A 126,015-nucleotide genomic window follows, 5' to 3' on the forward strand; every position below is an offset into this window, starting at 1 on the left:
AAATAATGTACATAGAAAGAGATTGGAATTTCTGATTTCAAAAGTACTTAACTTTTTTTAAAGTAAATCTTAAAGTGCACGCAGAGTCTTAAGATTTTCTTATCTAGGTGACATCGTAAGCTTGGGGACACGTGGACTTAACTGAGTTCTCTAGATTTAGAGAAACAAAAATGGAATTCAAGCAGAAATACATTTAATTTAAAGTTAATGCCTCAGATTTGTTAGCATGCCTGGAATAGATTTTATCCTCCCAAATGTTTGGTTGTGTTCTCAGTGTTGAAATGAAAGCAAGTCCTGTGTGTCCCGTAGAGGCTGGCGGCGGGGAGAAGGCTGCTGTAGCAAGTTGGGCAAACAGCTGGGAGTTGGTTTTCAGTCCCACACCTTTAGGGGAAAGAGTGAAGAGTTAATGGTGCTCATGAATCCTGTGCAGAGCCACTGAGAAATCACATTCCCCAGAGAGATTGTCTGGAAAAGAAGGAATGAGTTCAGGAAGTATCAGGCTTCTCTGGATTAGTTTTAGGGCTCAGTAGCCAAAGAGAGAGTGAATGAATTGCGCGCATGCGCATGTGTGTGTGTGTGTGTAATGAGAGTAGGTTAAATAAAATCTGTATTTTTAATCTTGGTTTTATTTCTTGATTCATGAATGTTCAAGATATATTGCGTCCAAATATATTGCATTATGTACAGGATACGTGAGGAGGGACTATCAAGATAGAATTTCTTTTGTGGATTGTCAAACTTGCTGCTCTACAGTTTGTACCTTGCACACAAATGCGCACACACGCGCTTGCTTTTGCCAATAAAGACCACACTGCTTACCCTGTTTCAACTGAACTTGACCTTTGAGTTGTTTTTTCAATAGCGCTTTGAGGTTTGCATTGTTATTCCCTCTCATGTGGTTGCCTTTGTGACCCAGGGCCCATGTTTCCAAATTTTCTGGCTGAAGTTAACATCTTGCAGCTAAGAAACAGTTTTTCTCAGTGAATAGCAATTTATTGAGCACTCATGGTATTAAGTTCTGTCCTCATGCTTTATTTCAATGAACCCATTTAATCGTTATAACCCTGTTATGTAGACCCTATTGTTAACAACGTTATTATTCCCTTTAACGGATGGATAAAACTGGGGCACAGACAGGTTGAATAGGTCACCCAGTGTCACACAGCAAGAAAAGAGAGCAAGAATACAATCTCAAGAAGTCTGGTTCTAAGGCCCATGCTCTTAATCACCGTCCCATGCCACCCCTGTGTTGTTTCCTACCTTTTCTATGGGGAAAACCTTTAATAATTGGTACTTTAAAACTAGAAACAAGTACGAGGTAACTAGACAAAAAGTCTATAGCTAGACCCAAAAGAAATCAGGGTCTAGTGGACAGAATGCCCATTTTATGGAGAGAAAGATCTGAGATTGGCTCTGTAGGACTGGCAATTGCTGCTCACTGAATAGCTACATGTTGCTCCCTTACAGTTTCTATGCCCCTGGTAATAGTCACGGCCATGTGACTGGTTCTGGCCATTGGTTGTGAGTGAGAGTTATTCAGGCCACTCTTGGACTGAAAATTTTAATTCTTCCGTCCAGTGTGGGACTCTCCAGGTCTGTCTCTGTTCACCTGCCATGATCATGGAGAAAGCCAGTTAGCTCAGAGGCTGTAGCTACATGAGAGTAAAGCCTCAGTCAGCCTAGGCCTATGAATAATCTCATGGGACAGAGCCCCTCATAAACCCACTGAGATGTGAGTCGGGAGTGACAAGTTAACCTTTATTGTATTAAGCCACTGAGAGTTCAGATTAATTTGTTTCTGATATTATCTAACTAATACAGTTTATAAGTTTTACCAGGAAAGCTGGCTGACTTCACTTCTTTATTTTTCAAATATAAACACTAAGCTTTTGGGGCAGAGTTGACCTAAGGAATAAATGAGGGCTTTTGGTGTGCTTGGCAAGTAAGACTTGCTCAATAAACGGCTGCTCTGGTCATTAGTCGGTATTATACTACCTAAAAGTAACAGAAAAGTTCAAGTGACATAGTGTATAAAGAAGGTGAAGAACATTTTCGTAGCAGAGCTTATTACTGGATTCCTAAAAATTGCTTTTAACCATAAAACAACCAGACAATATTTCCAGTACAACACGTAACAGGGTTGTAATGTGCACCCATTTTTGTAAACACCTCTTGGTTTGGTACCCACCATCCACACTCCTGTCTTTTATTAACTATAACCCAGTTTCCCATGGGAAACCTTTTCTTCCCATTTTAAACCAACATACTTCAGGTGGGGCTCCAGAATCAAGTTCTAGAATCAAGAATGGAGCATGTGACTTGAGGCTAAGGCAATTATCACAGTTCCCTAGCCGCAATGATTGGTTCAAAGAGGGGAACACTGTCTGCTCAGAGCCACTAAGATGCAATGAGAATGCTGGGAATCCTGGGCGGGGCCGGGGGGGTGGGTGGAAAAAAGATTATATCATTCTTTTCTCATCTGAATGTGAGATGCGGAAATACGTGGAGAGGTGGCAGCTATTTTGTACTACAAGGGAAGAAAGAGCCTTTCCGGGCATGGAACCAACATGAAGGTGAATGGCAGGTGGATGGTTGTGATGGAAAAATGGAGCTCTAGCGACACTGTTCAAAGTCCCTGATCAAGCTGTACCTGAAACCAAACAAGCTCTGGGATTTTCACTTTAGTGAGTTCATAAATTATCTTTATTCTTAATCCAGTTTGAAAATAGATTTTTTTCAGGAGTACCCGAGTGGCTCAGTTGGTTGAGCTTCCAACTTTGGCTCAGGTCATGATCCTGTGGTTCATGAGTTCAAGTTCCACATTGGGCTCTCTCCTGTCAGTGCAGATCCCACTTCAGATCCTCTGTCCCCCTCTCTCCACCCCTCCCCGGCTTGCCCTCTCCCAAAAATAAATAAACATATATGTATTTTTTAAATTAAGAAACAAATAGATTTTTTTCAGAAGTGACATTTGGGTAGGCCAAATGGAAAGTGCCCAATTCTGATTAAATGGGGTTAAAATTTGGATAACATGACTTTATATGGTGTTCCTTCCCATTCTACAGAGTTTCTTCTCTGTCATTCTTTCTGAATTCTGTATTGGCCTCTTTATTTTATTGCCTCTACATTCCATATTCTTGGATTCAGAACTCTTCTTTATCTAATGGTTATGTCTGTGATTAGGTAAATAAAGTTTAGGTTTACATACCCTAAACATTAAAACTCATATAATTAAAATTTCTCCAAAATGACAAGTTTACAGCCAGAATATATTTTTTTCTCATTTAAAGAAACTCTTTCATGTAAGTAAAGCAGACATTCTTTGGAGGAGACATATATTTTGTTCAAGAAATATAGAACTTATAATTAATACTATGTTTCCTTATCTTAAAGAAGAGAATATGTACAGCACATTGAGATTTATTTTCACTTTTGGCTCACAAATTTGCTGCATAGAATTATATAAAGTACATTTTGTGGGCTATATTCTAATACCAGAAACCACAAGTGATATTTTTCAAAGACGAGATTATTATTTTCAATTCAACTTTCTCCCGTAATATAATTATACACCCATGCTCTTTGCTATCGAGGCTTTGCAGTGATCTCAGGAGAGCTGTTCATACATACAGGCCCACCTCGCTGATGTTGGACTTGGCTGTAGGACTTATTTTCGTTAAAGAAATATCAGCAGACATTATGCAGTGGATCTCAATGTGTTTGCATAATTTGGCTTTGTTCTTGAGCTTTCGGCATCTGCCCTGAGAACAGATCTGAAGAGCAACTGGGTCCAAGGAAACTGAAGAGACACATGGAGGAGACCTCCTCCTTCCTCACACCTGGTGCTAAGCTCAACTGACATCAGCTAAGCCCAACAGAATCACAGATGCATCACAGGCCCATGAGTGAAAATAAGTACTTGGCATAAGCCACTACATTTTGGAATTGTTTGTTACGCAGTATTATTGTATCACTAGCAGACTAATACAACCTGAAAATATTATTAAAATGTAATGTTCAAAATAACACTTCCCTTTCAAACGTTAAGGTGATAAGTATTCTGTATCTGATCATCCGTGTTATTTTATAAATCTAAAACATACCTAAAATATATTGTAATCAAAATGTATTACCTTTGTAATATAGCACTTACTGTATTGAATTGGAAGGCATTCATGATATTCTAGCAGCCACTACACCTGGCTTGTAATCCTGGCTTGGCCACTCATGAGTCGTGTGTCTTTAACGAGTCACTTAGCTTTTCTGGATCTCTCAGTTATCTATAAAATGAGGATTATGTAGATTCTCTATAGCCAAAAAATATCACGGTTGTGGTTTTTATTTTTTTTATTTAAAAAAATTTTTTTTAACCTTTATTTATTTTTGAGACAGAGAGAGACAGAGCATGAATGGGGGAGGGGCAGAGAGAGAGGGAGACACAGAATCGGAAGCAGGCTCCAGGCTCCGAGCCATCAGCCCAGAGCCCGACGCGGGGCTCGAACCCACGGACCGCGAGACCGTGACCTGAGCTGAAGTCGGACGCTTGACCGACTGAGCCACCCAGGCGCCCCACGGTTGTGGTTTTTAAATTCAAATAAAGTATTTACCTAAAAATATCTATAATATATAATACATATACTAGAAAATATTTCATAACCCACATAAATATATAAAATATATAATATGGAATGTTTATTTTATATGCTAGTAGCTTTTAGAATGTACGTAAAATGAGAATTCAGATCATAGGAATTCTGTATATTTTTAATGTTCCCGAGTTGCCTACATAAATGAGATACAACAGTCCTCTCTTATCTGTGGTTTTGCTTTCTGTTCATTTCAGTTGCTCACAGTCATCTGGGGTCCAAAGCAGATGATACTGCTTCTGATGTAAGGTCAGAAGGTCAGTAGTAACCCAGCGCTATGTTACGTATCTACATCGTTCACGTCACTTCTTCTCATCACGTAGGCCATCTGTCATCTCAGATCATCCTCCTAAGAAGGAAGGTGAGTATCATACAATAGGATATTTTGACAGAGAGAAAAGGACCACATTCACGTAGATTTTATTACAATATATTCTTATAATTGTTCGACTTTATAACTAATTATACTCTGCCTGATTTAGAAATTGAACTTTATCATAGGTTTGGATGTTATGTGGAGGAAAACACAGAGCATATATAGGGTTCAGTACTACCCTCCGTCTTCGGCATCCACTGGGGGTCTTGGAACGTATCCCCTGCTGGTAATGAGAAACTACTGGGTGCGTGTTAGTAAGTTTCTTATAAGCAAGAATCTTCTAAGTTTAAAATTCTATAATTTCAAGAATGTTTGTGAATATGCTAGAGAAAGTCATCTAAAGAAAAATATATTGATCACCTAGGTCATGCTCGGTATACATCTCAGTCAGCTCGGGCTACCATAAGAGAATACCAAAAACTAGGTTGCTAAAACAACAGCAGCTCATTTGCACCACAGTTCCGGAGACTGGAGGTCTAAAATCATGGTGCCAGAGGTTTGGTTTCTGGTGAGATGTCTTGCCTTGGATTGCAGAAGACTGCTTTCTCACTATGTCCTCACACGGCCTCTGCTCTGCACGTGAGAGAGAGATCTCTAACATCTCCTCTTGTTGTAAGGACACCAGACCTACCCTTTTGACCTCAGTTGATCTTAATGACCTCCTTAAAGGCCCTCTCTCCAAATACAGTCACACTGGGGGTAGGACTTCAACATGTGAATGCGTGGGTGACACTTTCAGCCCATAACGACACATCCACTGGAAGAAGAATTTAGGAAAAAGAGCACAGATTCTGGCTTCAAATACTCAAAGTGTAGGATCAGACCCTGCTACCCCTAGGGTATCTCCAAGTTGGTTTCCTTAGAAGAATGTCTTATAGGCAATAAAACATAAGGAAATCAGATTTTTACTGACTATGCTCTATCTTTCTATATGCAAGCCACTCTTTGGATTTGAAGGTGAAAAACTGGTATTACTTTGCCAAATGTTTCTTAAAAATTTATTTTTTTATATTTATTTATTTATTTTGAGAGAGAGACAGAGATTATGAGCAGAGGAGGGACAGAGACACGCAGAATCCGAAGCAGGCTCCAGGCTCTGAGCTGTCAGCACAGAGCCCAACTACGTCGCTTGAATTCGCAAACCGTGACATCACGACCTGAGCCGAAGGCAGATGCTCAACTGACTGAGCCACCCAGGTACCCCCTAACAAATGTTTCAAACCACACTTCATGAAGAAATGTGGCCATTTCTGTACATAGCCTGCGAGGTCTACGTTATGTTTTAGACAGGAGAGAACTTCGGCCCCGCCCAGTTCCTGCATTCTTACCTGGGTCAAAAGGGACTTTGCAAAATTCCATGTACCTGCTCAGGTTATCCCACATAAAGGACAACTCAGGTGTGAAGGGCTGAATCTTCCCAGCGTTTCACCAAACACACGCTGTCACTGTGTTTGGAATAAAATTGCTAAACTGCTTCTTCAATCTCTTGATGATGTTCTTTGATCAACTCTTTCGCTTTTGCTGTGCAGGTTCGCTTGACTACTGCCTTTGCATTCAGGTGTTTGTTTGTTTGTTTGTTTGTTTGTTTTTCCTGGCAGAAATATAAAAGTATTCAAATTATAATTTTGTACTCACCACAATTCGAAGGGTACAGTTAGCTTAAGTGAAATGATATACATAGACACTATGCGGTCACATACTCCTTGAGATTTGCTTTAGTAGCGAGCATTTTACAAACAAGTAAACTTTCACATTGCAAAAATAGCATCAGTGAAAACTTCATTTTATGGAAAAGAACTTTTGAGACATTTTCTGTGTTAATTATATATAACCTCAGGTGAATTTCTTAGCCTTTTTGTTGTGTTTTGTTTTTTATTAAAAAAATTTTTTTACATTTATTTATTTTTGAGAGACAGAGCACAAGTGGGGGGAGGGGCAGAGAGAGAGGGAGACACAGAATCCGAAACAGGCTCCAGGCTCCGAGCTGTCAGCACAGAGCCCAACGCAGGGCTCGAACTCACAAACCATGAGATAATGACCTAAGTCGAAGTTGGATGCTTAACCGACTGAACCACCCAGGCACCCCTGTTTTGTTTTGTTTTGTTTTGTTCTGTTTTGCTTTGTTTTGTTTTAGAGACAGGGAGAGCAAGTGGGGGAGAGGAGCAGAGGGAGAGAGCCAGAGAATCTTAAGCAGCCTCCCACTTGGCATGGACCCTGGGATCACGAAGCCACCTAGGCATCCCTAGCCTTGTAAAACCTCAATTTCCTCAAAAGTAAAATGATGTGGATAATATCTATACTGAAAAGCAGTGGTTCTCAGACATCAATGTGAATCAAGTTACCTGGGAGGCTTATTGAAAACGCAGACTCATAGGCCATGTCCCAGGCATACTGGGTATCGGGGTACAAGAATCTGTATTTATAGCAAACACCCCAGGTGGTTCTGATATATGTATTGTGGGTCTTGTTTTGAGAAATATTATTGTCAGAAACAAATGAGAAGCTACCAAGCACCTGTTCCCTTTTCTGTACATGAAGAGTAATTACTATTTAGAACTCCTACTCATCCAAAAAATCAAATCTGGAATTAAGAGATAGTGGCTTATTTTCAAGATACGCTTGATCCAAAAAAAAAAAAAAAAACAAAAAAAAAAAACAAAAAACAAAAAACAAAAAACCCAAAACAAAACAAAACCCAAAACAGAAAAATTAAAGTAACAAGTCTGCATCTAGGTGCAAATAAACTAAAACAAAATGAACTTGTCTGTATTGGAACAGACCATGCAAGGTACAAGATGCAGGCCAGTTACTCTGCTCTCTTTTAAGAGCATCAGCATAACCGTCAGAGTCACAGCCAACTATTGGAGATGACCATGTACCTAGGTGACCGTGCACTGTAGAGTGTGACCCTCCTAACTTGGCTGCAACTGACAAGCCCAGAGAAATGTGACTGGTCTAGATGGTTCCAACAGCTTATGGAGTGAGTCAGCCAGTACAACAACCCAATAGGAGCCCCGTGCATGGGAGGCTAAGTTCTACACCTAGCAGATTGTCTGTCTCAGGGAGCTCCAATTTGAGATATATTTGAATGTGAGAGGGTTGCTGGAGCAGTGCTCCACCCATGCCCAGGACCTTCAGATCCCTAACATGTGCCCGTGCTTCTGCCCCAGGCTTTCCCTTCAAATAACCGGAGAGCCAGAAGTGCCTAGAAGCTCACGCATTTCCTTGCCCTTATTAACCATTGACCAACAGGTGTGGGAGTGGCAATGCCTCAGGTCTTTGTCTCTTGTTTTGAGGTCAGAGGCGTAACTTACAATTCCCAAGCTCCCCCACTGGGATTATGCTGGGGGACCCTCCTTGGACTTTGCTGAGACTGCATCCTTAATGGGCTTCTTCCCTTTCCTTGACCTTCTCACTCCCTTACCAATTTCTCCTGAGGGCACTACCTTAATAAAGTATACAGTAGTTCATCTCAGGGTCTGCTTCTGGGAAAATCGATCTAAGACAGATGTACCCAGACTTCATGAGAAGCAGAGTTGTTTGACAGAGGGTTTTAAGTAGAAGCCCCAACGCTGTAGGAGTCCTAAGGAAGCGTGAGTAAAGACTTTTTGAGAAGAAAGAATAGCGAGTGAGTTAGAGGCAAAGACGAGAAAGGTAGTCACAACGGGAACCAACACAGAACAGTGGAGTCAGCATATAGGACAGGGCACGGTGTAGGGAGCTGCTGACTGCAAGGAAGAAGACAGGTCATTCTTTTGGCCTAGCAGAGTTTGTTGAGCCACCAGAATTGCTGTGTCCCAAAATAACTTCTTGTTTTCTGTGAGGCCTGGCTGTGCAGCTGCAGAGACATCTTCCTGTGTCTCTTACTCCTCTGTGCATCCTTTCGATAAATTCCATTAGCCGGTAACCCCGGTATATCTCGGTTCATTGAAAAATGAAAGAGCCTAAGAAACCCACACTATCAGAAATAAAATTAACATCCCAATCATAAATGCATTTATAAACGCTTTAGATGTTTAGAATATTTTTAATTAATATGTCCCTTTAGCTCCTTTTAATTGTGTTTTTATTATCAAAATTATAATGTAGTTTTCAATTTTATAACTTCTAGCTAATGCGCCCTCCATTCTCCATTGTGTCACTAATTTAATAACCGACAAAATGTCTTCTAATTCCTTAGTAAATGAGTTTGTTTTCTGTAATTATTAAGTGGAATACACTTCTTCAGCATAATATTTATTGTACCTAAGTTTAAAATAAACATTTGAGAAATCAACAACCCCCAATAGAAAGAAGTGAGAAGATTTTTTAAAAATGTATACACAAATTCTGAAGCTTATTATATGTTAAATTCTCTTGTTAAGCAAGAGAGAGCCCCTAGTTCAAGTTTCCCGTTTTTCTGACACCTGGAGGGTGAAATAATAGTATCTTCATATTTTATAAACTTCTTCTTTGAACTTTACTATGACTCATTTCATAAGAGTGTAATCTAATAAATTCTCTTATAAATAATGTGGTTATTTTTTTTTTGTATTTTAAAAAAATTTTTTTAATGTTTATTTATTTTTGACAGAGACAGAGACAGAACGTGAGTGGGTTAGGGGCAGAAAGAGAGGGAGACACAGAATCCGAAGCAGGCTCCAGGCTCTGAGCTGTCAGCACAGAGCCCGACACGGGGCTCGAACTCACAGACCAAGAGATCATGACCTGAGCCGAAGTTGGACGCTCAACCGACTGAGCCACCCAGGCGCCCCAATAATGTGGTTATTGTGACTACTTGGATTGACATTAAAAATATCCCCAAATGTAGAGGGATAGGTGAAAAACCACCTTTCTATCAGGGGAGGCGTTTACTAACAGTGGCTTTATCTTTAGAAAATTTCTACCTGAATTTCTTAATACAGCATAAAAAATCCCTTCATTACTTCAAAAGTACTTTTATGAAGTGCATGATCTAGAATAGATAATCCAGGGGATATGTTAAATTAAACAGCAGAAGATCTTGGTTGTTTTTTTTTTTTTAAGAACAGATTTGCATGAATTCAATATAGATGACCTCATTTTATGAGCAACAGGCAAATAAAACTATACATGTTAATGGTTTCCATAACTTGGAGCATACTACTCCAATAATTACACTTAAAGATATACAATCAGTGGTGCCAATTCTGCCTCATTGAGGATGTGAAAAGATTGCCTTAAATATAAAATCAACTACCCTCGGCCTTACTTGCAAGGGAAATGCAGATTAAAACTAACAATTCACGCCTTGCTTGTTGGCAAAAAGCCAACAGTTTCTTTAACACACTCTGCTGGTGAGTCTCTGGGAAATGGGCCTCTCCCATACATTGTGGGAATGCGATTGATACAAGCCTATATGGAGGACAATTTATTTATTGAAATTCCAGATATGCTGACACCAAATTTCACTTACAGAAATTTCTCCAACCAACACCTTTACACTTGGGAACAGTTACTTCTTCATAAGTCTTTCCCTTGTATCCATGTTTGTAGTTGCACAAGATTAGAAACAGCCCAAACATCCACCAATCAGTTATTGAAATGAGTACGGTACATCCATCCTTTGGAGTATCATCAAGTCGTAAAAAGGAATGAAAAATTTCAGGCGACAGTCAAGAGAATGAAAACCAACTCACGAAGAGAACTGAATGCTGTTAGGTTCGATTGGTGAAACAGAGCTACTCTAGGTATTTCAGGAATAAAGAGTTTAATACGGGAATGATTACTTGTATGAATGTTGGAAGACCAGGAGGTACTAAGACCAGTGAAGTTGCTGCCTAAACCTCAGGGTCTCTAGTTCTCAATCATTTCCAAGAAAAAGCTCCCTTACTCTATCTTACTGTTTTAGTCTATGACAATGACATAAGTGGTTGTCACAGCAGCCATAAAGATGTTGTGAATCTTGCATTTGCTCATTCTTCTCCTTCTGTCTGAAGCCACCTTTCCTTCGTCTCTATCTTCCAAATCTTGACTGAATTCCTCTCAAACTCTAACATGGAACCATACAGGGAAGAGGGTCTGGGAAACGTAGTTCCCAACTTCTAAGCAATGCAGAGGAGACCATAGAAGGGGGTGAAGATGAGTTGACAACTGACAATCCAGCACAGAGTGGAAAGACAGAAAACCCCGAAGAGATTTTTGAGCAATAGAACCAATACCAGCAACTACCTTTCTCTGGACTTCACAGTAGGGAAGTCCTTCAATCACCAAATATTTATGAATGCCAATTATATGCCAGACTCTGGCATCTCCCTACTCTGCCCAGTGCCCAGTGCAAGAGTATGTCTTATATTGTTTGTGTTCCTCTAAGAATGGAACCTTCTCTCAGAACTATGCCATTCCTGAGACACATTATCTGCACCGAAATCTTTTCTTGACCATCTTGGGAAAAGCCAGGAACTGAGGATCATTTTGTGTTTTCTTTGTCTGACTTGGTTCTCTGTGTGCTTTCAAAGCCAGACTTCTCAAAAGGGTGGTTCACACTCCCTGCCTCCACATCCTTTGCTTCCAGTCCCTCCTCACCTGCTGCCATCTGGTTTCTGCTCGGTAGGACTTCACTAAAATTGACCTGGCTAAAGTAACTGGCAAACTCCTGATTGTCAGTACAAGGCACACTTTTCGTGGTGTCGAATTATCACTTCTCTGCACTCTGTATCACTGCTGGCCTCACTTTATGTTCCTTTCTGGATTCCACCCTTTTGATACCTCCCCTATCTGCCCTTTCCTCTCTGGGCCCTACTGTCCCAGTTTCAGCATCCAGAACACCTAGCAGGATCAAGAAGCTCAAGCTAGGAGAGGCAAAACAATACATTCAAGTCGCATGCACAAACCGAAAAGCACTTTTCTATGCTGATGGCCTGGAAATTGAGAATTCATCATGTTGCAATTTATTTTTATGGATTCTTTAGTGGTTCCTCTGTAATGCATTCCTCACAAAAGTAGCCTTTGTAACGTCAGATGTTGGCACAGGTAGACTGAGATCTCGTACTGGCCCCTCTGCAATGTGCTTTCCACATTGCACTCTTGGTATCTTTTCAAAACACACAGCTAATGACCTCTCTCACTTTCATACACAGCAAATTCTGCTTAAAACCCTTGATGGCTTCCCATTAGTCTCAGGTTAAAACAAAACAAAAACATTTCTTGGGGTGCCTGGGTGGATGTCAGTTAAGCGTCCGACTTTTGGTTTTGGCTCAGGGCGTGATCTCACAATTTCATGAGTTTGAGCCCCGTGTCAGGCTCTGTGCTGACTGTATGGAGCCTGTTTGGAATTCTCTCTCTCCCTCTTTCTCTGCCCCTCCCCAACTCGTGAGGTCTCTGTCTCTCTCACAACAAATAAATAAATAAATGTAAAAAAAAAACAAACAAACTGCTAAACATGACCTACACTCTCTGGCTATTTATTCAACTCCTATGTCACATGGTTCCAGTGTTGCAGCCAAAGTCTGGCCCTTTTCTGGGTTTCTTGTACCTGTCTCCCTGGCCCCAAAGCAAGGCCTTTGCATATGCTTCTTTGTCTGGATAATTCTTTATCTTCTTCCCCAGGTGAATTCATCCTCATCCCTTGTGCTGCTTCCCTGGGTAACATTCTCCTCTTGTGTCCATCGAATCCCCCATACGTCTTTGATAGCGTTTGTTGTGTTGCATTTTGGTACTTAACGATGTGATGGTTTACTCAATGCCCATCTCCCTGGGGTCGTCGGGTGAGTTCTGTGAGGGTAGGAACCATGTTTCTCATGTTCCATACTGCATCCCAGTGCCTGCATTGTGCTTGGCATAAAGGCGGAGCTCCACAAATACTTGAATGCATTCATGAGTGACTGAGTGAACAAAGACCAAGAATGATAGGGTTTTCTTTCCTCCATTGCTTTTACTCTCACCACTAAGCTGCACTTGCTTATGATCCTTAATGGTATTTCAAAGTATTTTCAGATAAGCTATCTCATGTGATATTAACAATTGACTTTATGAGTAGAAGGGGTAACCCACCGCAGGTGACTTGGCCAATGCTACATGGCCAGTAAGTAACCATGTGGCACTTAGAACGGAGTCCTGTCACTTTCCAGACCGGGACTTTGGTAATTAAATGATCCAAAAGGAAGCAAGACAATATAGAATTTAATAGAGAGCATTTATACAAAAGACAGCAAAATAGAGCTATCTAAAGAAATTAAATTTTATTTCAGGCTGATTGAACTTTGTTTCTGGAAAAGGGCACCAATACTCAAAATGCTGGCATTTTAACACACACAGTTTGGGCTCTGAGAAAGAGCATGCCATCCCTTCTCCTACAACAGGGCTCAGTTAATATTCTATCATAATTCTCATTAAAATTTAGAAGTTTAATAACTGTCAGCTATTAAATTGTTGGTGGGAAAGTCTATTTCTGGAACCCTTTTCATCCTTTCCTTAATGAGACTATTTATTTTTGTAAGGAAACCAGAGAAAAGCGAATCAGCACGTTAAATGAGTAGCTGGATCCATTAGTTGCAAAGATCAACCTCAAACTAAGCACACTCTTTCATTTGTCTCCTATTTCGAAAAGATCCACTGGTTAAACACAATTTCTAAATATGTTTAAATTTGTTAAATGTGTTCAACTTTTAAATGGCTTAATAATGGAGTTCCTTTATGATATTACGAGAACACACGCTTTTGAGTTCACGTTATTTACCTAAATAAAATGGACAATTAATTTACACGAAGAGCGAATCAAGTATTTACGGAAGCAGAGCTCCATGCCCTTCACGGGGCGTGTATCAGAGTAATTCTAGCCCCGCCACTACTCCACCGATGTTTAAACGCATTTTGCCTTAAACTAGGTCTCCCTGGTGGCACTTCCTTTCGGCGGGGAGGAGCATGGAGAAGGGGAAGGTCTAAAAACACAACCTAGACGTGCAAAACTTCGTGGACAGGGATCTCCAGTCCGTTACTTACTAAAGAGAATTCAGTAGCAGCGGACAGAAAAGTTTCACTCGTTTGGTGGTACGTATGCAGCCCGTTAACAACACAGTCCTGCATTTGCTCTTATTTCCAGTGAACAAACACGATTTTTGCAATTGGGAAAATACAAGTGAGAGAAGCGAGAGCAAGTCGCACTTCGCCTGCCCCCTAGGTCTCTTTCTGGCGCCGAAGAGTTTTCAGCGCCGGCAAAGTTGTCCTCGCTCCCAACCTTGGGAGCAGAACACCCGGCACAGCCTGAGGGGGCGCATCGAGGCTGTGCAGCCGCAGCCGCCCGAGCTCACAGGCCGCGCAAGCTGCGCGGGGCGCCCCGGGCGGCCGAGCCCCGCCAGCCAGATTCACGCGCGCAGGACTTGTGGAACGCGCCTGCGCGCTCCGTCACGTGGTGGGCGCTCGGCGCAAAGCGGGTTAAAAGTCACGACCGCCGCGAGCCCGTGAGTGCTCGGTCGGTCAGCGCGGCGCTGTCCGCCTCCTTTAAGCCGCTTCTGACGGAGGCCGCTCCGCTGTTCTCGATCACCTCCCGACCCCTGGCCCGGCTCAGCTCCATGCAACGAGCGGAGCCGCCTAGCACCCTTCCTTGCCGACAACACCGACGCGCGAAACCGCGTCTTTCAACTGACAATGAAGCCGTAGCGCTGCTGCACGGCCGCTCCGGGCGAACGGGCGCGAGGCGGGAGGGGGAGGGAGGGGGGGCGGGGGAGAGCGGTTGGGCTAAGCCCCGCCCCAGCTCGCGCTCCTATTGGTGGGCACCGCAGTTCTGGGCCCACCCCCTAACGGACCTGTCGCATTGTGACAGGTGGAAGGGCTAGTTCCTGTTGGGTCGGGGGCGGAGTCAGAGGTAGCCTGAGCTCCGCCCGGACTCCAGGGGGCTCCTCCTCCTGCTCTTCATCGCGGGGCGGGCGGCGGGTTTGAGGGGGAATGTCATTGCTGCTCCGAGCTGTGGTGCCGCCTCCGTCTGCTGCTTCTTCTCTGGCGCCCTCGTCCCGTCGGCTTTCGCCGCTGCCGCAGCTGCAAGGGGGATACGGATGGCTAGTGGGGCGCAAGGGCCATCCGAGTTGAGAGCGCGGCGGTCGCAGCCGCTGCTGAGGCGGAGACTCCCTGCCGCCGCCTCCACCCCCTGTCCCCCGGCCTCGCGGCGCTGAGGGCGGGAGCGCGCGGCGCTCTTCCCTCCTCCTCCTTTTTCTTCCTCCTCCTCCTCCTCCTCGTCCTCCTCCTCCTCCTCCAGGTCCCCGCCCAGCACCCCTCGCACCAGGCGGCGGCGGCGGCGGCGGCGAGGAGCGAGACCCGCCGCCGGGGCACAACATGGCGGAGCCCTCGGCCCCGGAGAGCAAGCACAAGTCGTCCCTCAACTCGTCCCCGTGGAGCGGCCTCATGGCCCTGGGGAACAGCCGGCACGGCCACCACGGGCCCGGGGCCCAGTGCGCGCACAAGGCGGCGGGCGGCGTGGCGCCGCCGAAGCCGGCCCCCGCGGGGCTGTCCGGGGGGCTGTCGCAGCCGGCCGGCTGGCAGTCGCTGCTCTCCTTCACCATCCTCTTCCTGGCCTGGCTTGCCGGCTTCAGCTCGCGCCTCTTCGCGGTCATTCGCTTCGAAAGCATCATTCACGAGTTCGACCCGTGGTGAGTGCCCCGCCGCCCCTCCCCCGCCCGCGGCCCGCGGGGACCCGGGACCGGCGCCTCTGCCCGCCGCGGCTCGTCCCGGACTTGGCCCCGCGCCGCCGCCGAGCCCCGCTCGCGCCCGGGCCGAGGCGAGCGCGGGTCCCGGAGCCGCGGGCGCGCCCCCTGCCCGTGGGCGAAGTTTCCCCCGCGCAGCCCGAGGCGGGGCGTCGGGGTCCCCGAGTGGGACCTTGGCCCCGGGCCGGATAAGTGTGACGCCTCGTGGGAGGGCGGACGAAGCCCCCTCGCAGCCGTCTCGGGGTGTTCAGCCCGGAGCGGCCACGCCGCGAGCCGGCAGGTCTCCCTCCGGCCGACTCGTGGCGGACTCCCCGCCTCCCTGCCCGTGGCGTGTCGCGTTCTCTCATTTTCGCCGGCGCGGTTTTGCTAGTTGGGATGGGATCGCCCCGGGGTTGCCTCGTTGCCGTTGGGGGGGGGGGGGGGAGTCCAGATGGGCAGGAGCCGTGTCTACTCAGCCTCGCCGTTTGACGCTTTTACTGTTCCTCCTTTTTGCTCTCCTTTTACAAGGAGGGGAAAAGAGAGTGAGTGGGGTGTTGGAGGAAAGGAAATAATACCCCGGAAAGTGATCTTGGAAGCTAGGGACTCTTATTTATTTAACATTAGATATTTTTAGGAGTGGCCGTTTTCAGGGCCCCTGAGTGCACTCCGCACCTGGCTGTGCCACAGTTATCTTGGGTTGCAAGAACCTGATTACTCTCCGAGCCCAGTCGTCACCCCCGGTATGTTGTGCACGCTCTCCGAAAGCATGGCATTGGTTCCTTTCTTGGTCCCTTCCGGAGGGTTTGCGAATAAGACCAGAGACTCCCACGGTGATGGGGAGCCTTGGGTTACAATCAAAAGTTGCCCGTGGTATCCGGACTGACCTGAATGTTTTAGGAAGTTACCCTGTTAAGAGCACTAGCTAATTTAGGCACTACACTTGTCTGTGAATTAAGAAGTAGGTAGGAAGATTGCTTTAATTTTTTTGTTTCACCTTTCCCAGCCTGAGCTGGTTTTTGTTTTTGTTTTTGTTTTTGTTTTTTACCCGAGCCTATGCCTTTTAAACTAACTTAAAACATGTTGACCGACTTGTCAACCTTGAGTTAATCTTACCTCTTTATAATTAGACCTAACTAAACTTTTAGGATCTTTGTTTTGTCATTTGAAATACAGTGAGGGAATCTTGTTGAGAGTTACTAAATATATGGGTCATAAGTATTTTGGGAAGTGAATTACCCGTATATTAAAATACCGGATTGAAGTTCTTTTGTGGATAGGAAGATTGGTAGTGCATCATCTATTGAACAGGACGGGAGCCCACTCATGGAGAACTCAGTTTAGGTAAACAGTTAATTACTGTGACAGTCTTCGTGAAACGTTTTAATCCCATTTTGGAGGTTTTGATTTTTTTCTGACACTTTCTAAAAAATAACTTTTATTTCAAATCAGAAGAAAATGTTGTGAAACCTTAGAAACTAGGTACAGTATTCTTAGGCTTAGCTTTGAAACACTTAAGCAAATTAGATAAAAATGAAATTGGAACCGGAAGGCGAAAACTGCTAATATTTTACTGAACAGTGTGAAAAGAGAAAGTTATGTCTTTTTAGATTACACAGCAGAAGTGCATGGCGACAAAACATTACGGGCAACAGAAATTGTAAATAGTATTTCCACAGAGTATCCTTTTTACAAAGGCTGAGTACTGTTTAGTAGTAACTTTGAAGCTGAAATTAAGGATGGCAGAAAAATTCACGACTGAGTGATGAGATGATTTTGTTGTTTTTCTTTATTTTGAAGGAAGATTAGAAATCTTCATCAAGTCAGCCAAAGAGTACTACTGAAATTGAGTATGTAATCATGAAAAGTCTTAAATCAGGTTGCTTCACAGATAATACTCTTTTTTTCTTTTTTTAAAGTATGGCAAAAAATTAAAAGTTGGTCTTTTCTCTTGTTTCAAGAATATGCTTGGGGAAACATAACCCTTTTTTATCCACATGAAAATTTGTTTTATTTCTATTTTTCTGTGCATAGAGACATTTCTGAAACACTAAATGTATGAAATTTGAACTTTAATTCATATTCACTAAAGGTATATACACCTCTTCATTCCTAAAGATCTACTTAATTTAGGTGTTCTGTTTACTGATAGTCTTAATACTTACATTTTATTGTATTCCTATGCTTCTGTTCATAATATTAGATAATTGTCATTAGTGGTAAACAGTTTTTACAATAAAGGAATTGCCCCTATCCCTTCCTGCTTGTGAACAGAGATTTGCCAATATAAATTTAATGTCAGAGTATAATTTGGGTTGACTTAATGGGAAAATTAGGTTTCAGGCCAAAAAAATTTCGTTTGCTTTTGTTTTTCTTTTCTTTTGAAGATCTCAAGCAGTTAGGTATTTCATTCTTATAATCCATTCTTACTGAAAATTTTTGAAAAGGGGTTGGGTGTAGATTGTCATTATTACATTGGATTTTTAAAGCAGTTTTCCTTCGAAGCGGCTAATAGCGCCAACACTTTGATCTTTAATCTAACACTCTGGTGTTATACTAGCCTGGGAGTCTCTCAGGTTACTATTTTAACATACAGCAATGACATGAACCTTTATATTTAAATGTTTCTTTCAGGTTCTCTATCAACAAGCCAATTTTTTCTGGTCTTCTCTATTCCTTTTTTTTCATGTCTCTGTGACTGGCTTCATTTCTGAAGTGTTTTCAGTGAAAAGTTTACTTTTTCTGTTTGATCGTGAGTTATTTCTAATTTACAGTAGTTCTTAAATTGCGTAAGACTCCAGTTAGCTGCCAGAGGTGACTCATTGTCACAAAGTTATACTTGTTTTTTAAATTTGTCACTCAGTTAATTTTATAAATCTTATAGTTATGAGGGGTGGTATATAATGTTGAATATTATATATTTGCTGAATTTTAAAGTACACTGCACTTTTCTAGAACTTACATTTTTGGTACGATCTCTTCACCACTTCGCTTTAGTAATTTCCTCCCCTTATCAGTTGAGTTGATCAGACATGAGGAAGCAGTTTGAGAATATGTTGTCTGTACTTGCCAAACATTTGGTTGAGCAACTAGTTTAACAGCGGCTAATTTTATCTTCTTTTTTATCTGGAGCAAAACGTAGTTTCTACTTACTTTTGTGACAGCTACTAATACTTTGACGTGATATTAACCAAGTACCTTTTCCATAACCGTTATCTTGCTAAATTGTGGTAGCTTTTCCCCCAGAGTTGATGTAAAACCTCCCTGTGTAAGGAGACTTGCCCTTTTCCCTGCCTGCCCAAGTTGCAGTAGGTTCTCCTCGGAGCTCTAGAGAGAGAATTCTCTGAGCCTCTCTGAGCTTTGGCTCCAGTTAGCTGTAAAAGGGCAGCAGACGTCTTGCAGGGCAGAAGGCTGCAGTTTAGAGTTGAAACCCGGAATTCAGTGTTTCAGAGAAACTATGGTATAAGTAGATTAATTAGCGCCAACATGTTTTCAAAGGATTGATAAACCTTTAGAACATAAGCTGTTTGTAAGTTGGGGACTAGTTCCTATACTTTGAGGTCTCCATGTTTTTTTCTTCACTTTGCAGATGAAGAAAGAGGGTATTGACCTCAGTTCTGAAGAAGACAAAATGGGTGACAAAACCAGTTTTAGAACACAAACATCCCCAGATCTTAAAAAGTTACTTTGTGGAATCATTAGCAACCGCAGTCCAGCTGCACTTCAGAACAGGTAGACGGTCACTGGAGTCCATTGTAAAACCATTACAGTTTTTCTGGTCTTGAGCTGAAGATCGTTCTAAGTTACAGGAACACGGAGGGAGGAGTTCAGGGAGTGTCATGAGCTGCTGCATGGGAGAGTGGGATTGGACCTGCTCCCGTTTGGGGTAAATTGTGGTGGTTCTTACAGTTAGTAGTAATCATGGGTTTCTTGAGGCATGTAATAGGTCCTGAAGTGGTTACGATCTGGCAGCAAAGTCTTTAGAACTTTCTGTTACGGGTTTTCATATCTCGAGGGCTAACTTGAGTAAGACCACTCTTACCGCCATGAGTAGTTTGCATACAGGCAACACTGTTGGGGCGCCTGGGTGGCTCAGGTGGTTAGGCCTCTTGACGCTTGATTTCAGTTCAGGTCATGATCTCACAGTTCCTGAGGTCAAGCCGGTGTCAGGCTCTGTGCTGACAGTGCGGAGCCTGCTTGGGATTCTCCCTCTCTCGCTGCCCCTCCCTCACGTATGCTATGTGCGCGCACACACACACTCTTCTCTCAAAATAAATAAACTTAAAAGACATTGGTTGTAGACTAAATATTAGAAACTAATTGTAGGTTCTGACCCAGCTGTTAACAACATGAGGAAATTTACTAGTCTGTTCTTAATCTACTTCTGATTTTTATGCTCCCTGTAAGTTATGAGTATTTTGGGATATGAGAAAATGTTAAAAGTTCTTTTCATTGTAATATGTTCGTATTTATCAGTACATACATGCTCTCAGAAATAATGAAAAAATGATTAATATTCTGGAGTGATGAATCATATTTTTTACTTGTTTACTTTGAAAACTTAATGCTGTTAGAGACAATACTGCAGTTAATCCAAATTATAAAGCATCCTACTATTCAACAGATTTGTATATTGCTAAAAATTGTTACTTTACAAAAATTTCTAAGCATACAGAAAAGCTAAAAGAATTTTATAGTGAACAATCATACTCAATACCTAGATTCTACAGTTAGTGTTTTACTTTATTTGCTTTATCATATCTTTTTTTTTTTTAAGTTTGTTTATTTTTGAGAGAGAGCGTGTGAGCTGAGGAGGGGCAGAGAGAGGGGGACAGGATCTAAAGCAGGTTCTGAGCTGATAGCAGTGAGCCTGATGTGGGATTCTAACTCGGATGCTCAACCAGCTCAACCAGACAACACTGGTGGGGCACGTGGGTGGCTCAGATGGTTAGGCATCTTGACTCTTGATTTCAGTTCATGTCATGATCTCACAATTCCTGAGATCAAGCCCATGTCAGGCGCTGTGCTGACATATTTTTCTGATGCTGCTTTTAAATCCTGCTTGTAGACGCTGATAGTACATCCTTCATTATAATATGAAGAGTGTTATTTTTGTTCCCCATCTGCATGATGAAGAGAATCTTATTTCTGAACATTTGTTTTCTATAATACTTGAACATAATGAGTATAAATACTGTTTCTGTATTGTGCTCAGTTGGACTGCAGGTTAGAATCAGATTTAATCTTTTCAGGTTTGGTTATTAACTTAATGAGAGTACATCGTAAGTCAACGCATGTCTGTTAAATGATTTGACTTTGCCAAATCTTATATCGCAGAAGAAACTAAAGTTGTTAGAAGGGTATTGATATTGGTTTTATTAGACTTAATTTATGTAGAACACCTAAATTCTTTTTGTGTTATTAGAAGCCTCTTATTGGTCAGCCTGTTGCTTACTCTGAATCTATGCTTTTTTTTTTTTTTTTTTTTGCCATGTTTTGTCTGGATATAATGCTTAATTTATGTATAATTGCAAAAGTGACTTCTGTCAGTCCCTACAATAAGTAGGAAAAAATGGAAACGTATTTTCAAATAACATAGGATCTACAAATATAATGTATGGGCCAAATTAATGCTGTTGAAAGGGGAAAAAAATGTAAATGGTTAACATCCTACCCCGCCTTCACTCCTTTATTTGCTTTACCTCATTCTGGTGGATATTTTTGTTTTTAAATCACTCTTTTCTGGGAAGGTTTCTGTTTCTTTGCTTGACCTACTTCTGACACAAATAATTTCCAGGGATTTAGAAATTGATAGAAGGGGTCAATACCATAGGATTTTTTTTTTTTTTTTTTTTTTTTTTAATGTGTTAGGTGTAGGTAAGGGTTGGAAGAGGTAGGAGCGACTGCCAGAGCCTCTCATATTTTAGGTAAATGTAGGTAAACTGGCATTTGTAGACCTGCCAGGAAACCTAACCACTACTTGGAATTATATTTGTAAAAATACCTTCAGGGTTTCAAATGTAAGGCATCTAAACATACCTTGGAATATATCCTGTAGATAATAAGTTGGTGAATGCCTTTATGTTGGTCAAGTTTATGCTACTTTCACAAATACGCATTTCTAAAGAATTGTGACTGCTACACTAAACAAATTGACCATATCATCTGTAACCAATTTTTTTTCTTCTGGTGGAACTTAGTGTTGCAGGATAACTTTAATATATGTTCTAAGTGGTAGGTGCTTAGTTTTTATAGTGTCTTACAACTTGATTTTATATCTTAGAACTGAGGAGATAAGGTAACCTCTTTTATTTCTGTAGATAAAAGATATTTCAGTTCAGCATTCCCCTAAGAATTGAATAATACAGGTCTACTTGTCTCCAAAAACTATGTCCTTTTTACTGCATCCTCTGCCTTCAAGGCAGTCTTAAATGAAAGTGTCCTCCGTTTAATTTATGTCTTTTAATCAGCTGCCCTGATTTAAGCCTTAACATTGGCCTATCAAAACGCCTGGGCACAATCCATGCCTAGCTAACTACTCACTAGTTGGGTGATAGCAAATTACTTTGTTTTTATACTTGTTTTTAAGTTTATTTTATTTATTTAATTTATTTTGAGAGAGAGAGAGAAAGAGAGAGTGCACATACAAGCAGGGGAGGGACAGAGAGAGAGGGAGAGAGAATCCCAAGCAGTCTCCGCATTGTCAGCACAGAGCCCGACTTGGGGCTCAACTCCATGAACTGTGAGATCATGACCTGAGCTGAAGTCAGAAGTCGAATGCTTAACTGACTGAGCCCCCCCAGGCGCCCCTAATTACTTTGTTTTGATGTAGGGAAGAGAGAAGAGTTGATGATGACTTGAGGTTTTTAATCCTGAATGACTAGGGAGTTTACAGAGATGCAGCTTTTAAGGGAATAGCTAAATGAAAAGAACAGATGATTGAATCCAAGTGAATGTTGTTTTCATTTAGTTTTATTTTGTCTGTAAAAAGGTCACTGTAGTAAGGTTGGAGATATTAACCCATTCCAGTTAAGGGAGCTATGGGGTGGAAGATCAGAGTAATCCCAGAATTCTTTAGCTACAGGATTTCCAGATATGTTGGCTTGGCTTGTTTTCAGGGCAAAGAAGCTGAACACCAAAGGGTGAAGGTGGTATAGTTGTAGCTTAGCTAGATTCCTTTCTGTTTTCTTTGCACCTGTGTTTGTAGTAGAGGGCGTTTTTTGAGAAGTTACTTGAAAATTGTTACTTTAGAAGATGAGGGGAAGTAAATTTCTACCACTTTACTTATCTATTTATTTTTTAAAGTTTCTTTTTAGGGAGAGTGAGAGGGCAAGAGTGTGAGTGGGGGAGGGGCAGAGAGAAAAGGCGGGGGTGGGGGGGCAGGGGGGTGGAGAGAGAGAGAATGAGAATATATCCCAAGAAGGCTCTGTGCAGAGCTGGACGTGGGTCTTGAACCCACAAAGGAGATCATGACCTGATCCAAAATCAAGAGTTGGACGTTCAACTGAAAAAGCCATCCAGGAGCCCCCTCAATTATTATTATTTTTAAGTTTATTTTTTTTGAGAGGGAGAGGGAACTGGGGAGAGACAGAGAGACAGAGGGAGAGAGGGAGAGAGAGAGAGAGCAGAGGAGTGGGAGTGAGCACAGGGCCACACATGAGATCATGAACCTGAGCTGAAATTGAGTCAGACTGACACTTACACTGACTGAGTTACCCAGGCGCCCCTACCACTCACTTTAAGTTGACAATATTAGAAATGTTGGCAAGTTCAACCGTGAAACAGCTTTTATGTGAAGTTTGGTGTTCTGAAAAATTGTGTGCTTCAGTTACCTGTAATTTCCATAAGTTAATAGTGTTCATGCTTTAAGTTTCAAAATTTTTTGACTTTTTTCTTCATTCCTGTATAAAGGGAAAGACTACTCATAAAGACAGAAAGAAAATTTGTGTGTCTATTAGTAAAGTATACATGCTGAGGTGATAGCTAAATTGATAATGTTTCTTTTGAGGCTTTCTTTTAATTTCTTTTTTCATGCTTTACAGGTTTATCAGCTATTCTCCAGTAAAGGTTTTTCTTCACAGTACAGTGTTCTTTTCTTTAGTGATATCTAGCAGTCTCTCCAACCTCCAACCAAATGAATTTGGTTTTTAAGCTTAAATTATTGGGTCTCTCTCTCTCTCCATACATAGATGGATAGATAATATTCCAGCATATACTGTTTTCTGTGCTAATTTAAAATTAAAATATAGTAATTCATAATTAATTTATAAAGTTCTAGTGTCTGCACAGCTTAAATTATTGTTTGTTGCTGGCCAAATGGTTGGGGTGGAGTTGGTGAAAAGAATGACTGGGAAACTCACAACCAATATGTTTATTTTCATGCCTGTTTATGTTAGTTTCATCTGTACGGAATAATGATTTGATATTTGTTCACATTTCAAAATGATAATAAAATTTTAACATTTGTCACCTTATAAAAAATTTTTTTTTCTTGTGACAGGAACTTTTAAGATCTACTCTCTTCGCAGTTCAAGCCTATTCTTCAAACACCAGTAACTCCTATAATGTAGAATAAACTCTAAGTAGGTTTCATTATCAAGGTACATTGTTAAACAGTCTTGTATCATCCACAGGAAAAATAATGGAATACGGAATTACTGGGAAGGCAGCACTCTTGAAGTTTTTGAGATATTCTTTGCAAATAAATGGCTTAAATGTTTACATAAGCATGAGAAAAATATTCTGCAAGGGCTTTTATTGGTGAGAAAGTGGTTTTAGTCTTTAAAATTTTTTTCTTTAATGGTGAAGTATAACATTCTGAAAAGTGTATAAACCTAATGTACAGTGTAATGACTAATTGTAAGGTAAACAGCCATATGATCATCACCCAGATCAAGAAATAGAACAGTGCCACCACCTCAGAAGCCGTGGTGTGTGTTTGCCTCCCCTTCTCCTCACTTGTATAGTAATTACATCCATGGTTTTCATCATAGGCGGTATAATTCTGTGTGCATTCCTAAATAACATAATTTAGTTTTGTCTAATTTAAAACTTGAGATAAATGCACTTGTAACTATGTGTCTCCTTTTTTTTTTTTTTTTTTTTTTTTTTTTTTTTGTTCACTGCATTTAAGATCCATCTTCATTGATCAAAGGATTGTTGAGAATATGTGGTAATAAGGTTTAGCAACAATTTGATTAACCAGTCTTCTTACTGACCTGAGGAGGTTTCTTCCTCTTTTGCGGCAGGAAGTACCTGTAGGAAAGGGAAAGCATCCTTCTCTTCCTTTGAGATAAAAAATTATCTCAAGGTGGAACTCTTGAGCTGGAATCAACCTTGTCTCCAGATAACCTTGACAATTTTTCACAAAGTACTAACTGGCCAGAGAAATTTGTTCTTTCAGCAGACACTGAGACTACAAGGTAGAGTGAGGGAGGAGACATCACTGTCTTTCAAGAGAGAAATGATAATCAGATAAATGCAAAATTACTAGTTTTTAAACTATGGCTTTTGCCAACTAGTTTTCACTTTAAAGCATATATATTAAAATTTATGTAAGGATTGGAGTAGCAGTTAATTCTTGAAAGAATGTTAAAAAGGGATCTGAGCTGAAGGAGTTTAGGAGAACCCTAAGAATGGACTATTTAATATAGTGGTATCTTTGTAGCGGATTGTTGTTGCTGGATTGTGTGTGATTTTGTTTGTGTAAATGTCCTGGGATCTTGAATAGCTTACATTTCTCCCTATTCTTCCAGTCTTCCGTGGCCACCACTATTTTTCTTTCCCATATCTTTATTTCCTTTATTGATTTAGTAGCTGCCTTGGTCTTCAGGAAGAATAGGAGAGGTTTCATAGTAGTAGGATCCTTTCAGAAACTGTCTTCAGGGGTTAAAAGGTTTTATTCCAAGAGAAGTAAAGGTCAGGCATTGAGTAATGTATACAATTGTCAATCCTGTGTTGCATACCTGAAACTAATACAGCATTGTGTGTCAATTATACTTCAATAAAAAAAATATAATAAAGGAAGATCATGATTCTTTATGTAGGAACTTGAAATCTACTGGGGTGTGGAAATTTGGCATTGTGTGTTAGTAAATGATTAAGGATATTGGAAATGGGATTCTAGCTTGTAAGCTTTTCTTTTAATTAGAGAGCTGTTCTTAAGTGAAACCATAAACATGAATGCTCTCTAATGCATGTCTCTTTATTGGTCCGAATGATTTTGATTAAATCCAGTGGTATTTTTCCACTCCCCATTCGTATATAACCCATGCTACTTGAATGGATAATAGTTGATTTCTTTTGTAAACAAATAAAGGATTGTTATCATAGTTAACGCATTGTTAGTTGAAGAATTTAAATCTAGGACTTCCTTTCTTGAAACTCCCAGTTTAGTCAGCTAGTATTTCTCCAGAATTCAAACTCAAAATTTAAATCAAGTATTATGAGGAAGGTATGTACATACTTATTACTTCTTCTCCCTTAAATCCCTTGTAATATATGCCAGAGAGAAGTACAAATGACTTTGAATTAGGCTGTATTTGGATAATGGTCCAACCTTATGATTTTAGCTTCTTTAACACCCCTAGTACTCCTCTTGTTTGAAATCCCCAGGGAAGTAGGGCTAATTTTTTTGAAATGTGTTAACTGTTAGGAAACATGCCAGGCATACTTCTTTCAGAAATAACAATCTAATATTGTTTATCTGCCTTGTGTGAGAGGTATAGGTACAGGTTTTATTGATCCCAGTATAGAGCAAACTTACTTTGGCTAAATTTTGTTCAGGACTATTCATTTAACTAAATAGGCTAGGGCCATTTTGAAAATTTTAACACCTGTAATGTAAAAACACTCAAGGAGATTTAAGCTGTTTGTTCTTTGCCTAAATTGGTAAAATACAGTTACGGTGATATGCTTATTTCCCTCTTTAATGAATAATGTTAATAACTTACTGTTCCTATAGAGAGACAAGATTGTTTAGGGTACAAACATCATTTCCAATCATCCTAGAATATCCTACGCTATATTAGGAACATAGTGGGTGTTCAGTTTATATTAATATGGATCCTTTATCCTTAATGGTAACCACATTTTATGTTTTGGTGGTGATAGTACAGGAAGTCGCTTGTATAATACCTTGATAAACCTTGGATTTGATTGTGATATCAGTAGAATCATGTGTGGTGATATTGTGATTCAGAAGAGAGATATTTGGTCTTCGTCCTTGCTTCTGGCACAGAGCTCCTAAAAACCCTTGTAATTTTCTAAGTATCTTTTGTTATGTTAATACAGTGACTTTGGAAAGCCCTTAGGTAATCTAAGTATGGGGGCTGGTTGCCACTAGAACTTGCCCTGTGATTAGAGGGTTGAACTATCAGTCCCACCTCCTGACCTCTGGGAAAAGGAGAAGGACTGGAGGTTGAATCACCAGCTGCCAATAATTTAATCAATCATGCCCACGAAATGGAGGCTTCATACAAACCCCAAAGGACGGAGTTTGGAGCATTTCCAGGTTCGTGACTATGTGGAGATTTGGGGAGGGTGGTGTACTTGGAGAGGGCATAGAAGCCCCGCACTCCTTCCCACACATCTTGCCCTGTGAATCTCTAGTTGTTCCTGAGTTCTGTCCCTTTATAAGAAATAGTGATCTAGTAAGTTAAATGTTTTGTCAGTTCTGCGAGCAACTCTACCAAATTAATTGAACCTAAGGAGGGGGTCACTGGAACTTCTGATCTGTAGCCAGTTGGTTAGAAGCACTGGGGACAACTTGGACTTTTGATTGGTGTGTAAAATTGGGGATTGAGGGTCCAGGGGGGGTCAGTCTTATAGAACTGAGCCCTTGTGGGATCTGACACTGTTTTAGTGTTAGAATTAAGGTGGATTGTAGGATACCCAGCTGGTGTTGTAGAATTGCTTGCTGGTGTGGAAATTCACTACCCCGCCCCCCCCTTTTGGTATTGTTAGTGAACCTCTTAGTAGTGAACATCATAATCTCACCCTTAATAAAGGTGTCATTTTAATGTTATAGAAGAAGGAAAACTCTTTCCTGGTGATAAAAAAGAAAAGAAAAAAGGTTGATAATCCTTATCGAAAAAGTATGTGAACATCAGTGATTGCCATCAGCAATTGGGAAATGACTGACTTGGCTGGATACCTTAGGAAGAACTTTTAAGGGAAGGAAATTTTAGTGTGAGTATTTCTTCCAAGTACAGGTAACTCTTAGTTCTATCTCGAGTTTTAACTCACTAGTTAAGGAATATTGTATAAGAAAAGACAGACCAGTTAATGCTGTTAACATTTGAGATGATACATGAAAAAAGACATGGCAGCAATAAGAAGTAAAGTTTACACGGTGGCGTTTTATGTGAATTTGAGAAGTGTATCTTGATGTGGAGGAATAGTAAGAATAGAAATGATCATTGGGTATATAAATATGCCTTGAATTCAGGCAAATGATGAGTTTGGGTGGGTTTGGATTAATGATCCATTTTGTTTCTCGGCTCTTGACTTAACTTTGTGGTTACAGCATCTCCCCATCCAAAAGTAGAGCATTCCTATGAAAACTTGTGTAAGTCGAAAATGCATACAGCAAAGAACCATTAATTTATATGGAATTTTTTTTAGTGTTCCCAGATCCAAAAAATAACCCTATGCTTTTCTGATGCGCAAGAGGCTTAGGCTACAGGGACGCACAAAATAGAGATAAGGAACAGATGCTCACAAGATGCAGTTCTAAGCCATGGTGGCTTGATGATGAGTATGGTGGCTTGATGATGAGTGTTGTACCTTGGGGACGGAGCTTGATGGTGTCACTTCCGCTGCTCAGGTTCATGCTGCCTCCATAGTGGCGTGCTGCAAAACAAACACTGAACGCTGTTTTCCCTTTTCCCTTTCTCTTTTATTCTTTTGGTTGTATTAACGTAGGCCTGTCTTACGTTACGGGGGATACCTGTATTGGCAATTAATATGGAAATTCCACGACACTTTAAGAGCCATCACAGCTCCCACTGATTTCATGTGAACTTTGCCACAAGAGGTTAAAGGATACTAAATAAAATTACTCATTAGGGATGGAATAAATTGCTTGTCTCCATTAAAGTGTCTCTGCAATAATAGAAATAGCTTTGTCTGCATCTAATTACTAGGAGGATCATTGAATATTGTAGATCTTGAGAGGCCAAAATATAAAGTCTTTACTTTTTTTTTTTTAAACTCTGGATTGAACTAACAAAATGACTGGTCAGCTCTTTATACTATATAATAGCAACATTCCTGTGAGTCCTTAAACTGATGTTGTGATGATCTTACCAGATGTTTTTGTGTACTTTTTTTTACACCTTTATCCATCAGTGTGCCTTCAATCTGTTATATTGACAATTAAAACATTGCATATGTTCTTAATTTTTTAAAATTTAATAAACTTCATAGAATTTTAATTTTAATCCTAAAATCATTTTTACTGTATGCCGTATCTAAAGAAAACTTTAATAGGCCAAGCTTTCTGGCATTAGAAGGAACAGGATAATGAAAAAACATGTGGTAGGTGAAATAAATCTAAAAACCGTAAAGGGGAAGCCTGGGTGGCTCCGTCAGTTGAGCCTCTGACACCTAGGTCATGGTCTCATGGTTCATGGGATTGAAACCCGTCCCGGGCCCAGCTCACAGCACAGCCTGCTTTGGGTTCTTTCTCTCCCCCCACCTCTCTCTCTCTCTCTCTCTCTCTCTCTCAAAATAAATACACTAAAGAAAAATGAGCTTGAGAAACAACTAAAATACTTTAAAATAATTTTTTGATGGTTGTTAAAATGAGTCAGTCACTTCATTAGAAGGGAGATCTTTTTTTTTTTAGCATACTTTATTTTTGTTGTTAAAATAATTTACCGGGCTTATAGTAATATAAACAGCAGTTAAAGCAAAACGTTTTCCTTTTGAAGTAAAAATATTTCTAGACTTTTGAAAAGTTTGTCGTTAGTACTTGTTACAATTGTTGGATATGAGTTGCAGCATAATATAAAGTTATTATAACTTTATAACTTATTATAAACTATATAACTTACTATAACTTATAAGTTATTATAAAAAGTAACATTTTTATGAGTCAAACTATATTTAAAATGCAGATAATATATAATGTATATACCATGTATGTAATTATGAACAAAATGATAAGTACCTGTGTGAAACCCCTACCCAACTAGAGAACTAGAACATCACCAATTTCACATCTATCCATATTTCTTCTTTAAGCTGGCCTCCTGGTTTTCCTTTTAGCAATTAGAAGCCATTATCTCAGTTTTAACATTTCCTTTGCCATATTAAAAAAAAAAATATATATATATATATATGTTTGCATCTCTAGATAATATATTGCTAAGTTTTGCTTTGTTTGGAGCTTTAAAAATGGTATTATTCTTTATATGATCTTTGACTTGTATTTATACATTTGCTAGTTGATGAATATTTGGGTTTACAACTTTTTGCTTTTATGAATAATGCTACTATGAACAGTAAAAACTATACTTTCTGGTTTATATGTGTGGATGGTTGCTAGGGTATATACCTGAGTATTCTGTGGTAATTTTTATTTCAGTTATACATAAAAATATAATACACCACTCCAAAACTTGGTGACAAAAAACCATTTCATTATTTCACAATTCTGTGAGTGGAATGGGAGTTTTCTGCTTTGTGATGTCAACTGTGGTTCTTGGATGATTACAGTCATCTGGAGGCTCAACAGGCTGCAGTCAGCTGGGGCTAGAAGGACTGGGATGCTGTATAGCTTAGAAGCATCTGGAGTCTTGATTGGGAGCTCAGCTGTGGCTTTTGGCTTCTTCGTGTGGCTGCTTAGGCTGCCTCACAGCATGGCAGCTGGATTCTAAGAGCATTTCAAGAATGAGAAAGCTGCTTGTCCAATTAAGGGTTAGGCATCTACTGATCATTGTCACTTCCACTATATTTTATTGTTGAGAATAGACACAGGCCTATTAGTGAGTCATACTGGTAGGGACAGAATGATTTAGTTCCATCTTTGGAGACTTGTTATCACAGTGTATTATTTTTGTTTCTTATTCTGTAAATTACCTGTTTGTGTCTTTGGTCAGCGTATTTTTTTTTTTTTTTTAAACTTAAAGTTTTTAAACTTTTTTTTTAAACTTTTTTTTTAAATTTTGTATTGGTGAGGGGAGGGATTCTAAGTCTGTTAAATTTGTTGCAAATTTTAATGCATTTTGTGGCTTATTACTCCTTAAATCCTATAAGATAGATATTACCCCCATTTCATGGAGAAAAGGAAGTACTGCTTAGCATATTAAGAGAATACCAGTGAAGTCAGAAGCCTCGGGTGATATTTTGGTATAAAAACAGCATGTGCAAATGCGTACAATTGTATTCTCTTTCATAATTGTACACATTTCATGTATGGGAACATGATGCTTCCATCAGTCTACTTATTATACTCCTCCCCTTCCAAAAGACTGAGGCTTGGAAAAATTTACAAGCATTTTTTATTCACTTATGGTCTATTATAATAGTCTAGGTAAAGTGCTACGTGACCTGGCCATTCGTCGACAAGTTCTTTCTAGTCTTACCTGCCTTGCCCATACCCATACTTCAGTTTTTTCCCCTCTAAATTATTCAGTTGGATCAGTCGGTCACTATCTGCCAACACATTTCAAAACTTGTTTTTGAAAGCCAGACTAGTTCCGCTATTAGTTCTCCCACTTTGAGCATATGCTGGAGTTCTCAGAAGGCAGTGGTAAGGAATTGGCATATATTTGAGATTTTCTTGACTGATCTCACCTCCAAACTTTATCATGGAAATTAAGTTTCTTAAGTGTTATGGTGAAAATACTTTTTTCAAAATAATGGAACTCAGAGATTCACAACCAATATTCAAATATTTGCCTTCTGTACTTTAAAAAGCACATTTTAGGCATTGAATGCAGCTGGATTGCTTTAAAACTGAAAATACTACAGAGCAATTCTGAATTTCACAACACAAGACTTTAAATAAAATGAGACAACTTTCTGTCATGTCTGAACAAATATAAAATACACAGAAATAAACTTGTAGGCACTTCCCAGCTCTCAGATTAGGAAGAATGTTCTGTGTAAAAGTATAGTTTCCCATCATTACAATTCTGTATGTTGCATACAGACGCTTCAGTATAGCTCTCCAGTATAAAAGCAATGCTTCAGGGAGCATGACTTATTTTCATGTTCCTTCATATTTCTTGGATCTAAGATTCAATGGCAGAAATGAAAGTCATAATAATACTTCTGCTTATTGGAGGGATTCTTTGACATGTAGTGGAATACAGAGCATCTCTAGACTTTGACTCAGGAACATTTTCCATCAGCGATACCAGCTGTTGTATGACCAAAGCTCTTAGTCATTTTTGTTCTTTCCTGCCCCAGATTCTGTCACTTTGTCATGCATTAGAAGAATTAGTTACCTTCCTCAAGAAGTAAAGTGTAATATATTTACCGTAATCTTGATCTAATGTTACCATGTGAAGTAAAGGTGTCAAGTGCAGTAATTTGGCAAAAAGTACAATCCAGATTTCACCAGGTTGACCATAGTGTAAACACTATTTGTAGAAACAAAACAAAACAAAAAAACGGGGGGGGGGGGGGGGGGGGGGGAGGGGAAGGTGTGTTTAAGTCTGTTTAAAATTCAGTAAATGCATTTGCAACATTTGTAATTCTCAGAATAAACACATTTTAAAATAGAGTATACCCCAAACATGCTGGTCTCTGAGGATTTAATACATGTTGTTATTTCATAGAAATTGCTAAAATTACTTTAGATATGTAAAGGATACTAAAGTTTTCATATAGTTCAGTATTTCCTGTCTCTCTACTTCAACCCCTTTCAAATGGGAGGAGAGAACTGATTCACGTTTTGTTTATTCTTTCTTATCTCCTTCTTGAGTTATGTTTGCTGATACTGTCTGTTTGAAAAGTTTCTGATTAAAAGTGGGTAAATCACTTTTGGTTTCTCTGTGATATGGAATGAACTTGATACCTAGAAGAGAACAGAAATTGTTAGTGTGTTTGCCAAAACGTGTTCTGCAGAATACATATCCCAAGAATTGTAGTTCAAAACAAAATAACCTCTGATAACTTAAATTTGGAAAAACTGCATATCCCATCCACTTATTTATAATACACATTAGCATGTTAAAGACTGAGATGTTCTTGAATACATTATTAGTTTAATTTAACCTAGTGTTTACCATATTTAATTTAGGAATTACTGTAGGATTTTTTTTTAAAAAATGGTCCATGCAATGCATACTTAATGCTTGTTAGTTCAAAATCCTATTTCTACAGACTGTGAATATATATTCTGACTTAAATATATGTGATATAATAGATATTTATAGAATTATTGTTTATTTGGAAATCTTGTTTATATAGTATGATATATAATTCTAGCATATCAGTAAGTCAGGTATCTAATAAGTAAATGTAAATATGATATGTTTATATCATATATATTTGATCTTTTTTCTATAATATATGAATGTATGTCTGACTTAAATATGTATTACACATATGTATGTGTGCTGTGTGGAGAGGAAGAGAATACATACAGGTGTGTGCATCTCTTTGGCTTTTGCCCAGGGTTTTAATTTTTATTTTTATTTTATTATTATATTTTTAATTTTTTTTAATTTTATTTTTCAGAGAGAGAGAAGCAGAGTGCGAACAGGGGAGGGGCAGAGAGAGAGGAGACGAATCTGAAACAGGCTCCAGTCTCTGAGCTGTCAGCACAGAGCCCAGTGTGGGGCTTGAACTCATGAGCTGTGAGATCATGACCTGAGCCAATCAGACACTTAACCGACTTGAGCCACCCAGGCGCCCCTAGCCCAGGATTTTTAGATTTCAGTCTATATTGGATTTAATAACTGAGCAAAAAAAATATCATTGGTTAGTATTAATTTATCAAATACACAGTTTTATATGTGATCCTAGAATTATTTCAGATGTTGTTTTTGAATGACATTAAAATATGTTTTTCAGACTTTTTTTTTTTTTTTTGAGGGGGAGAGAGAGAATCCCAAGCAGGCTCTGCATTGTCAGCGCAGGACCCAATGCAGGGCTTGAATTTAGGAACCCTGAGATCATGACCTGAGCCGAAATCAGGATCTAACTGACTGAGCCACCTAGCCTCCCCCTACCCCCACCAGCCTGTTATGTTGATGTAAGTTTTTAGTCCCAGCTTTTCATTGTCCTTTCCTTTTTCCAATTAGTTTATTAAGTGCCCTTTATAAAGCATAACAGTCTCCTTTTTCAAATGAGTACTTAGGACGATTGATAGCTGTCAGTAAAGGCAGAAGTTAAGAGATAACTTAAAAGATAGGATTGTAACATGGATCTTGCTTTCAGTTAATATATTTGGAAGAAGTTTTGCTCTGTTCTTATGAGTTCTGATACCTTTTTGATTTGTAATGCAGCTCTATAGATACAGCATGATCTCTGCTTAGGGAAAATTTTGAATCATTATGACCCATCTCTCAGTTTTAAGAGCACAGAGGTTACTACTGAGAGTAGTCTTAAGACCCAGTTGCAACTGCTTTTATATGAGTGGTGGTGATTGGTGCTGGGATAGTGGTCAGTCTGTGTGTTTATGGGTCTTTACAAACTTCAGAATTGACCTACCAAAAGTAAAAGAGTAAAAAAAAAAAAAAAAAAAGACTATTTTGTATCATTGGTAATTCTTTGAAATTTTCATTTTTTGCTGTTAAACACTGATGAATCTGTTATCCTACTAGGCTTGAATATATCCTCACATATAAATTTCCGTAGGTTAATTCATAAAATTGGCTATATGTTTAGTACATTCTCTGGATGGTGCTTATGTGTAGATGTGGTAGGATTGGGTTTAGACTGTTTTAAAAAATTTTTTTTTATTTTTTAGAGCGACAGAGTGTGAGTGGGGGAGGGGCAGAGAAAGAGGGAGACAGAGAATCGGAAGCAGGCTCCAGGCCCTGAGCTGTCAGCACAGAGCCTGATGCAGGGCTCGAGCTCATGAACCATGAGATCATGACCTGAGTCAGAGTCAGACGCTTAAGTGACTGAGCCACCCAAGTGCCCCTAGACTGTTGGTTACTTAGTAGTCCTCACAAACTGGTGTTTTTTTCTCCCATGTGTACCTTTTTAACATGTCTGCCTGGCATGTTTTTGTTTTTGTTTTTGATCCTACCACTAGATGGCAGGAATAATAAATGGTAGGTTGAAATGTCAGCTTTAGCTGGTGGCCTCAGCTGCTTTGTACTTATCTTAGTTCTCTATTCCCATTAGTGCTCAATTTGGAGTATATATGAAGTCTCTCAACTAGTGGGATTTAGGTAGATCTGATACTTTGTAGCCTGAGAGTGCCTAGTGACAGGATAAAGGAGAAGGAACAGAAAACCTTTAATCCTGGATATAATCATTGGTGTTCTAATACTTTGCTTTTCACTTGTTTTTATTTTTTCTTTGTGGAGGTCTATTCCTTTCCTTTATTTCTTGATTCTCTTACACTTCTATTGGCATCCATGATTGGTCATTTCTGTTGGTAGAACTGGGTGCTTTCTCATTTACTAGGTAAATACGTGTTAACTATTTTGTAAAATCTTATGCTATACTTTGCAAACAAACTCAGAGCTATAATTGACTTTATATAAATCTTTTCACAGAATGTATTATTTCAACACAGTCTGTTGATAGCCTTTGAAGAGTGGACAGAGTATAGGGTGGTGGGAATGCAGCTTCATGATTATGTTACGTTATGTAAGACTGTATTACTAGTGGACTTGAACCTCAGACTTCTTGCTGGTTTATGAAGTCAGCAGCCTTGTTGGAGAAGTCCATGCACAAGGAACTGCGGGTAGCATCTGAAGAGACTCCACCCAACAGCCAGCAAGAAACCAAGGCCCTCAGTCCTACAGCCTCAAGGAAATGCATTCTGCCAGCAACCTAAGTGAGCTTGGAAGTTCATTCTTTCCCTAAATGAGTCTCCAGATGAAAACGCAACCCTTTTAATGCCTTGATTTCACCTTGAGACCCTAAGCAGGGGATCTGGTTAAGCTTGGACCCCTGACTATGAAACCATGAGATAATGTGTGTTGTTCTAAGCCAGTGATTTTGTTGTAATTTGTTATGCAGCAATAGAAAATTAAAAAAAAAAATTAAATCAAATATCCTTGATAAACCTTTCACATCTCTGAATATTGCCTATTTGCCAGGTGCTGTGGATACAATGGTTGTGAGTCCAAAAAGACATGAATCTAGTCTGGGGGAGAGAGAGACTGGAAACAATTAAGAATGACAAATACTGTGAAGGTACATGATGCCATGAATGCATCTAATAAATACAAATATCTGTTTAAGACTTAATTGATCTTTTTAAAACTTACTCATCCTAGGTTGTTTTCTCATTTTTTAGCATAATCTTCACATCATAAAACTTGATCTAGCTTTATTTCCTATTAGTATTATGAAAATAACTTCTGTGTTTTTTTTGTTTTGTTTTGTTTTTAGCCCTTGCTTATATGCTCTTCCTTCTTTCTAGAATGCTTCTATTCTTTCCTCCCTTTTTTGCTCAATAATCCATCCAGGTCTAAATTAGATGTCACTTGTAGAAGCCTTCCACGAGAGAGCTTTGTAAGAACAGGTCTATTCTGTTTCTCCAGTATCTAGCACAGTGCAGGTGAGCCCATTTAAAAAAAGAAAAATGAGCTTAATATGGAGTATGCATTATGGGTGGAATATTATGGTACAACTACTTTGGAGAACTGTTTAGTATTTTTAAATATATGAATACTCTGTAACCTAGGAGTGGAATTGCTAAATATTTATCCAAAGAAATTAAAACACACATCCTTAAAAAAAGACAGGAGGGGTGCCTGGGTGGCTCAGTTGGTTGAGTATCCAGCTCTTGGTTTTGGGTCAGGTCATGATCCCAGGGTCATGGAATCAAGCCCTACATTGGGCTACACTCTCAGCATGGACTCTCCTTGGGAGTCCCTGCACCCCTCTCCTCCGCTTGTACGCACTCCAAAAAAAAAAAAAAAAAAAGAGAGAGAGAGAGAGAGAGAGGGAATTAATTGTATTCACAAAGTGGAATACTGCTCAGCAATAAAAAGGAAACAAACTGCTGCCACATGAATAAATCTCAAAAACATGCTGAATGAAAAAAACCAGACACTTACAGAAAGTGGAATTTATGATCTCTTAATGTGAAATCCAAGAACAAAATGAATCTCTGGTGAAAGAATTCAAACTTTTGAGGAGAGGGAAGAGACTGGAAAAGTGCACGTGGGAACTTTGTGGGTGATGGTTTCAGGTGATAGTTACTGTTGATGGTATGTATAAAATTGTCAAAAGTCATTGAATCAAACGTGTAAGATCGGTATATTTTAATGGTTAATATAAATTATTCTTCAGAGAAATGTTAGGTGTCCTTTAGTAGCCCATATGTTCCCTTCTCTGCTTGATTGCTTGATTATACTTGGTCCTTGCCTGTCCCTTCTGCAAGATCGGCAAAGATTGTCTCAGCTTTATGAGGTCACAGACCAAGTTTGCCTTTGGTTCTTAGAATTGTGAACTTGTGTGCATAATGCCCAGGCTTACTGGCTCTTAGGGAAAAGTTATTTGTGAACTAGAATTTCTTCATAATTTGTATCTATACATTATGGTTGCATTTCAGGAAAAATATTTGCATTATTACAGATTCTTATATTCAGTGTTTTTCTTTATGTAGCTTCTAGCTTTTTCTGCTGTAGGATGCACAAAAGACATCTGTTTAAGTGTTGGTAGAGTAATCTTGCTCCAATTATGGCTTTGCCAACCACAGTTTGAGATAGCTCAGTGCTATATTTATATACCAAAATTTAAAAAATCTAATCTTTTTTATAAATGTGAAGTTTATTTTATTGCTCTAAAACAAATGAAAATTAAATATGCCTATTTTCTCCTGAATCTTTTTGTCATCTTTCCTTTTAATTTTTTGAGATTGGACCAAAAAAGGATAACATATTATTTTACATTTTTGATACAAAAAGCCCTTAAGCACCACAGTAATTTGAAAGAGAACTGCGTGGTTAGATCGCACTTTGTCTAACTAGTGCTGTGCCTTATGGTGATTTTTTTTTCCTGATGAAATATTAAATTTTAAATGATTTAATGGTTAAAAAATAAGTATGGTCTTGATTTCCCACAACTGCCTTGGTAGATCACAGGTATAGTTTTTTTCTGAACTATTGAAGAAGGTAACTCGGCAGATTTTTCAGTGCTGGAAAGAAATGCCTTTCTAAAAGACTTACATGTTGGGGGTCCTCTAAAAATAAATTAAAAATTCTGCAGAATTTTTATGCACGTTCTTCTGGTGAGAGATTCCATATTTTCATCAGATTCTCAGAGTCCCGCACCCAGAAAGATTTAAATACCTGCCTCCCCTCTGTTTTCTATGAGGTTTTTTTTCAAGGCCAGTCTGTGGTTTTGCTAGCTTTTCAGAAATGACCAACTGTAAAGTCAGCAGCTAATTACTTCATATTGAGTGCTTACCTGTAATGAATGCTCCGAAACTGTGTTTGATATGTCTGTTGGTTCTCTTCATTTCTTCATTGCTGTTTTTGACATTTTTGGTTGCTGAACTGAATCATAATAACTGCCCTCTTTGCTTCTGTGTTCCAAACCATCCCAGACGTGGTTATAAGAATGAAGAAGAAATACTTGCTTCAGTAACTCTGATTTTTGTTTTGTTTTGTTTTGTTTTGTTTTTAGTGGAACAAGCATCAGAAATGCTTGTTCTCACTTATAATACCAGTTTTGTTGGGGAAATGTAAACTTGGCAAGATGTTTAGGAATGTCAAAATCTGAAACTCTGTGGCTGCAAATATCTCTTTATTTGTCACCTGTTAACTTACTGTGTCCTGCCTCTCCTATTTCTAATCTTGTTGCTCTTATTCTTGAGGTGGTACCTAGCCTTAAAAACCTGTAAAGAGTTAAAAATAGCTTGATTGCAAAATTAAACTTTAGGGGCACCTGGGTGGCTCAGCTGGTTGAGCGTCTGACTTTGCTCAGGTCATGATCTCACGGTTTGTGAGTTTGAGCCCCGCGTTGGGCTCTGTGCTGACAGCTCAGAGCCTGGAGCCTGCTTCGGATTCTGTGTCTCCCTCTCTCTCTGTCCTTATCCCCCTCGTGCTCTCTTTCTCTCAAAAATAAATAAATGTTAAAAAAAATTTTTTTTTAATTAAACTTCATGTTAGAGTCACTGTGTTTTGATATCTGTTTTCTGTTTTAGTTTTTAACAAATAGAATTTGGTATCATAGCTAAAGACCATGGGTTTTGTTTTTTTTTTTTTTAAATAAGCTCTGCTCTGTGTTCAATGTGAGTTGAACTCACAACTATGAGATCAAGAACTGTGTGCTCTACCAACCATACAAGCCAGCCAGCCACCCTTATTTTAGTTTAACAGTACTGTCATATTATTATACTTTCAGTCAAAATATAATCTGATTGAGGAAATGACATTTTTATCCTTTCTGTTGAGACCTATGTCACTCATATCTCTCTGATTTGGCTTTTTTTTTTTTAAGATTTTATTTTTAAGTAATTTCTACACCCAGCGTGGGGCTCAAATTTATAACCCCAAGATCAAGAGTTGTGTGTGCCACCAACCGAGCCAGCCAGGTGCTTCTATTTGGCTTTCATTGTTGGGAAATGAAGTTAGATTTAGTTTTTAAATGTATAGGCCCTTATGATGTACATTTTGGTGTGTTTTTGTCTACTCTTGAATTTTTATGTCTATACTTCTTTTGTCCTTTATCATTCTATATTATCTTTATTGTTTTTGTGGAATAAGAAGTTAATTAAGGCATCTTACAGATCATAGGAATTTAAAACTAAGTTTTTTGATAGGCTTTGATTGCATAGGCTTTTAGTACTAATGGTATACTCAGTATTCAAGTCATTTTAACAAATATTTATTGTGTGAGAATTGTGCCGGTCAAAGTGTCAAGGGTTAGGAATGTATACAGGGGTCTCTGTTGTAATGGAACCTATTTTCTGGCAGGTGAATGTATAAACAAAGATCTAGATAATTTCAGTCGTGATAAAGGCTATGAAAAAAATAATATGGTAGCTAGTTCTGGGATGTATCTATAGATCTACCACTGTACATCTGGAAGTGAAGAGGCCTTTATGAGGTGATATTTATGCTAAGATCAAAATGACGAGGAGTTACGTAGCTCTGTGAAGATCTAAATTAAGAGCATTCCTCCAAGCAGGAACAATTTGGCATGTTGAAGGGGCAAAAATAAGGCCCCCATGGCTAGGATATAACGAAAAACATGATGCGGAGAGTTGTTAGAATAGGACTGAGATTGGTAATTATGGAAGTTAAAAAAGAGTAAGTGGAACAAATTCTTTTGGCTGGCTGCAGCAGATGTTTTTCATTTTTATATACAGTACTGGATAGTTTTGTGAGTGATCTAGAGGATTGATACAGAGACCAGAACAGAAAAACGGACCCAAATGCATTGACTGAGCTATATGGAACTGTTAACACATGAAAATTTAATTAAGTCAGTCACACCATTTTTATTACCTTCTACCTGAATAGTGTATTTTTTTTTTTAATTTTTTTTTCAACGTTTTTTATTTATTTTTGGGACAGAGAGAGACAGAGCATGAACGGGGGAGGGGCAGAGAGAGAGGGAGACACAGAATCGGAAACAGGCTCCAGGCTCCGAGCCATCAGCCCAGAGCCCGACGTGGGGCTCGAACTCACGGACCGCGAGATCGTGACCTGGCTGAAGTCGGGCGCTTAACCGACTGTGCCACCCAGGCGCCCCCTGAATAGTGTATTTTTATGGAAAGAATAGTTTACCTTAGAGTGAGAGTTAAAACATTTTATACAGCTCAGCCTCATACTGGCACTAAATCACTTTACTTGGGACATTTGTGGAAAAATTTTTTAAATTGGATCATATATAAAATGCTCAGACACTTTAACAAACATTTATTGAACTTACTATATGCCAGGCACTGTGCTTGGTGCTGAGGTAGGAAGATCAATTCATTTATCTTGGACTAGACACCAAATCAAGTGAGAAAGACTGTGGACTTTGCTATTTGTTAGTTGAGTGACCTTGAACAAATTAACCTCTGCATTTGTCTTCTCATCTGTGAATTAGGTATGACAATAATACCCATATCAATAAGTTGTCATGAAGGTTAAATAAACCAATACACATAAAGGTATATAGGACAGTATATAATTCATAATCACTCATTAAAATGTTCGCTGTTTGTGTTTTGATATTATTATTTACGATGGAACCTACTAAGTAAATTAATGCTGTTCAGTATGTTGTGTTGAAAAAGGTAAAATAAAAAGTGCAATATAAACGTATAAAGGGAGGAAGTGCCAACCCTTATCTGAAAAGGATAGTTAAGGCTTAGGAGGAGATGTCTTTTGAGTTAGGTCTTGAAAGATAGGGTGGGAGGATACTAAAGGAGGATTTGCTCTTCAGGTGACAAGAACATCTTGTGCAAAGGTATGGAAGTATGAAAAATCACAAACAGTATGGTTTAGCATAGAACCAGAAGTTGAGGTATGTAAGGTGAGAAAGAAGTAGGAAGAGCCATTTCAGGGTAAGGATAGGGAAGGGAGTCTTAAAAACATTAGGGCTTCATCCTGTAGACTTGGGGAAACAGTTGAAGGATTGGTATAATCATTTTAGAGAGAAACTTTTCTGTTGTGTGGAGAATGGATTTCCCATCGGAAGGAAATACAGGAAGCTAGGAAGTCAGGAGGCAGGTGAAATGATGATCCAGATAAAATATGAAGAGGGCTTTAATTAGGGGAATTTAAGAGCTAAGGATAGGGAATGAGGATTTTATGATTCCCAGATACCAGTGATAATGGTAACATTTTAACTAAGAGAGCTACTTTAAGAGTAGAGGGTAGAGTAAATAATGAGTTCAGTTGTAGGTATGTTGAGTATCATATCTGTGGAGACAGATTTCTAAGTAGATACTCAAGTAGGCTGTTCAATGTATGGATTTAGAATTTAGAAAAAGGAATTGTGTACTTGGGAATCCTACATCGTAGTCAAAGTTCAGGAAATAGACAAGAAAAAGAGAAGAGGTAATATTGAAAAGAGAACAGTGTAGACCAAGCTTTGACATCAATATTTGGAGCGTTGTAACTAAGAAAATGTCTTTGTATGGTACTTGATTTTTTTTTTATCCAAGGGATTTAGAGGCATGTGATACTTGCAAGAGAATTTTCAGATTCTCAGCTTCTTTACTTAAAACTGAGGTTTAAGCATCACACTGATTTCCCCACCCCCATATCTTATTGTACAGTCATCCATTTCCCATTTACAAAAGAAAGATATATCACTCACTTGTCCTGTATGTTGCCCTGAGGTGTGAAAATCTAGGGTTCCAAAATGAAGGTACAGTTCACAATGTTGGTGTGGGAATACTGTGCTTTCTCTAAGAGAACAAGTAAGATACGTGTTACTGAGACAACTCCATGATTCTTTCTGACAGTTTTAGTTCTTAGAAGTTTATTGGCTGGATCATAATCTATAGAAATCAAACATAGCTAATTTATCTTTAATGACTAATATATATCCTGAGTTATCTGTGAGGGCAAGTTGAAAAAATTATAAAGACTATCTTACTAATTCTAAAGCGTGACGTAGAGTAGAAAAGTTACTATTAAATCAGAGAAAAATGAACAGAGGTCAGTTTCAGGGATAGAAATTACAATAAAAACCTTGTGATGCTTTGGTGAATTATGTCTCATTTGGAATTTTCGTATTCAGATGGTCACCCTTAGGACAGAGCCAACCCTTTACATAGTTAGCACAGATTTTATTATTTTAATAGAGCTGATAGTGGTTAAATAGCATTCTTTAGGAAGCAGTGTAGCATTCTAAAGTTAGAAAAATTGGTCTTTTCCATAAAAACGGTAACCTTCTCTAAAAGAGTGCTTTTTCTTCTTGTTTTCATATTGCAGTTTTTGCTATAGTGGTTGAAGAAATAGGAAAAGTGTTTCTCTTATGGAAGACCTAGGCTAATGCTAGGAAGAAAAGAGACACATTGAAATAGTTAAGTCTTAAAAATACATAATGGAGAAGGTGAGTTTCCATTGCTTCACTTAGGGTAGAAAATTATTCAAATACTGTATTACACTAAGAGTGAAAGCCAAAAGGAGCTACAAATTAGCCACTTTTACAGATTTTTGTCACTTTTTTTTCCTTCAGAAAGAGGGAGAATGGCTTCTTAAGATGGCCAAAATAAGTCTTATATAGACTTCATTTCTGAAATGAGTAAATGAATAATTTTCTCACTTGTTAGTAACAAGAGTAAAGTGTGATTTTTTTTTTTAATTCAATAAAGGATGAGAAACAACTGTACTTGAAATTCCTGTGAAATTAGAGAATACTTGATAACAGGGGAAAGAGGAAGAAATTCAAAACAAATTGTTAAACTTTAAATCTCATTAGTAGTTCAAGTCAAAATACTGATAGATGATTATGGTTATAGTGAAGTTGTATATGTCATGAGAGATGTTGCAGTAATGGGCAATAGAAACAATAGAATTAACTTATTAGCATGTTTGTCTTGCATTCTTTCTTTCTAATGAGAGCTTATGAGGTATCTTATAAGTTTTTAATTTATTATACAGTGTGTATATTATAAAAGTAAAGTAGCTGTTTTAGATCAAATAGAAATTCCAAAGTTTCTGTTTTATACCTTGTAAACATTTTAAAAACCATGAAGGGAGGGGCACCTGGGTGGCTCTGTTGGTTGAGCGTCCGACTTCGGCTCAGGTCATGATCTCACAGTTGGTGAGTTCAAGCCCCATGTCGGGCTCTGTGCTGACAGCTCAGAGCCTGGAGCCTGCTTCAGATTGTGTCTCCCTCCCTCTGCCCTTTCCCCGCTCATGCTCTCTCTCTGTCTCTCGAAAATGAATAAACGTTAAAAAAAATTTTTTTTTTAAAAACCATGAAGGAAAAAGCTGTGAGAAGAAATATTTTCCCATCTTTTCTCACTTTTTTTGATACATTGAATATGCAGATTTTAGCAGACATTATTTTCATGTTATCATTAGATATTGTCTCAGAGTAGTTGTTTAACATTTGTGTGGCAAGCTGGTGTATAAGGGAGGAAAGATTGGGGAAAATAAAGCCTGTGTTGATAGTGGAAGGAAGAGGAAGGAGGGATTGCAAGTCTTTTGGAAAATTATGTGTTACCCATGCTTACATACGCCTTTATAAGATGGGAAATAAACCTTGAGGGAGTAAAGATTAGAAATTATAATTTACTGAGAAGAGTGTGGTTATCTGGAGACACACAGTGGTTGAACTGGTTTAATATATGAAGCATAAGAAAGGTGCCAAGAAGGGGAGAACCTTGAGGCAAAGATGGGGACCTCTTGCATTGTATCTCCTTTGTGAAAGTAATATTTGTTGAAAGCCTTGGTAAAAGCATTGTATGTGATGCTAATAAGGTGGTGGTGATGGTTATTTATTGGTCAAGCAGTACTTAATAAAGTTTCCTGGCTACGATTTTTTGTTTTTGGTCTAGGCTTTTTTTTTTTTTCCTTTTTTAATAATTGCTCATTGTTTAAAAAAAAGCCAAAGTGGGGGGGGGGGCTGCTGGGTGGCTTAGTTGGTTGAGCATCTGACTTCAGCTCGGGTCACGATGTCATGGTTTGTGGGTTCAAGCCCCACGTCAGGCTTTGCACTGACAGCATGGAGCCTGCATTAGATTCTCTGTCTCCCTCTGTCCCTTCCCTGCTTGTACACGTGCTCTCTTTCAAAAGTAAACACTAAAAAAAATAGTCAAAGAATGAGGCACAATCTATTGACAACTTGTTATGTAGTCTCCTAGGATTTCTTTGAAGCATATACAGTCTTTGAAATGTTTGCGTACATATACGTGCACACATAACCTTTAAGTTATGTGTGGCATAAAGAAGATCATATCTATCATACATCAGTAATTAATTTTGCTTCATTTACAAAACAGTGCAACATATATGATAGTCATCAGTGCAATTCACCAATAGCCAGTCTCCCCCTCTCTTCTGAGCACAGGTGTGGGGCCATGAACTGGAAGTGAGAAGAACTGGTCAATGAAATAAGAGTGTAAGTGATAATGTATTTCTTCCCAGCTGAGAACTTGTTGTGTTCCGTCTTCCAAAGTTCTCGCTCTGGCAGAATGATTGTAACATTCAAGGTAGTGGGTATTCTGGCTGTGATTGTTTAAAAGGTAATATGTACCAAAGAGTTTTAGTCTAAAATGATATAATCAGTGATAATGGACTTCTCTGTCCTTCTGTTTCCAAAGTAACTCAGGAAAGGCCATAAACTTCAGGGTTCAAAGTTACATCTTAACACATCTTAAGAGAACTGTGCTGGAGCACCTGGGTGGCTTAGTCTGTTAAGTGTCTGACTTCAGCTCAGGTCATGATCTCGTAGCTCATGAATTTGAGCCCCACGTCACGCTCTGTGCTGACAGCTTAGAGCCTGGAGCCTGCTTCAAATTCTGTCTCCCTCTCTTCCCCTCCCCTGTTTGTGCTCTGTCTCTCAAAAATGAATAAATGTTAAAAAATTTTTTTCTTTAAAAGAAAAAAAGAGATCTGTGCTGATGGGTTTTTTTGCTTCAATAATTTTAAACATACACCAGTGGTTTTCAAACACGTGTGTTAGCTTTTGAACCCTTTCTTCAAATGCAGGTTTACACAAGAATCTAATATATAAACAGGTAAATGTATATTAAATAGGATAGTGATCTTTTCTCTTCATAAGCGTGTATCCTACTCCCTTCAACGTTTATACCTGACTCATACCAGAAATGTAGTTCCAGAGGGGGCTCTTTGGAATCCCTGAAGCACAGGGAACTGTTTGAAATTCGCTTAATAAGATTCACTATGCCCACCAGAGTCAAAGCTGCCTAGTTCAAACCCCAGTTTGACCACTAATGGCTATATGACTTCGGATAAGTTATTTGACATCTTTGTACCTTAGTCTCTCATCATCTTTAAATTGGACATAGTATTGTATTCTACCTCAGAGATTTTACTTTTGTGTGTGGGGATTAAATGAAAGCGATTCTTATATAGTACCTAGCAGTTGTTAACAGTTTTTAAAAATAATGATAGATAAATAGGGCCACCCCCCTTCTTGAACACCTTTCTCTTTCTTTTTAAACATGCTAAAAGCTCCCACCTTGAGGTCTTTGCCCTTGCTACTTTCTCTATGTAGGGACAGCTCTTTCCCCTTTTAGAATGATTGGTTACTCCCATTCTTAAAGGTCTCAGAAATATTGTAAGACTCCATTCACACCTTTCTTAAAGCAGTCTTTCCCCTTCCCCCCTCCTTCCCTTCTTCCCATTTCACTCTTTTACTTCATTCCTTTAATTTCTTCCAAAGCTCTTGTTTCAGTCTATAATTACTTGGTTTGTGTTTATCGCACTTAAACTTCAGGAGAGCAGTGACTTTGCCTGTCCTTTTCAGTGCTCTGTTCCTAGCGCCTGACAGAAACCTGGTGCATACTTGTTGCTCAAGAATTAAAAAAATAATAATAAGATTTGTATCTTTCAAAAATGAAAACTAGTCACCCTTAGAGGCGCATACTATTCTAATATTTTGACAGGCGAGAGTTTGGGGGAAGTTTTTTGAAAGACTTGCTGTCTGTTCATAGAGGACAACTCTGAGCGCTCACTTAGAGTCCATGTATCCTTATTTTTGATAGAAACGTAAGTTTAATCTGGTTTCTCCTCTCAAGGCATGTTAAAACACTAGGGTGCCTCAGGTCTTAAGGGGGCTGTGTTGAGATGTGGTTGATCACTTGGCATAGAGCTCCACGACTTCCCTTTCTTTTTGCTCTACCTCCCTCCTCTCCTCCCCTCATTGCTACTTGTGTTTGTTCTTCAGCGCCTTCATTGATCAAAGCTGCTTGCCTCTCCTTTGTTTCTTTCCTCCTTTCTGTTTCTGATTCTTTTGTTTCTTAGATTTTATTTGCAAAGGCTAAGCTAAACTAGGCTTGCATTGTCTTAAGAAAATTATATTTGTGGACTGAATGATTTTGGAATGTGGAACATGTTTGTCACTCTTTGCCTCTGTATTTATACTGGTTACTTCTGGTTTGTAAAATTTTTTTTAATCTGTATTTTTTTTGGAGAGAGATAGAGGGTGAGTGGGGGAGGGGCAGAGAGAGAGAGGGAGACACAGAATCTGAAGCAGGCGCCAGGCCCTGAGCTGTCAGCATAGAGCCCGACGCAGGGCTCGAACTCACGAGCTGTGAGGTCGTGACGTCAAAGTTGGACGCTTTGCCGACTGAGACACCCAGGCACCACTGGCTGCTTCTAGTTTGAATCTATTCTATAAATCCTGATTTCTAAATTGCTAGCATTTTTACTGTGTTTATCTAACACTGTATTAATCTTGTATCTGTGTAAGAAAAGGATATAGCGGGCACTTATTTGAGACCATCAGCTTAATGTCAGCGTTATGAAGAATTAACATCACCTGCCCTCACCTGCCTTCCTCTCTTCTTCAGAAATGTCAAATAGCAAACTTCAATGAAAGATTTAATTATTTGTATGCATTTGGTAAATAGTTTTAGAGATGTAACCTAGTTTAGGGAAAAGAATGACAGAACTGGCCCTTGGGAAACTTGTGTTTGACTTTCAGTGTCACCTTTACTTTAGCTCTTGTCTTTGGGCGAGAAGTTTGTCTGTCATTTACTTCCTGCTATGAATTAAGTGAAACTTTTATTTCTTACCTTTTCCAGTTCAAATTCTACATGGGCCATATATTATGTTTCAAAAGCTAGTCCCAGAAGTATTAGGTGCCTTTAGGTTAGTTATAGCATTAAGGATAACTATATACTATTCGTCTACTTAATTCATTCTTAGGCATTTTCCAATTATGTTAATTTTTTTTTTTTTACCTGACACACTGCCATATTTTTGTAGAGAACTGGAAAGTTAATTAGACATATAAAACCCTTTCCCACCTCAGAGGTTTCTTTTTGAAGGTAGAAAAGCCATAGGTTAATTTTAAGGCTGAGGCATAATTTTTTATTTAACCTTTAAGATTGAGGGTATATTGTGATATTTTGCTTCAGCACATAATCACGAGATTTTGTTGTTGTTATGTTTTGAGTGTACATTAGGTATTTTATATTAGATGAAGTAAATCCAAAACCAAATGTACAAGTGGTTACATCTCCGACCAAATTCATAGAAGGAATTCATAGAGGCAGCTGCTAGTGTCCTTTTCTCCTTGTTCATAAAGGTTGTCCTAGTTTGCAAATGGGGTGGAATTTAGTGTTTGTTTTCATAAAGAAACAATACCGTATATGCTGGATAAGCCTTAAACCAGCTTGTAAACTTCTACTTAAGCTGTAATGTTTTGAATACAGAATTGTACTATCTCTACTAGAACCTAAGAGATAGAACCTTTTTTCCATAAATAGGATTCCATCATTTAATCTCATGCTGCTACTTTAAGGGGTAGTCTCTTCTCCCTAAATCAAGGACATAAGCTTTGCTTAATTTTTGAAAGGTATGTTGTGATGAAGAAATGATAAACTATAGGATTTGCAAGGATTTAAAAAAAAAAACCCAAAACAGGTGTGTGGCTTTCAGAATCAAGTTCTTTATTCCTATTTTCTTACTTTCCATTGTTTCCTGTAGATACAGGAAAAGCAGTTATAGAATGCAGTGTCTTAGAAAGCCAAAAGACACTTTAGGTCTTACCTAATAAACATTGCAGAAGAAAACAAAATTAACGTATCTTAGCTTCTATGTAAAGGTGGGTCTTGTAAGCCCTCTTTTATTTTTTTGTTATTGTTGTTTAATGTTTTTATTTAGAGAGAGAAAGAGTGTGTGTGCAGGGGAGGGGCAGAGAGAGAATCTCAAGTGGGCTCCATGCTGTCAGGACAGGGCCCAACATAGAGCTTGATCTCACTATGAGAGCAAGACCTGAACCAGAATCGAGAGTCAGACACTTAACTGACTGAGCCACCCAGGCACCCCTCTTAAGACCTCTTTTAATTTGTAATATGGCTATTGCTGTTTCCTTATCAAATTTAAAAATCACATGTACTCTTTCATCCCCATTTTTTCTCACATTTTTAAACTATCAGTTTGCTTGTTACTGGCAAGTAGTGGAATTACTGATATGCTTCTTTCAGAAATTAAACATGTCCATGTGAGAATTATTTTGTCTGTCTTAATAAAGTCATTTTTCCACACACTGGAATTGCAGAGTGGCTCTAGAGATTGGGTTGAGAGTATTTGGGGGAAGCATTCATTATTTTTAAAAAACTTTCATGAAAATGTTACATAAACCAAAAGTAGACCCATAATGATCTTCATGTAGCTATCATCTGTATTTAATAATTGCCATCTTTTGTCACACTTGTTTCAAAATAAATTATTGAAGTTAAAATACTGAAAGTTGTTTGACAATATTAATAAAAGATGGGATATATTTAAAATCTGATTAGTGTTCTCAGACTATTTTAAGATAGAGGTTATTTTACCACTTGTGTTTCTTCTATTTCCATTTTATTTTGGTGACTCCTGACCTTTAATACATTCATTTCTCAGTCAGTTTACCTAGTTTTACTTGGGGGAAGCTATAATTTGTATATGAGAGTAAGTTTGTACGTGATATTTTCCATAATAAAGTTTACATATATATGTATTGTGTGGCTATTCAAAGACAGCGTATATGTAAACTATACACGTACATACATATACACATACACATTCATGGGAAATTTGAAACATACACAGAAGTTAGAGCTGGGGAACCTGGGTGGCTTAGTCAGTTGAGCGTTCAACTCTTGATTTCAGCTCAGGTCCTGATCCCCGGGTTCTTGGATCAAGCTCTGCCTCAGGCCCCTTTCTGAGTGTGGAGCCTGCTTAGGATTCTCCCTCCTTCCCCAACTCCCTCCCCCCCCCCCCCCCCCCCCCCCCCCCCGCCGCCGTCTCTCTGTCTCTCTCTAATAAAAAAAAAAGGTAGAGCTAATACTATAATGAATCTTGAGTACATATAGCCCAGCTTCAACAGTTACCACTTTATGGTCCTCTTGTTTTGTCTCTATCACCCCACTCCAGTTACTTAAACATTTTTTAAATATGCAAATTGGACATGCTGAGATTGAAGACTGCTTTTGTGCACACAGTTGCTTGGGTTTAATGAAGAAGGGAATAGAAGACAAAAATTTAAGTCTGTGTTCCAATGACTGGTGTGCCAAAAAGGAGAATTAACTAAAACATTAGTTGAGTCTCGTGAGTGAAGTGCCATGGACTGGGATACCTCCAAGTATACAAAAATCACTAAGGAAAAATATCTTAGGTGAACTAGAGTAGAGGTTCCAACATGACGTTTTCAAAGCACAAGTGAAAATGGACTGGAAAAGGGAGGATAGAATATTACAGAAGCTTCTTCAGGAGTGAATTTCAGGTTTGAGAGGATTGCATGAAGAAGAGAGAGTAAAATGTATGCTTGTGGTGGGTTTCTATGTAGATGGAACAAAGACCTCAGAAGGACCATGCTAAAATTACTCAAGAAGGTGAAATTAAAAGCTGATAAATTCATTTTTCAGTTATTTACTATAATAGAATCCAGAGTAGTTGTGTTGTTGGTCCAGATGCTTTTTATATTTGTTTGGATTGGGTTGTTGGTTTGTTCTCCTAATTTATTAACTTTTTCCCCCTAGGTTCTTTTTGTAAGAAATTGAGATTAATTAACATAGAACAGTAGATTAGTTTTAGGTGCACAACATAATGATTTGATATTTGTATATACTGCAAAATGATTACCACAGTAAATTTAGTTTTAACATCCATCACCACACCTATAGATTTTTTTTTCTTGTGATGAGTTTTAAGATCTAATAGCAACTTTCAGATTCTCAGTACAGTATTGTTAACTATAGTTATCATGCTGTGCATTACATCCTAGGACTTAACATATAACTGGAAGCTTGTACCTTTTGACCACCTTCACCCATTTCACCCACCTCTTGTCCCCCAGTTCTGGCAACCATCAGTTTGTTCTGCAATTATGAGGGGTTTATTTTAGATTTCTTATGTATGTAAGTGAAATCATACAGTATTTGTCTTTATCTTATTACCTAGCAGATCCCTTCAGGGTCTATCCTTGTTGTCACAAATGGCAGCATTTCCTTCTTTTTAGTGACTGAATAATAATATTTCTGTGTGTGTGTGTACACACCGCATTTTCTTTATCCATTAATTGATGGACTCTTAGTTTGTCTCCATGTCTTGGCTGTGCTGCAGTGAACATGGGGGTGCAGATATCTTTTTGAGATGGTGATTTTGTTTCCTTCAGATAAATACCCAAAAGTGGAATTGCCAGATCCTATGTGGCAGTTCTACTTTTGGTGTTTTGAGTAACCTCCATACAGTTTTCCATAATGGCTGCACCATTCCTACTAACAGTGTGCACCAGGGTGCCCTTTTCTCCACATCCTCGCCAATACTTGTTTTATTTCTTGTCTTTTTAAAAATAGCCATTCTAACAGGTGAGGTGATATCTCATTGTGGTTTTGATGTGCGGTGATGAGCACCTTTTCATGTACCTGTTGTCATTCGTATGTCTTTGGAAAAATGTCTAGTTTGGATTGAGTTTTTAATATTCCCAACTGAGGGATTCTGGGAATTCACATAAAAGAAAATAATCAGACTATACTTGTATTAACAACTGAATCTGCAACATAGGGTCATGATATTTTATAAAGTTAGATTTGCATGCTTCTGGTTTAATTTTTATAAATATAATTTATATGTATGTGTGTAAGTACAGACACACACAGTGAGGAGTACAATTACATGGTTGTTCAGTTTTGAATCAGAATTTCCTGTTAGGCTCCAAACAAACTTCTGCATCATTTAATTAAACAATATTTTTAACAACAAGGAAAACTTTTTTTTTTTTAATTTTTGTTTATTTTTGCAAGAGACAGAGACAGAGCACAAGTGGGGGAGGGGCAGAGAGAGAGACAGAGTCACAGAATTCGAAGCAGGCTTCAGGCTCTGAGCTGTCAGCATAGAGCCCAATGCAGGGCTCGAACTCATGCACCGTGAGATCATGACCTGAGCTGAAGTCAGATGCTTAACCAACTGAGCCACCCAGGTGCCCCACAACAAGGAAAACTTTTAAAAGATGATTACTGTTTATAAAAATTTTGACTGATATACATAGGTATCAATCTTGTGAGCCAAAACAAAATACTGAAATAAATTAGATGAAATAGTTAACCTCACTGGTTAACATCACTGCAACTATATGTAGCCTCAAGAACTTTGTTTTCATTTCTATTGAAAAATACACTTTTGTCTTTTATTTTTCATGAAGATTTAATTTGAATAAAGTTTCCATGCCCTTATAGTTTGAAATGTAGTAGATTATTCCACTTTGGAATTTCATGTTGTGTATCTTAACTATTTCAATTAAGTTTGTTTACTTTGTAATTAATATGATTCTATTTTTCTGCTGACTGAAAAGATTGTCAATTTAGAATAAGCATTTGCAAGGTTTCTGGTTATAAAATTGATGTAAAAATATCAGATTTCCTGTCAGTGTCAAACAAGTTTTAAAAAATAATTGAAGATACCATTAAAGATGGGAATAAATCTAAGCAAAGATGTTGTAAGACCTCTAAGGTGAAATTATACATTTTCTGGAGAGACATTAAAGAAGATATAAATGAAGGAGATAAACTACATTTATGGATTTGATGAGTCAGTATTGTAAAGATGTTAATTCTTCCCAAATTGATATATGGAGTTATGGACTTCCAATCAAAACGCCACATGTGTTTGGGTGTTTTTGTTTGTTTGGGGTTTTTTTTTTTTTTTTTGATGGAATTGACAAGCTTATTTTAAAATTTATGTAGAAATGTAAAAGGACAAAATAAAAAACACAGTGTAAAAAAGTTGTACCAGATATCAAGATATAATTTGAAGCTCCAGTAATAAAAGTTGCATGTTATTTTTTAAAAACAGTTTTTAGTGTTTATTTTTGAGGGGGGGGGGGTGCAGAGAGAGAGGAAGACAGAATCCAAGGCATGCTCTCGGCTCTGAGCTGTCTGCACAGGGCCTGACGTGGGGCTCAAACGCACCAACCATGAGATCATGACCTGAGCCAAAGATGAATGCTTAACTGACTGAGCCACACAGGCGCCCCAAGGTTGCATATTACTGATGCAAGACATAAAAGCCACTTGAACAAAATAGAATCCAAAAACAGATCTGCACATTAACAAACGCTTAAAATATAATGGAAGTGGAACTGTAGAACAATGGAGAAAAGATCATTGTTTTAATAAGTGATGGGAGAATGATCATATGTAAGGAGGAAGTAAAAATAAAATTGAATCCCTATTTCTTACCATGTGTAATAATCCGTTCCAAGTGTATTAAGGACTTAAATGAGTAAGTTGAAATTGTAAATGGTCATGAAGAAGAAAATAAAACAATATCCTTATGACTATGGGGTAGGGAAGGACTTGTTTAACCAGGAGAAAAGCACTAACCCTGTAGCAGAAGGTTGGCAAATTAGGTTTATGTCAAGAATTTTTATTCTTTTAAATACCATTGTGAGTGAAAAGAGAAGCCACGTAATAAAAGAAGTTTATAGCTTATAAAGAACTTACTTAGGGGCACCGGGGTGGCTTAGTCAGTTGAGCGGCCTACTTCGGCTCATGTCATGATCTTACGGCTCGTGAGTTCGAGCCCCATGTTGGGCTCTGTGCTGACAGCTCAGAGCCTGGAGCCTGCTTCAGATTCTGTGTCTCCCTGTCTCTGTCTGCTCCTCCCCTGCTTAGGCTCTGTCTCTCTCAAAAATAAACATTAAAAAAAGTTTAAGGAACTTATTTAAATCACCTAGAAAAAAAATGTCTAAAGCACTTCAACACACATTTTACCCAAGAGGAAATTTTTAATGGCTAATAAATATATGAAAAGTATTCAACCTCCGGAGTCATCATGGAAATGTCAACACATAGTTATCATTATTGGCAGAAATCATGTTTGATAATCCTGTGTTGGTAATATTACCAAGCAACAAGAACTCTTGGATAGAATGTCCACTTTTTACTTATTATTTCTATAGTCATAGTTAATTTTGCTGTCACACAGGGTTGTTTAGTTGAGTGCTGTGTCATCTGGGGGAGGAGTGAGAATGTGGTACTGTGTTACGGGTCTGAAAAAAAAAAAAAAGTAGTGACTGCTCTAACACTGAAAGTGCCCTGTAAAATGAGAGTGTATTGCCTTGGGGCTCCTGGGTGGTTCACTTGGTTAAGCATCCAGCTCTTGGTTTCGGCTCAGGTCGTGATCTCACGGTTTGTAAGTTCCAGCCGTACACTACACTCCGTGCCGTCAGCAAGGAGCCTGCTTGGGATTCTCTCTCTCTCCTTTTCTCTCTGCCCCTCCCCGTGTGCACCCTCTCTCTCTCTCTTTCTCTCTCTCTCTCTCAAAATAAATAAACTGTAAAAAAATGTACTGCCTTTTGTAGTCCTGTTGTTTCACTCCCGGGGGTAAGAGATGAAAGCCATAGGACATTCAGAAGAACCTTCATGCCGGTGGGTTGGAAACTGAGCCAGAAAATGGGTAAAAAATAAGTGACAATTCAGGCAGGAGGAAAGTAAACTGAAAAATCAAAGAGAATGGGTCTTACATACCAGGAGTAACTTGATCCTGGGGATAAAATGGGACTAAACATTCTACTTCTGTTTATGTTTAGTTTTTTAGGTACCTTGACTAGATTTTCAGTAGAATTTTAATGAGCTCTCTTGTTTAACTTTTTGATTATGCCTTCAGGTTTCCATCTCAGGAAATACAATTAAATCGGTCTTAGTCTTTAATTTGGGGATACCATTTAAAATTGGCATTAGGTAGCTATCTGGGAAGCTGTCGTGATCTCACACCCACTGGAAAACATATTTATGAAATCAGTTATTCATTCAACAAATACATGAGGGCTGCTCTCTACTACATGCTGTTCTAGTTGTTGGAGACACAGTAGCATCCTAATTGGGAGTATTTATCTAGTGAGGTAAATATTAATCAGGTGGGCTAATGTGAAATTACATCTGTGGCACGTATTAGGAAGAAAAGTACATGGAACATTTTCAGAACAGTATCCTAGAAATGTGCTAAGGTTTGAGGATAAGTTATTTACGCCAAGAGAGGGGAGATATTAGTCATCCAAGGAAAGGGAATTAGTAGTAGTCTGAAGATCCTGGGAAGGAGCAAAATGAGTCTGGAGAACTGAAGGATAGATTCAGTAGTGAAACCCCCTCCTCCCAAATCTGTGGTTTCGCTTTCCGTGGTTTCCGTTAACTGTGGTCAACTGCAGTCTTGAAGCAGATGATTCTCCCATCAGAAGGTCAACAGTGACTACATCACAGTGCCTACATCATTCATCTCACTTCATCTCATCACGTAGGCAGTTTATCATCTCACATCGGCATGGGAGGATGAATATGGTACAATAAGATATTTTGAGAGAGAGACCATGTTCACGTAACTTTTATTACAGTATATTATACTTCTGTTTTATCATTATTGTTAATCTCTGTGCCTAATTTATAAATTAAACATTATCATCATAGGTATGTATATGAAAAAATGTATTTAGGGTTCATTGCTATCTGCAGTTTCAGACATCCACTGGGGGTCTTAGAACGTGTTCCCCACAGATAAGGGGGGCTACTGTGTGTGGCTTTATGTTAAAAGGTGGAGCTTCTTTCCCTTTAATTTCTTAAAATTTATTAAAAATTTTTTGGAAGAGGAAGCCTTTGAATAGTTTAGCAGCGGGTTGCAATATGATCGCATTTGCATTTTGAAAAGATGTTCTTAAGACATACAGATTGGGGAATTAGGAGATGAGCAAAAATGGATCTAGGGAGATGAATTGGGAGACTACTGCTGTAGCCTAAGGCGATAGCTTGGATCAGAGTGTTAGTACTGCAGTAGGAAAAGAGTAGACAAATTGTCCAATTTGTTGATGTATAATTCTTCATAGCAGTCTTTTATGATCCTTTGTGTTTTTGTGATATCAGTTACAGTAGACAAATTTTAGAGATCTTTAATAAGAAGTAGTATGACAACTTGATTGTGATTTGTGTATAGGATGTGAAAGAGAAGGAATCATCAATGATTACATCTAAATTTTTGGCTTTAATTTAGATGGCAGAACGCCCTAAAAGCAGACATAGTGTATATATTCGTTTGGAGGTAGGTTGGAAGAGTCTGATCATGAGTTTAATTGGATGTTGAGTTTGAAATGCCTTTGTGACATTCAAGGTAAAACTAAACCCAAATTTAAAAAAACCTACGTAGGCAGGGAGATAATATTGGTAAGTTGTTGAGCATGCTGGTAATACTTGTTGAAGAGACCCAGTTGTGACCAGCATCTTTTGGGGAGAGTTAGAATGAATTAATGAGAGGATCTTGGGGTAGGCAAGGCTGCCTGTACAGAAAGCAGGAAGAGGGCTAGAGATAGGGCGTAAAAATTAGGAGACTTGTAGTTATCCTTAACATTTTGAAATTTATCGAGATTGTGTATGAGGCTTTTTTTTTTTCCTCCAGTTAAGATAAACATGAAAACTTCTGGATTTATCTTTAGATTTCTTAATTTTTTTCATAATACTTCTTTCCAGTTCTATTGACATATAATTGACAAAGTTGTATATATTTAAAGTATATTGCTTGATGATTTGATAGACATAAATTGGGAAATGATTAGCACACAATTTAATTAACACATGCATTGCCTCAGGTAGTTACTTTTGTTTTGATGAGGGCTCTTAAGATCTACTCAACAAATTTCAAGTATGCAATATAGTATTATTAACTATAGTCACCATGATGTACATTAAATCCTTATAATTTATTCATGTTATGACTGACAGTTTATACCCTTTGACCATCCTCTCCCCATTTCCACATCCCCTGGCAACCACGATCCTATTCTGAGTTAAACTTTTTTTTAAGAGTCCACTTATAAGTGGTACACAGTATTTTTCCTTCTGTAGCTTGTTTCCTCATAGCAGAACACCCTCCAGTTTCATCCATGTTATTACAAATCAAATAGAAAGATTTCCTTTTGTGTTGTGGCTGAGTAATATTCCATTATATATATTTATGTTTTCTTTTTCCATTCACCCATTGAAAGACATGTAAGTTATTTCCGTATCTTTGCTGTTATGAAAGTGCTACAATGAACATGGGAGTGCAGATACCTCTTCCAGATACTGATTTCATTCCTTAGGGTATATACCCAGAAATAGGATTGCTGGATTGTATTGTGGTTCCATTTTAAAGCCTCCATACCATTTTCCATAATAGCTATAACAGTTTGTATTCCCACCATCTCTGTTTGAGATTTTGTTTTTTTCAACACCCTTGACAACATTTGTTACCTCTTATTGATGATAGATAGCCATCCTGATAGGTGTGAGGTATATCTCATTGTATTTTTGATTTGCATTTCCCTGATGGCTAGTGATGTTGAGCATGTTTTCATGTTATCTGTTGACCATATGTTATCTTAGGGATAATTCAGCTCCATTTAAAATCCGATTTGGCAGGGCTCCTGGGTGGCTCCGTCGATAAAGCATCTGACTCCGGCACGGGTCATGATCTCATGGTTTGTCGGTTCGAGTCCCACATTGGGCTCTGTGCTGACAGCTCAGAGCCCGGAGCCTGCTTCGGATTCTGTGTCTCCCTCTGTCCCCACCCCTCCCCCACTCATGCTCTGTCTCTCTCTCTCTCTGTCTCTCAAAAATAAATAAATATTAAAAAATTAAAAGAAAAATCAGATTTGGCAGCGCCTGATTGGTTAAGCGTCGACTTCGACTCAGGTCATGATCTCACAGGTTCGTGAGTTAAAGCCCCATCTGGGGCTCTGTACTGACAACACAGAGATTGCTTCAGATCCTCTGTCTCCCTCGCTCTCTGCCCTTCCCCCACGCGTACACTCTCTTTCACAAAATTAAAACATTTTAAAAATCGGATTTGTTTGTTTGGAGGAGGTTTTTGTTGTTCTTACTGAGTGCTATGGTTCCTTATTTATTTTAGATACTGACTGCTTATTCAATATGTTTTGCACATATTTTCTCTCATTCCATAGGTTGCCTTTTCATATCGTTGTTTCCTTTTCTAACTTTTTGGTTTGATATAGTCTCTTTACTTTTGCTTTTGGTTTTGGTGTCCCCTCCAGGAAAAAAAAAAAATAATAATTGCCAAGGGCAATGCCAAGGAGCATTTTCTGTGTCTTTTTTCCTAGAATTTTGTGGTTTCAGGTCTCACGTTTCAGTCTATAATACTTGATTTATTTTATTATTGTCATGTTTTCACCATCAAAATAGATGATCTTGGGCTTTCCTTCTTGGTTTGGTATAAAGGCAAAAGAGAGACATTGGCTGTTTGACAACGTTAAAGCGAATTTCAGGAATGTCACTGACATCATGACCTTTGTGATCAAATCCAGCAGTCAGAACCTCATCATTTTCCTTAACAAAATCCAAACAACCATCATTGGGTACGAAGGCTGTGATTTTTTTATTTTTATTTTTATTTTTTGCCATTCTTGATCAGCTGGACCCTGACACACTTCCTGATGGGAGAATTTGGCTGTTTGGCTTCAACCCCAACTTTTTCCAGCACAGTTCCTTTTGCATGAGAAACTCCACCTAAAGGGTTGGCGTTCAGGGCTGTGACCATTAAATGGGCTTTCTTGTACTGTTTATCATGCCACTTCTGATCTTGTCAGTGGCCATGGAGCATCCTGGAAGTATGAAGATCTTGAACTCGCCCATCCTGCCTGTGCCACAGGCCTGAGCAAAAGAGCTCTAGAATACATTAAAATACATTAAAAATACATTTAACATTTATTTATCTTTGAGAGAGAGAGACAGAATTCTGGCTGGGGGGAGGGGAGAGCAGAGGGAGAGGGAGACACAGAATCCAAAGCAGGCTCCAGGCTCCAAGCTGTCAGCACAGAACTCGATGTGGGGCTCAAACCCATGAACCATGAGATCATGACCTGAGCCAAAGTTGGATGCTTAACTGATTGAGCCACCTAGGGAGCCCCGCTCTAGAATACATTTTAGGTTAATTTGTGTGTATGGTGTAAGAGAAAGGTCAAATTTTATGCTTTTGCATGTAATATCCACCTTTCCCAACACCATTAAATACAAAGACTATCCTTTCCCCATTGTTTGTTCTTGGCACCCTTGTCAAAGATTATGTATAGTGTGGGTTTATTTCTTGGCTCTGTATTCTGTTCCAGTGGTCTATTTCTTTGTGCCAGTACCATACTGTTTTGAATACTATAGCTTTAAATAGAGTTTGAAGTCAGGAAGTATGATCCCTTCACCTTTGTGATACCACATTCTTTGTCAAGATTGCTTTCTATATTGGGGCGCCTGGGTGGCGCAGTCGGTTAAGCGTCCGACTTCAGCCAGGTCACGATCTCGCGGTCCGTGAGTTCGAGCCCCGCGTCAGGCTCTTGGCAGAGCCTGGAGCCTATTTCCGATTCTGTGTCTCCCTCTCTCTCTGCCCCTCCCCCGTTCATGCTCTGTCTCTATGTCCCAAAAAAAAATAAAAAAAAAAGTTGAAAAAAAAATTAAAAAAAAAAGATTGCTTTCTATATTTAAAGCCTTTTGTGGTTCCATACACATTTTTAGATTTTTTTTTTCTGTGAAAAATGACATTGAATTTTTATAGGGATTGCATAGAATCTGTAGAATGCATTGGGTAATGTGGACACTTTAATGTTAATGGTTCAATTCAAGAATATGAGATATCTTTCCATTTGCTTGCCTCTTGCATTGTCACCATTTTCAGTGTGCTGGTCAGGTCTTACACCTTTGTTAAATGTATTCCTAAGTACTTTATTGACTTTAACACTATTGTAAATGGTGGGTTTGTTTTCTTAATTTCTCTTTCAGATATTTCACAGTGTGTAGAAATGCAACGGAGTTTTGAATGATGATTTTGTAACCTGCACCTTTACTGAATCCTTTTTATTCTACAGTTATTTAGTGGAGTCTTTAGGTTTTTCTGTAGATATGATGGTGTCTTCTGCAAATAATTTTACTTCTTTCCCAACTTGGATTCCTTTTCTTTTTCTTGCCTAATTGCTCTGGATAGGACTTTAGTTTTGTGTTGAATAGAAGTGGTGAGAGTGGGTACCTTTGTCTTGTTCTTAATCTTAGAGGAAAATCTTTCAACCTTTTACCATCGAGTTTGATGTTAGCTGTGGGCTTGTCATATATGACCTTTATTATGTTCAGATTACCTTTCTTCTATACCCAATCTGTTGAAAGTTTTTGTCGTGAAAGGATGTTGAATTTTGTCCAATGCCTTTTCTACATCTGTTGACATGATCATGATTTTTATTCTTCATTTTTATTAATCTGGTGTATCACATTTATTGATTTCCATATGTTGAACCATCCTTGACTTTCAGGGATAACCTGTTGGTTGTGCTCTATGATCATGGTGTGTTAAAGAAATGTGCTGTTGGTTTGCTAGTATTTTCTTGATTTTTGCATATATGTTCATCAGGGATGTTGACCTATAGCTTTTTTTGTTTTTTTGTTTTTTTGTTTTTCGCCTTGTAGTACCTTCATCTGGCTTCAATTATCAGGGTAAGTCTAGTCTCATAAATTGAGTTTAGACATGTTCTCACTTCTTCAGTTTTTTGGAAGAGTTTAAGGATTGGCATTAATTATTAAGTGTTTGGAGGAATTTGCCATTGAGGCCATCTTTTCTTTCTTGGGAGGTTTTTGATTACTGATTCAATTTCCTTATTATTGTTCTGTTTTGACTTTCTATTTCTTCCTGGTTTAGTGTTGATGTAGGTTATATGTTTTTATTATTAGTTCATTTCTTCTAGGTTGTCCAGTTTGTTGGTGTGTGTTTGTTCATAGTTGTCTCTTACAATCCTTTGTATCTTTGTGGTTTAGGTTATAATATTTCCCCTTTCATTTCTGATTTTATTTATCTGAGTCTTCTCTCTTTTCTTAGTCTAGCTAAAAGGTTGTCAATTTTGTTTATCTTTTCAAAAACACCAGTTCTTGGTTTAGTTGATCTTTTGTTTTTCTAGTCTCTGTTTCATTGATGTCTGCTCTAATCTTTGTTAATTTCCTTTCTTCTGCTAACTTTGGGTACAGTTTATTCTTCTTCTAGTTCCTTGAGGTGTAAAGTCAGGTTGTTGGAGATCTTTTTTTTTTTATTTATTTAATGTAGATGTTTGTTGCTGTAAACTTCCTCTTAAATCTGCTTTTGCTGCATTCTGTATGTTTTACTATGTTTCCATTTGTGTTTGTCTCGAGATATTTTTTACTGTCCTTTTTATTTCTCCTTTGACCTATTGGTTTTTCACAACTGTTTTTAACTTCCACATGTTTATGAATTTTCCAGTTTTCTTCTTGATTTCTAGAGTCATACCATTGTGGTTGGAAAAGATACTTAATATAGTTTTAGTCTTCTTAAATTTGTTAAGACTTGTTTTGTGACCTAACATTTATATCCTGGAGAATATTCTGTGTGTGCCTGAGAATAATATGTGTTCTGCCACCGTTATATGGAATGTTCTGTATTAATCTGTTAGATCCATTTGGTATGAAGTGTAGTTCAAATCCAGTATCAACTTACTGGTATTCTCTCTGTATGTTCTGTCCAGTATTGAAAGTAGGGCATTGAAAGTCCTCTAATATTATTGCATTGTTCTCTATTTCTGCATTTGGATCTGTTACTATTTGCTTACTGTATTTAGGTGCTCTGATGTTGAGTGTGTATATATTTATAATTGTTATATCCTATCAGGCTGCCAAGGCCTGTCGTAGGTAGTCTCTGTAGGTAGTCTTATTTCTGCTTCCTATGGTATTCTTCCATTTGTTTTTTTTTTATTTTTTTATTTTTATTTTATTTATTTTTTTTTTTCAACGTTTATTTATTTTTGGGACAGAGAGAGACAGAGCATGAACAGGGGAGGGGCAGAGAGAGAGGGAGACACAGAATCGGAAACAGGCTCCAGGCTCTGAGCCATCAGCCCAGAGCCCGACGCGGGGCTCGAACTCACGGACCGCGAGATCGTGACCTGGCTGAAGTCGGACGCTTAACCGACTGCGCCACCCAGGCGCCCCCTTCCATTTGTTTTTGATGCTTTCATATTGCTTACTTTTCTCAAATATTTGATATTTGGGTGTGTTCATTTTTGTATTTGATGAAATTTGTCTAAAAATGGTCCAGTGCATTTCTTCTCATTTATCTTTTATCTTTCATTGATTAAATTTCTCATTCCTTAAGGTCATTCTTGTTTTACAGTGCTCTTACACTTTATTTTCTTATGGTTTTAGTGCTATTATAATTTATTGCTTATTCCTGTAATTTTTAGGGTTGTGGGACTGAAGGCGATCATGTCAAGTTATTCTGATGCTGTCTTCTGTCAGTAGTTATTAATCTTTTGAGAGTCATTGACTTGGACCGTGTGGTGAATTCCATGTACCCTCACCTTGTTTTGTTTAAATCCATAGCCATGTACTGCCTGCATCCTAAGCAATGACCAAATGTTATTTTGAGCATTACTCGTTTTGTAGGCATGGGTTGGGGGTTGGGGGGGGTGGGAATGGGCCTTTGTTTTTAGTTATATTGGTAGTATTATAAGCCTATTCCTTGAAGAATAATGTTACTCAGTTTCTATGAAAGAAATATTTATGTAGCAATAGAGTTAAATATAAAGATATTTGTTTTTATAATATTAAAAAGATAGAGCTACTTGTTTCTAGTAAGCAAACTTTTATAACATTTCCTTTTTTCCTGTTTTTTCTAGGTTTAACTATAGATCAACACATCATCTTGCATCTCATGGGTTCTATGAATTTTTAAACTGGTTTGATGAAAGAGCATGGTATCCACTAGGAAGAATAGTAGGTGGTACTGTAAGTATCTCTGCAGTTATTTATGTTAATCACAAAGTTTTATAGTTATTTGAGTAAATCATTAGTTACTAAGGTGATGGAGATCCTTGAAACCTTTGTATAGTTAACTAATACAGTTTTCTGTAGCTGATTATCCAGTATTTTTTTATTTACTAAATCTCTTCCTGACACTCCCTCCCCACCCCTTCCCTGCACATGTTTGTGTTATCTCATACTAGCCACTATTTCTAACAAGGGGAGACTGGGAGGGGAGATTTCTTGTCATAGTACATCTTAAGTTCAGGTTATTTGCGGTTTTATTTTATTCTTTAACAACTTTGTTGAAATCATATTTTTTGGAAGGAAATCGAAATTTAGAAGAATCAGATAGTTTCAATTTTCAGGTCCTAAAGCTGCCCTAAATTACTTCAGGTAATTGAGTATTGATCATAGCTCATGGGAAGCTGTTATATTCAGAATGTGACATAAGGGAAAATATGTATGGGATCTGGAATGTAGGAAGAATGTTAAAAAGAAAATGATAGGTAGACATCTATGGGGAACATATATTTAGCCTTATTTTTTGTTAGAAGTTTATCACTTTTGTTAGATTTCTTAACCCAAAGAAACTTTGACGTTGTTGATTATCTGCATTATATATTTGTCTTTTGTTATGTTAATTTCAGTTTATTTCCTTCCCCACATTTTCTTGAGATTATTTTGATGTTTTTCTGACTTCTTGATACTTTACTCAATAACCTTTCTTTGTTTTCATTTCATTTCATTTCATTTCATTTCATTTCATTTCATTTATTTAGAGAGAAAGCGCACACAAATGGGGGAGAGGTGCAGAGGGAAAGAGAAAGAATCTTATGCAGGCTCCACTCCGAGTGCAGAGCTGTACGCAGGTCTTGATCCCACAACTCTGGGATCATGACCCAAGCTGAAACCAACAGTCATGCTCAACTGACCACCTAGGCACTCCTGATGTATTTATTTTAAAACTATAAATTTCCCAATAATCACTGTTTTCGCGGCATTTCTAATGTATAAGGTTTGATACATAGTATTTTTATTTTCATTCAAGTTGAAATTTAATTTCCATTATAATTCCCGCTGGTACACGGATTATTTAGAATTTGAGTTTTAAACATAAGAGGATTTCCTAGTTATCTTTTTTTACTTTATGCTTCTATTATGGTTAGAGAACAAACAGAAATTTCAGTCCTTTGAAATTTTTGAGACTTGATTTGTGGCCTGGCATATAGCCACATTTTATAAATGTTCCCTCTGTGTCAGAAGAATACGTTCTCCATGATAGTGAGATGTTTTTCTAATCTGGGGCATCTTCTTATCCTTGATGTAAACAGAGATACAAAAACAAGGAGAGGAGTCATGATGGTCTCCAGGGCAGATAAGGAAAATATATCTTGTTATATACCTTAGTGCAGTATTTGATGAGTACAGTTTGTTTCCTGGCATGTGTATAACTTTTTATTTTGAATTCGTCGTCACTGGAGGGCTTGTTTTCTTCTCCAAGTGTCCTGGTATTTGGGACCATTTTTGTAATACTTTTTTCTCATTTGCTTTCACCCTAGCCAATAGGGGTTTTACTGGTTTTAGGACAGTTTTTAGAGGTTATTTCTCAGCTTGAGGCTTCTTACATCTGAAGTTGTTGTAAATGTGGAACTCACATTTACACATGTATTGAATGAGTTTCTCATTTTGTTTCTATTCAAAGCTTTGGGAGTAAGGCAAAAAAGTTCCTTACTGCTTCCCTTGATGGGTGGGTATAATTTGTCTAGTCTAGTTCCATAAACAGACCCTGGGTTTGTGCTGGGAATTAGGTATTTTCTCTGATCCCTGTCTGGAGCCGCCCTGCTAGCCTCCAGTCTCAAAGATGTGTGTCCAGCCTGGAGTGTTTTTCTTTTCTCATTGGGGCTCCCTTGGCATCAGAACCTACTTTAAATTCCTTCTATGTTTTTGGCATCTAGAAGCTTCCCTTTCTTGTGAGCTTAAATATGTTTTTGTTGTTGTTGGGTGGGTGTTTTTGTTTGGTTGGTTTTTAAGGTCCTTTGCTCCTATACTTGTGTATTTTGGCTCTAATTTGTGTGTCAACTTAGTCTGCCGTATTATCTTGGATGTATTGACTACCTTAAGAGGTATTTTCAGATTCATTTTCATTTTGTTTTTTAATATGGCTGTCAAAATCGTGCGTTGGGACCTGGTATTCTGTGTGAAAAAGCACAAAATTTTAGTTTTATTTAAGAATTGTGATGATTGCCACACTTTACCCCCTTCTTTAATCACATTCTCCTTCCATGCACTGAATAGGTATTGTGCATCTGTTTTATGCTAATTGTTGTTCTGGGTGCTGGGGAAACTTATCCTGCTCTTCCAGAGTTTATATTCTTTTAAGGGTGTTGAGTTTAATTGATAATAAATAAAGTAACGAAAAGTATGTTAAATGGTGGTAAGTGCTAAGGAGAAGAAGCAAGGGAAGGAGTTAAAGACCATAGAGGGTTTGCACTTTTAATCAGTATAGCTAGGAAAAGAAACGTAACTTTTTTTTGTAGTTTCTGTGATAAAAGAAAGGAAAGAATCTTTCAGGTGTTAGATAAGGATGGAAATGTAAATACACATTTAATCACCTATGAATAGCTCAAAAATAATATCCTACTTATTTTTCTCTGAATTCTCCTAATGTTATCATGTTCCTCTTTTAGGGTAAGGTTTAATTGTCCTCTTGTAGTTTCTTGTTATTCTCTTCCAGCCTTAAATACTAAGTGGTGTAAAAATGTTCAACCTTTCAGGATCCCAAAATAATTATCTTTGAATTCACCAATTGACTAGTTGTATTTTTTGTTTTGTTTTGTTTCCCTATTTAGAGTTGTTTACATTCCAAATCTTGGCTTTGAAAGGCAGGAAGACACTTAAATAATATGGCACATAACTTTTCTTCTCTTTTTTTCTCACTCCCCTTACATACACAAAAGTGTGGGCAACGTTGGAGCCTGTTAAAACCCTAAACTTAAGAGTAAGTTAGGGGGCACGTGGGTGGCTCAGTCAATTGAGCGTCCGACTTTGGCTCAGGTCATGATCTCACAGTTTGTGGCTTTGAGCCCCGCATCAGGCTCTGTGCTGACCCTTTGCTCAGAGCCTGGAGCCTGCTTCAGATTCTGTATCTCCTTTTCTCTCTACCCCTCCCCCGTTCACACTTTGTCTCACTCTGTTTCTCAAAAATAAATGTAAAAAAAAAAAGAGTAAGTTAGACGAAGACCCTGTTTTATAGTGAAAAAATAGTAGAATCTATAAGAAAGTTGCCGACAGTTTTCTATTTCTAAACATTTTCAGTTTTAATCATTCAGTCTATCTGATCGTTTATTTAAATATGTATTGCTCCATTTATAAGCTTTTCCTTTGTATCCAACACAAAAGAACATTTAGTTTTGTAGTGTAGAAGTTCAGTGAAGAAGGCAAACTGTTTTGAGATCTTATTCTCAAACTTACTATAAACAATATGTAATAATAAAGAAAAGAACTTATGTTAGTCTTTTTAATTCCCTTATTTTATATGCAGTTAAATTTTCCATTTTTGTCTTCCTAGGTTTACCCAGGGTTGATGATAACAGCTGGCCTTATCCATTGGATTTTAAATACATTGAACATAACAGTTCATATAAGAGACGTATGTGTGTTCCTTGCACCGACTTTTAGCGGCCTTACATCTATATCCACTTTCCTGCTTACCAGAGAACTTTGGAACCAAGGAGCAGGACTTTTAGCTGCTTGTTTTATTGCTATTGTGCCAGGTTACATTTCTCGCTCAGTAGCTGGCTCCTTTGATAATGAAGGCATTGCTATTTTTGCACTTCAGTTCACATACTACTTATGGGTAAGTAACACTTAATGTTTTGCTACCATTTAATACTCATGAACTCTGTGTGGAAATGCTGTAGGTTGTATACATTTGTCCTTTATCAATTATAGTTCCATACAGGGATCTATTTCTATTCATAATCAACTTAATAATGCCATAACATTTTAAAATGTCAGGTACTGCTCATGCGTGCATTCTCCCTTCCTCTTCCCCTCCTACCCCTGTGTGCATATAAGATTTTTTACAAGAATCTTGTTATGCCTGTTTTAACAGATGATGATAATATCATTTATATGTCATAGCTCCAAAAAAGAGGATAACAGAAAGCATCTATTGATTTTGTTTCTTTTTGGGTGGAGAGAGGGGTTAAAAATACTTAAGATAAGTTGAAATATGATTTAGTGACTTGGGATTTTGAATTCTATTGCAAAACTAGCATTACTTTGCTTTTACCAAGTTATTTCTTACCAATTTATATACCCTATATTTCCCTTTCTTGTCTTATTGCATTAGCTAGTACTTCCAATACGATGTTCAAAAGGAGTGGTGACAGGGGACATTGTTAACTTCTTCCTGATCTTAGTGGGAAAGCTTTGAACTTCTCAACATTAAGTGTGATGTTAGCTATAGATTTTTGGTAGATATTATCAAGTTGAGAAGGTTCCACGCTATTATTAATTTGCTGAGAGATTTTATCATGAATGGATAGATTTTTTCAAATGTTTTTTCTGTATCTATTGATAAAAGTTACATGATCTTTTTTCCTTGAGTTTTTTGATGTGATAAACATTAATTTTTTTAAGTTCATTTATTTTAAGAGAGCAAAAGAGAGAACGAGAGGAGTGGAGAGGGGCTGAGAGATGGGGACAGAGGATCTGAAGCATGAGCTAATAGAGAGCCCGATGTGGGGCTTAAACTCATGAACCTGTGAGATTATGACCTGAGCTAAAATCAGACACATAAAGATTGAGCCACCCAGGCACCCTTTAATTAATTTTCAAATGTTGAACCAGCTTTTCATACCGGGGATAAATCTCACTTGATTATAGTATATAATTCTTACAGTACATTGCTGGATTTGATTTGCTAATACTTTGTTGAGGATTTTTACATCTATGTTCATAATATATATGGCTCTGTAGTGTTCTTTTAATGTCTTTGCCTGGTTTTGATATTAGGATCATACTAGTCTCATGGAATGAGGAGGTATTCCCCTTATTTCTATTTTCTGAAAGATTGTAGAGAATTGGTATAATTTCTTCCTTAAATGTTTGGTAGAATTCATCAGTGTACCCACCTTGGCCTTTTGCTTTCTGTTTTAGAAGGTTATTAATTATGGGTTCAATTTCTTTAAAGGATATACAGATTTCTTTAGACTGTCTCCTTCTTGTGTGAGTTTTGGCAGGTTTTTGTCTTTCAGGGAATTGCTCCGTTTAATTTAGGTTCTCAAATTTGTGGGCATAAGGTTGTTCATAGTATTCCTTTATTATTTTTTTTAATAAATGCCCAGGGGAACTGTAGTGACATCACTTCATTCATTTCTAAAAGTAGTAATTTATGTGTTCTTTTTTTTTCTTAGTCTGGCTAGAGACTTACTGTTTTGGGGGTGTTTTTTTATGTTTTATTTGTTTTTTGAGAGAGAGAGCATACACGCACAAGTGGGGCAGGAGCAGGGGCAGAGAGATAGGGGGACAGACAATCTGAAGCAGGCTTCTTCTGGCTAGAAGTCCTGTAATTCTTATCTTTGTTCTACTTTGGGTAAGGTGTCTTTACTCTTTCTTCGTTCAGCATTTTTTCTTTACTTTTAATTTTCTGTAGTTTGATAAGATGTGCCTGGTACAGGGTAGTTGGATTTTTTTTTGGCATTTATTCATTAGTGTTTGATCTGTGGTTTGGTGTCTGACATCGATTTGGAGAAATTTTCTGTCATTGTTTCAAATATTTATTCCTTTCTCTCTTTTTTCTGGTATTTCCACACATGTATATCACACATTTTGTTGTTGTTCCACAGCCCTTGGATTTTCTGTTCTGTTTTGTTCCAGTCTTTGTTCTCTTTTCTTTTCAGTTTTGGAGGTTGCTGTTGATACCCTCTAGTTCAGAGATTCTTTCCTCAGCTATGTTCAGTCCATTAATAAGCCCATCAAGGGCATTCTTCATTTTTCTTACAGTATTTTTTATCTCTAACATTGCTTTTTGGTTCTTCCCTAAGATTTGTCTCTCTACTTACCTCACCCATCTATTCCTGCATGCTGTCTACTTTATGCATTAGAGCCCCTAGCATATTAATCAATTAATGTAATTAATGTAATTGTTTTACATTTCTGATCTCATAATTCCAGTATGTTTGTCGTATGTGGTTCTGATGCTTGCTCTGTCTCTTCAACTTGTGTTTTTTGCCTTTGGTGTACTTTGCAATATTTTTCTCATAGCCAAACATGATCTGCTAGGTAAAAGGAATTATGGTAAATAAGCCTTTAGTAAAGTGGATGTAAGGTGTGTGGAGAGAGAAAACATTCTGTAGTTTTAGGATTAGCTGTCTTTTAGTAAGCTGGACTGTAAACTTTACCAGTGTCCCCCCCCCCCCCCGCCCCCCACCTGCCTTCCGTAAGTAGATAGGGCTGGTTGGCTACTCCAGTTTGTCCTCTGTCATTTCCTCACTTACAGATCCAAGAGTTGTTGATTTTTTAGTCTGTTCAGCTTTTTACTTTTTGTTAGAATGGAATGATTCTGTACTTCTGAAACTAGAAACCAGAAGTATGTTGCCAAGTTCTATAAACTTAATGTTCTTTTTAACATGTAAAAGGATGTTACTTAGTACTGGCTTCAGCTTAAAGCTTGCATGTATTTAATTGTTTGTTTGTCTGTTAATTTACCTGTAGCCTATGCTCATACTCTTTCATGTTGAAAACTGCCAAAATTATTACATGTGAATATATTTTTTATACATTGAGTATATTTTTAGGTAGCTAGGTGAGTGGAAGCATTATTTTTCTCTTGAATAAATTTCATCTTTTAAAATTACTGAGCTCTTGCACATTTTCACTTTGGCAAGGAATTCCAGAGAAGAACAGATCAGCCAGATGGTTACTTGATACTGAGTTTCAGAAGAAAACACCTGTGAAGATGAAGATGCTGACAAGCAGTAGGATGCTGCTAATGCTGCTGTATTCACCCAAAAATGTTTAAAAACAAACTTTTTTAGTTTATTTTGTGCAGCTGAGAAAAAAAATGTTTTGGAACATCTGTTTAAGGCCTTCCAAATGACATGCAATTTTTTAAATTATAAAAGTATGTATGAACGTTGATAGATCTTGACAGTATACTGCCGAGTGGAAAAATAAGTTGAAGTAGGATATGTACAGTATAATATCCTTATTTAAATTTTAAACAGTACAAATTATACCATATGTTGTTTGTACCTATTTATAATGAAAGTATAAAAATATAGCATATATCCATCATATGCACCAACTTCATGCAGTAGGGGTGATTTTGAGGAAAGACTTTGAAGGAGTTTGCTATGTGAGTAAAAAAATGTTAATAAAATCAACAAGCAAATAGGTATTCTCATTTAGAAGTCTGGATGGGGTGGGGGCGCCTGGGTGACTCAGTTGGTTGCACTTTGGATTCTTGAACTAGGCCTTGGTTATGATACCGCGGTTCCTGGGTTCTGGCCCTGTGTCGGGCTCTGCACTAATAGCACAGAGCCTGCTTGGGATTCTTTCTCCCTCTCTTTCTGCCCCCACCTTCCAAAGTGAATAAACAAACATTTTTTTTAAATGTATGCGCTTTTATGTTTGGCTCCCATTCACTTAGCATAATCATTCATGTTACTGACATGTATCAATACTTCATTTCTTTTAATGGATAAATAATTCATTATATGGATATGCTGCAATTTTTTTTAACTATTATCAGTTGATGGGACATTGAGTTTTTCTCACATATTGATTGTAATGAATAATGCTGCTAACTTTTGTGTACCAAGTTTTTTGGGGGATGTATGTTTTCATTTCTCTTTAGTATATATCTAAGAGTAAAATTGTTGGTTCACATGGTAACTCTGGTTAGCTTTTTGAGAAACCTCGAGACTGTTTCCCACAGTGGTTGCACCATTTTACATTCCTACCAACAATGTAGGAAAGTTTTAATGTCTCTAAATCTTTGCCAATACTTAATGTTTTCTGTGTGTGTGTGTGTGTGTGTGTGTGTGTGTGTGCGTTTTAAGATACCACCTATTGGCATGAAGTGGTATCTCATATGGCTTCTTTTTATTATGGTAAAATACACATAACATGAAATTTAACCATTTAGAGGTGCCTAGATGGCTCAGTCGGTTAAGTGTCTGACTCTTGATTTCAGCTCAGGTCATGATCTCATGCTTCGTGGGATTGAGCCCCACATCAGGTTCTGTACTAACAGCACAGAGCCTGCTTGGGATTCTTTCTCTCCCTCTCTCTCTGCCCCTGCCCTGCTCATGCTCCCCCTCTCAAAATAAACATTAAAAAAATTTAACCATTTATAAGTGTAGAATTCAGTAATGTTAAATACATTCACCATCACTGCTATCCATCTCCATAGCTTTTCATCTTGCAAAACCTGAAACTATATCCATTAAACAATAATTCCCCATTCTTCGCTCCCCCCATCCCCTGACAACCACCATTCTACTCAGTCTCTGTGATTTTTGATTACCCTGAGTATCTCATACAGGTGGAATGATACAATTTTGTCTTTTTGTCACTGGCTTATTTCACTTAGCATAATATAATGTCCTCAAGGTTCATACATGTTGTAGCACAAAACAGAATTTCCTTCTTTTTTAAGGCTGGATAACATTCCATTATGTTTATATACCACATGTTGTTTATCCATTCATCTGTTGATGGATACTTAGGTTGCTTTTGTATTTTACCTATTGTGAATAATGTTGCTATGAACATAGGTGTATGGGTATTTGTGAGATCCTGCTCTCAATTCTTTGGGGCATTTGCCCAAAAATGAAATTGCCAGGTCATGTGACAGTTCTGTTTTCAATTTGTTGAAGAATTAACCATTCTGTTTTCCGTAGCCACTGTAGTACCAGTTTACATTCCCATCAACAGTACACAGGATTCCAATTTTGCCACATCCTTGCCAAAACCTGTGGTATCTCATTGTAGTTTTTATTTGCATTTCCCTGGTATCTAATGATGTTGAGCATCTTTGCTTGTGGTTAAAAGGCCATTGGTAGTGGCACATGGGTGGCTTAGTCATTTAAGTATCTGACTTCAGCTCAGGTCATGATCTTATGGTTCCTGACTTTGAGCCCCACATTGGGCTCTGAGCTCTGTCCTGTTAATGCAGAGCCTGCTTGGGTTTCTTGCTCTCTCTTCACTCTCTGCCCCTCCCCCATTCGTTCTCCCTCTCTCTCAAAATAATAAGTAAACTTTACATGAAAAGGCCATAGGTTTTTCAAAAATTGCGCCATTTGTATATGTGGAGAAATGTTTAGTCATATCCTTTGCCTGTTTTTTGAATCAGGTTTTTTGTCGTTGTTGATCAGTTTTAGAAGTTCTCTATATATTCTTGATATCAATCCTTTCTAAAATGCATGACTTTTGAATATTTTCTCCCATTCTGTGGGTTGCCTTTTTTACTCTGTTGACATTGTCTTTTGATGCACAAGTTTTAATTTTCCTTGAAGTTCAATTTGTTTATCTTTTCTTTTGTTGCTGTGCCTTTGGCGTCCTATCTGAGAAATGACTGCCAAATTTAATGTCATGAAGCTTTTGCCGTGTGTTTTCTTCTAAGAGTTTTTGGTCTTAGATTTATCTCTGAGTGAATTTTCTATATGGTGTTAGGTAAGGGTTCAACATCATTATTTTTGCACAGATGTACACCTTTCTCAGCACCATTTGTTGAAGATTATCCTTTCCCCCATTTAATGATCTTGGGACTCTTGTTGAGTATCATTTGACCATATATGCAGAGATTTATTTCTGGGTTCTTTATTCTGCTCTGCTTGTCTGTCTGTAGGTCTTTATAAAGCCAGCACCAGACTATTTTGATTACTGTAGCTTTTTAGTAAGTTTTAAAATCAGGAAGCATATTTTGTCTGGCTTTGTTCTTTTTCAAGATACTTTGGTTATTAGAGTTGTTTTGAGATGCTATATGAATTTTAGAATGGGGTTTTTACTGTTGCAAAAAAACATCATTGGGATTTTGAATCAGAATACATTAACCTTCATAGATTACTTTGAATATTATCATCTTATTATTGTCTTCCAGTTCATGAAAGAGCATGGTACATTTCCATTTATTTATGCCTTTAATTTTTTATAATGATGTTTTAGAGTTGTATAAGTCTTTTACCTCATTAGTTAATTCATATGTATTATTTTATTCATTTTGATACTATTGAAATTGGATTTTTTTTTCAGTAATTTCCTTTTCAGATTGTTCATTGTCCATATATAGAAATACAACTGATGTTTATGTGTTGGTTTTGTATCCCACTATTTAGCTGAATTCATTTATTAAATCTAACAGTGTGTGTGTGTGTGTGTGTGTGTGTGTGTGTGTGTGTGTAATCTGGAATTTTCTGCATAGAAGATCATATAATTTGCAAACAATCATTTTACTTATTTCTAATTTGGATACCTTTTCTTTTTCTTGCCTAATAGCTCTGGTTAGAACTTCAAGTACAATTGACCCTTGAACAACACCAATCCACTTATATGGGGTTTTTTGGATAAATACAGTTCAGTATATAAATGTGTTTTTCTTTTCTTATGATTTTTTAAATATTTTCCCTGGGGCACCTGGGTGGCTCAATTGGTTAAGTGACTGACTCTCGATTTTGGGTCAGGTCATGATCTCATGGTTGTAGGATCAAGGCCCACATCAGGCTCTGCTCTGAGCATGGAACCTGCTTGGGATTCTCTCTCTTCCTCTCTCTATTCCTGCTTACACACTCTCTCTCTCCTAAAATAAATAAACATTAAAGTAAAATATTTTCTTTTGCTTACTTTATTGTAAGAATACATTATAAAATACATGCAACATACAAAATATGTGTCGATTAACTGATCATGTTAGGGGTAAGGCTTCCAGTCAACAGTAGGCTATTAGTAAAGTTTGGAGAAGTTAAAAGGTATATGTGGATTTGCGACTGTGTGAGTGTCAGTGCCCCTAATCCCTGCGTTGTTCAGTGGTCAACTGTAGTATGTTGCAAAGAAGTTGTGAAAGTGGTGGAGGGAGGGGTTGTGAAAGTGGGCCTTGTCTTGTTCCTGATCTTACAGGAAAAGCTTCAGTCTTTCACTATTTAGTATGTTTGCTGTGGGTTTTTCATATATGACCTTTATTATATATGGTATATTAACATACACTGTTATTAAATATGTAATATATGTTATATATTAGTACATGATACTTTGTATATTCATATTTTAAAAAATATTTTTTATACATATTTCTCAGTTGGACTGAGATATTCCTCTAGAGGACTCCTTAGGAGAGTCTCATAAGAACAGTATTCATTCCTCAAGTCCTTGTATGTTTAAACCTGTTTTTCGATAGCTTGAGAGTTGAGCTGGATATAAAATTCTAGGTCATACATTCTTTGCTTGAATTTATTAAAATCGTACCACCTGCATTTTATTTTGCTTCCTACTGTCAAGAACCTAATTTCATTGTTTCATAAGAAAAGTGGTCTTTTTTTTCCCTGAAGTAATTTTTTCAATATCATTAAAATAATAAATTTTCTAAATGTGTCCCAGAATTGACCTTTCTGGTAATGGTGCTCTCTTTCAACATGTAGATTGATAACTATTTCTGAGAAGTTGTCTTTGAAATCTTAAATATCAGTTTATTTCACTGTTTTTCTTGGATTTTCTGTCTTCTATATTTCTTTATGACCCTTTTTCTTTCTCTTGGCTGAATACTGCTGGTATTCAATCTCTCTGGGAATTCATACTTGCTAAATTTGGTTTTTAGTATTCTGTTGAGGGTTTTTGCATCAGTGTTCATGGGTGATAATTGGTCAGTAGGTTTTCTTGTAGTGTTTCTGTCTGGCTTTGGTATCAGGGTATAATGTTGGCTTGATGGAATGAATTGGGAACACTTCATCCTCTTCAATATTTTAGAAAATTTTGAGAAGTATCAATAATATTAGTTCTTTTAAAGTTTTGTAAAATTTACCAATGAAGCCATCAGGTCCTGGGCTTTTCTTTGTTGAGAATTTTATTTTTTTATTAAAAAAAATTTATTTTTAATGTTTGTTTATTTTTGACAGAGAGAGAGAGAGAGAGAGACAGAGCATGAACGGGGGAGGGGCAGAGAGAGAGGGAGACACAGAATCCGAAGCAGGCTCCAGGCTCTGAGCTGTCAGCACAGAGCCAGACATGGGGCTTAAACTCACAGACTGCAAGATCATGACCTGAGCTGAAGTCGGATGCTCAACTGACTGAGCCACCCAAACGCCCCTTTGTTGAGAGATTTTTGATTACTGGTCCAATCTCTTTATTAGTTATAAGTCTATTCTGATTTTCTGTTTCTATGTGATTTAGTATTAGTAGATTTTATATGTATAGGAATTTATCCTGTTTCATCTCAGTTATCCAGTTTGTTAGAGTACAGTTATTCATAGCACTTTCTTATGATCCTTTTAATTTCTACAGAATTAGTAGTATTGTTTACATTTTCATTTCTGATGTGGTGATTTGACTTTCTTTTTTTTTTCTTAGTGTACCTAGCTAAAGATTTGTCAATTCTGTTGATGTTTTCAAAGGACTCTTTTTTGGTTTCATTGATTTTATTATTTTTTTATTCTTTATTTTGCTTACTTCTAATTTTTATTAGTTCTTTCCTTTAGTAGTTTTGGGTTTAGTTTGTTCTTTGTCTAGTTCCTTAAGTTTTACAGTTAGGTTGTTAATTTGAAATCTGTTTTTTTTTGTTTGTTTTGTTTTTTAATGATGTGTTTATAGGTATTTTTTCTCTTAGCACTACTTTGCAACCTCCCATGAGTTTTGGTGTGTTGTGTTTTCAGTTTCATTCCTCTGTAAGTATTTTTAAATTTCCCTGTTATTTCTTCTTTCATCCATTGGTTGTTAAGGGCATTTTGTTTAATTTCCACAAAATTGTGAATTTTCTCATTTCACTTCTGTTATTGGTTTCTAATTTTACCCAGTTGTGGTCAGAGAATATGCATTCTGTTGTATCTATCTCTGTAGAATTAATCTGTTGCCTAAGATATGGTCTATCCTAGAGTATGTCCCACGTGTACTTGAGTGGAATGTGTGTCCTTTTTCTTATTGGGTCTATTTGGTGTATTATGTGAAGTCCTCGGTTTCTTCTTTCTGGTTCTACCAGTTATCTAGTGGTGTATTGAAATCCCTAACTATTATAGAACTGTTTCTCACTTAATTTCTGTCAGTTTTTGCTGCATATATTTTGATGGTCTGTCATGAAGTGTCTAAATGTTGTAATTGTTATACTTACAGCATTGCAAGTTTTGTTAATATATACTGTCCTTTTTGTCTTGAAACCTTTTTTGATTTAAAGTTTGTTGTGTCTGACATTAGTATAGTCACCCATTCTCTGTATAGTAACAGTTCATTACTGTTTGCATGGAATATCTTTTTCCATCCTTTAAGTTTCAGTATATTTGTGTCTTTAGATCTAAAGTGAGTGTCTGGGAGGCAGAATATAGTTGTACCATGTGTTGTTATCTATTCCACCAGTCTTTGTCTTGATTGGAGCGTGTAATTTAATCTAAAATAATTATTGATAAGAAGGACCTTATTTCTGTCATTTTGCTATTTATTTTCATATGCCTAGTAGTTTTTCTGTCTCTCATTTCCTTTATTATTGTCTTTTGTCTTTAGTTTTTTTGTAGTGAAATGTTTAAATGCGTTTCTCATTTCCTTTTGTGTATATGTTCTTGCTGTTTTCTTTGTGGTTATCGTGTGGGTTACATTTAGCAATCTAATACTATACTCTTATTTCAGTTTATACTAGCTCATCTTTAATAATATATAAAAATCTTCTTACAACTCTGTTCCTACCCCCTTTTGATTGGCAATGTCACAAAATTAGATTTTTATACATTGTGTGTGCAAAAACATAAACTAATAATTCTTTGTATTAGTTTCTTAAAGTATGTAGAAGACTAAATTTGGAGTTATAAATCAAAGTTAAAATAATACTAGCTCTTGGGGTGCCTAAGTGGCTCAGTCAGTTAAGTGTCCAACTCTTGATTTTGGCTTGGGTCATGATCTCATGGTTCATGAGTTTGAGCCCTGTGTCAGTCTCTGAGCCCTGCCTCAGACATCCTCTCTCCCTCTCTGTCTGCCCCTTCCCTGTTTGCTCTTTCTCAAAATAAATAAACATTAAAAAAAAAATAATTGTATACACTAATAATTTTTGTTTGGCCATTTGGGGTCCTTTGTATTTCCATATGAATTTTATTTCCGAGTCTCCATTACAACATTCTTTTTTTAAGCGGCTTAATTTTTTTTTTTTTTTTAATTAATTCAGCAGATGCTTTTATAGAACACAGTGTGGAACTGGTGCTTTTATATATGTTGATTATTTAGAGTTAAATGAAGTTGGTGACCTGGTAGGGGAAATTGTGAGTTATCATATTGCTTTTTTTTTTTTAATTTTACTTTTTTATTTTTTTAAATTTACATCCAAATTAGTTAGCATATAGTGCAACAGTGATTTCAGGAGTAGATTCCTTAGTGCCTCTTACCCATTTAGCCCATCCCCCCTCCCAAAACCCCTCCAGTAACCATCAGTTTGTTTTCCACATTTATGAGTCTCTTCTGTTTTGTCCCCCTCTGTTTTTATATTATTTTTGTTTCCCTTCCCTTTTGTTCATCTTTTTTGTCTCTTCAAGTCCTCATGTGACTGAAGTCATATGATTTTTGTCTTTCTCTGACTAATTTCACTTAGCATAATACCTTCCAGTTCCATCCACATAGATGCAAATGGCAAGATTTCATTCTTTTTGTTTGCCGAGTAATACTCCATTGCATATATATACCACATCTTCTTTGTGCATTCATCCATCGATGGACATTTGGGCTCTTTCCATACTTTGGTTATTGTTGATAGTGCTGCTATAAAGGGTGCAGGTGCCCCTCTGAAACAGCATACCTGTATTCCTTGGGTAAATACCTAGTAGTGCAATTGCTAGGTTGTAAGATAGTTCTATTTTTAATTTTTTGAGGAACCTCCATACTGTTTTCCAGAGTGGCTGCACCAGCTTTTATTCCCACCAACAGTGCAAAAGAGATCCTCTTTCTCTGCATCCTCGCCAACATCTGTTGTTGCCTGAGTTGTTCATGTTAGCCATTCTGACAGGTGTGAGGTGGTATCTCATTGTGATTTTGAACTGTATTTCCCTGATGATGAGTGATGTTGAGCATTTTGAGTTATCATATTGCTTTTAAGAATGATAGAGTGACAAAATGATGAAAAGCATCCTAAGGACTAAAAGATTATGTAGTGAGGTTTTGTGTTCTATTTTTTAAACTAACATACTTAAAATAAATTGGGTTTAAAGTGGAAACAGCTTCAGTATTTGAAATGAGTTGGTTTGGAGTTCTGGCATAGAAAGCTATTTTCTGACTTGTGGCAAGATATTTGACACTTTAATCTCATTCACTTTCCTTATAAATGAAATAAAAATGTTTTGGCTACAGAGTTGCAATAGATAATTACGTTTATTTAATATCTGATCATTACCAATTGAAAATAAAAGTACTAACAGCTCTGACTACTCTGAAAAGTTGTTTGTAGCCAAATGACATTATGAAGATAAAAACATTTTACATGTAATCGCTAAAATGTAAATGTAAGCTGTCTACTGATTCCTCATCTGGTGTGTTTACTTTTAAACCAATTGCTGAACAAGTTACATCTTTAAAATTTTTAAGATAAAGTACTCTGTTTTCAAAGCACCGATGACAGACATTTAAGAAAAAAATTTTTTTAATGTTTATTTTTGAGAGAGAGAGAGAGAGCATGAGTGCAAGTGGGGGAAGGACAGAGAGAGAGGGAGACACAGAATCTGAAGCAGACTCCGGGCTCCAAGCTGTCAGCACAGAAACCGATGTGGGGCTCAAACTCACAAACTTTGAGATCATGACCTGAGCAGAAGTCTGACACTTAACCGACTGAGCCACCCAGGCACCCCCACAGACAATTTTTAATATGCTTTTAGATTCGTGTTCTATAGATTCTAACGTTTTTTTTTTCTCTCTCTCTTGAGAAAGAGAGAGCACACACACACATGTGCGCGCGCGCACACACACACACACACACACACACACAAGAGCAGAGGAGAGGCAGAGAGAGAGAGAGAGAGAGAGAGAGAGAGAGAGAGAGAGAAGAGAGCAAATCCCAAACAGGCTCTGCACTGTCAGCGCAAAGCCCTAGCCAATGCAAGGCTCCAACTCAGGAACCAAACTGTAAGATCATGACCTTAGCCCATATCAAGAGTCAGGCCCTTAACCAACTGAGCCCCTCAGGCACCCTTAACCTTGTTTGTTTATTTTTTTAAATCAAGATCAAGTTGTGAAGAATACCGTCTTTGAAGCCAAACCACCATGGTCTGGATATTTCTTTTCTGAATATTAGCTATTGTCACTGAGAGTTGGGTTTTTTTGTTTGTTTTTTCTTTTTCTATGTTCATTGAAAGTTGTTTAAACTACCCGCATGTCTGTTATATCAGCTATAAAATAGAAGTAATAATCGTTCTTACATTATATAGTTTAAGTAAGTTAATGCATGTAAATGTATAGAACATTATAGGAACACAGAAATTGATGAGTACATGCTTATTTTTACTTCTGTTGTTACTATTCACCAACAACAAGACTGATACAGATAAAATAGTACAAGGAACAGTGCATACATATATATCATTGCCTCCTATAGAATTTTGTTTAAAGGTTTTTCCCCTGTGCCTTTGTAATCATTCCTCTCCTTAACCCAAATTCCTTGAAACCACAGGTCTGATTTCTGTCTACATATCTTTGGGAGTTTGGTTTCCATAAGGTGTGTTGTAGAAACAGTACAGTAAAGGGTGGCCCTTTATGTCTTGCTTAGCTTCACTTAGCATTAAGTCATCCATTATTGCATGATTTTGTAGTTTGCTGTTTTTTATTGCTGAGTGGTATGTATGGCTGTACTATATGAGTGTACCGTAGCTTATTTTGTTTTCCAATTTTGGGTGATAATAAAGTGGCTATAAATAGTTGCATACAGTGTTGCACATGGGCATATATATATTTGTATTCCTCTTGAATAGGTGCCTAGGTGTGGGGTTGCTGGTTTATAAGTACAAGTTTAATTGTATAAACAGCTCCCAAAAAGTTTTCCCGAGCGGCTTTATTATTTTTCATTCCCTCCATCACAATATGAGGCATTGCTTTTACTTTTTTACCAGCACATGGTATGTTCAGATTTTTAAATTTTAGCCATTCTAGTAGGTATGTTGTGGTGTCTCGTGGTTTTAATTTGCTTTACTCCAATGACTAATAATTGAGCATCTTTTCATGTGCTTATTTCCCATTCTGATTCTTCTTTGGTGAAATGTCTCTTCAAACCTTTTGCCTATGTTTTGGTTGGGTTGTTTTCTTATTGAGTTGTAAGAGCTCTTTATATATTTTGGAAATACATTCTCTATCAGATATATGTTTTGCAAACATTTGCTCTCAGTCAGTAGCTTGTCTTTTTTATATTTTTAACAATATCTTTCTGAGAGCATAAATTAAATTTTTTTACCTTGCCTGATTGTACTGGTTAGAACCAGTATAGTAGAAGCAGCGTGTTCAATAGAAGCAGTGAGACTGCACATCCTTTCTTTCCTGATTTTAAGAGGAAGGCATTCAGGCTTTCACCATTAAGTATAATGTTAGTTGTTTTTTACAGATGTCCTTGATCATAGCTTGAGGAAGTTTTTATATATTTTCAGTTTGAGAATTTTTACCATAAATGGGTATTAGATTTTGTCAGTAGCTTTTTTGTGTCTATTGAGGATTCGTATGATTTTGTCCTTAATTACATTAATTCAGGGTTTCTCTCCTTCAACACTATTGACATTTGGGGCCAGGCAGTTATTTCTTGTCTTGTGTGTTGTAGAATGTTTAGCAGCATCCCTTCCCTCTACATGCTAGATGCCAGGAGTATTCAGTCCCTATTCCCCAGTTGGGAACCACTGCATTAATTTTTTTTTTTCCAATGTTAAAACAACTTTGAATTCATGGAAGAAATTGGACTTGTTTATGGCATATAATCTTTTTTTATATTGTTGGTTTTGTGTTGATTTTATTTTGTTAAGAATTTTTTCTCTGTTTCCATGAGGGATATTAATATGTTTTCTTTTCGTGTGATATCTTTGTCTAGCTTTGATATCAAGGTTATTCTGAGCTTCTAAAATAAGTTAGGGGAGTGTTTCCCTGTCTATTCTCTGAAAGAATTTTTATAGGATTGGTATTGTACCTTCCTTAACTGTTGATACTTTTCACCAGTGAAGCCATCTGAACCTGGGAAGATTGTTTAATTACTAATTCAATTTTTATTGACACAGTTCTGTTCTGATTTTCTTTAAAAGATCTTTTTTTTTTTGAAAATTTTCATATCACATAAATGATCTGATTTCCTGGCACAAATACTACATCATATTCTTTTGCAATTCTTGAATTTCTGTACAGTCTGTAGTGGTATTACCTCTCTTATTCTTAGTAATGGTCATTTGTATCTTCTCTCTTTTCTTATCAGTCTAGTTAAATTTTATCCAACTTTTGGTTTCATTTATTTTTCTCTGTATTTGTTTTCTATTTCATTGAATTCTTGACTTTTATTATTCTACTTTGTATTTGGTTTGCTCCTTTCTAGCTAGTTGAGGTTAATGCTTAAGTTATTCTAGCTATTTCTATTTTTCTAATATGAAATTTAAATTATACTTTAATCATTGCTTTAGCTATACTCTGTATATTTCAATATGTTGTGTTCTTATTGTCATGTAGTTAAAATTGTTTTCTAATTCTCAATTTCTCCTTTGACCTTTAGACTCTTTAGAGGCATGTTGTTTAATTTCCTAATATTGGGGAATTTTCTAGGCATTTTTTTCTCTTGATTTATATTTCCATTGTTGAAGAATTCTAATTCAGGAGTTTTAATATTAACATGTGAAAGACTGACTTAAAAAACCACCCATTCATACCTACCATCTGTTGGCCTTCCTCCTCCTCACTGATGGGTAGTACCTCAAGGTAGGAAACTAGGAGTTCTCAACTTCTTTTTCTGCACTACTCTAATTCTAGTTCACCAAAAATGTTGATTTGGCCCTTGAACATAGCCTCTCCTTTATGTCTACATTCCTACCACTGTAAATTTGGATCTCAATACTCAGTCATATATTAGCCTCCTGACTTGTATTTCTGTTACCAATGACATTCAGGATCTATAAGGACCTTTTGCCACTCAGTGTCTGTACTCATCACATGGTCTCTGTCATACTGGGCTTTGGCTGTATTTCTTGCTTTTGCGTCTTACCTCTCCAGTTGGGGCATGACTGACTTACAGTTTTACAATGTGTCCAACATAGCTTAGCAGACTTTTCTGTATATTATTAATACAGTGGAATATGTTTGATTCATAGTATGTATCCTTTTCTCATTCTCTTTCAACCTATACAATTGGTTTTAGAGTTTGAGGAAATTTCAGGGTATGGACTATATTTAGTAGTTGTAAATATATTTTGGTTTTTTGGTAGTAGATTATACAGGACTGGGCCCCATCAATCCCAGTAGGTTAAATAAGGGGAATTTTATATAGAGAATTATTAGCTGCTATAGAAGAGTAACTAATATAGAAGGAAACTGTATATGATTTGCTAGGGCTGAGGGAAAGTACCCAAGGAAGGACAAACTTGGAAAGGATTCAGATTTCATTCGAACAGGGTCTGGTTCAGCCTACCAGCCCCAGAGAAGTTTCATGGTTAGGCCAAGCTAGAGCTGGGTTGGAGCTGCCTGACAAGCAACTGACCACCCTCTGGAGTGTAGGAATTCAGGAATGCGGAGCTAGTGACTTGTAGTATGGTGTGCAGTGGCAGGAAGCTTCTAGATAGAATGTGTATGGGGCTTTTGGTTACCATATCAAGAGGACTGCAGGAAAGTTATTTCTAGACTAATGTTGCAAAGTCACAGAAGGACTGTGTTCTGGGCCCATGGTTGGGGTCAGCACCACCAGATGTTCTCACAGCCACCCCACCAACTCCAGCCTGCACCTGAAATCATTGGAGAGCCTCTTGTGCAACGTTCCCTCAGCACCCTCTGCTGAGAAAACTTAACATCATACTCACTTTACAGGAGAAATAGTTAGAAGATACTCTGTTGTTAGAACGTATATTGAAGGGTGCATTTGGAGCTAAGAGGCAATAAAATGATAACTGACACACAAATGTAAAAGACTGAACGGTCGTTTGCAAGTTTAACCTCAACATTCGTCATCTCTACCTCCAGTTTACTGGATGACCTGTCCTTTTAATTTTCAGTCTCTATGTAGAATCTTTTTTTTTTTTTCTTGTTTATTGATCTACCTACGATAGTTTTCTGTCCTCCATTCCTTGGGATTTCTTTTTGTTTCTGGCTCATCTCATCCTCTAACAACACTATTTCTTCTAGTCTCCCCACTTAGAAGTAGGCTTTCTGAATATTCTTTTCTTTCCCATTTCCCTGGTAGCTGCTTTCCTTTTTAAAAATCATTTTTGGTCTCTCTAATTTGTCTTTTGGTCTCTATGTGATTTTCTCATTAGCACTTGGTTCCAACTCACTTCTCCAATCTCTCTGGAGATCGGATATTATAGGAATCATTTCTAATCTGCCCTGGGAATTTTTTTATTTTTAAAATTGTCAAAATTTTAATATGCTGCCTTCCTTATTCACATTTTAGCATAGGTCAAGCTGGTTTTGGCAGTGGTGGGGGGGGTGTTTTGTCACACACATACACTATGATGTTGAATTCAAAGCAGTCTTTCACTATGTAACAGAAGTTAGTCTGATAATATCTTTAAGTGCTGTAAACCAGGAATGTTTCTTTCTTCTTTCCCTCCTTTCATTGTGTGTGTGTGTGTGTGTGCTTTACAATTCCCCCAAAGATTACATGTCACCTATAGTTTGTTTTAATATATTAGTAGAGGCTCATTTTAAAAGTAAATTCCTTGAAATTAGGTATGTAGAATATAGTATTAACTATTTGAACTTCCTATCAGAACATGGAGATAACTCTTTTAATCAGAATTGCTTGTAATGGGACTTAGGCTTATCATGTCTTTCGAATATTCGATTTATTTTTTAAAGATGACTCTTTACCCTTGGCATAAATAAACTATTTAGAACTTGTGTTTTTGAAACTTAAAATTTAGTTTTCTGGGGCACCTGGGCGCGCAATCAGTTAAATGTCCAACTCTTGATCTCAGCTCAAGTCATATCTCACAGTTCATGAGTTCGAGCCATGTATTGGGCTCTGCACTGATGGCACAGAGCCTGCTTGGGATTCTGTCTTTCCTTTTTTCTGTCCCACCCCCACTTGTGTATGTGTTGAATGTGCTCTCTCTCTCTCTCTCTCTCTCTCAAAATAAACTCAAAAAAATTTTTTTTAATTTAGTTTTCTGAACCAAACTGTTATTTTCAGACGAACATACACATTTATCTGGGAATTATTTCTTTGGTTAGTTTTTTGTTGTTTTTTGTTTTTGTTTTGTTTTGTTCTGTTTTAGACAGTAGAGATGTTATTTTTTTGAAACTTTCATCGATTGCAGGTTGTCTTTCTGGTTCAGAGTGATAGAGAATTTTACTGACATATCCTAGAAATTTCTTTAGGAATATCAATATCTTGAAGATACAGATAATTATTTATTGATTATTGGGTTTTTTTAATGTTTATTTATTTTGAGAGAGAGTGTGTATGTGAGAGGGGGAAGGACAGAGAGAGGGAGAAGATCCAAGAAGGCTCCACATTCATGGTGGAGCCCTACATGGGGCTTGATCTCACAACAGTGAGATCATGACCTGAAATGAAATCAAGAGTCGGATGCTTAACCAGCTGAGCCACCCAGACACCCCAATTTTTATTAATTGTTGATATTGGTTATGGTATCTGAAAATTTCTAGATGATAGGTTTTCAAAAATGGATGCTTATAATTAGAATTCTATACAAGATGTATATATTCAAATGAAAAATAACAGATTAAGAAGACCAACTATGTAAAAATGTAGTTCTGCTGAACAAATTATTTAGTTAAAATCTTAATTTGTTGATGTTAATCATTTTAAAATAGAAAATAAAGCAAATAGGAAAATATAATTTTTTTTAAGATGATTGTTTTTACTGAAAACTGTATAACAACAACAGAAAAATCAAGGCTATTTATAAAATGTCTGACTGTTGCCTGGTGTTCTAAATGCATATCTTAAGTGGATCTGAATATCTGAATAAAACCTCTGTACTTTTTTAATAACTTTGGCTTTTTGTAGTACAAGCTTACTAAATATTTAACTTTTTTTTTTTCATCAGGAACATTGATAAACATTTGCTTGTTTTTTAGGTAAAATCTGTAAAAACTGGGTCAGTTTTTTGGACGATGTGCTGCTGCTTATCATATTTCTATATGGTAAGAATTCATTATTGAAATTATAGAAGGTCTGGCAAGTCTTTCACAGTTAGACCAATTCCTCGTCTTCATCATTTTCTTCTCATCCAGACTAGTTCTCCACTTCCTTTTTTCCTAAAATCTTTGGATTTTAATTTTGTTTAATATAGTCCCCTTCATTACTGCTATCCTCCTCTTCCCTACCCCCATCTCTGGAGTATGTATGGACTTTGCTTTAGTGGGGAGGGCTAATAAATGCCAATCCCTCAACTATAATATTTGCAGCAAGTGAAACAATTTTTCTTTTCAGATGTACAACTTTACCTAAATAATGGTGCTATCCTCTAGGTAAACTACCTACGTACTTTTTTCAACAGATTACTTAGGTTGGGGTTCAGAATTACCTCTTCATTCTCCTGCCTTTTTTCCCACACCACAGACTATGATCTAGTAGTCTTGTGCTGAAAACTAGTGATAATTTTAGGTAAGGTTTTGTTTGTTTGTTTTTGAACACATAGCATGGAATTTGTGCATCCAAATTATCCATGCCCCTTTTAAAGTGGTTAAGGCCAGGCACATTCTGTGCGCTTGTACCCAAGTAATAGAAAACTCATTCTCTTTGAAGTTTACATTTAAATTTTGGAGGTAATTCAAAGTCCTTCACTTAGAACCCCTGCTCAATCAGAGTAACATTGTTTTTGGTGTAAAATAGCATGTCAGTGAAGCAGTAAACATGTTCTTTATTGTATACCGAAGGCAGTTCATTACAAGTGGTTCTGAAATATTTTAGGTATGGGCAGCATTGTTAGAATGCATATATTAAACATCTAGTGTCTTACTGTGTCTATTGGTCAAATGGTTCTTTCAAGCTTTTGATTATTAATGTACACCCACAACTTTGTTCTTGACAAGAGCTTATTGCCTATTGAATATACTCAAAAAAGTAATACTGTTGGTCGAAAATAAACATTATCTTTACCGAAACAGAGCCAGCTGGTAGAGCATGTAACTCTTGATCTCAGGGTTGTGAGTTCAAGCCCCACATTGGGCATATAGCTTACTTTAAAAAAAAAAAAAAAAAAAAAAAATTTAAAGAACCATACAAAAAAAAATTAGACCAGAACATACTCTGTTATTCTGATAGAACAGTCTAACTTTATGATACATGCTAAACATTAAAATGGAATCTTGATTTGTAATCCCTTAGTATGAAATAAGTACTTAAGGTAGTACCTTTTATTTTGAGTATCTTGAAGCATATCCAGATTATCCGAGAGTTCCTTATAGTTCAGTTGTTGGCTGGTGCTAAACATTCATTGTTCTTATTCTCAGTGAAGCTTCTTGCAATGTAGTTATCAAAAGTGAGGGAAGTAAAAGCCTTTCTCTTCCCTTTTAAAAATTTATGATCTGTATCTTAAGAATCCTCACCTTTATGACAGACTTTTTACTACCAATTCAAAATTATAATGTTCTCAGTGTTATTAAGTTTAATCTGACCATTTCTCCAGTGAATATAGAAAAGCATGTTGGATTTATGGGATTATTATTTTAATAATACATAGAAATAGGTTATATGTAGGCTTCGTAAATCAATTTTAAGCATCTGTCACACTTGCTAAAAATCCTACTGTTTGTTTATATTTGTCCATTATATGTTTAGATTGTCATGACAAATAAAACTGAATTTATTTTTAAAAGCAGACATCTTAAATTATTTAACTTCGCATTTCTTAATCCGTAGGTCTCTGCTTGGGGTGGTTATGTGTTTATCATCAACCTTATTCCACTGCATGTATTTGTGCTGTTACTGATGCAGAGATACAGCAAAAGAGTCTACATAGGTGAGTGATTTGACGTTTGAAATCTCACCTCTAAGAGATGTTTCATTGAACAGCCATTTCTGTTTGGCCGTATTACTCATAAGAAGGTGAAAATAATTTCATATATATTTTTTTGTTTTTTTGTATCAATAAGGTGGGTCAGGCACTTTTACGTATATACATTGTTACCAACTTCTTGATGAGTTTTTGCTGTTGTAAAAATTAGTCTACAGATACTAGATTTAATATTTGTCAGCCCAGTTTTTCCTTAATTTGGGGGAATGGGTATTCTGTCTTGAAAATCATTCACATATGGGGCACCTGGGTGGCTCAGTCGGTTAAGTGTCCGACTTCGGCTCAAGTCATGATCTCGCAGTTTGTGAGTTCGAGCCCCACATCGGGCTCTGTGCTGACAGCTCGGAGCTGGAGCCTACTTCAGATTCTGTGTCTCCCCCTCTCTCTACCCCTCCCCTGCTCACGCTCTGTGTGTCTCTGTCTCTCAATAATAAATAAACGTTAAAAAAAAAAAAACTAAAAAAGGAAAAGAAAATCATTCACATATGCATATTATTCAAATTCAGCACAGTCACTGTGAGAGTAAACAGTTTAATAAACTTTTGAAAACCTTTTCTGTATAGTATACGACAGAGTACCTTCATCCATTTGGGCTGCTAAAACAAAATACCACAGGCTACATAGCATGTAAACAACAGAAATTTCTCACAGTTTTGGAGGCTGCAAAGTCCCAGATTAAGGTAACAGAATGTTCACGTTTTTGTAAGGGCTCCCTTCCTTACAAAACCAGGTTTTTTTATGAACCAGGGTTCATAGCTGGTACCTTTTTGCTTTGTCCTTATATTGTAGAAGGGAGGAACTAGTTCTCTGGACCTCTTTTAAAAGGTTACTAATCCCCAAAGCCCTTACTACCTTACTACCTCCCAAATGCCACCTCATATTACTGATACACTGGCCATTAGGTTTTAAACCTGCGACTTTTGGGAAGGTGAACATTCAGACGAACCTGTTTTCTATGAAATCTTTACTTTTTTCTCTAGGTTTTAAAACATATCTTTTGAATAAGATGCTTAGTGATAGATGTTGTCTCAAATCGTAGAGCTCATTATCCATGATAGAGACAGAACCTTTATAGGTTGAATTAATAAGAGAGAAGTTGTGGTTTGAACCCAATGTCTTAGTAAAATAATACAATTCCAGTATGACAATGTTGTTGGAAAGCAGTAACAGAAAGATAAAGCTTATTTACTTACCTAAAAAAACAAAATCAAACAACAAAGGGGTGTCTGGGTGGCTCAGTCGGTTAAGTGTCCGACTTCGGCTCAGGTCATGATCTCACAGTCCATGAATTCGAGCCCTGCGTCGGGCTCTGTGCTGACAGCTCAGAGCCTGGAGCCTGCCTCATATTCTGTGTCTCCCTCTCTCTCTGCCCCTCCCCTGGTCATGCTCTGTCTCTCTCTGTCTCAAAAATAAATTAAAAAAAAAATTTAAAAAAAATTAAAAAATTAAAAAAAACAACAAAATAAACCCAGTAGTCTGGCAGTTCCTCAAAAACTTAATCGGAGAGTTACCCTATGACCCAGTAATTCCACTCCCAGGTATACCCCCAAGAGAATTGACAGTAACTATTCACACAGAAACATGTACACTGATGTACGTTGCAATATTTATTATCCCTAATAGCCAAAAAGTGAAGACACCCCAAATGTCCACCAACTGATGGATAAATAAAGTGTGTATATTCATATAGTAGGATATTATTTAGCCGTAAGAAGGAATGAAGTACCGATATGTTGTGAGGCTTGAAAACATTATGCTAAGTAAAATAAGCCAGACACTTAAGTCCATGTATAATTGTAGGATTCTTTTTGTATGAAATGTTCAGGATAGACTAATCCTTAGAGACAGAAAGTAAATAGGTTTAGTGGTTGCCAGAGGTTTGGGGAATGGAAGAGTGACTGCTAATGGGAATGAGGTTTCTTTGGGGATGAGGAAGTGTTCTGGAATTAGATAGTGGTAATAAATACACAACTTTATGACTATAATAAGGAAAAGCACTCTATGGCATATTTAAAAGGGTGAATTATATAGGGTGTTTACCATATCAATTTAAAGAGTTCATATATAGTCATTTCAGCATACTTTATAACAGTCACCACTGAAATAATATATTATCAAGTGCTTATTTGATACGACAGACTAAGTTGTTTACATGTATCTAACTCATTTAATTTTCATAACCACATTGTGAGAGAGTAGTGTAGGTACTGTTACTGTCCTGATTTTACAGATGAGGAAGCAAAAAAGGACAGAATTTGCTCAAGACCATGTGATTTAGGCCTGAACTTAGAAGTTTTGGCTCCATAGCCCATGATGCTACAAATTCCTATTTCTATTAAAACTGTATGCCTACCATGTAAATAAATACCTTACTGTTGAAATACATTAGCCTGTGATATATCTCTACCCTGAAAACACTGTAAACAGTCTTTAGGATCCAGAAAGTAGAATGATAGATTAAACTTCAAGTCTCAACTTTTAGTTTTAGAGATATGTAAGTAGAGAAATTTTTTAAGTTAAATGTAATAGGGGAGGAACTAAAAATTTGTTTAATTTAAAAACTTCTGGGTCTTGAAAATTTAATGGTCAGGGGAATAGAGTGGGGAGCAGATTGAGGAATAGACTTGTGAAATGTCCCTGAATCAGGAAGAGGAAGAAGAGCCAAAATAGAAGGAGCTAGATACATACATTGTTAAGGAGGTCAGTCAAATGAAAGGATTTTCTACATAAAAGTTGAAAACATGAACAGTGTCCAACTTCCCTTGAGTGTTAGTACTAAGATCTAGTAGGGTGAGAATTAAGGAAAGACCTTGTATTTGGCAAATAGGATTTCTATGGTAACTTTTCAAAAAGTACGCAATTAATACTGCTTTGGTTGGCTCTTGAAAATGTTTCTTCTTTTCAGAGGGAAGAAAACTAAAGTAGTTCAGGGATATTATATGTATGTGTGAAGTTAGATTAGTAAACACCTCAGATAATTTTGTAGTGTTGAGATTCTCTACCCCCACCTTCCTTGTTTTATAGCTTATTCCATTCATATGATTAAGGGTATTTTAGGTGATTTGTATACTCTTTCATAGTTTACTTTTAAATGGATGGGAAATGATGGTATAGAAGAATCAGCTATTCTCTACTTGATCCCAAATGTATCAAGATTTAAGTTCAATTTAACCTAACTTAATGGTCCTGGAAAATTTGAAGGCATTATAAAGCTACATAGAGAGGTTTGTCCTCTGATTTTATCACATAACATCCTTTGTCTGTAGTTCTCTCTCCTCATGAGCAGAACCATTTAGATAAAGAAAATAATGATTGATAAATGGCAAACTCATAATCATATAAACCAAATATTTGATTGGGTTCTTAGTATCAAATTAAATGAAGTAAAAATGAATCATTTGAAATAATTATGAAAAATGGTTTTCCCTTTCAGTAGATTTTTTGCACGTGTCTTTAGAATCCATTGGTAAGCCAGGGAAAACTCAAAAGTTTGTTCACATGTGGAAAGAGGGGCACATGGAAGATAATGTGGATGTATAGGGTATGTGTGGCACAGGAGTGGGGGGTTGAGGGGCAAGGGAAAAGAAAAGCCCCTTGAAATTTATGTGGGAAGAAAGTTAAATTATTTTGTGAAGATATATTTTGTACTTGGTGTATTCACCATATTGGGAAGTGAATTACACACAGTTATGTCACAAATAGGATTCTGATGTTTTAATAAGAAGAAAGAACACCCATATCTTAATTTGCATTTATAGAGAGAGTGGTTTACAGGTATCGCATAACACTAATGGATGTAAAATCATTTAACCTTTAGAAATGTTTAATCACACTTTACATAATAAAGAAATTATTAAAGATATGAAGACATGTTTAGCAGTGTTCATTATGGTGTTACTTATAATTGAAAATAGTTTAAATGTCCAATAGAGAAATTTTAATTTTTAAGTTACACTTAAATTGTAGTGTTGCCAAATCATGAAATAATATGGCATCATTAAATGTAATCTTTTTTGGTATTTGGTGAGTTAGGAAAAAGTTAATAAAAAGCAGACAGCAAGGATTACTAGTGATACTTTTTCTTCATATTTTTCTCTGCTTTCCAAATTTTCTACAATGAGCATGTACTAAATTCATAATAAATGAGACTTTTTCATTTATAGAAATGTGAATTTTATCTCATGGTTTATTAGAATTAAAATTTTAAATTAGAATAACTTAAAGAGCAGGAAGAAACTAGTTTCTAGTATTGATAAGTGATTTTTAAATGTCACTGAAGAATTTGCTTATTGTGTGTGTTCTTTCGTTGAGGTCATTTGAGTAAGAAGAGAGTAACAGAATCACTTTTTATATTATATCTAAACTACATTTTTATGGTAATATTTGCTGGTGGAACCATCATATAAAGAGCAAAGTATTATAGACATATACCACATACTTTAGTTCTGTACAAATTGTTCTAGGATTGTAGAGTTTGTGAGTGAAGAAAAGACAGTCCTGCTATTGAATGAATTAAAAAGAAAACCAGAGGGGTCCCTGGCTGTGTCAGTCCGTAGAACATGTGACTCTTGATCTTGGGGTCATGAGTTAAAGCCCCATATTGGGCATAGAGCTTATTTTAAAAACTTTCTTAATTTAAAAAAAATATTTTTTTAAGTAAAACCAATAAATTTTAGGCATCATGTTTATACTTGCCATACATAAACAAAACATATCTAATGCTACACAACAACAGACGTAAAAATTGCATGCAAAAATTCTACAAGCACGTAAAAAGCTTGGAAGCACTAGAATTTAGTTTGCCTAATTTTACCTTTTCTTTCTTTCCTGTTTTTTTTTTTTTTTTTTTGGAGCAAATCAGTTCAGTAGAGGATTAAATGTTTAATACTTAGTTTTGTGCTAGCCATTAGGATGCATAGATGATCAAAAGATGGCCCTTTTCTAGGGCCATCAATGTAATTGATATCCGTTAATACATTGTAATCATAGCATATGAACAAAATGGAAATGAGAAGGAGTTTGTGAAGATCAGTTTTGACTTTTAAGTTTCAGGAAGGTCTTGTTAGGCTTTCCAACTGACTGTCCTTCTGAAAGTTTTGGAGATAAATCATGATCTTGAGAGGAGAAAATAGTATAGAAATAGACTTACAGAGGGTTTGTGATGATGTAACCATAAATGAGAAGTGCCATAACAGGGTAAAGAGTATGCACTACAGGGGCACCTGGGTGGTTCAATTGATTGAGTGTCCCACTCTTGATCTCCATTCAGGTCATGATCTCTCGGTTTATGGGATTGAGTCCCACATCAGGCTCTGTGCTGATAACGGGAGCCTGCTTGGGATTCTCTCTGCTCCTTCCCCACTTTTGCTCTCCCTCTCTCTAAAAATAAATAAATTTTAAAAAGAAAAAAAACTCTTTAAAAAGAGCATGTACTGCAGAACCAAGTTAACAGGATTCAATTTCCTGGTCTAGTCACTTACTAGTGGTCACTTTACCACTAGTCACTTACTAGCAGTTTTGGGCGGATTACTTAATTTCTTTATGCCTTAATTAATGTCCTCATGAGTCAAACAGAGATAATAATAATTCCCACCTTGTAGAATTTAAGGATAATGAAAAGTGCTCATAAAAGGGCTAACACAAAGTGTTATTTAAGTGTTGGCCTCTGTTGTTAATGTTAAAATTATGAAGGAATAGCCAGGTAAGAAGAAAAAGTTCTGGGGGCGCCTGGGTGGCTTAGACACTTAAGCGTCTAACTCTTGATTTAGGCTCAGGTCGTGATCTCACAGTTCGTGAGCTTGAGACCCATGTCAGGCTCTGCACTGACATCGCGGGGCCTGCTTAGGATTTGCTCTTTTTCTCTGCTCCTCCCCTGCTTGTGCTCTTCTCAAAATAAATAAATTTTTTAAGAAAGAAGAAAGAATGCCAGAGGCCAAGAGGTGATTATAAAGACTGAGGATGACTAAAGATTGTTTTTTGTTTTAAATGTAGATAAACTTTCACCACAGCTATTTTGATTATGAAAAATATAGCAGAGAAATGACACTGGTGTGTTACATAGAGCATCACAGAGCAGCTAAAACACAATAATAGAGTGGTGTGCTTATTTTTATATACAATTTAAAATTTTAAGATAATGTATATAATTGAGAAAGTCAAATATTACTACAAAGCTTAAAAGCAAAATCAGCAGTTCTTTTCTCTACCTTTTCCTTAATTGGCTTAGTCCTTAAATTCTTATCTTGAGACAACCACTTAGAGTTCTTTCAGTTGTTTCTTTTGGTTTTTACCACGAATGTACTTTCTAAACCACCAATTCCAACATGTGTGGGAGGTTTGCCACACCACCAAACTGTTCCCTGACACCAGCTAAGTGTCCTAACATTCAACTCAATTGTGATATCGTCTATCCTTAGGTACCATCAGATGCCACAGGTTAAGGGTTCAGTCCCATAAGACTGGCCTCTGCTTTTATGCCAGACACAAGTCCGGGTTGTCACCTGTACTTCTGACCGTATGACTGTAAATCCGAGGTTCCCATGACCTCTTCCTTGGTTTGATTAATTTGCTAGAGTACAAGATTACAGGTTTATTATAAAAGGGTGTATGTAATTCAGGAACATGCAAATGGAAGAGATGTATTGGGCCAGGTATGGGGAAAGAGCATTGAGCTTCCCTTCTCTTGCTAGGCACTCCACTTTCCCCAAATCTCCACTTTCTCAACCTGAAGCTCTTGGAACCCTGTCCTTTGGAGGTTTTATGGAGGCTTCATTACATAGTCATGGTTGATCAAACCATTGGCCGTTGGTGATTGAATTCAATCTTGAGCCCCTCTCCCATCCCTGGAGGTCAGGGGGGTGGGGCTGAAATTCCAGCCTTCCGATCATGTGGTTGGTTCCCTCTGGCAACCAGCCTTCATCTTAGGTGAGGTGCAAAAGTCACCTCAGTGATACAATAAAAGAACCTTAATCATTCTCCTCACTTAGGAAGTTCCAAGGGTTTTGGGAGCTCTCTGCCAGAACAGTGGATGAAGACCAAATGTATGTTTCTTATTATAAATCATAGTAGCACAAAATGAAATTCCTGTTTCTTAAAAAAAAAAAAAAAATTACGAAGGTGTATTTTTGAGAGAGGGAGACACAGAACGTGAGCAGGGAAGGGGCAGAGAGAGAGGGAGACACAGAATCCGAAGAGTCTCCAGGCTCTGAGCTGTCAGCACAGAGCCTGATGCAGGACTCGAACTCACGAACCATGAGATTATGACCTGAGCCTGAAGTCAGTTGCTTAACCAACTGAGTCACCCAGGCGCCCCGAAACTCCTATTTCTTGATTTTTGTTTTCCAATTTTAGATGCTGTTAACCATCTTATTATTTCTACCCTTTTGAGATTTAGCTGCCATCCATCAAATTTCTGCTTACACACAAATACACTTTTCTGTCTCTGCTCCTAAGTGCACTGTGTGTGTGTGTGTGTGTGTGTGTGTGCGCGCGCGCGCATGTAAGCAGGTTCCATGAGTGTGGAACCCTACATAGAGCTCAATCTCATGACTCTGGGATTGTGCCCTGAGCCAAAATCAGGAGTCAGACGCTCAACTGACTGAGCCATCCAAGCACCCCTAAGTGCATTCTTTTGAAAAATAAAGTCTGATGTCTGTTTAAATAGGGAAAACTACCAATTTTATTTTTTGAAATATCTAGAATTCTTTGTTTTGGTAGTGTCCCTTGAAAAACACCATGAAGGGGTTTAATTTTATGAACTTGAGATCAGAAACAGGTCCCATTTGTTCACATGAAGTTTAAGAGATAAAATATTTATGACATTGACTCTTCACTGTCTATACTAATACCTTATTAATATATCCCATTCTTAGGCCTTGGGAAGCCTCCTGGAAAGAAGAGTTAGGAGTATTGTGAAATAACAGACTATAGGACAATAGCATGGGGTCCTAGCATGGGGGGAGGCTTGGGGTAATCAGAATAGAAGAGAAGTAACATATTTGGTCTTGCACATAACTTGTACTGCCTTAGAGGGCAATTTTCCCAAGAAATTAAGGTTTGCTGCATTTTACAATAAATAAAAACTCAGGAAGGAAAAAATTACAACCAAATAGAATAGAATTAGTTTTTTCTCAAATGACTTCTCTAAGTCAGCTAAGAATTCAAAAAGCAACATAAGAATTATGTTTCTTACTACAGAAATGTATTTTGTTTAATTGCCAGTAACATTTTACAGGCTAGAAATGCTAAATATCAAAGAGGTGTCTGCCATTTCTGCTAATACATAGTTATAGGTAATAAAACATCTTTAAAACCTATTAATTAGCAACTTTTTTAAATTATAAAATAACTCTTAGAAGGGCTTCAGAATGTAAATAAACTAAAATCATTTTGATAGTTTAGATCTCAGATATTGAAAGTAATAAAGGGTTATACAGTTTTGTATTTGTGGCAGATAAATTCTTACCACAATAAAAGATTACGTTTATAGCCTATAGATGAATTAGATTTTTATAAGGATTGAATATGTCCATATACCATTAAAACATGATTTTCCCATGCTGCATAGAATGTTTACAATTTGTTACTGATATCTTATTTTGACTTAATTGATTTGCCTTTCTTTTTTGTATCTTCAAGGGAACATGAGCCAAGAGCAGACAGACAAACAGGGACTATCATAATTGCCCCTCCCCCAATTTTTGTACCAAGTTTTCATTAAAAATTTCACTAGAATTTGCAATATTAGTTCCATAAAGTGAGTTTTCCAGATGTCTGTCTTACAGTAGGTAATTGAAACTAATTATCGGAGGAAGTGGATAGGGAAATTTTCTTTAAACTGGTTTATAATAAAACTTTCTCAGTGATTACTTTAGGGGAAAATTTACTTCAGGGGCACACTCGAAGATGCTGTTGCTTCTGCTGCCATCAGTATTGTTAATATAACTCATTATTTAGTTTGCACGGGATTAGTCTTCTACTATCTTCTTACTTTAAGACCCAGGATATTTAGAACAAGTCTTACCTATGATGTAGCAGTAATCATTAGCTTAATCAAAAAAAACTTTTTCAGTGAATAGAAACAAGGAATATTCATGTTCTGCAAACTAAACAGAAGCAATAAATCATTTGGTATTCTTATCTAGAAGAACAGATCTGAGATTTCCTTTAAGGGTCTGCTTTACTGAGAATTTTATATTCCGAAGTCCAAAGGTTTGCTTTTGTGTAGTATAAGTTAACAGAGTCTTAGTGGTATTAGTTAAATGAATTAAGAAGCCACTTAACCACAATAGTTGACATTAAGAAAAAGATAGATTAAGAAGAATTTAAAAAAGTGTTTTTAGGTTTTTAGTGATAACATGATTTGTGATTCTGCATGGTTTAAAATATTTACTTTGTTTTGTTTATGAGTGAATTGAGGTTGCTGATATTTGTCTATTACTGTTTCTTGGCATATTAAGTTTAGTAACTAAACTTAGCTCTAAAGGTGTTAATTAGGATCATTAATACTTTTATGTTATGTAAAAATTATACATATTTCTTGAGTTCTTCATATAGTCTTTAAATACACACAACTTAGTTTATATTTTAATACACTTCTGTAACTCATCAACCATGGCCAGAAAATAAGTGCGTAATTCTTTCACATGATACAAATAAAACCGAAACCCGGATGTTTATTTACTTTCTGCTGTATTCTTGATTTCATCTTATGTATCAGTATGAAATATGTATGCTGTTTTTAAAAGTTATGATGAAGTGTCTCTCAAGTGTTTTGAACAAGTCATTGCTGCTTTTTACAAATCGAACTTGTAAAACATCTGTTTCAAAGATTCATTCTCTCCAAAATGAACGATGAGCAGCATTTTTGGAAAAGAAAAATTATTTTTTTTACTGTGTTTGTTAAAAATTATATTTCTCTGCTGGTAAAGAAGAATTAATGTTTTTTTATGTTTTGTTTCATTTTTAAGCTTTGATTTGTGTTTCTTACCATTCTTCATCCTGCTTATTTACCCAGGATTCACAGTAATCAAGTAGTTAAGTATCTTTATAAATCAAAAGCTTCAACAGTCTTACGGTTCTTTAATCATATTTGTTAATAATGAAGCAAGATTGGTTGGATTATAAAATACTTCCCCACTGTGTTTCTTTTGGTTAATATTGCTTTGGTTTAGAGAGAATTGGGACGGCAAAGGAATATTTTGTTAGCCCTTTCCATTAAATATCAACCAGGAGATGAAGCAGCTCAGAAATGCTAAGGTGGTATGGGGTGCCTGGGTGGCTTAGTTGGTTAAGCGTCCGACTTTGGCTCAGGTCATGATCTCACGGTTCCTGAGTTCAGGCCCTGAGTCAGGCTCAGTGCTGACAGCTCAGAGCCTGGAGCCTGTTTGAGATCCTGTGTCTCTCTCTCTGCCCCACCCCCCCTCCCACGGGTGCTGTCTGTCTGTCTCTCTCTTAAAGATGAATGAACATTAAAAAAATGCTAAGGTGATTTAATAGTGGATCAAAGTTAATGGAAATACAATATTCACAAAATATTTTCCAACTTTAAATAAAAGGAAGTACAGTAGTATTTTATAAGTGTAAAGAGTACCATCAATATAAGTCTTTGCTTTGTCAGAGAGGAGGTCCTTAAAGGTTAGTTGGGGAGCAACAGGAACTTCTTGAAAACTTACAATTTTAATGGAGCTTGAATCAGAAGTTTCAGTGCCTTTTAATTAATTGTATATAACAACTTATTCGTGCATGTTAAGTCAAGGATGGTAGTTTCTGTATGAATCTGGCCCTACCCCATACCGTTGGATAAAAAAATAAATATTTTAACAGTGAAAGATAGTTAAGCTCTGTTTAGAAGATTACTATTTGAGTCAAGTCAAAGGGATTTTCTTTGGTGGCAAATAAACAATAATAGAGAATGGCCATTTTTCCTGGAATTCTTCGAGCACATTGGGAGTATCATATGCAGTAGTGAATGCCAGTAACTGTGCTTCCACAGGATGGCAGTGTGGTCACATTTTCATGATGTAATAAATGATTTACAACACTGTTGGTATCGTGCATTTTCTTAGAGTTCATTACTCTGATGGAAAGCTTTGTTCTTCTGGTTAAAAGGGCAAGAAAAGTAGGCTAACATGGATCGATTGAAAGTTGTGATAGTCGTAGGTAGTAATTTGGTCAAGTTTCCTAGAGAGTTCATAGGAACAATTAGTGGGGAATGGTTGCTATCTATGGGTTTGTGTTGTTGAGGTCTTCTTAGAACATTAGAGAATGGTACAGATGTTGTCCACTGTCTCTTCAGTGCTCATGTCAAGAAGAGATCTCTCACTCCTTGAAGTTTTTATAGAGCTAGGGTTTTGTTTTGTTTTTTTAACCTTTGTGACATGTATTTGTTTCATTGTATTATGGTTATTTGTGTACATCTCTGCTTTTCCCAAATAGATGTCTAATGCTTAGAGGATAGGATTGATCTTAATAGGGTTTTTGTATCCTTAGAATGCCTGGACCATAATTACATAAAGTTAATATTTGAATGAATTAATTAGGTAATTTTTAAACACACTGTTAGATGCTGTTGTACAAAGCGTGGAGTTCACTTTGTAGTGAAGTTAAGAATTGAGCGTTATTTCACTTTTTCTACTCAAGTATGTCTAATTCTTATTTTCTGTGTTTCAAAACATGGGTTTTGTAAATGGAATTTAAACTGAGGTACAGAGATGTCTATCTAATTTTACAGATTCAAGGAGGAGGACAGTATTAAGTAAGATGAGTTTGTGATATTTTATATTACCTGGCAAGCAGTCCTGACTTTAATTTAATGGAAGTACTGTCTATGTAGTAAAAAGTGCTATGAGAAGGAACATCTGTTCCCCTATGTAAACATCTCAAGATCAGTGATCCAAAAAATAGGAAATATAGGGAAACATGAATCCAGTTCTCTTAAAAGAAAATGGTGATCTTTGGATTATTGCGTGTATCACATTTATCAGCTTTGTATCACTGGTGCAAATCTAATATGTATAGGAGTATTCAAAGGTAAAATATTGTTGAACTTATTTCTATTAATTTAGTTTAATTTGACATTAACCTCTGTTTACAAAATAATACAAATTAACATCCTACCTGGTGTTTTATGTTATCTGAGATTGAGGTTCTTTTTCTTGAATTCCTCTCCATCACTCATTACTAGTGCATCTGCTTCTGTATAGAGTTTTTTTCTTTACTAATGGTAGTGTCTCTATGAAGTTGCATAAAAACACTGAATTGAGAATATTAGAAGGCTTATTCTCCTTTTTGAATAAGTCTGGAAATGAACTTGAGCAAATCCCTGGGAGGAAACTTCAGTAGTTCCCAAGCAAGTGATTGCTAAAGTTTTTATATCGCCAAGCATAGTATAGTCCCATTTGAAGAGAGAGAATATGCATATGAATGTGCTTATGTGTGCTCACCATATCTTTTAGTGATTAATTCTGGAAAAGTAATTATTAAATGACTTAGGGAAGTAAATCGGGCTAGAGACTTTTACTTTTTACTTTTTGTTTGTTGTTACTTTTACATTTAGAACAAACTAGTAATCCATAGAGACAGATGAAGATTTGTATTTACCTTCTGGAATGGGGGGAATAGGGAGCAGCTACTTACTGAATATGGAGTTTTCTTTTGGGGTGATGAAACTGTTTTGGGGCTAGAGTGGTGGTGGTTGCTTAACATTGTGAATGTACTACATGCCTCTAAATTGTTCACTTTTAAATGATTATATATAAATTTCACTTCAGGTTTTTTTTTTAAAGGCTTTACTTTTTTGTTCAGCATGTGCCATTTATCATACTTAATCCAAATTCTGTGACAGTGTTATAACATTCAGTGTTCATTAGTATTTATAAGAAAGAGAAAACTAGCCTAAGAGGTGATGGTGCTGTTTGGACATAAGTAGACTTAACTGTAATTAAAATACAAGGTTTTCCCATGCCTGGCCTTTCTAGATGTGCCTCTCTCTGTTCAGTTACTGTCTAGGGTTTGATTTTGCAGCTCTAGGTGCCTAATAAAAGGCCTGTCTAATAAAAGAATCTTAGGTTATTGTTCGGAGGGGGGGGGGGGCGGTTAATCTACAAATCTTTTTGGCCAAACCCCTCATTCTGTAGTGAGGAAACTGAATTTTTTATTACGTAGTTCAAAATCAAGATCACTCATTCCCATTTTTTTTTCTGATTCTGCCTTTATGACTCTGTGCCAGGTGATCTACACAAGACTGATAGAAATATACTGCTAACTAGAAATCTCATCAAACAAACTGAGCCACAGTTTAAGTCCCATAATATAGAAATTCTGATTTATTTAGCTTTTATTGCATTTGTGTTCAAGTACCTCACTGAGGATAATTCCATTCCAACATTAATATGTCTGGAAGGTATATTATTAGGTGGATTACTTCTGTAGTCTCATCTAGACAACCAGTTCTCCATTAGCTTGAGGATATTGGGAACTTTATTCACATACACTCGTCCTTCCTATTAAATTTACTTGAGCTTCTTATCCTTTTCTTAACACTGTAGTCATCTCTAATGCAGCTTGAGAGACAACTTAACGTTTGAACCATTAGCCCATGATTTACCTTCTACGGATGGGTTTCCTTTGAAAGCAAATAAACTCAACTAAATGTGGGGGAAGAGAAATGTATGCTGCTGAATGCTATGCTACATACAGTGTAGAATATGGATATATATACTTCTAACAGTTCCCTTCCTAAATACACCCCAGTCTTTTCCTAATAGAATACTTTATTTGCCAACAACTATTGACTATGCTTCATAAAATGTTGTGAATAAGCTTTATAAACGGAAGTTTTCATATTAACTTATTTCAGATGGGTTTATGTTCATTTCTAAATAATTTTCAATTACAGTGATTCTAAATTCTAACTTTCTCTGTAATGAACTTAATTTAATAATGACCTGTGAACATCTAAATGCAAAACAAGTCTGTTACACAAATTCTAACCCCTCCCCCATTTCCCTATACATTTATGTTGATATGTAAGCCAAGAATACTATAATGTACTCAGTGCCAAAAGCAAATAATTTTCCTTTATTAGACCCTAAAAAATTCATTAACTAGTCTATTTTATGGCTTAACTTCTGTATACTTAGTCCTTTTCTTTTATGACAGAAAACTTTGTGGACAGGGTTTTTTGTTGTTTTTGGTTTCTTAGATGTACTGTTAGAATGTTAGACTATAAAAAGGATGTGGAATACTTGAGAGCTTTTGAGACAATAGCAGCTATTCATGTATGATGAGGATAAGTATTCTTTATCTTTAGGTCATGCTTCAGAGTAATGCCAATAGGAATAGTGTTTACTTATTTATGTATTACTTAGCTTCTGGGTCATGTCAGTTATTAATGATGTATTGAAACTTGATTCCATTTTAAAATGGAAAAGGAAAGCAGCACCAGTCTCCTAAACTGTTCTAAATGATATTTTGCAAAATTAAGTACTTAACATTTTTTTAAAGATTGGCAGAAAGAATTCTCATGATTTATGTGATTAACCATCAAATATCTATCGAATAGAGCAGTCATTTCAAGATTCTGTTCTTAAAATAAGGTTAACGTTTGTTAAAAATGTATGAGTTATGTTTGAAGTACTTAATGGTAGTAGTAAATTATCCTTATTTCCTATTTTGTCTTTATAGCATATAGCACTTTCTACATTGTGGGTTTAATATTATCCATGCAGATACCCTTTGTGGGATTCCAGCCAATCAGGACAAGTGAACACATGGCCGCTGCTGGTATGCAAAAATATTTATTTTCCCTTTTCTGAATACATGAATGCATGACTGACCAGTCTTAAAGGGAATGAAGTTTTTTTTGGTGTTTGTTGTTTTTAATTTTCATCATACTGGTTCTGAAACATTGCCACTATAAAATGTGAATGTCTGTTCTTGAGACTTTTCTGATACTATGTTCCCAAATGTGCCTATTTTCCTAACTACTGTTGTTTTGAAAAGGGAGACTATCCCTTTTCGCATAATCCATGTTATTTGCAGACACTAAATAACATATGTTTTGTTTAAACAGATATTAAGTAGCATATCTGTACACTGAGTTTACTGTACCACTGGGTTTGCATTTTAGCACATTTAGAAAGAACATGGTATAAATGTTTATGTCCCTTACATCTCCCTAGAATATTTTATCCACTAACTGAAATTAATGGCTTTAATACAATATTCCTCCATATAAAAGACTACTTTGCCATTATTAATCTAGGTTACAATTAACAAGATAATGGGAGATCTTGGGGCGCCTGGGTGGCGCAGTCGGTTAAGCGTCCGACTTCAGCCAGGTCACGATCTCGCGGTCCGTGAGTTCGAGCCCCGCGTCGGGCTCTGGGCTGATGGCTCAGAGCCTGGAGCCTGTTTCCAATTCTGTGTCTCCCTCTCTCTCTGCCCCTCCCCCGTTCATGCTCTGTCTCTCTCTGTCCCAAAAATAAATAAACGGAAAAAAAAATCTTTAAAAAAAAAAAAAAAAAGATAATGGGAGATCTTTGAATAAAACTTCAACAGATTCTCAACACAAGGTCCATGACACCTTGCAAATTTTATTTGCAACATTTTATAAGTATCAGAATGTTTAACTCTCTGAGGGGATGTTCCATAGCTTTTATCAGATTCTAAGTTAGAATCTTGAAACCCATCCCCTCCAAATAGGTTAAGAACCCACACCTTACTGTTACATAGCACTTTATGAATACTTTTACTTACATTTCTAATTTTTAAAATATATTTATTTATTTTTGAGAGGGAGCGAGTGGGGTAAGGGGCAGAGAGTTAGAATCCCAAGCAGGATCCGCTCTGTCAGCACAGAGCCTGTCGCTGGGCTTGAACCTATGAACCATGAGGTCATGACCTGAGCCAGAATCAAGAGTTGTACGATTAGCCAGCTGAGCCACCTAGGCACCCTACTTACATTTCTAATTTGATAATGAAATTACCAACTAGTTTGATAGAGAAATGCATATCCAGTTTTGAGTATATATCATTTATAGCAGTTATCTCACTTTTTATGTATTTGGGTTATTTATTTCCTAAAATCTGAGTCTTTGATTATACCTTACCTAACCATTCTAAAATGGTTAAAATTGTGAAAAATAACTTTCATTACTAAATTTTTTAGAAGAAAAGTCAATATGCCATGTTGGATTTTTAGAGTTTTTGTGTCTTTCAGTTTTACACCTAGTGCTTTTGTATTATGTTTTGTACATTTTGACAATTAAATACTTTTTGCTATTCCTACTTTAGTTTTATCTTAGCACTCACCCTTATGTTTAGTAATTTAGAGTCTTACATAAGTGTGTAATTGAGGTCACGTCCTGTCACTCAGCTGTAAACAGTAACTATTAGGATTCTTCTGATCCGAGTCATTTGTATCCTTCAGTAAATCTTAGAGCTATTTTTTAATGGCAATTCTATGTTTTTTTCTCCCTAGAAAACATGTTACTAAAATATGGGACAAGAGAGGAGTTTAATGTGATAAATAGGCTCTAGTTATTGAAATGAGATTTTTCTTACCTGGTCTGTATATGGGGAGTCTGATCATGTAAAAAAAAAAAAAAAAAAATATATATATATATATATATATATATATATATATATATATATATATATATATAATTTTTTTTAATTGGTTAACTGTCATTCGACAAAGGAAATGTTGGTTAGATGAAATGACTAGTCTTTGATATGTAAAGTACAGGGTATTCTAAGAAGCTCATCTAAATTAACATCTTAAAATATCTTTGGGAAAGTGCTTTGTTGATTATTTATATCACCCTTTTCTTTAATCAGGTGTCTTTGCATTGCTGCAAGCTTATGCTTTCTTGCAGTATCTGAGAGACCGATTAACAAAACAAGAGTTCCAGACCCTTTTCTTTTTGGGTGTATCACTAGCTGCAGGTGCTGTGTTCCTTAGTGTCATCTATTTGACTTATACAGGTAGGTGTCATAACCTATAGACTGCAAATCTTGTCTCTAGATTATTCGAAAAGGTAATTCTTCTACAAATTTTGTGCACTTTTCATTTATCCTAGTAGTTCAAATACTGTGGTTGTATTTACAAACAATATGAAAATAATAGTCAAAGGTCCTAAAATCTGAATAGCACTATAAATTTTGATTTTTTTTTTTAACTGTGCTTCAAGCTCTGATAAATATACTTCCAAACACCCTTCTCTTGATAGATGAACAGGCCCAAACTGTATAAAATTCAAAGTTTCCAGTGTTACTTACTGCAAACTTGCCCTTTCTTGTGTGTATTACACTCTTTCTGTCTCTTTCCAACTTTTAAACACTCAACCAAATCAGTTTCCATCTGCTTCTGGCATAGCTCAAAACCAAGAAGGATTAATTGACAAGAGTAAAGGCAAGAATGTTTAAAATCATCTTTGAACTTTAATCTAAATTTGGCACACTGCCTTAAATAATTTAGACATCTTCCCCCTTTTTAAGTTATCAAATGCTATCTTAATGTCTTAGCTTTATTTACTAGTCAACTAGAAGTTTAAAGGAGAATGGGAAAACATTATACAGTTTTATCTGTTGACTTTTTGTATATCTCTGGAAATGTGATCGCCATGGATATTTGTTTTTATATGATTACTAACCTTATTTTGCCTGACTGCCAGCTGTATGAAATATGTTGTCACCTATAAAAGAAAACTGAAATTCTTTTAATATTAATTTAACCCATAGCAGTCAATAAACATAAACAATAAAAAGGCAGATTGATTTCCTCTACATTTTTTCCTTCCAAGGTTACATTGCACCATGGAGTGGCAGGTTTTACTCGTTATGGGACACTGGGTAAGTGCAGATAAGTTATTTGCCCTCATACTACTTTAAAATACCTTTTTTCCTCTGTTACATGTCAGTACTTGGGCAGCGTTTCTTAAGTGTACCTAGCATATACTAGTTCGGTAAATGTTGACTCCCTCGTAATTTATCTTTGTTTAAAGTTCCTGTTTAGAATACACCTTTAGTATGATACATGTAAGTCATGCATTTCTTTTCTATGGAGTCAACTCCTTATTTTAGTTTTGTTTGTCAGAACATTTAGGGTAACATTTGTGCCCTTTTAATGATTGATTTTTGTTTTTAACCATTATATTGTTTCCATCTTCTAATAATATTTAATTTTTACTCTTAAGGTGCTATGTTATAAGCCCATATGCCATAGATACGAAGGAAGAATTTAAGTTTTTTCCTAATACCACGTTATCCTAAATTCCTTGATAGTTTTAATCTATCAAATACACTTGAGGATACTTTTTGCATTTTTGAAGAGTGCTATTATAAAATGAATTAATAAAAATTTTGGTTTTAAGTTAGACATCTAGTTCAATAAAACCTGTCTCTCAAATCTTTTCCTAAGGATAAGAGTGTACGGTGCTGATGGTAATTTATCTTTGTTTCCTCTTTCCGCTTTTCTGTCTTCTTTGTTATTCCCTATGTGGCTTAATAAATCTATTAATAAAAAATTTATTGACTGGGCCTGCCCTTTGATGTGATGCCAAAAGGGTTCATGCCCAGGTCTAATTAAAAGTGTAAGCAAATTATTTATAAATGACTGAAGCTGACATTTAGACACATATTGCAAGAGATCGTGGATCACCAGAAAGTTTGGGGGAAATCCCTGGTTGTAGACAGTTACTCTGAATAGGTCAAATTACAAGGTCAAATTTTTGTAAGTAATTTATTTGACTATTTTGGGATCCCAGGGTATTTCAGGAGTAATTTGTCCTCTCCGTTTCCCTCACCTACATTTGCATCATTTTGTTAGGAAATATATTATGGCAATATGGTACCTTAATAGATAAGGTATTTCTGCTAGTAATAACTCCAAAAGAATGAAACTTGCTGGTACAAACGTAGGAGATGGTAAGCAAAACTGCAGGAAATTCCTATTTGAGCAAAGATTTTTGTATTAAAAGTCAGAACCAACACTTTTATAACTGGTTTTGGAGAACTCTTCCAGTATTAGGGGTGGCTTATTGGTTTTTAGTTTTACCCATGTAGACTAGATTTATTTCTAGTTAGCAGGTTACATTGGAACATACTTTTAAGCAAGAACGGGTGGGGAATAGGAACCATATTTACAGTCAAAGGAAATTTCTTCATCTAAAAGGAACTCCTTCCTATTTTAATTTTAAACAATATTAACTTTTTAAATACCAGGTATGCAAAAATACACATTCCAATTATTGCATCAGTGTCTGAACATCAACCTACGACTTGGGTGTCTTTCTTCTTTGATCTACATATTCTTGTGTGTACCTTCCCAGCAGGCCTATGGTTCTGCATTAAAAATATCAACGATGAAAGAGTATTTGGTAAGAGATTTTTAATCAATACTTTGATTTGGAACAATTGTTTATTTTCTTTATTGAGATTATCACTTTAAAGTTTTATTTCTCTTTGCTGGGGCTATGCATATTCTAGATAAATTTCTTCTCTTATTTTGTGTAAGTGTTTAGCCAAGAAAAATTCTGTGAATTTGCATTATGTATATACTCATTAACTGTTTTAATTGAGAACTAGTATATAAATTTTTCATTCAATTGATGATGTTTTCTGAGAGAGTAATGTTATTTATAGACCATGGCTGAGAATTGGAAATTATAACTTTGTTGACAATATAGTCTTTATTTTCTATATTAGATCTGATTACATAGGAAGAAGTTCGCAGGGGCATCCATTGCCCGAATTTCAGTGTAAACAGATGTAAAATTTCATCTTTAAGTAAACACCCTCTTCACTGATAGATTTGTATATATTTCCAACTAAAAAGACAGTAATACAAACTATTTTAATGACATTTGAAATATAAGTGGGCAAAATAAGCAGATACCAGAGACCTTTACAGGATTCAGTCATCGCAAGAAGTATACTGTGGCTGTTTTGCACATGTTAAAACGTGAAACTTTAAAAAGGTTTTTAACATGCACAGGGTCACACAATCAGATAATTTGTAGTACCAGGACTTGAACCTGTACAAGTATGATACATGAACCATGAGTGACACTCAAGTTACTCTTTCAGAGTAAAGTCAGGAGAGAAAAATAGCACTTGTGCAAGTTATATAACGAAGGATGGTATTCCTTCTTGCCCTGTTTATATAGATCAGTGGGCTCTGGATAAGGCCGTATTAATATCCCGTCATTAAGAAGGATTTAGCTTAAACATTTGCCCACCTCATTACTCAGCAGTCCCAATCCCAGGTATATACATACCCAAGAGGAGTGAGTGCTATGGCCAACAAAGGACATGTTTAAGAATGTACATAGCAACTTTATCCATAGTAGCCCCTAATTAGAAACATTCCAAAGATTATCAGCAGTAGAGTAGATTAATAAATTCTTACTTGTTTGTACAATGTAGTATAACACGCAATTAATCAAAGAATAGCATGGGTAGAGACACCTGATGGGCAGTTCAATCAGTTGAACAACCAACTCTTGATTTCGGCTCAGGTCATGATCCCAAGGTCATGGGATCCAGTCCCCCATTGGGCTTTGCGCTGGGCGTGGAGTCTGCTTAAGATTCATTCAGTTCATTCTCTCTCTCTCTCTTTCCCTCTCTTTCTCTCCCTCTCCCCCCTTCCATCCCCCACCTTCGTGCGCACTCTCTCTCAAAACAAAAACAAAAGAATAGCATGGGTAAATAAAGAAAAACAATACAGAAGAGAACTTTTTTTTATATAATTTCATTTTTAAGAAGTTCAAGAATAAAATCTGAATTGATGTTTTAGAAGTCCAAATCCAAATAGTGATTACCCTTTTTGGGGTGGGGGGGAGGTGCGATAGCAGCTATGAAGTGGGAAGAGGCATGAGGGTTCCTTCTGAGGGAGATATATACAGGAGTCCTATATTTTGGTATTGGTGGTAATTACATAGATGTGTGGGTATGTAAAAATTCATTGAGCTATACATTTAAGGATATGGTGTAATGAATCTATTTTTTAGTCAAAAAATTAGTTTCAAATGAGATACGAGTTCTTAAATCTCTTGACAGTAACTTTACAAGTTCCTCCTTCGGTTAATAAGTTATATTCTTCTCATCCCATTCTTTTTTTTTTTTTTTGTGTGTGTGTGTGTGTGAGAGGCCAAAAATTGAGAGGGGCAAAGAGATCCCATGACGGGGAGAGAGAGAGAGAAAGAGAGAGAAGCAGAGCTCACCTGAAGCAGGGCTTGAGATCACAACAGGATCATGACCTGGGCTGAAGTCAGATGCTTAACCAACTGAGCCACCCAGGCCCCTCATCCTATTCTTACTTTAAAGCAGGCTGTATACCAGATACTTGTACTGGCTTTTCGTTGACTATTTGCTTCTGTAAACTTATTGAGCCTAATAATATAATTCACCCAATATGTTTTCATCTGTCAGCTGTGGATTTCCTAATATGTGATGCTATCGACGAATAATGAATTGTCTTCTTTCCCATAATTAAATTTAAATCATGATACATTTGCCTAAAACTGTTGATATGTAATGTTTAGTCCATTTGATTTACAATTTCTAAATATGACTATTGAAACAGTCAGTCAGTATTAATCAGTTTAAAAACAATTAGCTCTTTTATGAGATGTTTGTCTCTTTTTAACTTTGGCTTATTTTTAGCTTTGGTAGCATTAAATATTGAGTTGAGTTTCCTGTGAGCATCTTCTGAAGTGTCATAAGAGAACTTGTCTTTGCAGTTGCTCTGTATGCAATCAGTGCTGTCTATTTTGCTGGAGTGATGGTGCGGCTGATGTTGACTTTGACTCCGGTCGTCTGTATGCTATCTGCAATTGCCTTCTCAAATGTTTTTGAGCACTATTTGGGGGATGACATGAAAAGGGAAAACCCACCTGTGGAAGACAGCAGTGATGAGGATGATAAAAGAAACCCAGGAAATTTGTATGATAAGGTGGGAATCTAAGTAAGGCCTTTAAAATTTTTAAGTATCTTATGTTTTCTACCATGGTAAAAACTATACATATTAAGAAAAAGGATTTAGACAGCCTGTGACATTTCTAGTTGGTCTTGACTGTTTGCCTCAGAATTTGAATCCTGTTTGGTCTTTTAGCTTGAAGAATATATGATGCAATCACAGAAGGAATTCTCATTTCTTATTGTCAGGTTTTCTCTAAAACTTCTCCACTTTTAAGAGGAAAAACCTTGTGCTCTATTTAGTTACATAAAATTTTGCATTTCTGAAGCTATGTGCACAAGTGCTTCTCCTTCAGATCCTTATTCAGTGTAAACTTTTTAAATATTTGGTTGATTGAAAAGTAAAATAAAGGGAAGAAAGCCTCTAGTTCGTTAGCAACAAGCAGTTGGCCAATATGATGTAATTCACTTTTAACCTCTCACGTAACAGCAGGAGTATATTTGATTCAGGAATAGAAAAGACTTGTAAGAATTAGAGCACTTGCTTTGGATGACTGTTTTTGGTTTTTTTGCTTTGTTTTGTTTTTTTGTTTTTTATCCCAAGTTGTTACTTATTTTCACGAGGGTGGGGGGAAAGAACCTTTCATGAAAAAATACGGAATGCTTCAGGAATATGCATGTCATTCGCACAGGAGTTATACTAATTTTCTCCATGTTGTTCCAGTTTTAGTACATGTGCTGCCGAAGCAAGCACTTGGATGACATATTAAACTTTACTGTTTGAATATTAACTAGGTTTTTAAATACCAATAACCAGTGAAACTTCCTCGTGTAAATATTAACTTTAAAAGTCTTCATTTCATTATTATAAGTCCAATTATAACTCATACAGATTTGTATTAATAAAGCACATTCTTTTGTGGTGGTGGTTTTGTGTTTTGTTAACTAGCCTTGCAATTGAGAACGTATGAGTCTGTTCTTTCAGTTTTGGGTGGGATTTTTTGGTTGTTTTCAAAAATGTAATCTTCACAAGTCTGTTATTTTGGGGTTTTGGTAATTAGAAGATGGATTCTGATAATGCAGGCTTGTCTTATACTGAAGTCCTGTAGATCTGAATTGTAAGTGGACATTGTCATTTTCAGGACAAGAACTTCACATTTTCTAAGAAAAGGTTGCCAGAATGAGGCCTTTTGGTTATCTCCTTTTGTTTTGTTTTGTTTTGTTTTGTTTTGTTTTGTTTTGTTTCATTTGTATTTAAGTAAAACAGAAGGGCACCTGGATTTGAAAGCTTCTTACTGGAGATATTTTGCCCTGTAATCAGCTCCTGGAATGGGTAGTCTTCTCATTCACATTTAACTTTAGAATTTACCTTGATAATTTTTATAAAACCTTGCATCACCCACACAAGAATACCTGAGGATTGTACATTTTCATTCTCAAAGAATTAAATTGGTTTAACATTCTCCCAACATTTTCCCTGAGTGTTTTAATGAAGCAAGGCAAATGATGAACTAGTCTAACCAGTATTTTCTATCTTCAGGCAGGTAAAGTGAGGAAACATGTAACTGAACAAGAAAAAACTGAAGAGGGGTTAGGTCCTAATATAAAAAGCATTGTCACCATGTTGATGCTGATGCTATTGATGATGTTTGCAGTCCACTGTACTTGGGTCACAAGCAATGCCTACTCCAGTCCCAGTGTGGTCCTTGCCTCTTATAATCATGATGGGTAAGAAAGTAACTTGGCTACAAAAGGATTTTATACCTACTTTTTTTTTTTTTCTGTCTCAAAAGATAGAATGATGTTTGTGAGGCTCTGCATTTGAACCTACCACGTTTTTCTTTCAAACCCCACCCCCGCCCCCCCTGCAACCCCATACACCCTTCCACCCCAGCTTCTGCTTCACTTGGGTACTTAGACTTACAGAGTATCAGGCCCCTACTAAACCAGAATCTGCTCTTTTTTTTTAAGATAGCCAGGTGATTTGTGTGCATATCTAGCTCTTCATGGACATTTCCCGTCCTCTTGTTGAGGCTTTTAAAACATGAGATTGTTTAATGGTTCAGCGCCTCAAGATTTTAGATTACCCTCTTCACATTTAAGATCTTATTTACAAGAATATTGTGATTCTTTTCAGCACGAGGAATATCTTAGATGATTTTAGAGAAGCTTATTTTTGGCTAAGGCAAAATACAGATGAACACGCCCGAGTGATGTCTTGGTGGGATTATGGCTATCAGATAGCTGGAATGGCTAATAGAACTACTTTGGTGGATAACAACACCTGGAATAACAGCCACATAGCACTGGTAAGAATTTGATAAAAGATCAAAAATTCCAAATCCTTAGCAGTCAGGCTTCACTTGTGATTAAGTAGAGAATGTGGGTAAAAGTATTCTTTCCTGAATTCTCAAAATAACTCTTCACACATTTATTGAACAAAGCGAATTCCAGGTATGCTTATATATTTTGTTTTTAAGAATGGTATTTACTCGGGGTGCCTGGCTGCCTCAATCTATAGAGCAAGCGACTCTTGATCTCAGGGTCATGAAGTCAAGCCCCACGTTGGGCATGGAGCCTACTTAAAAATTTTTTAAAACAGGAAAACGAAATGGTATTTATCTAAGTTTCATTCAGAATTGTAGACTGAATTATTTGCAAGGATGTAAAGCCAAAGGTACTGCATTGTATGGGCATGTAAATTATGTCCATTCAAATAAGTAATTTGCATAAATTAAGGTAATCCCCTCTCGGTTCTCTGAAGATTTTAAATAGATAATGGATGTTAACCAAACGAGTTCTATTTGTATTAGCATTGTAGCTAATCATTGGACATCCGGTAGACTGAGAAGAATATATTTGTACCAGCTAGGTCGCTGGTCATCCCTGGCCTCGCACTTCTGAGAAACTGTATTTCTATTAAGTTTGCCTGCTTTTATATTAAAATATTAATTTCATGAAACTTAACTATTAGAACATGTATTCAGATTTTGACATTCCTGCTGTAATTGGCTCTGTTAAGTGAGGTGCTTATAAATCTTGGTAAATTTGTTGAATTCATAGCAGATCATTTCTTTCAAAAGAATTCCATGTAAATCAATGTACATTCCATCCAATGTACATTTTTATTTTTAAGTGTATTGTGGGACTAAATATATACATTCTCATTTTTTATTCTATAGGTAGGAAAAGCTATGTCTTCAAACGAAACAGCAGCCTACAAAATCATGAGGAGTCTGGATGTAGATTATGTTTTGGTTATTTTTGGAGGAGTTATTGGCTATTCTGGTGATGACATCAACAAGTTTCTCTGGATGGTTAGGATAGCTGAAGGGGAACATCCAAAAGACATTCGGGTAAGAAGCTAGATCATTGCATATGTGTGAAAGGCAGCTTCCAGTGTCCAAGTAATTTTCTTATGCTAATTGTATAATATTTGTTTTTGTCATCTTATGCCCCAAATTCGTCCCTCACTCTTACTTTACTATTTATTAAAAATGTACTGTGAGCATTTTTCCAGGTTTAAGACTTTTGAAATTCACCCCTGGGTACTTCTATTCTCCCCTACAAAACAGTCCTTTCTTAAGACTCTTGCTTTTTACTCTGTCACAGCCTCTCACTTCTGCCCCTTTTTTCCACTTCCATTGTTTCCACTCTGATACTAACCCTTATGATTGTAAACCCGAAATAGGATGGTAACCTTGAAATTGCTGTCTTTGCCTTAATCTTGCTTCCTCTCCCTATCTAACATGACATTGATCATGTCACTTTCCAGCTTAAAAGCCTTCAGTAGATTAAGGGCCTTGAAATCAGAGAGACATGAGTTGCAACGAAAACCCTGCACTGTCAGCTTGGTGCTATGGACCGCTTATTTTTGGCCAGTCGGTATCACATGCTTGAAGCGCTAGGTCTCATTCTTGGTTCTGGTGTTATAATGCTGATTAAGGTAGCCTAAGATCATCACTGATGGGGAGACCGGGAATAGTTAATTTGTGGTGCCCTTATGAAAATTTTGTGGTAACGTGGATGAAGCTCAGCCTGGTGGTTGGTATGAAATAATCTCTGTAATGAAGCAGTGGTATAAGATCCAAACTCCTTAGCTGGGAATGTAAACCCCTTAATGCTTCAGTTTCCTGTGCTGGCCTCTTATCCCTCTGCCGACTTTTTTCCATCTCAATCTACTCTAGCCCATGAAATTTGCCTTGTGGTTTCTTTCTTTGACTTATACCTGTACTTATATACTCTTCTCTTTCTTGAATACTTTCCCCACCACATTTGTGTCCACTTTCCAGAAGCCCTTCTCTGGTGCATCTGGGTATTTATTCATCATCAAATCACATGTAGCCTGTTCTTTTAGTAGATTTAAGCTATATCTCCCTCTCAGTTGTGAGCTCATAGAGGATTGGCACCCATCATTGTGGTTTACATGATGAAGGGACAAAAGATGAGAGTAAGATTCACCAGTGACCCAGAATAAAAGAACCTTTCGGGAAAGTGTGTGTATGTGTGTCAAATGACAGGGACAGAGTAAAGTGCTCGATTTTCTGTTCAAATGTAAATGCTCTGATGTTTTCCCTTCAATATGATTTTAAAACATTACTTCATTGTATTAATCTTAATTTTCCCAGTACATGATTTCATATGTGGATTTGCTTTTTAACAGTGTTAAAATTGTGACATATGATAGCTCCAGTTTCCATGCTTTTTAAATTTAGTGTTTTTGAAATTTGAGAATAGTTAATACATTCACATTGTTCAAAAAATAAAATATAAAGAGATACACAATAATAACCTAACCCCTCCTCCAAGAAAAGCAAAAGTCCATGGTGATCACTTATTATTTTCTTGTGATTCTTATTCAAGCAGGTAAGCAGTACCAAAATACATATCTTGTTTTTGCTTTTTTCACTTCGCAGTAGATCTTGGAGATCTTCCCGTATTAGAATATGGAGAGCCTTCTCCATTCCTTTATTGCATATTTGCACAGTGTGCTTTGTTGTGTGTGCGCACCATGATTCCTTTAACCTTTCCCTACTGGTGGACATTTAGGTTTTTTCCAGGTTATGTTAAATTTATAAATTAATCTTCTAATACCATGTTTTTTTCAGGTGTAACTAAATACAGCTTTTCAAAGATATTTCAAAAGCTGCCTCTATAAGGGGAAATAAAGGGGGAAACTGGTAGCTTTGAATCTGTTATACTGAACTGACAGAAATTTAATTTCTTTCTTATAGGAAAGTGACTATTTTACCCCACAAGGAGAATTCCGTGTAGACAAAGCAGGATCCCCCACGTTGTTGAATTGTCTTATGTATAAAATGTCGTACTACAGATTTGGAGAAATGCAGGTTGGTTATATCAGTTCTTACATAATCTTCTTCAAAGGAATAGTTTTAAAGTAGTCTTGTTTGTCTCTAGAAAACAGGATAATGAATGTTACAATTGTGCTGTGAAGAAAAATGTGCTTATCTATAGATTCCGTCTCCCCACCCCTTAAATTTAGATTTCTGAAACTATGAAAAGTTAGGGAGAGAATTTTTTAGAACAAAGATTTCTTTCCAACATATCAACACTAGGCTCAGATCCCACCTTTGCTTGCCATCTCACCTTTTGACCTCGTGCCTTTGGAAGACATTGTTCTACAGAGAAGTCTTCTAGGTAGGAAACAGTGTGATCTTGAGTAGGCTACTTTGCTGCTGGGTGGGGAGTAGCCTGAAATTAAAGAGTTTAGTTACATAGTCACTTCAGATACTAGTTCTATCCCTGTTCTGTTATCATAACTAGTTAGGACTATCTGGGTGAGAGTTTCCTAGGATATTAGAATGATGTGGGTACAAAAGCTTAAGGGTCCATAAAATGAGTGAATGTGCAAAGAAACATGGTGGCAAAAAGAAAACACTGGACCTCCTGCCATAGTACCTCAGTTTCAGATTCCGCTCTGGCTGGACAAGTCACATTCCCTGGACTCATTTTTTTCCTCGTCCGTATAATGGGAGTTGGACTGATGACTTGATTTCTGAGGTCTTTTATAGCTCTTAGATTGCATGACTGCAATGCCAAGTTACATCTTCATACTGAGATTTCAGTGAATACTGCCCAATTTCATATTGCTTTCTGATAAGCTGATGCTAGAAGATAGAGGAAAAATTGCTTGTCGAACTTTATACAAATACCAGGAGTCAAGATAATTATTAGAATTATTAGAATTATTCTGTAGGTGGCTTTTGTTTTTCCATTCTCCTGGTTGTTTTTTTGTTTTTTGAAGTACAGTTGGCAACACAGTGTTACATTCGTTTCAGGGGTACAACATAGTGATTCCACAAGTTTAGTTGTTATACTCACCAATGTAGCTGCCATCTGCATACAGGGCTATTACACAGTACCAGTGATGATATTCTCTATATTCTGTAGGTGGCTTTGAGAAAATAGACAATTTTACTACTGGATTTAGGGCTTTGTTTATGTTTTGATTTTTTTTTTTTTTTTTTTTTGAAGGCAACTGCTTGGTCTCTACACTCACATAAGAACGGACCACTTAAGTCATGATAACTGGCTACTTTAGAAAATGGGTCAAAGATTAGTTTCTCTGGTCATTAATGATAGCATTAAAGGACTTTTCTTTCATTTTGGGGGGGCTATCCTTTAAATTATTAACAGTTTTAAGCCATGTTTCTACCATGTGCTCATTCTGATGCGTTCCATAGTCAAGAATAGTAAGTGCTTAAGATAGGAGGATAACTTTTCTATTGTGTAGATCTGCAAGAACAATTTATTCCCTTATTAGAGTTTGTTTTGTTTTAAAGTTGAATTTGCTCATGCTCTGTGTGAACATAAACTTAGTCTGAGAATTTCTTAAAATCTTCTCCCCTCCCCCCATTTTTTCCTCTTTTCATTCCTCATAAATCCTCCCGTGGTTTGGCTTTTCTAACTTCCTTTATAGTTCCCACTTTCTGGATGTAGTATCGCTGCTTACTTGTGCATTTATTTAACAAATAACACTGGGGAGATAAAGCCACCCTCTGAATAAGATAAAGTCATCATGCAGCTTACATCCTGGTGGAGGATACAGGTAACTTTAAAAATAAATAAAACATTTTAGCAGTGAATGCTAGTAGAGTAAAAGATAAGGAAATAATGGAGGAGACTTCTCAACCACCAATTTCAAGAAAATATTTCCCTGAATAGATGGTGTTGGGCTGAGACCAAATGATAGAAAGGAATCAGCCTAGCGGAAGAGCTGAATGAAGAACTTTCAGGCTGAGAGAATCGACTCGTGCAAGGCCCTGAAACAAAAGAAGTCCCTCTGTGTGTTTCTCTGTAAACCTATAAAAAGGGCTTTGATGGATCTCATTTGGCTGTTTTGGGTTTTTTAATGCCCGCAGGCTGCTCATCTACTCTAAGGGTGCAGTGCAATTCTAATTCTGCTGTATTTAATTTCTCTCTTCCTGAGTTCTTCCTATCTAGTTAGCAACATCTGAGAAATGTTACAAGATACTACTCTGATTCTGTTTTCCTAGTTTAAAGGGAGAGAGTTTCACTCATTAGAACATTTACATCTGAATGTTTTCTAATATGGTTAACATCCCATACTAATGTCACTTTTGCAGCTGGATTTTCGTACACCCCCAGGTTTTGATCGAACACGTAATGCTGAGATTGGAAACAAGGACATTAAATTCAAACATTTGGAGGAAGCCTTTACATCAGAACACTGGCTTGTGAGGATATATAAAGTGAAAGCACCTGATAACAGGGAGACACTAGACCACAAACCTCGAGTCACCAACATTTTCCCAAAACAGAAGTATTTGTCAAAGAAGGTGGGTGCCAAGGGAAGTCATTACTGAAAAACAATTACTAAAAATTCCTGGTAAATTTTAATTTGCTAGATCTCTGTAGACTATGGCTTATCTACAAAGTAAGTATCAAGCTAGCCTCCTAAGGCCATTCCTTTCAAACTGAGCACTTGAGATATCTCAAGCAGCAGCCTTTTTTGGTTAGCATAGTGGTTATTAGTAAACTGAGGTGAGGTTTTCCAGAGGCATTCTGGCTTTTAGTTTGGGTGATTCCAATTAGTAAGACTTATTTGAAAGTAAGATAGGTCTGTGGCCATCACTTTCTAAGCTTTTATGAAAGTAAAAATGCCAGATACCCAAGTACAGTTGCAATTGGTTTATCTTTTGGTCAAAGCTAATTTATATTGCATTTTCATGTTCCATTCTTAATATGTTGTTGTTCATTGACTAAAAACTAAGTTTGAATTGGTCAAGTGCTGAATTTTTGAAAAAATCATTTCTCTTAAGATAATTATTTTTAAATGTAATGATCATGACAAAATTGTAGACAGGAATTATGATGATGAGACTATTATAGTCCCTTTGTAAGCAATATTTAGTAAGATATGAAGTATTTTATTGAAGGTCATTATTGCTCACTTAAGCCAAATAGATCTAATCTTAGCTCTAAAAGGCACTAAAAATGACTATTTACGTAGGTTGCTCTCTATGGGAGATGGGAAATAATGAGCCGGTCAAGTAAAATATTAAGGTTGCATTTTACGGGACTACGCTTATAATAGTAATTATTGGACCCATTTCAGTCGTAAGTCTTGAAAGATGCTTAGGTTCAGTTTACATTGTTCAGAATTTTTTTTTAAATCATTAAAACAATTGTCTTTCCCTTTGCATTACTTAAAATGTATTCGAAGTCGATTATTTCAGTGTGTGCTATGAAAGTGCTGAATATTAGCTGTATGATATATAAATAAGAGCTTTTTAAATTAGTACCTTCTGTCAGATACAGATCACTATATCTAGACTGATATATTTAAATGTGGAGCTGACATGCAATGTGTTAGTCCTATCACATTCACTTAACAGTCTTTTTGTACAGCACATGACAAATGATCTGGTTTTTTATAGTCATGTGGCAGGAGAAACTGGTGAGTCACATCAGTGCAGAAGTCAAAGCAAATGGTGCTAGTCTCAAGGCAGTTACTCCCGAGACCTCTAAGCCCAGTTAAGGCCTACCCTTTCTGAGAAACGAGGCCACTGAAATTGCTGTCTAGCTGATGATAGTGGGTTTTCTGAATCTGACCTTCCTTCTCTTCCCGTCGTTTCCCCCAAATCAGCAAATGAATGGATCAGTAAAAATTGTCTGCCTTGTGTGCCCAAAACATATATTCTAGTAGCCAACAACATGGATTTTGAAGTTTGGGTTGCCATGGCTTTATGTTCTGTTTTATACTGCACTAGAGGAATATTTGATTTCCTCCCTTAAGTCTCCAGCCTCTTCTAACCCAGTGCTTTAAATCACCTGTGTGAAAAAATTAGCACTTTTTTTCAGTATCAGTGGAGATATGTCAGAGTGGAGACCCATGTGTCTTTATGATTTATCTTCTAAATTTTTTGCAATAAGTTCTACCACCACATTTGTGTAGCGATTTGTTTCTTACACCAGAAAACATCTGTTGAAAGTATTTTAGTGGGATCCTGAGGTGTTTAGAAAAATGTTATTTTTTAAAGATCTGTGAAACTCAAGGAATGTTACAGCTTTTTTTTCCCCTTGGTGTTTGGTTTTCACTTTTTAAATTATTTTTCTGCCTGAATTGGGAGGATGTGCCAAGTAATTCTATTGCTCTTTCATCTTTGTAGATAGGTACAATCGCTCTCACTTTACACATACCAAAACTAAGTTAATTTGATTTCTGACACGCAGCTAATTCTTGGAGGCTACACCAGGAGTAGCATTAACATTTCCTGATTCCTTAGTCTAGTGTTCTATTCTGTCGTGCCTGGAAGTGTGAGTAATTCTTACAGCTAGGCATTTAGTGTGTTGAGAGGGGAGGGAGGGGCTCATTTACCTGGAGGTGAGGAATGTATGCTGTGCATTTGAGGAATGCTCTGGGTAGTGCTTTCATCTGAAAGCTAGGAACCTAGTCCAACTTATCTTGGATCCCTCTGCATCCTCAGCATAGAACTGTTATTAGTGTTCATCGATTGTTCAAGGAGGCAGCCAAGAGAAGAACTCTTAAGGGCTTATTAAGACAGTCTTTGTCACAGCGCTGTCAACCATGTGTGTATATATTATTCTGGGAGAAACCTGCACTAATACCACATGTTCTGTTTTCTTTTTTAGACTACGAAAAGGAAGCGTGGCTACATTAAAAATAAACTAGTTTTTAAGAAAGGCAAGAAACTATCTAAGAAGACTGTTTAAATGCACTGTTCGGGTTCCTAACTTGAAGCAGTTGTCCTTGTGAGAACCGGTCTTTGCCTTTAGCTCATGTCATGTTTCACAACGGAGGGTACAGAACCATCACTGGTCCAGATTAATGTACAAAATTTTCTGGCAATGCCTGATTTAAAAACTAAAATTGGCTTATTGAGAACAGCTATTTTCTATTTGTAATGTGAAGCAAGACAGAGCACTGCTGTAAATGTCTAACAGCAGGTTTTTTTTATTGGTACATATTATCCTTCAAATCTGAGAATTTGGACTAATTGCACCAAAGAACCCTCTAATTTGGTCCCTGGCACATGCATACTTGTCAATGTTTTTATTTTTTACGAGACCTACATTTTCTCTGAATTACCCAAATAGCAATATGTAAAATACAAATGACAAAATGTGATGTGATTCTCTTGAACCAGTAAACTAGTACAGGTCTGAGAAAGAGGTATTAGAAAAGTAATTATACTTCCTTGAACTATATTTATTTTCATGTTTCTCCAGTGCAAAGAATGTTTCATCAAATGTCCATTTTCTGTTGCTTACTGTTTGCTCTAAGAAGCTGCTGTTTCAAAGATGGACCTCTGAGTAACTAATTGATGCAAATAGTTTTTTACGTTGACACATTATTGCTGCTGTTAGCAGTTGTTTTCACCAGGTACTTACAGAGCAGATCTCATGCATTGTTCATTCAAGGGCTAGATTTATATCCTTCGGAAGGCATGGCAACCGCACAGGAGGTTTCCTGCCGGGATCGGGTTTGGTATCACTGAGATGAGCACTATGTTTACATGCAAAAGATTAAGGGGGAAAAAACCCTTAAAGTGGACAGGTATCCAGAGTTCCTTTTCTGTGACTCTTCAAAATGATAAAGGATTTGTAAACTTTGCCTGGATTTGTCTTATTTTCTAGTAGTTTCACCTTTCACAATGATTTTATCTTCTGCTCCATGTTTTTTTTTAAATTCCTGAAGCATTTGATGAAACACTCTTTAATGCTATATGCATTTTCTTACTTTTATTAAAAATGTGACAATTGTCAAAAAATGCACTAAAGTATAAATGGAGATTGAACATGTTCATTTTCCAGCTTATAGGCAACTTTATATAGACTTGAAAATTTTCTCCAGTTGTTTAGTAAAAGTGAAAGAGAAAGGGTTTTTCCTGCCACAGGATATAACTTTTTTTTATATAAACAAGCATAACTTGCCACTGCTTTTGGTGGAAAAGTGCAGAATAGTATGTACCTTTTATGAAGAAAAGTGTCATTTACAATATTCAGTGAGAATGTTACTGCTGATTTTCTTTTCCAAAGTGTAGAATATACTTTGATTTATAGAATTCATTTTTGACCCAGATGATGGTTCTTTTACAGACCAATAAAATGGCTGAACATTTTCACAAAGTGTAACTAAATCTGGATTTCTGATACCTTGTCATTTGGGGGATTTTATTTTACTTTGTTGCTTTAAGATTCAATGCAGAGAAGTTGTTGACTGTAGGGGAAATAAAGTTAATTCAAATTTTGTGTTAAGTGTTGTCTTTTACAAAAATTTTCTTTTTGAAAGGAGTTACAGAGTACCGAACATGTAATTCCTTCCTTGTTCACTTTTACAAAGGTTTCAGAGAATATGCGTACAGTAGTCCTCCCTCCTTGTTTGTGGTTTTGCTTTCCTCAGTTTGTTGCCCGAGGCCAACTGTGATCCAGAAGCAGATGATCCTCCTTATGATGCGTCTTCAGAAGGTCACTAGTAGCCTAACATGCCTCACAATACCTGCGTCATTCACCTCACTTCATCTCACGTAGGTATTTTATTCTCTCACATCAGCACAAGAAGGGTGAGTACGGTACAATAAGATGTTTGGGGGGGGGGGGAGAGAGAGACCACATTCACATAAATTTTTATTACGTAATTTATAATTTTGTTGATAATCGCTGTGCCTAATTTATAAATGAAATTTCATTATAGGTATGTATGTGTAGGAGAAACCAATTATAGAGGGTCGGGTACTGTCCGCATGGTTAGGCATCCACTGGGGGTCTTGGAACGTATTCCCCCACAGATGGCGGGGGAGGGCGTTGTAGAAAAAAAAGTCCTAGATTAGTTGGGTCTAGACCTACTGTTTTAGTTTTCCTTCTTTCTGCTTCAGAATTCAAATCAGATTTTGACTTTCTACGAGTGAAGGGGGGAATGTACCTAGCCAAGTAGGAACTTCATCTCCATTTAAAGGAGTCTAGATGTTACTTACACAGTCTTCATTGTAGAATTTTCTCAGTAAGAGCAAGAATGATGATCTTCCACCTGCCTCACTTTTAGGGAACACCATTTTGGCTCAGTGGTTCAGTAAAACACCATACTGTAACCCCATTTGTGGTTTTATTACAGCACTAAGTGAAATTATAGTAGTTTAAATACATTGGAATATTCGGTAATTGGCTCAAAACAGTCTTTAGATCTCTGAATTCATGTATGATCACTAACACCAGATATCACAGAGGGAGGTATTAAAGATCATAGCCTTGAAGTTTTAGGCCATAAAACAGTTTTTGTTCCACATTTTAGAATCGAACAAAGCTGAGTGCTTTTGGGTATAAATAAGGCAGTGGGGCAGCAAATCCAAAGATAAAAATTCAGTTTTCAGACATAACATTATTACCTACCCAAGTGTGCATTTGTAGTTTTACTTCATTCGAGTCCCTAAGCCATGAGCCAGAGGCCAGAGGACCAGAGAGTATAAAAGCATCTTCCAGAGCATTACTGCTTTCCTATCTTATGGGACCATAAGATGAAAGATGCCTTTTTTTGTTTATTTGTGGCAAAAAAACCTAAATTTACCATCTTACATCTGTACATTTTTAAATGTACAGTTCAGTACTTTGAGTACATTGTTGTGCAACCACTCTCCAGAATTGTCTTCATCTTGCTGGAGCTGCTGCTCCTTGATGTGGGTTTTGTCAGACATCCACCTTGCGGCGTGTAATCCTCAATTAAGGTAGGTGGAGTAGTGGATACATGGGGAGCTCAACAGCAGCCTGCAATTGAGATGGTAGGAAACAGACAGAGCGTCCCTAAAGAAATCTGTCAAAGTTTCTTGTAAAGTAAATTTTTTTGTAATGGTGAAATGTAACAGAGAAGAACAGGAAACTGTATACTTTAATGAATTACCACAGAACAAGCAACTCTGTAACTACAACCCAGGTCAAGAGAACAGAACGATGCCAGAACTCCAGAGCAGAAGTTTCCTCATGCCCTTACCCAGACACTGGCCTGTCCCACTTAGCCTCCAAAAGGTAAACACTCTCCTAGCTTTCACAGTAATTACTAATTTCTGGTTCTAATACTTAAGTATTTCTCAAACTGCACCTACAGTTTGAACAATGTAGATGGAATCAAAGTTTTTTTTTATATTCGCCTTTTCCTCAGTTTGTATGAAATTTATCCAGAATGTTGCATGCATGCAACTGCATTGCTTTCATTGACAAAATAGTATTGTGTGTGTGTCCATTCCTTTACCTTCACACCACCTCACATCTTATTGGTGGGTATTTATGTTGTTTCCAATTTAAGGAGATTATAAATAATGCTATAGGAATATCCTTTTACATCTTTCTTAGACCTTCCATATATACATATTTGGTGAGTATTTACCTAATGAAGTAGAATTGCTAAAGAGGATATGAAAATTCTTGTAATTCTTACATCCTAATCCGTCAGTCTTTTTAATTCTCCCTTTCTGGTGGATGAATAACGGTTTCTCATTTTGTTTAATTTGCCTTTGTAAGAGGAGGTTGGCCATTTGGAAATCTTTTTATGTAGGTTTTGGTTCTAGTCCATTTTTCTCTTGGTTTTTCTTCTAATGTAGTATTAGTAGTAGTTCTTTATATATCTCGTATATAGACCCTTCATTTGTGTTGCAGACCAACTAGGAATTCATTATTTTAACGTAGTCTTATTCTTCAGTCTTTTGGGTGCCTGTAGCTTTCTATGCCCTGTTTCAAAAATCTTCTGAGATAGTCTCTTGTGTTCTTTTCCAGAAAGTTTGTTTTATATTTAGCTTTGTAGTCTGTCTGGAATTCATTTGTCACGTACAGTGTGGGTTGTTTTGAGATGCTTTTTGTTTTGCATACGTACACCTAGTTTTCTACCATTTATTGGGGAAAAACATCCTTTTCCTACACCTCTGCAGTACTCCTATGCAGTAAGTCAGGTGTCCATTTGAGTCTGTTTCCGGACTCTACCTTATATTAGAGTTCTTAACCTTTCTTTGTTTGTTGTCTTAATGTAGCCTTAAGATCATTAAGATACAGTAAAGCAAGTCCCCCTCCCTTCTCACCCTTGTTCTTTAATCTTCTCTTAGCTGTTTATGGCCTTTTGCTTTTTTATATAAATTTTGGAACCAGGTTGTTAAGTAACCCCCAAAACAAAAAATAAATGAAGGGAGGGAGGGGAGGGGAAGGAAGGAAGGAAAGGAAAGAAAAAGAAACCTTGTCAGGCTTTTGATTGGGCATTGAAACTGTAGAATAATTTGGAGAAAATAAACACCTTTAAAATACTGCATTCTTCTATGAACATGGGCTATTTATTTAGGTCTGGGTCATCTTTAATTTCTGTTTTACATAAGTTTTTTGTTTTTTTTTTGTTTTTTTTTTTTTTAATTTTATTTTTTCAACGTTTATTTATTTTTTGGGACAGAGAGACAGAGCATGAACGGGGGAGGGGCAGAGAGAGAGGGAGACACAGAATCGGAAACAGGCTCCAGGCTCTGAGCCATCAGCCCAGAGCCCGACACGGGGCTCGAACTCCCAGACCGCGAGATCGTGACCTGGCTGAAGTCGGATGCTTAACCGACTGCGCCACCCAGGCGCCCCATGTTTTACATAAGTTTTTAAATAGGCCTTGTATATTTCGTAAGTTTATTACAATGTATATTTTTGATGTCAGAAAACTTCTTCAGTTGTTGGCATATAAAAAATTTGGTTTTATATGTTGAAACTGTACTCAACAACCTGTTAAATGTATTGTTTATTATAAATGTGCTGTCATAGTTGAGGAATAATGGCAGTTTTCTCTCTCCCTTTCTGGTGGTTACATATTTTCTTATTCTGCACCGGTTAGGATATCCAGTACAGTACTGCATAGAAAAGGTAACATTGGTGTCTTTCCCCCAGTCTCACATGGGAAGTTATTGATACTCCTCCACGTGCTTGCTGAGTTTATCAAGTGGATTTTTTTTCTTCACTTACTGTGATGATTCTGATTTTTCTCCTTTATTCTTTTAATATAGTGAATTAGAGACTTTTTGCTCAGTGTTAACTAAATTTACATGCTTGAAATAATGAACAGTGTTTGATGGAATTTGCTGGTAAAACCATTTGGGCCTAGACTTTGCTTTGTGCAAAGGTTTTTAATTACAGATTTATTTTACGGACCTAGCAATATTTGGTGTTATACTTCCTTAAGTCCGTTTTGTTCAGTTGTGGTTCACAAGGAATTTGCCCATTTCATCTAAATTTTCAAATAGATTAATGTAAAACTGTTGCTCATATCACTTTTTTTTTAATGTTCCTAACATTGATTTTCTTTTTTTGTCTTGTATCCTTAATGGGTGTCTGTCTCTTCTCTCCCTCGTTACCTTGCTCATTTTCTTCAGCAGTTTTCAGTCAATTTTGTTAGCTTTTTTTTTTTTCCCTTTCAAAGAGACTGATTTATGGCTTTGCTGACATTTTCTACAGTATGTTTATTTCATTAATTTGTGTCATTTTTTTTTCTCTTTCCTTGGACAGGAGGTGTTCTTTTCATGTATTGATTTCTTTTCCTAATATAGGAATTTAATTCCTAATATAGGGATACATTTACTCCAAATATAGCTTAAGTTCCATTCTCACAAGTTTTGATTTGAACTGTCATTCAGTTTAATGTATAATTTCCGTTGCACTTTCTTTGAACGATGGGTTAGATATACATTTCTTGATGTTCAAATGTAATTTGCTATTATCCTTTTATTATCAGTTTCTACCTTAATTACATTGTAGTCAGATACTCTGACTTTAACCCTTTGAAAGTGGTTGAAATTTGCTCTGTAGTCCAACATATGGTCAATGTGTGTGTGTACATATATCTGAAACTTATTTGCTGAGGATGACGTGTTAAAATTGTAGGCTTTTGGGGTGCCTGGGTGGCTCAGTTGGCTAAGCGTCCGACTCCTTGGTTTCAGCTCAGGTCATGATCTCACAGTCCATGGGTTCAAGCCCCACATTGAGCTCTGCCCCAACAGTGCAGATCCTGCTTGGGATTCTGTCTCCCTCTCTCTGCCCTGCCCCCCCCCCCCCACTCTCTTAAATAAGTGAAAACATTTTTTTAAATTGTAGGCTACTAACAGATTTGCCTAATAGTCATCGAACTGTCAATTTTTTGTTTTGAACCCATATTACTAGATGTTAAATACAACTGGAACTTTTACTGGTATATTGAACCTTCAGTTTTTTGCAAAGATCACATTTTCAGTAACACTTCTTATTAAAAGCCCATTTTGTCTGATTAATAATAGTGTTGTATCAGCTTTCTTAAGATGTTTGCATCATGTGTCTTTTTCATCCTAATGTATCCTAGTTTGGATTGGCTGACCTTGGTTTTCAGCAGCTACTTTTCAGCAGTTCTGTGGGGTGCCTGACTGGCCCAGTCAGTTGAGCCTCTGACTTCAGCTCAGGTCATGAGCTCACAGCTTGTGAGTTCGAGCCCCTCTGGCAGCTCAGAGCCTGGAGCCTGCTTCAGATTCTGTCTCCATCTCTCTCT

General features: G+C 36.9%; 1 protein-coding gene, 1 non-coding gene and 1 pseudogene across 2 annotated transcripts; 1 reads left to right on the forward strand and 2 right to left on the reverse strand.

Moving 5' to 3' along the window:
- Window positions 1-14,834: 14,834 nt before the first annotated feature.
- On the forward strand, window positions 14,835-120,755 carry STT3B (STT3 oligosaccharyltransferase complex catalytic subunit B). Its single transcript, XM_023260648.2, has 16 exons — window positions 14,835-15,620; window positions 62,562-62,670; window positions 66,257-66,544; window positions 85,132-85,197; window positions 86,918-87,017; window positions 101,757-101,855; window positions 103,914-104,060; window positions 104,879-104,927; window positions 106,299-106,453; window positions 108,818-109,029; window positions 110,533-110,720; window positions 111,130-111,301; window positions 112,175-112,348; window positions 114,227-114,340; window positions 116,600-116,812; window positions 119,130-120,755. The coding sequence occupies exons 1-16, from the start codon at window positions 15,307-15,309 to the stop codon at window positions 119,208-119,210; spliced, it is 2,481 nt and encodes an 826-aa protein (XP_023116416.1). The 5' UTR covers window positions 14,835-15,306; the 3' UTR covers window positions 119,211-120,755.
- Window positions 58,067-59,966, reverse strand: LOC111562358 (annotated as a pseudogene).
- LOC111556409 lies at window positions 109,642-109,746 on the reverse strand. The gene has a single exon (XR_002735891.1). It is a non-coding gene; the product is annotated as a U6 spliceosomal RNA (small nuclear RNA).
- Window positions 120,756-126,015: the final 5,260 nt, after the last annotated feature.

This window comes from Felis catus, chromosome C2 (assembly GCF_018350175.1).
Source record: "Felis catus isolate Fca126 chromosome C2, F.catus_Fca126_mat1.0, whole genome shotgun sequence".
NCBI classification, from domain to species: domain Eukaryota; kingdom Metazoa; phylum Chordata; class Mammalia; order Carnivora; family Felidae; genus Felis; species Felis catus.

What these genes read in the sequence shown, in the direction of transcription:
- STT3B (XM_023260648.2), top strand. Translation starts at nt 15,307, where the DNA reads ATGGCGGAGCCCTCGGCCCCGGAGAGCAAGCACAAGTCGTCCCTCAAC. An exon ending in GAAGAATAGTAGGTGGTACT is followed by an intron (nt 62,671 to 66,256) that starts GTAAGTATCTCT and finishes TTGTCTTCCTAG; the next exon opens with GTTTACCCAGGGTTGATGAT. An exon ending in AACATCCAAAAGACATTCGG is followed by an intron (nt 112,349 to 114,226) that starts GTAAGAAGCTAG and finishes TCTTTCTTATAG; the next exon opens with GAAAGTGACTATTTTACCCC.